Raw genomic sequence first — 121,896 nt, 5'->3', positions numbered from 1 at the left:
AGTAAAGCAATTTATTTTAGGCCTACTTCGCTTCTTTCATATATAGTCAGATGAACCTTAAGGCACGTGGGCCTCTTGTTTCTGAATGTGATAACTCTGCATTGCTTTGGTGGATACTGGCCACTCGTAAAAATCAGTTAAACAGCATACGTATTCTGATAGATTGTGATATTCAGCATGATAAACAAACTACACACATGCGACACTTCTACGTACCAGACACATGGATATAAACCATTTCCTTGTCAGTATTCGGTTCTTAAGAAGTCAGTACCAAAAGCAAGCAACGATTTTTTTAAATCCCTACCTACCGAGCCTGTTTTTTTAAGCAGAGACCGGAAACCTATTTTTATGGGAGCTTAAGATTGTTGCTTGTATTTACGTCTATTTTATCGATACAGACGGCTCTCCTGGACCGCACGTGCTCCCGTTACACTGGAGCAGACGACACTCCAGATTGTCCGCGACAAAACCAAAAAATGACGGTTGTCAATCCCACTTACTTACACAGTGCTTGTGGGTGACTAGTTATCGGCGTAGGACTTTTACTGCATATTGATCTGTACCAGAGAATGTCACACAACAAAGCTTGGTGAGTTTAAACGCTACAAACGCTTTTATACTGCGACATTTTCGGAATAGTGTTTTTTTGTGTATTGACATTTTGACAAGCTGCCGGTCGACACCGTGCAAAATTATTAAATAAAATACAGCATACGCCAAGACGCTGGATGATGTAGTAAACGACAGCTCAGCTAAGGTTAGCTGCTGATCCGGCTGGCAGATTAGGCACGAAACATCTCCATTTTTCGTGTTGGTAGTCTGGAAATTTATTTCAAATTTCTGTGAATTCATAGGATATCTAACACATATATACAGCTGTCATGGCAACACCAAATACCTTCAGATGGAAGCTGTCGGCTGTGACGATTGTAATTTATCATTAAGGTGAGTGTTTTCAGTTACATTTGTAAACCGAGAATAAATGTTGCTTCTGTAGACATTATTTTAAGTCAGTTCGGCGATGATGGTTTTGCACCTAACGAACTATAACTGGGCACTACCTGTTCACAATGGGGCGTTTCACGTTGCTAGATCGGCTCCAAAATACATATACACAAGTATTCTCAGATTTAACTTTTTCAAACTTCATTTTTCCGCTTATTGCACTTTCTGTTAATCGTTTTGCACTTTACGAAATCTTGTTTGACTTATTTCACTTTCCATAGCTTATTTCTTTTTCAACACTTACCATTAGTTACCATCGTGTTCCGCTTATTGTACTTTCTGTATCACATTTCCCCACTTACACTTTCTGTTTTACCTTTCCTGTTTTGTGCTTTCCATATATTTTTTTGCGCTTTTTGAGATTATTCTAATCGTACTATCTTTCACCATTCCTTTTTTTGACTTTCCATTAATCCGCTTATTGCACTTTCCAAATGATATTTCCCCTTTTTTTGCTTTTTGTACTTCATTTCCCCTTTTGCGCTTTAAATGAAACATTTCACTTATTGCGCGTTCTGGAACTTTTTCGCCCTCAATTCTGCTTATTGCACTTTCTGTAAGAACCTTCTCTTTGCACTGTCCACGATTAAACTTATTTCTTGGTTCGCCTTTTGGCCTTTTGTATTTCCAGTTATGTTTTCACTGCTTTTATCAGATGCTCATACTACAGAACAAATATTCACACTCTCCCTTTTGGACTTTTTTATGATTCGCCTTAATTATATAAAATAATGCAAATGTCAAAAATAAACATTGATTATGACTTTGACTTGAAGTCCTTTCAAATTTTTTTTTAAATCGTTGGCAAAATCAGCCTTATTTATTAATTTTTAACTTAAACAAGACATAAGGCTTGAGCACAAAACTCATGCTTGAGAATGAGAACGGTTTCATGAATACGGGCCCTGGTCTCTAGAGAAGGACTCTATGACATCCATATTTTTGTGATGTCCTTTTTTCAGAACACGATACTTCAGCAGGCCTCTACATCTACAATAGATTCAGTTTGTATTTAAATGTGATTTTTTTTTTGTAAACTATTTATTGCTGTATTCTAATACTCCGTCGTCTATTACAGACTGATAAAAATCAGCTTAAACGTTTACATACAGATATGTATTGTACAAGATAGGCCTAGAATAATCTACTCACGTCTTTGAACTTTTTCTTCATAAGCACGTGTGTATAAAGTACCCAAGCCACCTCTATACACAATCGTGAAGGGATCTTTTAATCTCCTACCTTGGCATGCTTAATTCGTGCATATATGTTTTCAACTTAACACAGATTTTTTTCTAAATTCGTAATACTTTTTACGACTATTGTTTAGAACGATCTTGATACGCGTATGTGTCGTTTAAGTAAATTAATTTCATGACACGTATATGATGCATAGTTGTAAATTTCCGTTGTGAAATTGATTATCAAGCTGACGTGTATATATAAAAAAGATATGATGACGTATTTAGTTTCATCTCCCGCGCTCGTTCCCGTTAGCTGGATACAACTTTTTCGTTTTATTTGTAATGTATGTCAATCTACCGAATAATAATTCATCCATTTAAAATTCGGCATAAATATCACAAAAAGTGTTCCCCGTGGCCAGCGTCTCCACATTAAGTACGTACTTTATAAACCCTAGCTACATCAAGTATTGTTAGTTTCAGCACTTAGCTAATATCATGTCACGATTTTAATGGTAAACTATTTCCACTTTTCTTTTCTTTTTCTTTTCTTTTTCTTGTCATATTAGAAAGATTTTATAATTGTTTAGTATATATCTCACTATTGTTGAAAATGTTTTAGAATTCTCATGTATGCATAGAAAATGAATAGGGTTTTATGAAAAAACTTGACTCGCCCGGTGCCTCTCCCCTACCTAAAGATTTAGTATTTTATATGATTTTAGTGTGATATCTAGATATCTTCATACATTTGATCTTAATGATATGAATAATACAATGCCGATTTTATAAGCACTTAATCCGAAGTGACGAGAAACTAGTCACTAAAACTAACAAAGCCGTGACTTAGACATACACAGCTGTTTTCGATTGGTAAAATTGGCTGATGTAAAGTTCTCGCGTTTTGTATAAGTACAGGTACGCATTGTTGAGATTTTACCTGAGAGGTGACAGCTACAAGAAGGTAGGGCAAGATTTTTTGTTACAAGAACATGTTTTGATTCTAGTGCACGAACTCTATAAAAAATATCATTTGGATCATATTCGATAATTTTTGATGAACTTGGAAACCCCTCAATTATTTTTCAATCGTTGTTTGTGCCTTAGATTTGTGAGAAACTCTGAAACAGGCTTCAACACCGATCGCCGCTCAACAGAAAATACAGTTGTAATATTTAATATTTGTTAACAGTCAATGTTTGGTTTGTTATCAGTCCTAGCTTAGTTCTATATCGGTCATAGCTAAGTTTGTTATCAGTCCTAGTTTGGTCTGTTATCGGTCATAATTTGGTTTGTTATCAGTCCTAGTTTGGTCTGTTATCGGTCATAATTTGGTTTGTTATCAGTCCTAGTTTGGTCTGTTATCGGTCATAATTTGGTTTGTTATCAGTCCTAGCTAGGTTTGTTATTAGTCCTAGCTAGGTTTATTATCAGTCCTAGTTTGGTTTGTTATCGGTCATAGTTTGGTTTGTTATCAGTCCTAGCTAGGTTTGTTATCAGTCCTTGTTTGGTTTGTTATCGGTCATAGCTAGGTTTGCTATCAGTCCTAGCTAGGTTTGTTATCAGTCCTAGCTAGGTTTATTATCAGTCCTAGTTTGGGTTGGTATCGGTCATAGTTTGGTTTGTTATCAGTCGTAGCTAGGTTTGTTATCAGTCCTAGTTTAGGTTGGTATCGGTCATAGTTTGGTTTGTTATCAGTCCTAGCTAGGTTTGTTATCAGTCCTAGCTAGGTTTGTTATCAGTCCTAGTTTGGGTTGGTATCGGTCATAGTTTGGTTTGTTATCAGTCCTAGCTAGGTTTGTTATCAGTCCTAGTTTGGTTTGTTATCAGTCCTAGCTAGGTTTGTTATCGGTCATAATTTAGTTTATCAGTCCTAGCTAGGTTTGTTATCGGTCATAATTTAGTTTGTTATCAGTCCTAGCTAGGTTTGTTATTAGTCCTAGCTAGGTTTGTTATCAGTCCTAGTTTGGTTTGTTATCAGTCCTAGCTAGGTTTGTTATCAGTCCTAGCTAGGTTTGTTATCAGTCCTAGCTAGGTTTGTTATCGGTCATAATTTAGTTTGTTATCAGTCCTAGCTAGGTTTGTTATTAGTCCTAGCTAGGTTTGTTATCGGTCATACTTTAGTTTGTTATCAGTCCTAGCTAGGTTTGTTATCAGTCCTAGCTAGGTTTGTTATCAGTCCTAGTTTGGTTTGTTATCAGTCCTAGCTAGGTTTGTTATCGGTCATAATTTAGTTTGTTATCAGTCCTAGCTAGGTTTGTTATCGGTCATAATTTAGTTTGTTATCAGTCCTAGCTAGGTTTGTTATTAGTCCTAGCTAGGTTTGTTATCGGTCATAATTTAGTTTGTTATCAGTCCTAGCTAGGTTTGTTTTCAGTCCTAGCTAGGTTTGTTATCGGTCATTGTTAACGTGGGACGAGCGACGGTTGGTGATCCGGGAAAAGAAAGCTGGAAGAACCGATCACAGTATAACAATGATGTTTATTTACAATGAAACAAATAAACTATATATTTAAAGATGTCACACTCGCTAACTCACACACTCATAAACCAAATAATGATAAGTGTCCCTGTAGCTTCTAGCTCACGAAACAGAACAGTGTTCCTGTCAAACCCAATAGAGTTCCATACTCTGAATCACCGTGACTCAATCCAGAGTCACCGTCCTCAAGCAGTTCCACGCTTGTATCACCATAATAGGCAACGCACTTATGTCAAAGACATGACAGCTGATTAAGTGCTGAATTCAAGTCGCCGACCCTGGCAGTGTAACTTCTAAGTATGCTCCCTCGCTGACCTTGACCCTGAATGAAAGTCGTTACTTCTGGTCGGTCCTGACGCTTGGGTCGCAATGTAAAGGAGAGGCCTGCCTGGTCCTGACTCAATCAATGTTCCAACCCGTCATGTGAAGCTATAATGATTAACACAAATAGTTATAATTTCCACTCACACTTCCATACTATACTAACAAAACACATGGTACAAAATACTTATTATTTACCATAATTATTCAACTTTAGAATGAACCATAATTAAAAAATACTGAAATACGTTCATATTAGCGTCGAAATAATGTGCGGCTCCAAATTACAAACAAAATAAAACAAAATTACGAAATACACCAACTGACACCTCAAGGCTTCCATACTTTTTCCACTCGTTCGCGTACGCACTACGCTCGGCACTAATAAATTGATCAGGGCTTCCATAGATTTTAAAATCGACCCGAAACATGACATAGACTATGCAGTTTCATGTACAACACTCCAATATGCTTATATCATGTGCATATTTAGGAAAACAAACATAATATATTCAATTATAGTACGAAAACAACAAAAATGAAAGTTATCAACATACAAACAATAAACAATGGTCACGGCTGACTGGAGCGCACAGATACTTAGATTGTTTGACCCGATATATGGACTGGTACAAAACAACAATACCAACTAATATAGAAAAGAAAAAGAGATAAAGATTACTTACCACAGTGAGTCCCCTGTGCCTGTCTCACATGACGCTAAATGCCGATAAATCCATATCGGGTGCACGGTAACAATAACACAATACCTGTCATGAGAATCTCACCCCGTGCACACCTACCCGTGATGCAATTCCGCCTAGCGGTACCCTACCATTAAGGTGACTTACCCCAAGTGTATACAAAATATACATGCTTACGTGACAGTCATAATTTGGTTTGTTATCGGTCATGATTTGGTTTGTTATCAGTCCTAGTTTGGTTTGTTATTAGTCCTAGCTTGGGTTGGTATCGGTCATAGTTTGGTTTGTTATTAGTCCTAGCTAGGTTTGTTATCGGTCATAATTTAGTTTGTTATCAGTCCTAGCTAGGTTTGTTATCAGTCCTAGCTTGGGTTGGTATCAATGATAGCTTGTTTTGTTATAAATTTATATATATGAATGTAATATGCCCTAGCTGTGTATTTAGGTTTAAAACATTTCTATGTTTTAGACTAAGAAAATGTATCATACGCATGATCAGAAGGAACTGACTAAGCATATAAAACCTTTTTGTTATGATCAGCATGATATTATTCTTAGTAATGATCTCAGAGTATAATAGTCCTTAATCACGGGTCTTTTCGGCGTAAATAACGAAATGGTGACTATCATACATCTAGATTTGCAGTTTGAGATTGAAACATCAGTATGATGTAGTTTAATTTATTGTTTGGTTGTACTTGATCATATTTTACATTTGTATTGAAAGATTCTTTTCATTTGTGTGCCATTTGTACTTTCCTTTAAATTCCAAGTGGTAGACACATTGCTGGTAAATGTTTAGTCCTCTAGGTTTGCCGTAACCGACACTTATGAAATCACCATCGGAAAGAAGAGGAGGTAACCCTTCTTGATGGACTTGTCCTATTTAGAGTTTAAAGCCAGTAAAGAAAGCGGTAGTTGAGACCACAAAATCATTGAAGTTCATGCAGTGTTATCATGCTTATTTAGTTACAGGTGACATGTTCGATCGATAACGGTTAGTTCGCTTAATGTGACTTGCTAGCAACCAACAAAACCTTCTTGATTTGGGAATATCGTTTTAGTCCCTTTGTATCACAATATGCTTGTGCAGATACGGGTTTGTATCTTAGAAATGATTTCGAGATTTATTGGTAGTTAGAACTCATGTGATCCAGGAACACTCCTCTACTTTTGTGATGCGTAAGTGTTTCCAATGTTCCATTAATTGATTTCCCATAAAGATCCGAGGGACTCCGAACAGACAGAACAGTGTTTCATTTCCGCTATGATCCCTAAGGGACCAATCTTCGACTTCGTAAGAATTCCTGTAACATAGTTTAACATGTCAACGTCTGATGAAGTGTGGCTCAGGTCAGCAACTCTTAAGAGGAAAGTAGGTCATGCCGAGTACATTCACGGTAGTTTCTTAAAGTAAATGACCGAACGGAAGTCGTTAGGAATCTTAAACGGCTGTCCTGTCTTATGGTATCAATGTTATATGTGCAATCTCACATGTCCACCAAAAAACGAGAGTGTATAGAAAATGCTATCATGTTACTGGAGTTGAGACCAGATGTTCCGGAAGGGTACACATCTTCTGCCTCTTTGACGACACTCACCACGAAAATCTAAGTAAAACCAAGTAAGCAATGACACGTTCCAAAAGGAGGACAAGGTAAGCAAAATATCACCAGACATAACAACGATCACCAACACGTCCAGCTGTATCGTGACAATAAAGCATACGTGCGTACTGCACTTTTAGGGTAAGGATAGAAAAAGTGCGAACTTGATCTTTGCATGGAAGGGAGAAAGTAGGACGATTCGTGGGGGCGGAGGACGAGGAAGCGAATTGCTGATTCATTTGAGCGCAGAGCTAATTTAATTTTGTGACTTTTGTCTTCTCTACTTAGCAGGGGTCTACAAAAAAAACCCCACTTTCTTCCGTTGGCATGGTTTCCGACACATTTCTCAAATGCTATTCATGGAACTTAACACGAACCTTCTTGTCTCAAGGGAAAGAGCTTTTTCGTTTTTAAATCAACTGCGGCCTATGCTTGGCCAAAATTTGGGTAACTTCTAGACATATATTGTTTCATATGGCGAACACAATATTGACATCTGTTTTTTGATTGGGAAAAATGACTGCCCTGGAGTGCAAATAATGCCAGGAAATTTCAATATTCCCGTTGTGCAAATTTGGTATAATGATGTTGTAGATATTAACAAGGATTACATTATCCAGTCAGACAAAATGTCCACCATTTCCTGAACTGTGATTGGTTGATATATATAGCGGCTTCTGATTGGTCTAAATTTAGATGTCTAATTTTCAAGAAATTTGGTGTGTAGGTCTTGCATCAGAAACACAATGATGGAGTCCGTTTTCTGATTTTACAAAATGGCCACCGAAAGAGCTTCTAATAGGCTGCAATTTACATGTTGTGCAATTTTGATTAAAACCGTTACATATGAGTTGTCTAACAGGATAAAGCAGACAAAACAAAGATGTCCTATATCTTATTGGACAAAATGGTTGATAAAAAGAACCGATTCTGTGGTGGAATTTGAATGATATTCCATTCTGATAGAATTTTGTTTCAATCTTAATTCATTACTATGCACAACATTTACGATTGTGAGGTATTTGGGGGATATGCATGTATATAGCGGTCCCTGTTAATACTTGTTTTTTTTATTTTCGCTTATTTTATTTATCTACTCTATCTTAAGAAAGTAAAACGATCGACTAGTTATCTGTATGCATTGACAGTATACATATGTATCAGGTAGAGAGCATCTGCTTTCCTTCTGTAAAACGCTACTTCTCGTTGAGGTATCAAAATTCTCAATTGTTTCAGTCGGAAACATCATCGCTTTTAACAAAGTTATAAGGAGGGGGTGGAGGGAGGACAACGGGGATTGCGGGATTGACACCAAACTAGATTCGTTCGCTTTTGAGACCACGTGTTGGTAATATAGATCGAGATTACGTGTATTTCTAAATTAACTCTCAGTTCTGTGCGTACAATATATTCCAGGCACATCCGGACATCCTGTGGAACCAGGAAACCCGACTCACCGCAGGTATAAAATTTTGCAATAACCTCGGTTTAATATCCGGGATGTGATATTTCCTGTGTCGATTAAATTAAAGGGAAATATATTGTATCCCTGGAGGACGCTGATGATTTGATGTGAAATCAGGGTGCTGTTATATGATTTGACTGAGACGAACTTTCTTTTACTTCATTATAAAAATAAAAGGGACATGATTCCGGAATGTTTAGATGATGACGTATGTATATAATCAGACTCTCCGTTGTTGCTCACGTGCAAATTATTGAAATGATTAGTTCTTGATTAACAGTTAACATCGCTATGAATTCATATCAGATACTCAGGGGCATGCTATAGGGACATTAACATGCTGAAATAATGGGATACCAAGTCCGTTTAGATTACCTAAACCCACGTGGGTCAAATATACTGAACCCTCACGTGAAAAGTTTTAGTTGTGACCTTTGATACACTACTTAAAGTTGTGAGTGCAAATGATAAAATGGCGCGCTTTTTGTTCACTCCCGACACATGCGCATGCGTAAAATCGTAAATTCTGCACGTGCAATCACGAATGTTGCCAATGCAGGTGAGTTTTCACCGAGACGTGTCCTTTATAAAGTGGTCCGTCCCGAAAATAATCATTCAGTGAAGGTAGCGCGAATAATGCTCATGAAACACAATGCCACGCTCAACACAATTGCAGAGAGGAATGTTTTGGGAAGTTTGCATGCAGATACCTCCGCCACTATTGTAGCCATGCACTTGGGGTGTCATTTAGCACTGTCGCCACGTTTGCTGGACGCTTCCAACATACGGATTCTGTTTCTAATCGCGCCCGAACGGGGAAACCAAGGGTAACAACTCAGGCCCAAGCTCGCTACATCCGGGTAACTCACCACCGTAACCGGACCCAACCTGTAACCAGAACATCACCTGACATCAGAGTTAGAAGATGCCTAGTGTCCGCCGAGACCGCCCGGAGTCGCCTACGTGAACATGGCTTTAACTGCCGATGTCCTTACGTAGGGCCTATTCTCACTCAGCGCCATCGACAGCAATGCCTTCAATGGACAAGGTTTCATGAACGAAGGCGACTTGTTGTCTGGTGATAGTTCTCTTCTCAGACAAGTCTCGATTTCATCTTCCAATGCTGATGGCCGATTGCGTTTGTGGCGTCGACGTAACGAACGTTAAGCCGAAGTTGTTTCCTGCAGACTAACAGATATGGTGGAAGCGTGATGGTATGGGGAGCCTTCAGTTACCACTATCGGACACGTCTTCCGTCAACGTGTAAGAGGAGTGGTGTACAGGGATGACATTCTCAGGCCTTAAGTCGTTCCCTTGTTTACTGCATAGCCGCAACTACAGTTTTACCAGCAGGGCAAAGCCCATCCCCACACTGCTCGAGTACCTATGGGTTTCCTAAAATAATGTGAATGGCCTCCCTTGACCGTCTCTTTCACCGAATATGGATGAAATTGGGAGAAGAATCCTACTGGTGGGGCTCCATTGACAATGGCACAGCAGACTCCTGCAGGAATGGAACGATTTGCCCCTGGCATTCTTCCATATTCTCAGCAATTCCATGAGACGACGTTGCACAGCCTGTATCAATGCCCAAGGCGGACACACGCATTATTGTCTGATTTGTGATTTTCCTTTTCATGGGGCTACCTTCAATTAATAGACAATAGCAATTGTACATTTTATAAAATGAAATCTAGACACATTTTGTTTAATAGCAATTTTAACAAACGATTGAATAAATCAGTAAAAATTCGGTTCCTGTTCTTCAATTCCTTACAAAACGTACCTTAACTCGGATATACGTTTTCTTTTGGGGCTCAGTATAACTTGAAATCTTTAAAAAGCTCCAATAACTAAGAGCCCAGGGTTACGATATAGGACTTCTATCACACTTTGATCAAGCAGAGATGTTTCATATACGTCTCTGGATAAAGTATCATTAGTTTCTTATCAAATCAATTACCTTGACCCCCACTTTCAAGGTCACATGGGATACATATCTTGAAAACATCAAAAATCTTTCTCTCATGTAATATCCAGGATGTATTTATTTACAGAATTTGGCAGGCAATTTGTTGGGCCGAAGAACTATCAATGCTGATTAAATGAATGACACATACAAACTGTCAAGATTATTTTGATCAAGTATAATAAATAAAAAACAGCACTTCCTACTGTGAACTTGTGCATGCCAGTGCTTTCTGCATCTCCTTTTTGTCTGAAGAAATAAAAAAATCTGGAATAACGTTTCTGATGTTTTCTCTTGACATAGACGACACCGTGTATCATAGCTACCACCAACGTGATGAGACACACGACGAAAACATCGAAAAATGAAAGTCCTATAATAACTTGTCAAGGAGCTATCCCTCATCAATACCTTATACAACCATGTCTCAAAGCTTCATAAACCGTATGGACAGAGCATGTCGGCAGATATAAACGTTCTAACATTGGCAGTGTCATTGATACTTGTAAACATGTCGGCAGATATAAACGTTCTAACATTGGCAGTGTCATTGATACTTGTAAACATGTCGGCAGATATAAACGTTCTAACATTGGCAGTGTCATTGATACTTGTAAACATGTCGGCAGATATAAACGTTCTAACATTGGCAGTGTCATTGATACTTGTAAACATGTCGGCAGATATAAACGTTCTAACATTGGCAGTGTCATTGATACTTGTAAACATGTCGGCAGATATAAACGTTCTAACATTGGCAGTGTCATTGATACTTGTAAACATGTCGGCAGATATAAACGTTCTAACATTGGCAGTGTCATTGATACTTGTAAACATGTCGGCAGATATAAACGTTCTAACATTGGCAGTGTCATTGATACTTGTAAACATGTCGGCAGATATAAACGTTCTAACATTGGCAGTGTCATTGATACTTGTAAACATGTCGGCAGATATAAACGTTCTAACATTGGCAGTGTCATTGATACTTGTAAACATGTCGGCAGATATAAACGTTCTAACATTGGCAGTGTCATTGATACTTGTAAACATGTCGGCAGATATATACGTTCTAACATTGGCAGTGTCATTGATACTTGTAAACATGTCGGCAGATATAAACGTTCTAACATTGGCAGTGTCACTGATACTTGTCATCATGTTGGCAGATATAACGTTCTCACATCGGCAGTGTCACCGATATTAGGAACGCCATTGTTATTTCTGGAAAACACACACGACGTTCTCCAGATATATATATGAAGGATTCTTTGAAAATATTACAGGTTTAGTGCGATAACTGCGATGGTGCTACAGGAAACTGATAATTTTGAATAAAAACAATGCGTCTGCTCGCGACCACACCTAGATATAGACAGCGTGGTCGGATCGCTGAAATGGGGTACTAAGGTATAGCTTTTATTTTCGTCTTCGATCACTGTTCAGAGGTAACAAGCACGTGTTTCATGATACTACCAGTGTATAGAACATCTATATTTACACCTGCTATTTCCGTAGTATCTGTGAACTTATTAGTCACGATTGTACACGGTTTAGATTACCATAACAACCTTGACCTTTATCCATTTTTTTTTATCTTATTCAAATGACGTCATATTAGATTTCAACAATGTCTTATAGATTTACACCACAGATAATTTAACACTTACTGGATAAACTATTTGGTCTCGATCATTGACCTATGACAATGACAAATGCTCATAACTCCTCGTTTTATTTAAATTGACCTTGATCCTTAATAATATAACAGAAATTTGACCATTAAAGAGTTAAGAATATACTCTGACCTTTGACCTTGTAGTAGTTGAAATGGGTATTTGATCATGCACTTCACGTTGAATATCGATTCAGTTTTTTTATTATGTCTTAGAAAATATTAAGATGTAAAAATAGTTTAAATTGGGTGCAAATTATAGACCTTTGGTTATAAAACTTGTTTAATTTTGAGCTAAGTAACAGAGACCTTCTGATGAAGTTACCTAATATATCAAATTGACATTCATGAAAGCTGCATGTGGCTGTTATATACATGTTATCAAAAGTTAATTTGCACTTTGACCCCGTATGTAAAAACTACAGTGATTTGCAAACAACTGGTGATAACGAAACTGCACTTAAAGTGCCGTAAGATATTTATAAGAACTTAAAAGTAAAAATCAGGACAACTTTATGCTAAAAGATGTCAGTCGTTTGACCATTGACCTTGATGACAAGGTATGGATGTAATTTTAGTATTGTTGATTTATAACATTGAAAGAAAAGAAATGATCTTACATATTGTTTGCTGTAAAGATGACTTTGATTTGCCTCGTGTTATTTGAAACACGTAAAATGGTAATGATCTGACTCAGAAATATTTTACTTGTTCTAGAAATGCAGATATTATTTCTATATATCGTCCTGACATTTGAAACGAAAATAAATACTGAAGTTATAAACAGAAATTATGTTTACAAGGACGTAAGCATCCCGTATTTATATTTAGGATAAAACGTGATAACAACGTGCATCACAAAGATTAGCTCTCGCCCCCTACCGCCCTCGATCCGCCCCCTTACTTGTCCCTCAGGGGAAAGAGTATATCTTAGATCACACACTAAACGGTCTGCGTTTAAACAAATACAGATCGATCAATAAGCTTGTCATCCGGGCCAACGCATTAGCACGCGACGTATTCATGGACGTTGTGAGCCACATCTCAAAAGGCACTTAGTCTTATATGTGCGTTTCCTTTGGTGGCCACAATGTTAAAACAGGTTTAGTCTAGTCACTCCACATTGTCTGGTGGCATTTACTGGTGGCAATTACTTCACATGTACCTAAACTGAATGTCGCGCTTCACTGAACATCTAATGTGGTATGACCCTTAATTCGTCGTCAGTTTTAAAATTCAACTTTGATTATTTTACAACAGTTACTTAACAAATTGTTATAGCTAAAATGAATCAGTTTGACCCGGGATAAGGCGTGCGAAGGGTTTTACTGCGGGAGTAAACTGGAATGGCAGAGAAGAGCCGGCGTGGTCGGGCAAGCAACCCCATAACTTTTCACAGTCGTTTCATTAATCGAACCTCGGACACTTAGGTTAAAGGCGAGTGTGTCAACAGTCACTTTTGAATTTTGTGTAGATTTGCCCACGACGCTTTTACGATTGCGGTCTCTTCATTAATTACCTACTCTCAAACTATATTTACTTTCTTACTTAATAATCAGATATGCGCGAGTGTATTTAATTTGACTGGGTATTGCCCCCACTAATTGTCAATAAAGAAGCGTAGAATAAGCATGTCATATTTGAGTTGATGAGGCATGATCGTGTCCCCAAAAGCCACCAATTGTTAAGACATCAAAACCAACAACAGTGTAGCAGCTGTTACCCAAAAGACATTCTTTGAGAAGCAGCCATTTTGTGTGAACAAGCACTTGTCTCTATTTCTATGTTACACTGTTCTAATCGGCGATGAATATAAAACTGTAACAAATTTCGGATGTTCCGTCATGAACTATTTTTGATAAAGACGGATATTGTCTTATCATCGTTTGACAATAACAATACAATTAAAAGAACTTCGGAATGCCAAATAAAGACATCATTAGCTCACTTGCTCACTTGCATACTGTGGCACAGCGTCCGTCGTCCGACAGTAGGTCAGTTGTCCAGCATCAAACGGTATTTTTTTTATACCTATGATATCTAAAGCAAGTAACTTGTCATAAGGGGCTAAAAGGGTTGCTAAAATCTACCAACTTTAATATAACAGGGACCAAATAAGTTGAAATCGAGTTCTATCACTATCAAATTAAAAATGTTCAAAGGAATGACCTTGACCCACTTTCTGGGATTTACATGAAAGTTCCCAAAAAACTTCCAATAATGTATTTTTTTTTTAAATTTTGGAACATCTAAGCGATAAAGGTCAACTAAGCCCCTGGTATGCTTCAACGTTACGCTGACAATCTTGTTAACATGTAATTACAATCTTAATGTTATATCAACAGTTCTGTATTAAAGATAGATATAGGTATAAACATAACAATTATCTCGAGCTCAAGGTCATACCGACAATATAATACTTCAAACAGTTGTATATCTCAAGTTCATATCGACAGTCCAATATAACGGTCATCGACCAGCTCAGGGTCATACCAACGGTCCAATGTAACAGTTATCAACAATCCCAAGGTCACCAACGGTCCAATGTAACAGTTATCAACAATCCCAAGGTCACGTCAATAGTCCAATATAACGGTCATCGACCAGCTCAGGGTCATACCAACGGTCCAATGTAACAGTTATCAACAATCCCAAGGTCACCAACGGTCCAATGTAACAGTTATCAACAATCCCAAGGTCACGTCAATAGTCCAATATAACAGTCATCGACCAGCTCAGGGTCATACCAACGGTCCAATGTAACAGTTATCAACAATCCCAAGGTCACCAACGGTCCAATGTAACAGTTATCAACAATCCCAAGGTCACGTCAATAGTCCAATATAACGGTCATCGACCAGCTCAGGGTCATACCAACGGTCCAATGTAACAGTTATCAGCAATCCCAAGGTCACGTCAATAGTTCAATATAACAGTTATCAGTAATCCCAAGGTCATACCGACTTTCCAAAATTCAGTTGAAAACTCTTGGCCTCTTGAGTATGTTTAGCCTTGTACTGATTGTACAAAAAACATCAAGTAGGTTAATTTTATTTACTGTGAACTTACCGTATCAATGAATGGTTGATGTGTGTCAAAGTTCTAAATCTGTCGCATCGCTAATAGGATTAGGCACCAGACTAGAGAAACACAAGGGCGATTTTAGTGCAACAAGGGCAGTTTCACGAGTCCTAAGAGTGTAATAATTCGCTACGGAAGTTACATTTGTATCTTACCCGCTATCGTTATAGAAATATACTGAAGTATTCTGCCGGAAAAAATATGCAAATGTGGTCTATCAGTAAACATCTGACATATAGAATATCCTTAAGGAAAGCATAATTGAATGATTAGAATTATATATTTTCCTGATTTCAAGTTACGTGCTGTGGAAATGTATAAGAAATATAACGACTATGCACGACACATTTTCCTACTGATGGGTCGATATTTAAACCTGGAATCGTATATATTTCCTCAGTTTCGCCACCACATCCCACCTCAGTCTTCGCCACCAGATCCACCTCAGTCTTCGCCATCACATCCCACCTCAATCTTCGCCACCACATCCAACCTCAGTCTTCGCCGCATCCTTAACATATTGATAATTCCTTGCGTAATGAAAAATAATTCCTACATGTGTTTTTTTTTCAATAGATGTAAAATCATTTTACCTTTTTTCACCCAAATTGAAAGATATCCTACTCAACATCACTACCTCATCGCTAAAGAAAAATAAAAAGGATGTCACACTGGATATGTTGCTTCCTTACAGAAAGATTTCTAGGTATTGTTTTTTCATATTTGAAGGTCAAAGATCAAAGGTCAGAGTAAATATGATTAAAAAAGTTGGTTTGCGATGACAAGGAGAGTTCATTGACCAATGAAACTCAAACTTCATACTATGTTCCTTACTTGTGCTTGTTTTCAGTTTAGAAATCAGAATGCAAAGGTTAACAGAAAAATATTTCCTGGGCAGATAAAGTTAACTTTATATACAGTGTTTCTGTAACGACTGTCAAAGATTCAGGTCACTGTTGCTATAAATATAACATCCATATCCGCACAAAATGTATGAATGACATTGCATTGCGGCCATGATAAGAAAAAAGACACAATACAACGGTTACAAGGATAGCATTAGCAACATGATATTGGTCACACATTGTCCTATATAACGTATAGGATAACGGTCACACAATGTATTTACGTCATGCGTGTCAATTTTCATAGGAGTGATTTACGAAGTAACAGTCCCGTAAAGTGAATACAGAATCAGGAGGGGTTTTACCACTTCTACAAGGTGATTTACTCAACCGGAACGGTCCTAGGGAGTGATTTACGAAGTACCAGTCCCGTAAAGTGAATACAGAATCAGGAGGAGTTTTACCACTTCTACAAGGTGATTAACTCAACCGGAACTGTCCAAGGGAGTGATTTACGGAGTCGACAGTGATACAGCGTCTATTTTCATAAAGTGAATTTCTGAGCTGGAGTGGACTAATGGAGTAATTTACAGAATCAACAGTGCTACTGGTCTTAAGGGGTGATCACTCACGATGGAGTAACTTGCACAATAGACGGTCATACATGTTGCTCAGAGAATTGTTGTTGATGCAGTCCTCTGGCATGGCGACAGTGTCAGCAGTCAGGTAAGCTTATGAAGTGGTTTTCAGGGTCGGTGGTGACATCTTCTGAAGGAGAATTTGTTCTAGTCCTGATGTGTAACGATGTCGGCAGTGCGGGTCCTGTGGAGGCGGCAGAAGTATCGATCCTATGGAGTGATTTACCGGTCCTATAGAGTGATTTACTGGTCCTATAGAGTGATGTAACTGTCAACAACAGTCCGATATCATGATCTGGTCCTGCAGAGTGATTTAACTGTCAACAACAGTCCGATATCATGATCTGGTCCTACAGAGTGATTTAACTGTCAACAACAGTCCGATAAAATGATCTGGTCCTATAGAGTGATTTACTGGTCCTACAGAGTGATTTAACTGTCAACAACAGTCCGATATAATGATCTGGTCCTATAGAGTGATTTAACTGTCAACAACAGTCCGATATAATGATCTGGTCCTACAGAGTGATTTACTGGTCCTATAGAGTGATTTACAGAATCAGCAGTTGTACCTTTCATATGAAGAAGTTTTTAGGTTCAATAAAGGTACTGGACCTATGGAGTGTATGACTTTAGGGAAGGTCCTATGGAGTGATTTATTGGCCCCGTGGTGTTATATGGAGTAAGCAAAAGTACCTGCAGTATGGGGTGTTTTCTTAATAGGCATTTATACCGGTCCTATGAAGTGATTAACAGAGTCCTCATTCGGTCCCATGTATTCGCACCAGTCCTATCATTGAGTCAACAAAATGTACCGATCCTATGGAGTGATTTACGGAGTCCTACCGGTTCTACGGAGTAATCAGTAGTACCTGTCCCGTTGAGTGGTTTACAGACCGAACAGCTGTTTGCGTTTCTGTTGTATATACAAACAGTATGTAGTTCGTACGTCAGCCTCAATGGAGGATCAAGGAATTATAAATAAGGATGTTTAAATAGAAATGTTCCTTTAGAAAAGCTTCTTTGTGGAAAGTGGATTCCACTTAGATCGAGTTATTTAAGAAACTTTTGGACATGTACAACTGGAAATATCAATTCTTACTAATAAACAGAAGGGTTTCATTATAAGGTAAGTCAATGGATGTTACTGTATTTGAGTTTTAAAAAATATATGGTTATCAACGCGTCATATTTTCAAAATAGCGACATATCAGAATGAAATTATTTAATTTATTTGTTGAAATAATTTGTTTTTGATGATTCAACAGTTGTCAAAAGTTAAATCGATCAAATGTTTATGACAAAGAAAACAAGATTTTATGATACTATGTAAACTCCCAGTAAGATGTCCAACAGGGACCTGTAGTCATGTAATGTAAATCTAATATAAATACATATATATATTTATATATGATCTATAGCTGTTTGGTGGAAATGTTGTACTTGGTATGTATTGGTGTAGCTTAACGAAAGCCTTAGGGTCGCCCTATTTATCATCAAGTTGTATGTAAAGTTGATATGGATAGCGATATTAGTAACTCTACCCTTGAACTAACGTCCCACGAGACGTAAACGGTTACAATCTCCAAGTGTATCTTTTTACTGTAAGGCTTTACTGATACTCCTGATACCGTCTTCTCTTTTAATTCTCATTGACGTCATTAAAATCATGCCGCAATGTGCCTGTAGCTAGTTTAAAAATCTACGAACATTGCAAATCAAGTTCAGTGTGTTTTTTAGAGCGTGGTATACACAACAAACATCAGCTTCGCCGACAAGTTACATTCAAAATTTAGCTTATAATACGTTCAAATATAATATCCAACTCGTCAACTCGTCCATTACAACTATAGTTAACAGATTTATCATTATTATCATTTAGGGGGAGGGAGATGTGTGTGTGTGTGTGGGGGGGGGGGGGTGTTAACTTGGGTAAAACCCAGCTCCGGAGCTAATCGTTGACCTCTGTATCAACCAGATCGCGATTCACAGCAAAAAGATTTGTTAGTTTAACAAGTCAATAATAAACCGTTAAAATGGCACTGTCATTGGCTTGTGATCCACACAAATGAATAGTGCTTTATCAAATTATTTTTTTCAACTTCTAACATGCACTACCTCCCTTACCTGTTGAGGATGAGTCGCGACAATGCAACACGTGCTTATGGGCTCAAGTTTTTTTCTATTGAGTCTTCCTCATTCCTGAAATGTTCTGTGATCACTGTTAGTGGTGAAATACCTCTGTTTGACGGTCGTTTTTTTCTGTTGGTAGTTAAATACAATGTATCTTACAGCAACGACGGGATGGTCTACGATTAATCCTTACACTTTGACTTTCAAAAAATATGTTTCGTGTTATTCGAGACAAAAAAGTTCGACGTTCATGCAGGTATGACCTAAACCTTTTTTATGCACCCGGATTGAAAGATTGGGGACATGCTGTTTGTTTGTCTGTTGTCAACTACCGTAGGAGGTAGTATGGTTTCCATATTTGGCATGTGTGTTCCTTGTGACAAGACCTTTCCGATGGTACCGAAATGTTTGACCATGTGACCTTGACCGTGACCATTGACCTACATTTGAAAAATTGTGCAAGCAATTAGCACATGCTTAACGCAGAACAGTTTTAATGTCCAACTTCAGAATTTAGTTGCAACCAGTGGCATAGTGTTTCATAAACACATCTTGTTTTTTTTTTATTTTAGTTGTAGTCTTTTTCTATAACATTAACATTCGCCCCTTTGCCAAAGAATGCATTTTTGTATTCTTAAAGAGCGGACTCATTGATTTCTAATGCTTATTTTGAAGAATAAAAATAGCTCCTTGAAACGTAAGGTACGTGATGTTATAGTTGGTAAGCTTGTAACTAATGTTTTACTCATATAATTTACGTTCCTGTAAGATACACCTCAATACAAGCTTAATAGGTAAGCAAGACTAAAATAGGGATGATACCCTGCCCCGCAACAATATTTTTGGCAGTCTCATCCCGATTGCATTGCTCTACCGTGTATTGTGACTAAGGATCGACAACTTTGGTAGAGATAGTTTTTTCTAGGGGAGGGTCTTCTGTAGTATTTTTTGAAATAACATATTACATAAGCAAGCAATATACAAAAGCGGAGGGATGGGAAGGGCTAATTAAATGGCGGTTTCGATGTTTGTTGGAGATTGTTATCTATTTAAGAACTCACGGAGCTGTCTCCAACATACTTTTTGAGCCACCGATAGTTTACCAACATAATGTTTTCATGATTGACTACAATGCTGTACCCAGAGTTCGTTCCTAACACGATAATTCGGACCGCCTCACCAATGAATGTTACGTGTTATCTAACTGGCCCGGAATACTTGTAGATAACATTAAACTTCATTCATCTTTATTAATCGTTTTTTCTCTTTTCCCTCTGTCTTTGGTTCCCAGCAAGGGAAGTAATGCCAGTACATTGCAATACATATGAACGATGAGGTTCATGGGTTGTCCCCCTTCGACAACCCATTTTATCCGTGTGTGTGTGTGTGTGTGTAGATTGTGAAATATGCGTTTAATTTGGAATAGGAGAATGCAAGAATTACCTGTATCATGAATTGAGATTTGTAAACGTTTGCTAAAGATGGATCATTTACTGGAAGGAAGCTTTGAAATCACAAGTCATTTTGGCTAAAAAAAGATGAAAGTCATTTTGGCTAAAAAAGATGTAAGTCATCTTGGCTAAAAAAAGATGTAAGTCATTTTGGCTAAAAAAGATGTAAGTCATTTTGGCTAAAAAAGATGTAAGTCATTTTGGCTAAAAAAGATGTAAGTCATTTTGGCTAAAAAAGATGTAAGTCATTTTGGCTAAAAAAGATGTAAGTCATTTTGGCTAAAAAAAGATGTAAGTCATCTTGGCTAAAAAAAGATGTAAGTCATTTTGGCTAAAAAAGATGTAAGTCATTTTGGCTAAAAAAGATGTAAGTCATTTTGGCTAAAAAAGATGTAAGTCATCTTGGCTAAAAAAAGATGTAAGTCATTTTGGCTAAAAAAGATGTAAGTCATTTTGGCTAAAAAAGATGTAAGTCATTTTGGCTAAAAAAGATGTAAGTCATCTTGGCTAAAAAAAGATGTAAGTCATTTTGGCTAAAAAAAGATGTAAGTCATTTTGGCTAAAAAAGATGTAAGTCATCTTGGCTAAAAAAAAGATGTAAGTCATTTTGGCTAAAAAAAGATGTAAGTCATTTTGGCTAAAAAAAAGATGTAAGTCATTTTGGCTAAAAAGCGAGCGCGTTCGAAAAAAATTCTGTATCGCCATAACAGGACATAAACTTAAGTGTTTCCATATAAAACCTACATCAATCGTCTTCTAGAACCTGATGTGCGGATCAGATCCCGGAGACGTCTTCGTTGATTCCTCTAGATTGAATTGTAAAACCGGTAAATTGTCGAATTTTACTTCGGAAACAAATCCGTAGGGTCGTCAAGTCGACTATGACGTCATTTCAGAGTTCACAATGTCGGTTAACTACTCTCGTGGGAACGAGACTTGATAGGATTTGCTGAAGCTAGCGGGTTTTGCAGCATACTGAAATAGATTTGTCGAATGCTGACAGTTGTACAGATGCTGATCTGATTGTTGTTTGCATGGGGATTTTCACGTACGCTTTGACTTCTACAGACAGTAGATTTGATACCGACATTGTAATTTGTACCCACTAACGACGGGAGTGGGTCAGTGTGTCAGTTACTGCGAATGCAGCACTATATTCAGGTCTCAAATGACATGATGTCATGACGTCAAGCTTAACATCCGGGTGGTTTTTCAACACACAGTTCGTTGCTTATAAACAATATACTACGATATTTCAGTTACATGCATTTTTATCCAGTCACCAGATGATATTATGGGGTTTTCAATTCACGTCTGATCCGCCACTTCATCCATGAACATTTTTACATGCATAAAGTCAGTATCGGTGCAAGATGTACACTCGTCATTTTTTGCATGATTGTATTGGTTTTCAAAATGGCCCGAAGTCATTGTCTTGTATTTTGAGGATTTGTTTTCACTAAATTTGTGACCGCCTAGTCTTTTTAACTACAGTAGGAAACTTTGGGGACTTGTTACGTACAATATTTATTTTGCTTGCAGCCTACTTTACATTGTAAACATTAAACAATATTCAAAATGGCTGCCTGCAACAATTTTGACTTTGGATACTTGAAGTTTGTGACCACTGTTTCGGCAAAAAAAAGTTTGGTATTACATAAAATTAGAAGTGTATCTATGCCTCATTTTTAGAAGCCATTCTCCAGAACCATGGTATTTCTCACATAGAACTGGAGAGATCTTTCTCGCATTCATTTCGGAACAAAATGTAGTTTCGATGTTGAAATTTCAAACATTTTCATCAATACAACAAGAAGAGAAGGAAAACAGAAGCACCATATGATTAGTATCATACTATGGTGAACGCCAAGATCCATGTCGATTTTCAGCATTAAAACTTTTAAAGGGATGTGAAGGGATTAAAATTGATCATCAGGCACTGCAAATATTGTGCTTTTCAATGTTTGGCGGGTTTTCCAAAAGCTGAAGCCCAATGGGTGTATTGGTCGATAGTTTTCTCTACTAATTAAAATTCTCTGTGTACAAACATACCAGGTTTTCGAAAGTTATAGAAAATAACAGTCCATTGAAAAAAAAAACACACTTTAAAGGCTCAGGCATACTTGTACGAGAACTTTGTTAACCAGACCACAAGGAGAGGCCTTTATATATGAACGGGATCTATGTTAATCCGAACACATGGACAGGTCAAAATAGTCGAGGTATACATAAGTTTGTCAATGCGTGCATCTGGAAAGACCGAGATGTACTGGTGATAAATTGATTGAGGCTTAATACTTTGTCTATTCCATTTAATGGTGCTGACTCTAGATTTTCTCTTCCTATTGTGATTATTTTTGGGGTTAATCCTGTGTCTGATCCATTTTTGTCTTCGTTATCTGTCCAGCCCCTGTGATGATGACGGTATGTCATCTGTCTTGTCTTAGCGATCATTTTGTCTTCGTTATCTGTCCAGCCCCTGTGATAATGATGGTATGTCATCTGTCTAGTCTTAGTGATCATATTGTCTTCGTTATCTGCCCAGTCCCTGTAACGATCCTATATTGTCCTTATCTCGACCTTTTACACATCAAGATGATAGCGAATTGCGTCAATCTCTACCAGAGCTGTATTTTCAGGCATATTATAAGATATTACGTATAAAAATTACGTAAAAATTGAGCTATATGACGAGTGGATCGCCCTCTTTATCGCAGTTTTGACATTTCTTTCTATCAGTTTGTTTCATTTTTTCTCATCAGCCTCCTAGAATTAAAAAATACGTCCCGCAGCATCACTGACGAGTCCAGTAAAAGGACGAACCAGCTGTATAATGCAGCTTAATTCATTGTTTGGGTTCTACTGTATGTAATTCCCAAGTGTTTCTTCTGTGAAATATTCACATGGCAATTAAATCATGCGAAAAGTATCAAATTAAGCAAATTAACACAACAAACACATTATTAATTTGAAACTGAACCTCCAGTCGCCTCTATGGCTAGTTGTTTTAAATAATGTGCACTAATCGTAAATTACAAAAAATGTTTAAATCACAAATCAACTATTTTGTCCGTCATGTAACCAGCAGTGTTGTTTCGCGTCATCAAGCTGCGATCAGCTCTGAACCACGGCAGTTTTTCCCCGTTATATGGAAGTTACGATAATTGATAGACAACCTACGATAATGTTTTTCCGTTCCCCTACCACTTCTACTTATAGATATTTATAGTCAGATCGCTATTAAGGCCGATAGGTCTGTTGTCACTAATACCGTGCATGTGCTGCCTTCATATAGTATTTTATGAAACGAGAACAAATATCAGTCTCGTCTGTAAATACATTTTATATATAACAAGTCAAACATTTATATTTTTGAAAGCTTAAGCGAGCAAAAATTAAAACTGACAGCTTCCTGATATGTGAAAGGAAACGAAAACAAATTTAAGATACTTTTAATCGCATAACTCGGAAAAGTACATTTAGACAGCTTTAAAGGAATTGCGAAAGACAAATTCAAATGCAGTCCTTTGGTTGCGCGATTTCCAGTTCGTGAAGTCCATATTATGACATCACAATCGATATCTGAGTGGCACAGCCAATGAAAACGCTGTGGGGGTATGTTACACTAGTGACACACGCAAAAATATATATAGAAAAAATCACTGCATAATCCTACAATTCAAGGTTCGATTATACTACTACAACTCTCCAATCTAATGATCTTGACCTTTCCAACTTAGTTGATGATGGAACTCAACTACTTCGTAATATATTTGGGCCAAATCAGTATTTTGATTTCTTCGATACCAGCATTATTACGCTAAAAAAAATCAGTGACCCATAATGTCAAAACCACCACTGAAGTTGGACATTCCACTAACTATGATTTTTGTAATAGGATTCACAAGGGATACAACTCTTGTATTTTAAACAAACTTCCTTAAAAACTATTGACATTTTGATTGCGCAACCATACAATATAGACACCGGGTTTCCCAGACTTTACATAGTGAGATCGAAAGTCACCCGACATAACACAGGTTTGATCAGAGATCATATTGGAAATACACCGTGCAGATTACTGGTGACATGGTTCAGGTAAATAGACTTGATATAACGTTAATTGGGAATGATCTGTTGTACCAGAAATAGAAAAAAAATGTTTATAAATGGAAATATAGAAATACGATGGAATTTGAAACCCAGCGGACCGAGCAACAGGGTATTCAGCCGAAAGTATTTTGTGTATCATGTAAACATTCTCACAAGTGTCTCGACAGCCCCAGTGTAGATCGCGGGCATGATCGATTCATGTACCCGAAGGGTGTGCTCGATTTAAAAGTTCTCTTACATGTATTTCAAATATGTAGTTTTTGAGTTAAATTTTAACATATAATGGCGGACTTTTCAAATCAGTTATTGTCAGCAGTCCTTCCGTCCATCCTTAATCAGTTGTAGAAGTTGAGATTACAGGTCGCCTTACCTAACCTCGACTAGCGAGCATTTCCCTTTAGTTGAGCGGTAGCGTGTCCGACTAGAGACCGAGGGTCGCTAGCTCGAACCCAAGCGATGACAGGGTGTCTCATTACTCCTTGGTGCCGTTGATCACTCCAAGGCTATGAGCTATAGCAGATTGAGATTCTTCCTTGAAGATATCGACCCTGTGTTTGTTGTTGTCTCCTTCCTATAACACAGTTAGCGATCTTTCCATCTCTAAACAGTTCGTGGTTCTTGCTATCACTATTTCTTAAGAACTGTTGAAACATGTTATGTTGATGTAACTTCTGAGAGATGTTCACGATATACTAACATATACTAGACCACTGAACTTTATCTAATACGAAAATAGAGCCAGCTGAAGTGTTCAGTGTTGGTAACCGTGCCGTCCGTTGCAATATTTTGAGATATTCCGGAAGAATCCCCAATGAGTTTACGATTTTTTAGAGATAGATCTTGTTTAGTTTAAGGACATAACAAGTATATGTTTTATTAGTGCAAGTTATTTAAGCTTGATTGAGCATTCGGGATTACTGCAACCACAAAGAAGCAATATATATATATATTACAAACCTTAGACAACAGTACAATCTGGACATTTAGTTCACTTTAAGGTTTATCAAATATGTTTTTCTTTGAATATCAAGTTTATTAACTATATGTGAATAGCAACTTCATTGCACAATCTTCTCATGCAGATAAATAACAGGGACAATTAAGAAATATGCAATTACTACTAATTATTAATTAAGTGCGGGGATTTAAATTTCTCAATTGAGTATTTTCCATTTCTCGATAGCAGTTACTCGCTTTCCAAAGCTACAAAGGTTAGTAGGATTGGTGTCACATTTTATTCGGTATTTAATGCTTGTCACCATTATCACAATTTACATAACTGACGAAATCTCGAAAGATAAAGTTCGACGGAGACCGATAAAAGTCGCCTGAACGGAGTAGTCAAACATGAAGCTGGAAGCAATTTAATACTCGTTATCATGTCTGCTTATTTCTTTGTCATCGATTCATTTTCACTTTGAGAATAAGACATGTAAATTGAGGTTTTTGCTGACAATGTCTTCGTCGTGTATGATGGTAAGATGTCTCAACAGACTGCTGACGTACCTACGGGAACCTGTTCTGTTGTTGTCTGTCTTGTTTTCCTTTTCATATTTATTGATGACGTATTGTCTTTAATTAACAAGAAATTTATTTGCCACGTACATCGTAAACACCCACAAGAATGAGAAATCAAGAACATGACAGACTTCTTTTCCTAAGACGTGATGATTTCAATTTCCCGATTGTGAGATTTTTATTTCTGGATAGCAAGATCCCTGTATCCCCATCATATGGCGTTAACATATTGCAGTTAACTCGATATTCAATGGTCTGTTCCTAATTTCACAATTCCACAGGATGTCAAAAAATAACAGTTAAACAAATGACACAGAATGGAATGCAGGTTGATGAAAATGATGGGGACGTTTTAAAGTCGTGATGGCGACCGAATTAAGAAAAAGCAGAATTTGTTTGATACTCGTAAGTTTGTTTGTTAGTTCCGTTGTTGTATACCTTGTCTTCATTTGGGAACGTGACGTTTCTTTAATTGGATTGACCAATATTCACATGGCGGGTATCGTTCTAGGATGCCCTAGTCGCTAAAGCCTATTCGGCATAGGTCGAACACGAGTAAGTATAACGACCTAGTCGCTCAGGCCTGGGACGAGAAGGACGTTCTCGTCGTTTAAGCCTATTCGGCATAGGTCGAACACGAGTAAGTATAACGAACAAATCGCTTAGGCCTGGGACGAGATGGACGCCCTCGTCGCCTAAGCCTATTCGACCTTGTCGCAAGGGATTAACGCGTGTAGGACGGCCTAGTGACCTAGGTCATGCACGAGTAGAACGACCTAGTCGTTAGCGTTTTGCACGAGCAGGACGAATAGGACTGCCTAGTCGCTAGGGTCTGGTACGAATAGGACTGCTTAGTCGCTAATGTCTGGTACGAGTAGGACTGCCTAGTCGCTAAGGTCTGACATGAGTAGGACTCCCTAGTCGCTAATGTCTGATATGAGTAGGACTGCCTAGTCGCTAATGTCTGGTACGAGAAGGACTGCCTAGTCGCTAAAGTCTGACATGAGTAGGACTGCCTAGTCGCTAATGTCTGGTACGAATAGGACTGCCTAGTCGCTAAGGTCTGGTACGAGAAGGACTGCCTAGTCGCTAGGGTCTGGTACGAGTAGGACTGCCTAGTCGCTAGGGTCTGGTACGAATAGGACTGCCTTGTCGCTAATGTCTGATGTGAGTAGGACTGCCTTGTCGCTAATGTCTGATATGAGTAGGACCTACTAGTCGCAAAAGTCTGCTACGAGAAGGACTGCGTAGTTGCTAAGGTCAGATATGAGTAGGACTGCCTTGTCGTTAATGTCTGATATGAGTAGGACTGCCTAGTCGCTAATGTCTGTTACGAAAAGGACTGCCTAGTCGCTAAAGTCTGACATTAGTAGGACTGCCTAGTCGCTAATGTCTGTTACGAAAAGGACTGCCTAGTCGCTAAAGTCTGACATCAGTAGGACTGCCTAGTCGCTAATGTCTGTTACGAAAAGGACTGCCTAGTCGCTAAAGTCTGACATGAGTAGAACTGCCTAGTCGCTAAGGTCTTATATGAGTAGGACTTCCTAGTCGCTAGGGTCTGACATGGGCAAGACTGCCTAGTCGCAAAGTCTGGCACAGGTAGTACGGCCTAGTCCTACTAGTACAAAACCGAAGTTGTTGATTAGAGTAATATCCTTTTACAATAAGCAACGATACGGCCCTGTATTATGGCGTGATAAGCTTGCTATTACAATCAAAATTTCATCATATGCATTTGTTTCAAGATGGACTTGTGTATCCACAATTACTCTTAAGTTAAAATGGTAGATGGTTGGATGGGGGCTACCTGTAAGAAACTCTTTTGAAATTACGTAATTTTATACGACAAATTGGATTTACCACAAACAATGGTAAATATTAGCATATAGGCGGTGTTTTTCAAGTTCAAACATGCAATTTGGTATAAATGATGTAAATTTTCAACATCAACAACCTTATGATAGAAATCGATATTTTATAGTGATAATTTTCGGAAATTGATATCTGAACCCGTAGGCAGTATCATTTACACTTAAATATTCCAGTAATAAAAAAAATAATTGGACGGTGCTATTAACTGTAAACATCCTGTAAACATACGTTTTTATGGGATATGGACTTAAAAGATAGAGTATATAATTATGTAAGCCCTATCCCAATACATTACATTACGTCAGAAGGATTGGAAAGCTTTAACAATTAATACTGACATTCATGTATATTTTATCATTCGGCCAGCTCTACGTTTTATTCTGGGCGTCGAAATGCACACAACAGCAACACAAAATTGCCATAAAATTCCGAAAATATCTTAACTACTGGCATGAATGTCTTGTCCCAAGAGTTATGAGTTTAATCAGGATTAGTCATTATAAGATTAATTAGGAAATCTATATTTTGTAACTGTCCCTATCTGGAATTTTACTTGTCCTAACTTGAGACTGACTTTTTTTAATTGGACGTTTACTGTTGCTATCTGGATGTTTACTGTTGCTATCTGGAGGTTTACTGTTGCTATCTGGAGGTTTACTGTTGCTATCTGGAGGTTTAGTGTTGCTATCTGTAAGTTTACTGTTACTATCTGGATATTGACTGTTACTATCTAGAGATTAACTGTTTTCGTTTATGTTCCTGTCTGGAGATTGACTGTCCATACCTTGGTACCAACTGTTCTTATAGATGTTCCTATCTGGAGGTATACTGTTCCTATCTGAAATTTTACTGTTCCTATCTGAAATTTTACTGTTACTATCTGAAATTTTACTGTTACTATCTGGAGGTTTACTGTTCATATATATCCAGAACTAGATATTGACATTGGCGGTGTCCGGTTAAGCTGACAAATATCTCCAGAACTAGGTATTGACATTTGCGGTGTCCGGTTAAGCTGACAAATATCTCCAGAACTAGGTATTGACATTTTATGCTGACGACATTGTGCTGATGACGTAATAAGAGAGATCCCTACAAACTCTTCTGAACATTGTATCAACTTGGTGCTTAAGCTTGGCAACCATTAGTAAACACTGGGAAGACCAAAACTGTGCATTTGAGTCACAATAGTACTTACACTACTACACAATATATATTCGATTGCAGTGGACATTCTCTAGGAGGTACAGACCGTTGTAAATATTTAGCTCTCTGGCAACCAACATATTCAGTTTTAATTATGCGAGACAGCGTTTTTATGTGATGTAGAAGGAGGATTGTTGTTATGTTCTGTAGAAGGAGGACTGTTGTTATGTGATGTAGAAGGAGGATTGTTGTTATGTGATGTAGAAGGAGGATTGTTGTTATGTTAAGTAGAAGGAGGATTGTTGTTATGTTCTGTAGAAGGAGGATTGTTGTTATGTTAAGTAGAAGGAGGATTGTTGTTATGTTATGTAGAAGGAGGATTGTTGTTATGTTAAGTAGAAGGAGGATTGTTGTTATGTTAAGTAGAAGGAGGATTGTTGTTATGTTAAGTAGACTGAGGATTGTTGTTATGTTAAGTAGAAGGAGGATTGTTGTTATGTTAAGTAGAAGGAGGATTGTTGTTATGTTAAGTAGAAGGAGGATTGTTGTTATGTGATGTAGAAGGAGGATTGTTGTTATGTTAAGTAGAAGGAGGATTGTTGTTATGTTAAGTAAAAGGAGGATTGTTGTTATGTTAAGTAGAAGGAGGATTGTTGTTATGTGATATAGAAGGAGGATTGTTGTTATGTTAAGTAGAAGGAGGATTGTTGTTATGTTAAGTAGAAGGAGGATTGTTGTTATGTTGTTATGTAGAAGGAGGTTGTTATTGTTGTTATGTTATAGTAGAAGGAGGATTGTTGTTATGTTAAGTAGAAGGTTATGTTAAGATTGTTGTTGTTGTTATGTTAAGTAGAAGGAGGGTTGTTGTTATGTTATGTACAAGGAGGACTGTTATGTGATGTAGAAGGAGGATTGTTGTTATGTGATGTAGAAGGAGGATTGTTGTTATGTGATGTAGAAGGAGGATTGTTGTTATGTTAAGTAGAAGGAGGATTGTTGTTATGTTATGAGGAGGATTGTTGTTATGTTAGAAAGGAGGATTGTTGTTATGTTGTAGAAGGAGGATTGTTGTTATGTAAGGATTGTTGTTAGTAGAAGGAGGATTGTTGTTATGTTAGTAGAAGGAAGATTGTTTTATGTTAAGTAGAAGGAGGACTGTTGTTATGTTATGTAGAAGGAGGATTGTTGTTATGTGATGTAGAAGGAGGATTGTTGTTATGTGATGTAGAAGAAGGATTGTTGTTATGTAATGTAGAAGGAGGATTGTTGTTATGTTAAGTAGAAGGAGGATTGTTGTTATGTGATGTAGAAGGAGGATTGTTGTTATGTTATGTAGAAGGAGGATTGTTGTTATGTGATGTAGAAGGAGGATTGTTGTTATGTTAAGTAGAAGGAGGATTGTTGTTATGTTAAGTAGAAGGAGGATTGTTGTTATGTTAAGTAGAAGGAGGATTGTTGTTATGTGATGTAGAAGGAGGATTGTTGTTATGTGATGTAGAAGGAGGATTGTTGTTATGTTAAGTAGAAGGAGGATTGTTGTTATGTTCTGTAGAAGGAGGACTGTTGTTATGTGATGTAGAAGGAGGATTGTTGTTATGTGATGTAGAAGGAGGATTGTTGTTATGTGATGTAGAAGGAGGATTGTTGTTATGTTAAGTAGAAGGAGGATTGTTGTTATGTTATGTAGAAGGAGGATTGTTGTTATGTGATGTAGAAGGAGGATTGTTGTTATGTGATGTAGAAGGAGGATTGTTGTTATGTTAAGTAGAAGGAGGATTGTTGTTATGTGATGTAGAAGGAGGATTGTTGTTATGTTAAGTAGAAGGAGGACTGTTTTATGTGATGTAGAAGGAGGATTGTTGTTATGTTCTGTAGAAGGAGGACTGTTGTTATGTGATGTAGAAGGAGGATTGTTGTTATGTGATGTAGAAGGAGGATTGTTGTTATGTTATGAAGGAGGATTGTTGTTATGTTCTGGATTGTTGTTATGTTATGTAGAAGGAGGATTGTTGTTATGTTAATGTTAAGTAGAAGGAGGATTGTTGTTATGTTATTTAGAAGGAGGATTGTTGTTATGTGATGTAGAAGGAGGATTGTTGTTATGTTAAGTAGAAGGAGGATTGTTGTTATGTTAAGTAGAAGGAGGATTGTTGTTATGTTAAGTAGAAGGAGGATTGTTGTTATGTGTGTAGAAGGAGGATTGTTGTTATGTTCTGTAGAAGGAAGATTGTTTTATGTTAAGTAGAAGGAGGACTGTTGTTATGTTATGTAGAAGGAGGATTGTTGTTATGTGATGTAGAAGGAGGATTGTTGTTATGTTAAGTAGAAGGAGGATTGTTGTTATGTTATGTTGTTATGTTAAGTAGAAGGAGGATTGTTGTTATGTGATGTAGAAGGAGGATTGTTGTTATGTTAAGTAGAAGGAGGATTGTTGTTATGTGATATAGAAGGAGGATTGTTGTTATGTTAAGTAGAAGGAGGATTGTTGTTATATTAAGTAGAATGAGGATTGTTTTATATTAAGTAGAAGGAGGATTGTTGTTATGTGATGTAGAAGGAGGATTGTTGTTATGTTCTGTAGAAGGAGGATTGTTGTTATGTGATGTAGAAGGAGGATTGTTGTTATGTTAAGTAGAAGGAGGATTGTTGTTATGTGATGTAGAAGGAGGATTGTTGTTATGTGATGTAGAAGGAGGATTGTTGTTATGTTAAGTAGAAGGAGGATTGTTGTTATGTTAAGTAGAAGGAGGATTGTTGTTATGTTATAGAGAAGGAGGATTGTTGTTATGTTATTGTTGTTGTTATGTTATGTATGTTGTTGTTATAGTTAAGTAGAAGGAGGATTGTTGTTATGTGATGTAGAAGGAGGATTGTTGTTATGTTAAGTAGAAGGAGGATTGTTGTTATGTTAAGTAGAAGGAGGATTGTTGTTATGTTAAGTAGAAGGAGGATTGTTGTTATGTGATGTAGAAGGAGGATTGTTGTTATGTTAAGTAGAAGGAGGATTGTTGTTATGTTAAGTAGAAGGAGGATTGTTGTTATGTTAAGTAGAAGGAGGATTGTTGTTATGTGATATAGAAGGAGGATTGTTGTTATGTTAAGTATGTTAAGTAGAAGGAGGATTGTTGTTATGTTATGTTAAGTAGTAGAAGGAGGATATGTGAAGGAGGATTGTTGTTATGTGATATAGAAGGAGGATTGTTGTTATGTTAAGTAGAATAGGAGGATTGTTGTTAAGTAGAATTGTTGTTATGTGATGTATTGTTGTTATGTTATGTAGAAGGAGGATTGTTGTTATGTTAAGTAGAAGGAGGATTGTTGTTATGTTAAGTAGAAGGAGGATTGTTGTTATGTTAAGTAGAAGGAGGATTGTTGTTATGTGATATAGAAGGAGGATTGTTGTTATGTTAAGTAGAAGGAGGATTGTTGTTATGTTAAGTAGAAGGAGGATTGTTGTTATGTTAAGTAGAAGGAGGATTGTTGTTATGTTAAGTAGAAGGAGGATTGTTGTTATGTTAAGTAGAAGGAGGATTGTTGTTATGTTAAGTAGAAGGAGGATGTTTGTATCTAATAAAATAACGTCGTTTCATTGTCTTTTATTACATTGTTCCTTTATTATATTTATCATATTATAGTTTATATGTAATTATTATTGAAATTCTTTTACGATTTAGAGTGTCTCATAAGTCATTAGTGGCTGGATGTATACACTGTGTAGTTATGCTTATCCTCAGATCCCTGTTGTATTTACATGTGACGATTGATTGATTGATTGATTAATTGATTGATTATAAACTTAACTTTGTGACCCAGTTACCTTAACCGATTCCTCAACAGCCGGGAACTGTCTCTACGTGTTGGGAGATTGTATAGGTTTTCAGATAGTTTTTTCAAAGATTTTTCAGAAACATTAAACAGCGAATATATCAAACGATCTCCATGGATATAAAATCGCAACTTCCTGTAAATAATATTTATCAATTCGAATATAAATATCACAGGGAAAATACAAGTGAAGATTCGACTGGTATTCCATATAAATTTATTATCGGAGCACATAAACGAGACACTTTGCAAGGAAGTATTGAAAAAAACACCCACAAATCAACACAAAGTCCGTCATTAACTGTACGTACCTTCCGTGATTATGTAACAGTCGGGTTCAATTGAGACTTATGGCGGTGACATTACATAGAGGAAAGTCACTGCCACTGCGAATGTTTAACGATCGACTGCGACGTGTGCGGCATTCACTTACTTTTAATATTCTATACGCCTACATCTTCACGCTTTCTTACTAACTCCTTCACTAATTTACATATAACTCGTAAACAAGACAAATGCGGGCAGTCACCTGGACACACTTACAGAACACGTGTGAAACACAGACAGAACTATAAATAGCATTAAGGTGTTTTCCACCATACACGTGACAAATACAGACGTATGATATACATCACAAGGAACATTACTAATAATCTAATTAATATGTACCTGTGACATACACAACCTGTCGGGAAACTGTCGTCCCTGACATTTAATTCCAGTATTGATGAAACCATTTTTTATTAATGCCGGAGAATATCCATCATAATTACAGCAATCATTTATAAACATGGTTGATCAAATGTCTGAAATAAAAGAAAAAATGTCTGAAATAAAAGAAAAACCTGTTAGACACCTGAAACACAAAAACATCATTTAAACCGACAACCAGTCATCTTCCACAATCTGTTCCATAATATAGTTAATGCTCTAATTGTCGTCTAGACCTTGTCGATCGCCGTCTAGACCTTGTCGATTGCCGTCTGGACCTTGTCGATCGCCTTGGTCGTAGAGCTTCTACCACAGGGAAAAGCCCCTCTACCTTGCCTTGTCTTGCCTCGCTCTGGTAAGATTACTTAGAGCCTATTTCCCTCTACTCAGACTCCTTAGTTACAGAAATTATCCTTCTGACAAATTAACAGGGGTAATATCAACCTCAAAGGAATGTGTAGGATTAAAATCCTCAGCTCTAGTATAGTCCTATTTTGGGACCCAATACAGTAGGTACTATATCTGTATCACAATCTTCAGGGCTAGAATCTGAATCTATATGAACAAGAACGCTGACCGTGGGACTTTTGACCTTGGATCTGACCTTGGCCTCAACATGCAGTTCCATAGTATCATCAGTCCGACCTGATTAGGGTAAAAATATATCCTTATGTAGCGATCGTACTCGGTCCTGGCCATGTTCTAATTTTACTTTATACATCGGGGTGTTGAGTCAGGTTTTGACAAAACTTTGCGGACTTGCGCAGGATTCAGTTCCTTTTAATATTCCATACACTTACATCTTCACACTCTCTTACAAACTCGCTCACTAATTTACATATAACTCGTAAACAAGACCAAATACCGACATGTGCCGACAATCACGTGGACGTTGTTTCGCAACATGTACACAGTACTATAAATAGCAACCAGGTGTTTCAACACTACACTGAAAAATACAGACGTACAATATACATCGCAAGGGGCATAACTAATGATACAATGGACATAACTAATGATACAATGGACATAACTAATCATACAATGGACAAACAATGGACATAACTGATGATACAATGGACATAACTAATGATACAATGGACATAACTAATGATACAAAGGACATAACTAATCATACAATGGACAAACAATGGACATAACTAATGATATAATGGACTTAACTGATGATACAATGGACATAACAAATGATACAATGGACATAACTAATGATACAATGGACATAACTAATGATACAATGGACATAACTAATGATACAATGGACATAACTAATGATACAATGATAACTAATGATACATTAGAAATAAATAATGATACAATGGACATAAATAATGATACAATGGACATAACTAATCATACAATGGACATAACTAATCATATAATGGACATAACTAATCATACAATTGACATAACTAATGATACAATGGACATAACTAATCATACAATGGACATAACTAATGATACAATGGACATAACTTATCATACAATGGACATAACTAATCATACAATGATAAATAATGATACAATGGACATAACTAATGATACAATGGACATAACTAATGATACAAAGGACATAACTAATCATGCAATGGACATAACTAATCATACAATGGACATAACTAATCATACAAAGGACATAAATAATGATACAATGGACATAACTAATCATACAATGGACATAACTAATCATGCAATGGACATAACTAATCATACAATGGACATAACTAATCATACAATGGACATAACTAATCATACAAAGGACATAACTAATCATACAAAGGACATAAATAATCATACAATGGACATAACTAATCATACAATGGACATAACTAATCATACAATGGACATAACTAATCATGCAATGGACATAACTAATCATACAATGGACATAACTAATCATACAATGGACATAACTAATCATACAAAGGACATAAATAATGATACAATGGACATAACTAATCATACAAAGGACATAACTAATCATACAAAGGACATACCTAATCATACAATGGACATAACTAATCATACAAAGGACATAACTAATCATACAATGGACATAACTAATGATACAATGGACATAACTAATGATACAATGGACATAACTAATGATACAATGATAATTAATGATACATTAGACATAACTAATGATACAAAGGACATAACTAATGATACAATGGACATAACTAATGATACAATGGACATAACTAATGATAAAATGATAATTAATGATACATTAGACATAACTAATGATACAATGGACATAACTAATCATACAATGATAACTAATGATACATTAGACATAAATAATGATGCAATGGACATAACTAATTATACAATGGACATAACTAATCATACAATGGACATAACTAATCATACAATGGACATAACTAATCATACAATGGACATAACTAATTATACAATGGACATAACTAATCATACAATGGACATAACTAATGATACATTAGACATAAATAATGAATACAATGGACATAAATAATGATACAATGGACATAACTAATGATACAAAGGACATAACTAATCATACAATGGACATAACTAATGATACAATGGACATAACTCATCATACAATGGACATAAATAATGATACAATGGACATAACTAATGATACAAAGGACATAACTAATGATACAATGATAACTAATGATATAATTGACATAACTAATATTATAATCTAATTAATATGTATCTGTGACATAAGATTTACAATCTCAATTTCAACAAACAAACAAAAAAGAAAATAATAATAAAACAGAAAAAAAGAAAAAAAAACAACACCACAACCACTTTTTATATTGCATTATATACTGATATCCAAGTCTCAGAACAGAAACCTTATATATTATATGTGAACTTGCATTAGTATTATTCGTATGTGGGCCCAGAAAACTCATAAATCATCATTTTTTAGAAGATTGTTAATTATTCTTGTTTTTTCACAGATGTAGAGGAAACTGAGAAAAAATCTATAAAACGCGATGACTGATTAACAACCTGTTACATTCAGACCTGCGAACGTTATGTAAAAATGAATACTGTGAAACTCACAAAATATAGGAAACTGAAGAAGAATCACATCTTGGCTTTTTTTGTTTCAATTCAGATCACGTGGGCACTGACATCTTTTTACACTGGTTTTAATTTTTTACTGTTGAGGGGAATTTCATAGTATGATGTGCGAAGTCTCTCAAATGTATTATTCAAAAGATGTATATAAATTGTGAAGTAATATGTGACACTTGAATAAATATTTTATTGTTATTAGTAGTAATCGATATCTCATTTCGTCTAGTATAAACATTGACAGAATTACTCACTGGTGTTCACGAGATGATTGGCGTCGGTAATGAACTACAGATTAAATATATTGTGATGTTAACGCCATTCATTTGTCCATTACAGTGATAATAGTCCTCAATGAACACCTCCGAAAGTGAGGCTGTCACCGACACCACCGATTGTCCAGCTTGTAAGCGCAGGTAAGTACTAATTAAATCAGATGTGCATAATGTTTTTATATGTAACCCAAACTTATGCTCAAAGATTCCACAAAAGGTTTCAACTAATTTTTAATACAGCACATTTAAGCCGTGGCTCATATGACAGTTTTCTTTAGTTACCAAGGAAACGTTCAGGTGATAATACGCAAATGTACATTTGAACGTTTGGTCGTACTTATAGTTTGCCAAGAATGACGACCAGTATAGAGAAAATAGACTGAAATTATTCTGAAAAATATCATGGGCTTATTTCTTGTGTTTAGCGGCTCAAAGCGGTCGGAGTACCGATCCTTACGACACCGCAACTCCCTAAAAGGACCAAGAGTCGGTAAGTAAATATTTCAATTACTATATACCTACCACAAATTATAAATATAGGTGGTTGTATCTGTCGCGACAACCTCCTGGCCTTTCGACGACAACGGGAAAAAGGGGCGGGGGCATTTATTGTGCCTCAAACAAACTAACAAAACCTTACATGTACTTTCCGGACTAATAAGGTAGTTTGATTGGAACTGACACCGTTATAAGATCCGAAACAACATGGCTGCGGTATCGATACCACCAAAGCTCAGCTTTCTGGATTAGCTCGATCCCATTATCAGGAATAGCGTGGTTTGATAAACTGAAACAGCAAGACTATAATATCGACACTAACAATGATATAAAAACCGGACTCACAAGTAACATACCATCTAGAATGTGTGGCCTTACACTTACTGGGTCCGCATGTACACTGTTGAAAATCTTGTATTATTCTTAGTTACAATATCCAGACTACCGATAATGTATTTATTGATTTGTTTTGTTTATTTTTTATAGTTGAAGAACACTGGACTAAAGTCTTGCAAGCTAACGAGTGTGTCTACAGCCGTCAGTGTAGCTGTCGACATGCCGAGCGATGCAGATCCTTCAAACGGCGAGGATCTCGACGAAATACACAAAATGTCGATACAGCTGTCTCGTCAATCTTCCAGAGATTTCGGATATGGTTGAATTCAAAATGGAAAGTTCATGAAACATTTGATGGTCCTTTCCGTACCGGGTCGTTGAGGAAATCCAAACGTATTATCAGCGATGCTACCACCGATTCGGGACTGTCTGAATATGATTCTGACTCTAATATCTCGCTTCAGAACAGAATTGGACTGTACAGAACTGGAGGGGGAAATGCCGTTATATCGGATACGGACGATCCTAATTACGTTTATATTAGGAACAAAACACCTTTATGTGAAGATCAAAAAGATGCCAGCGATTCAAAAGCTAATTTTGTTACAAAACATACATTGCACGTGCCTTCTTCAGCGACTTCCGGAAGTCCCAATCAGAATGACAAACGCTATTGTAAACACAAACAATTCCTCCAGGTGACTGAACCGGAAGAAAAGAGGCAGCCATTGACAATCACAACTAGCTTTCCGGGTAAATCTCAGAGTACATCTCGTCACACGGAGTCTCAGAACGAGAACCCGATCGCGGATTTCTTTGGGACATGGCCTATGTCAAGAAAGCGCCATCAGATGACGGAAGGTAATTATCAGGTTTTTACAATTAACACTGAAGAAACTGGTAACGATATACCGAATGTACGGCATCCGAAAATCTTGCCTTCAAGGCGCAATTCATATTGACAAACAATGCCATAAGTCGACTCTTTTATTCTTTCTATATTGAGTGTTTTTTAACAAATACAAATTTCCGATATTTTGTTATTCTGAAATGCAGCAAGGTAGCCCAAATATTATATTATGGAAACCATGAAACTTTTTTTGTGCCATTTGATTTTAACATATTAGTTATTCAAGACCTTACAAAGCAATGACCATCTAGTAATACTTTTATCAAATTTCTACTGGATAAGCTTAATGACAAAGTAATAGCGTATTGCCCATGCTAAAGGTCGAATAGAACTGATAGGAAAAATAGCTGCGAACTTTCCTTCTCTAGGTTAATCATTATGGCAGTTCTGTTTGTCAATATTTTAGCGTTTTGCAGCGGACAGTGACTTTTCAAGGATTTTGCACTTTCGGTTTTATTTCAAATCGTAAATTTAAAAGGATATGCAAACCATATTGTCATCATGAAATTAAACCGCAATGCCATCACAAAAAATGTCATTGTGAAATACACCACGATGTCATCACAAAAATGTCATTGTGAAATACACCACGATGTCATCACAAATCAGACACCAATGTCATCACAGAAACACAATGTCATCACAAAAAATGTCATTGTGAAATACACCACAATGTCATCACAAAAAATATCATTGTGAAATACACCACAATGTCATCATAAAAAATATGTAATAATAACAATTGTAATATCCATTTTTTTATTGGAAAGAATGGAATTTACTGGTCGTAAAATTTACGTGAGAGACATCCCAGTCGTAGCGTCATCTCAATATCTTGTCTTGAATTAGCTCTTTTTTCGGTAAAGTGAAAGGCATTTTCCGATTTCCTGCTGAAGTATACGTTACAGATTTAATGTTGTATCTGTCTCATTAAGTACGGACAACCTACTGAAGAAGTTTCTGAATCGATAAAGATAAATTTCATGAATTTCGTGAAGTGCAATGAACAGCGTTAATTAGAATTTGACCCCACAATTCGAGACTATTCGGAAATATCAATATTAGTGAATGTTTTCCTTATCAATTTCCAATCATTTATGTTTCCCGTAAATCTAGTTTCAGTCTTATGCTGTGTTTTAGCAGACTTTGAGTCTAGGTAAACACTAACAATACAAACACAGATTACATTTAGAAAACCCATGGCACAATTAAGTATGTAATTGCCTTGTCATTGTTTCCTAAAACAACACCATCCTATTGTTACAAATGTAGGCACTTGGAGTGCGCCTTCAATTAAGGTTAGATAGTGAAGTAAGGAGAGGCGGAAAGTAGTGTTCCATATATTTTGTATAAAAAGGATTCACAAGAATATATTATCAAGAATATATGATAGCTGCCAAGAATCCCACTGCCCCTAATACGTTCTCGTAATAAGGGTAGGAGACTATTGTTAAAAATGACTTCCTAATGTAGAATTATACTTTCTCGTCACTTTTTAGAATACATTTTCGAATTTTTCATTGCTAAAGACGTTTTTAGAATTCAGAACCGAGATATAGCATCGTCCTCTTAATAACACAAACCAAATTATATTGTTTTACCTACAGGAGATCTAGATTCCGTATTCGAAGACGACGGACGTTTAGCACCAAGGTAAGCATAAACGTAAAATGTAAAAAAAGAAAACGCCGGAAAACGATTATCCGGATTTTTTCTGTATCCATCAACTGCACCTAATTATGAACACCATACTTAGTATATAGAAATTACAGAAAATCACGTAAAGTACATATAATTCTTTAATTAGATGGATTTTTATAGTTATGGTCAAATCACATATCTTCATTGCTAATAAGGAACTTCGTCTGATGATATTGTATTTTTTAATGAGCATTAATTAATTATGATTAGTAATTTGTCAGTTATCTTTCTGAGATATAAGTTTTTTTAGGTTTAAACATATTTATTGTCAAATACAGACAGTGGATTAGGCACAAGTTATTATAACTTATCAACGCCTTCTCCAAAAATACATTACATATGAGAATAAAAAACAATATGACAATATAGTACAATACTGACAATACAATACAATACTGATAATACAAATGTTGATATACATTAACTCAAAATCTGTTGAGTTAATATATATCAATAAGTACGTTATTTGTCATATACCAAATCTGTGTGATTGTGACCAGATTTATCGTTTGAGCCGCAGCATCCGGATGGCTTTTACTGGAGGTAAATCAATGTATTGTATTACATTTTAGGTTGTCCTGCTCAGAGAGTCTCGATGGTAACGCGGGCGAATTCCTCATCCCATATAAAGATTTAGAACACGAAGAATTGCTCAAATCCGGACGCACGTGCTCTATATACCGGTAAATATTGTCAATGACACCATCAAGTGGCACTTCTTGTGCTACGACATTGCTGTACCGACGCATTATATATATATGAAATTCTAATTATTTAAAAATCAAAGATTCTGAGAAATTTGTTAATTGAATTAACTTTAAAGACGAGTCGTTTATAAGCGTTACTAAAACAATTGTGTTTGTGTTCGCACAGCTTTTCTGCAGTAGTAATTAATTGTTGGTAGTTGCAGCAAGGAAACAATTGACTGACATTGGTCGCAGACTACGGGTACGGTTGTCTTAAGATAAGGCTAACGCAATATCATATTATTGTTAACAGTGGTCGTTGGCATGGGAACGTGAACATACATCATTATGGTCCGCTGAAGAAGGAGGAATCACGGGATTTCTGGAGCATGGTCACGAAATTACACAGAGTGCGACATGAAAATATTGCACTTTTCATGGGGGCATGTGTGGATCCCAACCATTTTGCAGTAGTGCTAAGGTATGGAAACCTCACTTTCTGTATAGGACTTTTTATTACACGATTTAGTCAACGAGAAGAGATGCTTGACTTTCATACCTTCAATAGAAAAGAGTTTCAGAGTGGATAACATTGCTGTAATGTATTAATCCGTCTGATATTACGTCTGTTCGCTCAAACATACCCTAGATACAGAACTGTCTTCTTTCTTTTTAAAAAAAGGAATTCTGAATTTCCAGGGCCATTATGTAAAAGCCATTAACACTTCAGTACAAAATCAGTTTTTGTGTGGAATGTGTCATCACGGTTCACAGTTTATGCGATGTCACCAAAGCTAGTTACAACCTTCACCAGGCGATGGACCTTATTGATTAACAGAGTAAAGGTCGAAGGTCATTTGATGTCATATTACAAAATTGTTTTTTATATGCCATGCAGTGGAGGATACCCAAGCATTGCGTTCTCTTACCCGGTTTTATGAGTTATGAGATTGAACCCGGTGTATGGAGACGTCTTGTGTCAGATGTGAACGTCATATCTACTAAAGATAATCAAACTTAACTTAATTAAGATATATAGATTTACTTGAATGCAAACAACGATGACCTTATATGGAATAGTCCCAAGGTGTCACGTGTAACAGGGAGGGATGGAAATAATTATTAATCCCTGCAGGTCATCAGGATTTTAGAAATTAAAAAAAAATAAATTGTTGGGGGGTTGCTGGTGATTGAAAATATAAAATCTTATAAAATATGTAAATATATTTATAAATCTTTCTTTTCAGTGTTCAAGATGGAGTTTCGCTGTACGACCATATACATAGACGTAAAGATAAAATGAATTTACAGAATAAGATCCAGTGCCTCCGACAGGTGGCGCATGGTGTAGGTTACCTTCATGCTAAGGGTATCGTCATCCGGTGTCTCAGCACGCGCAATGTCTTCATGTGTCCTAAGGCACGGGTCAGCGTGATGGACTATGGGATAGCCGATAAGTATTCAGACAGGTAGGTAATTCCTGCAGTATTCTCTAATAGACCATTTTCTTTTTTTACATAATATTTTGTAGTTCCGAATTATTTCGTTTTGGTCAGAATAAAAAAATCACAAGTTGTGAAGTTTGTTACATAACCTTTGTTTATCATTACATGTGTATGTTTTTTTCTCTCAAAATCTATTTCTTGTCTTTTTCATTGTTTAATTAGATCACAGTATGCCTGCGTTCCACGTGGACAATTGACCTACATTGCACCGGAAGTGTTATCCAGTATGAAAGTGATGCCACCCAAGCTTGTAGCGACAGTTAGCTATAGTGTTCGTACAGATGTGTACGCATTCGGGTAAGTAAAGAAGTAGACTTCAGTAACGTTACAAATTCTGCGGGGAATTTGGGGATGAAGAGAGGAGTATACACAGACTCAATCCTTCTTAATGTCATGAAAAGGCGATGAAAAAGGTCACAATGGAATTCTAACATGGATGTTTTCAGCACCAATTTATTCCATATTTGGTATGTTAGGCAGTGCATTGAAAGCGCGGAGCTGACAAGAGGAGTATCAAGAAAACAAGAAAATAAAACACTAGTAATTTTTGGTTAATTAGTCGGTGCTTCAGCGAGTGGTCGATCCCGCAGTTATTGTAACGTAGACGTTTTGTGTGCTTGTGTAGATGTTGTGACTTTATAATAATGGTTGGCATTATATGCCGAGTAATTTGAGAAAGAAAAAGATTTCAATTCTTGCCATTTTTTTTTATGTAAAATCATCTTTATTTTTAGCAATGATTAAAAGTAAATCAAACAAATTCAGGAACGTGAAAACGTTGTCATAGTATTTTTGATTATCGTTAGCAACGGGTGAAGTGCAGAGCATCTATGCTCCATGTCTTTCACTTCCGGATGCTCCCAATCTCTGCAAGTGTTGTCGCTCCTTAACAGTCTCAATACACCTCTGTAAACGATTCACTGTCTACCAATAGTTGACCTCGCGGTTCGGGCCAAAGTTTGACGTCGGACAAAACTATGGATGCATTCCTGACAACACCAACAAAGAACTGTTTTGTATGCCATCGAACAGCGTGAAAAACTGCGTTTTTTGAGACGCTGCGTGCCAATATCATAGCCAAATACCATCATTTCTCACTAATATAACACTTTATCAACATGCACCTCAAAATACTAAATGTAAACACGACAGTTGGTGACTGTTTACTCAATATTAATCTTCCGCGATATAATCCATAACGTTTATAATCAAGTAAACTAATGTAGTTATTATCCAGATGAACAAACATCTATTTTCAAAATAATGATATAAATAACAAAAAAAAAAAAATTCAATACTTTATCATTTGACACAAATACGTTTTTTTCGAGAATCTAGAAATGACGTGATCCGTTTACAGAGATGTTAATGAGGTACATGTTACCGGTATAGAGCCTCGTTCTCATCACTGAAAATGAACTGAACTATGCAGTAGTAATATTTTTCTTCCACTGTAATTCTCTTTTTTAGGACTCTGATGTACGAAATTATGTCTGGGCAGTACCCATATTACGGTCTCCAGCCAGAAACAATTATTTGGAAGACATGTGCTAACCAAAAACAACCGCTCGGCAAGATCAACGCTACCCGAGTTTTAACGGTAAGGTTAAGGATCAAAACTAACTTACTAATGCAATAAGCAATGCATAATTCTGTTTGGTTTGAATTTAACGGCTCAAAGTCATAAACATAGAGAGCAAATGATAAGCTGAATAGATCAAGGTTACAACTACCTAGGCCGTGTCCTTACATCAAGGAATACACATACGGATGTCCAGCTAAAATATCACATATTTATGTCTGAAGCTAATGGACTGTTTTTATTGGAATTGTTGCTAACGAGTTTTTAAATGATCTTACCAAATAGAAAGAAATAGTCATTTAGGTCAGTTAATTATGTGGTCCCTAAACACATATCATGAAGTCATCATGTTTTTTGTCATTCTGGTGTCAAAAAGAGCCGTTGTTTTTTTCTTTCTTTCTCTTTTTTAATTATTTACTCATCTTTGAGGATGTATCTTGAACTTAATTGGTAAGAGAGCCGATAGTAAACATTATTGTTTTAAATTTGAAGTAACGTCTAGCGACAGACTAACAAACATTGAACAAATTATGTCGTCGAGTCTAATACTGTTAATTTGTTAATGAACATTGGTTTTACTGATTCATGCTAATTTTTGATTTTAGAACTTGATCGATTTATGTTGGTCTCATGATCCAAAGAAAAGGCCAACGTTCGGAGAAATTAGCCGAGAGCTTCATCGAAATGTAAGTTAAGATTCTACTGTGTCAACTAAGATGCGGATTTATGTCCGATCTTTATGAACCTTTCTTGTCTTTTTCCCGCTGTTGGTAAAATAGTTTAAACAGACGTGGAACGCCAATGAACGGCACATTTATATATCAATGCTTGTAAGGACAGCAGCTGGTTTTACGGATTAAACATAGATGTTTATATACATGTTTTTTCTGAAACAGTACCATCTTTGCTTGTTTACACAGTTGTAGGAGGCCGGAAGAGAAAGTGAAACGAGACAAAACTATTGAAAGGAATTTATTAACTTACTATCCGTTTATTTTATAATTTTTTCGATAAGATATATAGAAAACAACATAAAATGCTATTGTAGATATTAATTTATATTATATCATAATAAATATTATTATCATGGATCTATATGGTATTTCCAGAACTTTTTACCTGTGTAATATTATACATGCATAATATTACCCCATGGTAATATGTTTTTCTTTTCCAGAGAACAAAGTTCGGTAAAATAATGATAATTTTTAGTCAAATCTGTCATTGACAACGAATATATCTCCAAAAGATATATTCATGATATCCAAAACAATGCCTTGAAATAGATTTATTTTTCTGAAACAGTCTTTTTATCGGCTATTTTCTCTTTCAGGTATCTCTGCATAAACAACACAGTATTTCTAATCCGGAAAATTTGAACAGACTATGCTTTGTGTAGGACGATAATCCAGAACAAAGAACATCCGGGTCATTGAGAAATACGTCATTACAGAACGGACCAGAGGATAACCACCATGTTAGGACATCATCTTTATAACAATGCGCACAATCAGTTATAACGCCTATCAGTAGCGGAGTGGACATGTGTGGCTATTTCCCCGATACCTTTCAGAAAGATCTCCAGACACTAATTAAGATCTCGTATTTGATGCCTGTTTTGTGATATGTTGTTACAAGTGACATATGTTGTAGTATTGTTATTTTTCTTATTAAGACTTTGTAGTCTATCACTGTTGATCCCTTTTTCCCCAAATATCTCACTTTCTATAGTGTATGCTTAGCCAAAATATCCGGAGTAACGAATTTTTAATTGATTATTCCGGATTTCAAGAATAAAAACCTTTGGAGAGGCCTTTCAATGGGCATAATTTTGTATCGACTATTTACAATTTTCATATAGGAATTGAGAAAGTTTTAATTTATCCCGCATAGGGAGGAGGGTGTGTGAAGAATGACTGTTCATACTTTTGATGAAATTTTGTTGAGTGAAGCCGCTTGAAATGATGTTTGAAGTAAAAGGCTGTTTGATTTCAAACAATGCTTATGTATGCTGCTGTAGTAATAAGACAGTGGACTCCACACTTTCCCAGTTCTTAACAGTTTTTCTAGTGTTGGTCAGTCATTATATTTCACTTGTGCAGGTACGCTTCCATATTTGGTCAATATCTACTAACTTAAAACTTGGGGACTTATGTGGAGTCAGAGCGCATCCTACATGAAAACGACAAGGGATGGTATATTGATGGCAGAAATACGAAACTAGGGCTATACTAAGGATGATGGGAGTGTAGATAGTTTCTGGTCATATGTTGTTGTTATATCGGGGGTATTAATTGGTCTAATGACCCACAGTGCTAATTATAATTGGTCGTTCTTTCTTCTTCCTGTCAGGCCAGTTATATGATGTTTAGAACTTACTGGTTTACATGTATATAGGTCATATAATGAGTCTTCTACAAGAAATCAAAATACTCAAACATTTTTTTTACAATAAGGAGACCAGCTTAGCTTTACATTATTTCGACAGTATTCGTTCTCCGGAGTCTCTCTCACATTCTGATTCAAACCGGTTGGTAACGAAACCAACTCCCAATAACTATCATTTCCAAATTGTTAACGTTTAGGCTCATCGCTAGTCAGAGCGCACTCCACGGTGATAAAAATAGATTGAAACCGTCGGGAAAGCTAAAATAAAAACTACTTGACATTGATATATATATACCTTATGGTTTATGGATATTAGGATTTATTTCAATATCCTGTCTAACGGGATAAAAATTTTATTTCAGTATTTTAATAAAAAAAACAAAAAACCCAATAGCTCCGAAAGAATAGTGTTAGACATAAGACATTGAAATCCAGAGCCTGAAATTGACACCATTGGAACATATGCTTTATGATATTCCACTAAATATTGCTTATATTTGAGTTTGTAAATCAACACACATTGAACAGTGTTTAACACCACATCCTCATGTTGTTATATTGTTGTTCAGTAAACATTCTATCATTATATTTATATGAATGTCTTTTTTAATTGACATACGTTAATTCGAAGCGCTCTTATGAAACGTCGCATTTAAGTAAGGGGCAGTAACTCTCATTAGAAAATCCAGATGAGTTTTCTTGAAATTGTCGATTAGCGAGAAATGAATAATTTAATCAGTAAGTTGCAGTGCAAAGTTATGATATAATTAGAGGAGAAGGAGTGGAAGATCACTACATTTGGGCGTTGTTTGTTTTAATTTATATTTCGTTTTAAAATGTTTGTGTATGATGGTGTATACCTTACGTTAAGACTGTGATATGAGCATGGATTTTGTGATTTTGAAAGTTCACTTTGTTCACAATACGTGATGCTAAACAATTAAAAAGTAATGCAAAATGTCATTGTTCATGGTCGCTCTTTTATTTAGACTTGGTGAGTTCGGTCTTACACTGTCACACTCTGAGTTGTGTATGAAAAATGCTCATACATCAAATCTAATGCTGCTGACGGTGCAGATAATATCATAAAAGTATAATTCTATCAGGATTTCATTTTATTTCAGTCCTGGAGTTGGATTCCATATATACCATCATCATTTAGATAACTTATTTTACAAACTCTTAGCGGTAGTTCCTGATATCTTCCACACTTAAACATTGTTGTCGAGTTGTGGCAAGTTTAGATTTATTCCGAGAAAATCGAACATCCGCGAGTTTCTAAAACTTTTTTTAAATGCACGTCCCTGTGGTGAAATGGATAAACTTGCCAAACATCCGTCCAGCAACAAGGATTTGTTAGAAATCTGTGCGAATCTGACGATCACGAGACCATCGTCACTTCCGTTCATTCGACGACTATAAATACACTTCCGGGGAAAAATCACGAGTTAACCTATTTTTTATAACCTAATTACAAAATAAAGATTCCAGAATAAAGCAGCTTCGCTATTGATATGGACTGCTTATGATAATCATTTGATAAGTAAAAACAGAGACGTATATAACACAAAGATGAAAAACTCCTTATTGAGCTTACAATGGGTCACACATGGTATCTAAGAGTAACTGCGAGGAAATGCCGATGCAAATCCTTGAGAAAACGACATTCCACAGCATGAACCTAGTTTCTAAAAGAGTACATCTCCAAATCCGGATTTTTGCACTTGTTTTAAAAACTCATTTTCTGCAGTAGCTTAAAACCAGGTCCATAGTATCACTGAATAGTCTTAGAAGGACGAAACAGTTGTATTACAGTTCTAACTCTAAATTATATTGAGAAGTGTTATTCAACGTTGTTTTTCTTTTACTATCTTCGAGGCTGAAGGAGGTAGACACTGCTGGAGGATTGTGTAGTCTTCGAGATTTGCCGCAACATGCATGTTATGTTTTAATTCATTTAAATAGTGATACGACCAAGAAAATACACACATGTACTTGACGTTCCACTGAAGTGATCAGATATATTAAAATTATAAAATTATGGGGCCAGTGCACCTCCTCATCCGGATGTTGACATTTCTTTCCATCATGTATTCTTTTCTCATAAGCTTCGTAGGTTTCATAATCTAGATCCTTAGCATCACTGGTGAGTCCTGGGACAACACAGCTGTATAATGTAGTTAAATCATTTGATTCTTAATTCTTATTGAAAGGTGCTAATCACGTTTTTTTTTTTTTTTTTTTAATATTATGTTATGTGTCCCAATTACTTATTCACTCTAAAGTCACATCGTTTGACATTTGTAAAACGACTCAAAATGCCTACAAAATGACCTATCTTTTGTGAAATTAGGTCAGTTCGTGTTCTATTAGTTCTATCTGAAATTAATCCGGAAACAAGGGTCGTCTTGTGTAGCTTTGGAAATCAACTTAAAATGAAATAAAGACTCGTCATCGTCCCGCGAAAGAGTAAAAAATCAGAGGAGACCGTTATAACTTTGATTACGATGGGTTTGGAATTTCATATGATTAAGTTTGTCATCAGCAAGACTCATTTTAGGCCAAATTAATTGAAGATCCCGAAAGCTATGTAAGAAATCGTTATCGGAGACGTTCTGAATGTTAAAACAAAAGGATTACATTAACATACAGAAATAGCCAAACGTTAAAAACATTATACGATTTCATTTAGTCCGTCTGCTGTTCGGATTAACTAGCCACTCTACCCTGAGTTACTGACCGACCTACTGACCTGCCAGTAAACACATCTAACGACTCATTTTTTCCGACCAGCACGTGCACGTGTCCTTCACAGCGTGATCAGGTAGACTTGGCTTATAAGTGGATCATTTCTCCGGTTCTGTAACGGTCGTCATCGTGATACCATTGGGAAATGTAGTTTTTAAAAAGTCCTTATGTGATATGAAATTGGACGTGTTTGATACTCGTCAGTCTGGTCCTTTGTTTTCCCATTCCAACTGTTAACCCCATCAGACAGGGATTCCGTTGAATGGGATTGGGGATTCCACTTCCGGTTGTTAAAACTCTTCACTTTGTCTTAAATAATGTCAAATGTGTTCGTGTTGACGGGTTGGTCGAACCTATTTTGTCATGTTTCAACAAGTTAGGTAATCGCTTATAGACACGTGATATTTCTAAATTGTCGACCACATGAATGTATATAGACTTCTCGCCATTGTAACTTATCTACACATTGAACGTGCATTTCACAAACAGGTATTTTTCTCAATAATACATTGTAATTTTACGTCGCATGGATTTCTGGTTTAAATATGAATGCATATTAGAATGCATTTGATTATCACACATGAACAAAAACTATTGGAACAAAATTTTACTAACCTAAAAATTAAAGAAAATCTACAGCTATATTGTTAACCATACAGGTTGAAGAATCAGTGCAATATATCATGGATTATCTATAAGCCTATACTAGTCAGTAACCTCTGATGAAATGGTCCCTAATTTCTAGTTTATTTATCGTTTTTAGCTGTAAACTCGGGGGTTGAACTGTGTGAAACGCTGATACATTAACAGGTAAATAACGTTTCCTAAACTTTGTATAGCTACCTCCCTTAAAATATGAGTGTCGTTTAAAAAAACAAAACAAAACAAAAAACAAAAGAAAACAGATGCAAAAATGACACTCCAGATGTATCGGATTTGTGATATATATAATACAGCATATGTACGGTGTGTGTATTACAGAAACTTTATCTACTCCATGCTATACTTATTGTTTTGACTGTCTGTATACCTTAAATGTATTCGATTTTTAGAGAAAGGTCTAGCATACATGTAATTAGCCAAAACTTAATTTGCAAGCCATGTTTCAATTCTTACTTTGTAAAATGACATCTTGCTTCACCCTACACCCGTGACTGAGCGAAATGAATGAATCTGAGTCTGAATTACAACTAATTAAGGCATTAGAACAAAGGAAACCAATTCTAAATGATGAAAGAGAATTAACATTTATCTGTATACACTTTTAAAAGCTTTCTACAGAGTGTTTAACGTCCTTACAACAGCTACAGTCATTTAAGTACTCCTAGTGCATGCAAGATGAGTGTACGTGCTGAGAGTACCTAACAGGTAAATACATAGATTGAAGTTATATATGATAAATAACCACACGTTTCGATAAATGAGACTTGTTCACTCTAGCAGGATATCACAAGTGGCGGTGTTCAGGGGTCAGTGCTCGAACCTATGTTATTTGTTATTCACGCTAGCAGGATATCACAAGTGGCGGTGTTCAGGGGTCAGTGCTCAAACCTATGTTATTTCTTATTCACGCTAGCAGGATATCACATGTAGCAGTGTTCAGGAGTCGGTGCTCGAATCTATGCTATTTGCTGTATTCGATAATGACTTCGTCAATATTAAATCGGACGTGCTTATGCTCGTGAACACGAAACCAGACAAGAGTTCTGAAGATGGCGATGAGGACTTGTCGACAATCCATGATGACATGGATACTTTTCTTGAGTGGAGTACAGATTGGCAATTACGTTTCTATCCAGATGTACATCAGATTGAGGACAAAAGAACACGGGGTATCAATGTAAGAGACACGAAGAGTAGACCCGGAGACTGTGAAAGACATAGATGTTACAACTGACAACCACTTAAACTTCGATAACTATATCCGAGGTCGCGTAAACAGTGCCTATCAGATCGGTGGGACTCAAACATAGAATATTTAAGTTAAAAAAATAAAGACACTTGCAACCAGGTTAGATGGAGCCGTGAAGTTCTCAATCTGGAGGTTTGGTATATAGAGCGCAAAACTTACAGAGGCATCCCGAGTGCAATGTGGTGTGAACGACAGGAGAGTAGCTGAAGTAATATTCACACTGAATGTTGTAACAGCAAGATATCGTTCCCTAAATATACGTGGATCATCTTAGGATAACTTATACACAACAGATAGTTGACATATGGATCTGCTTGCCGGAGTATGTCACCTCTTCAACAAATGTGGATATGTTCAAAAAGTAGGCTAGAAAGACATCATGAGAACTAACCCATGATATAAACAAAAGCTAACATATTTACCGACGATCCAACACGACAAAGGTAGATTTGAATTCAGAGACATAACAGAGACAGCGATCAGAATACAGTAACATACGTATAATGGTGATTCCAGGTGTGAACTTGGACCAAACTCGACAAACACCAAATAATTCACTGGACCGTTAGAAGGTAGCATTCCTATTATGATAGAAGTCAAGATTTTGATGACAGACCCTCAATTTAAAGAGAAGCATCGTTTTCTACACGAGGATTCGCTAATAAAGGGAGTTCAGTAACTTTCTCCTCGAAGATTTCAATGTCTCTTGCTATACAAGCATGTCTTTCTTCATATCATATTGTTGATTCTCTGAACAAAGCCAAGACCAAGTCAGGTTCTAAAGAGAATTATAGAACAATTGTTTCCTTATTTAGGCAGGGTTCCAGATTAATAAAGGGAAACCTGTGTAAATTGCTTTGAAAACTTAAGTTCACCTTGGTTATAAATCCTCAACTCCATAGCCTTTGGAGGGCGTCACCATCTGTCCTTGACAGAATTGAGGTATGTGCGACCTCATTGGACTGTTCAAGTCTTCCATGTGAGTTTTTATGGATTTATCAAAGGGAGAAAAACAGTTTTTTTGCCGATAGGACATACAAGAGTGACTTATCATTTGGTTAATGGGGAAATTATTTGGTGGAGGAAAAAATGTTACAACCATGAATGGGGATTAACATTAGATGAATGCTCCCACAGTTTTCATTGTGTCTTGTTGAACAGACACTTCTTTCCTCCTGAAGAAAGGCAAATTAAGTGACCTAATTAATGCTGGTTTATTATGGTGCTTTTGAAATAAAATGTTTCTGATTCACGAGAAACACTTTTTCATGCATCTGTATTATTTTATTGATAAAAAGTTTTCGTGTGGGATTTATTTTCAATTATTTTGTAGCATTCTTAATCCACAAATTATTATAAGTAGAATTATTGAGTTGATTATTTATCCACGAAATCAAGCACCAACAAATACTATATATTGTTTAAGTCATCTGAGACAAAGTCAAATTGGGTCAAATTGATTGAAATTTCATAGATGTTCTTAGCTGTTACTGGATAGTAGATTTTATATAGGAAAATTCAAAACTGGAGTGAAATTTCTTTTATTTCAAACTTGGTTAGAAGCCTTAGCATAGGACAGCAGTTAATGTAGACACAATTTACATTTGTATCATGTGTACAATATAGTTAAATCTTAAAACACTGTTTTATAACAAAATCATTACTGTGACATGTTACAAGAAGCATTGTGACCTTGAGGCCATTGGGCATCTTGTTTATTGTTTTAAAAGCAAAAGATCAACAGATTCTCACTCAATGGAAAATAGTTGCTTACATTACATGTACATTTGTTAAATGATCTGTTTGTACATGTACTTTGGTGATTACAATTAACATGCAAAAACAAATTTTGTATCAACGTTTCGTCAGGGGCGTATTTATGATAGCACATGATTTACACATCCTTTCCTAGCCAATCACCATTACCACATTTGTGTACTTCATGCTATGCTTGTCTGTTGTCTTGTGTCACCTGCCATGGGATTTCTGTGGTCAAACTGGTCTTGAATGATCCTGAGATGGTAATGTTCAATCATCATTCTGGTAGGACCAAAATCAAAAATGGTCACCATAGCAACACCTCCAAAAATGTGTTTTTAACTTCTCTGTACTACTGCTGCCATTGGGCTGAAAATGGGTATGGACAATATTATAAGTAAAATCTTAATTCATGCCTGTCTCAATAAAACTTACAGGAGAAGAATACATAGATATTGTATCCAGTTTTTGTTTACCTATCCCAAAAGGCCATGTGAGCTCATGTCATCATCTTTTCTCCTTCATATCAGTTTTTCTTTTCTAAATTTGGTCTGAAGAAGCTTTCTTCCTCCATTTGGAATTTTCTGAAGCATCCTCGTGTAAAATTCCTGGAAATTTAAGTCGTTTTTTGTTCCAGAGCAATGCCACTAATGGTCATGTTGTACGGCTTCTGATTTGAGACAGTTGTGCTCACATTTTCGATACGGTCACCATTTTTATAGTCAGGTATCACATGGACAGACATGTGGATGTCAGGTATCACATGGACAGACATGTGGATGTCGGGTGTCACATGGAAAGACATGTGGATGTTGGGTGTCACATGGACAGACATGTGGATGTCGTGTATCACATGGACAGACATGTGGATGTCGTGTATCACATGGACAGACATGTGGATGTTGGGTATCACATGGACAGACATGTGGATGTCGGGTATCACATGGACAGACATGTGGATGTTGGGTATCACATGGACAGACATGTGGATGTTGGGTATCACATGGACAGACATGTGGATGTCGGGTGTCACATGGACAGACATGTGGATGTCAGGTATCACATGGACAGACATGTGGATGTCGGGTATCACATGGACAGACATGTGGATGTCGGGTGTCACATGGACAGACATGTGGATGTCGGGTATCACAAGGACAGACATGTGGATGTTGGGTGTCACATGGACAGACATGTGGATGTCGTGTATCACATGGACAGACATGTGGATGTCGGGTGTCACATGGACAGACATGTGGATGTCAGATATCACATGGACAGACATGTGGATGTCGGGTATCACATGGACAGACATGTGGATGTTGGGTGTCACAAGGACAGACATGTGGATGTCGGGTGTCACATGGACAGACATATGGATGTCTGGTATCACATGGACAGATTTGTGACATGTGGATGTTGGTTCTGTTACATGGACAGACATGTGGATGTCGTGTATCACATGGACAGACATGTGGATGTCGGGTGTCACATGGACAGACATGTGGATGTCAGGTATCACATGGACAGACATGTGGATGTCGGGTGTCACATGGAAAGACATGTGGATGTCGGGTATCACATGGACAGACATGTGGATGTTGGGTATCACATGGACAGACATGTGGATGTCGGGTATCACATGGACAGACATGTGGATGTCGGGTGTCACATGGACAGACATGTGGATGTCGGGTATCACAAGGACAGACATGTGGATGTTGGGTGTCACATGGACAGACATGTGGATGTCGTGTATCACATGGACAGACATGTGGATGTCAGGTGTCACATGGACAGACATGTGGATGTCAGATATCACATGGACAGACATGTGGATGTCAGAATCACATGGACAGATTTGTGACATGTGGATGTCGGTTCTGTCACATGGACAGACATGTGGATGTCGGGTATCACATGGACAGACATGTGGATGTTGTGTATCACATGGACAGACATGTGGATGTCAGATATCACATGGACAGACATGTGGATCTCAGGTATCACATGGACAGACATGTGGATCTCAGGTATCACATGAACAGACATGTGGATCTTGGGTATCACATGGACAGACATGTGGATGTCGTGTATCACATGGACAGACATGGTGACGTCGAGTATCACATGGACAGACATGTGGATGTCGGGTGTCACATGGACAGAGATGTGGATGTCGGGTATCACATGGACAGACATGTGGATGTCAGGTATCACAAGGACAGACATGTGGATGTCAGATATCACATGGACAGACATGTGGATGTCAGATATCACATGGACAGACATGTGGATGTCGGGTATCACATGGACAGACATGTGGATGTCAGGTATCACAAGGACAGACATGTGGATGTCAGATATCACATGGACAGACATGTGGATGTCGGGTATCACATGGACAGACATGTGGATGTCGGGTATCACATAGGCAGCCATGTGGATGTCTAATACTACACAAACTCTAAGGTGTTTGAACAACAGGGGGTCAGCCAGTGTAAATATATGCATATCATCAAAACTGTCATTCTTTCCTAATAATTCTTACAAATCTGTATCATATCTTGGTGTAGATTTCAAAAATAATATGTCAATGTATTTGGCCCTGCCTATAAGCCCTCGGGGGTCAGTCTGGATCAATATGTGCATACTATCAAGGTGTCATCCTATACTACTAATTTTATCCAAGCTTGAAATGTTTCCAATGGAAATCAAATTATGCTCAAAAATGTACTTTTCCTATATTAACTAAGTAAACTTTACCACCTCCCTCTGGGTAGGAGGGGGGATGGGGGAATGCGAGACCCTGGGGTTATAGTAAAGCACCTTAAGATGCTTCAATCCATGAAAAGCCCTTGATTCTACCATAACTGTGTGTTAAGAAGATTTTTGAGTCCCTTTCAGCCCGCCCTTCAGCATCTGGGGGTCAGCCAGGATCAGTAAGTGCATATCAAGCCATCATCCTTTTCTCACCAAATTTGAAGTATTGCCATTGGAAACTGAACAAATTATTCTCAAAACTGTATGAACTATAGTTAATTTCAAACCCTCCCCAGAGATAAACTTTTGAAATTTGAGTCAATCTGATTGCTTTTGGCCCCACCCCTCAGGCCCCTATTCAGTGGGAACTGTATTTTTCCCTATTTTGGTTCATCTTTGACCAGAGAAGGTTTCTGCCAAATTTTCCTGAAAAAGTTCATGGATTTTTGAGAAGCTGAAAAATGTTCACAGATGTACAAATGGCGATCACAACTGGTCACCACAAGACTTTATCTCGGTTAACCTAAAAATAAGGAAAAACTGCATAATTAACATTGATAATTTATTTCACAATCCATTATTTATTTAATAACTATATACATAATAAATTAATTTAAAATCTATTTCAAAGTCCTCATTGAAGTAATCAGATTGTACTCCCTGTTGAATAAGAGGTACAATTTGTGTGATATTGATGCAGTGTCTTCTCTCAATATATCAAGTATAACATATCACTGTTGAAGGATTGTTCATAAAAGTAAAACTGATTTGTTCAATTGTAACAATAAGTTGATGTTTTCATTTTAAGCTTTAATCTATGCCTTCCTGAACTACATAATTAAAATCCAAACTTGTAACAAATTTTACAGGTGTCCAAACTATCCTGGACATCATGATTAATATTCTGGTAGGTAAATGCTTCTACTCAGTAATAGAAATATGTATTATTTATAGAACAAGACACTGTTATACTGACTTCAATAATCAATCTGGGTAAACATAATCATCAGATATTGTAGTCTGAATCATTCCTTTATTTCAATCAGCCTAGAGTCGATTAAAAACCAATATAAAAAGTTGATGGAACATCAGAATAATTCAGACATTCCTGATATAACCAAGCATGATCAATGATGATAAGTAAAATGTTTGTCTCACATTTTATGTAGTTTACTTATTCTATTGTCTGAAATCCCTACTACGGGAAATAAAATTTCATCAGTTATCAAACTCTGAACTCTTTAACATACAACAAATTCACAATCATGTCAATAACCAATACACTTAATCTTCTATTTAAACCTGAAATATCACACATTTCAAACAATATTGCAGAGACATGAACATACAGACAAGACTGTATGTCTTTGAAATGAAAGACAGGAGTATACTTATAGTGAAAAAACAGGCATTATCACTACATACAATGTAACTTCTAATGATGATGCTCTCTCTTGTACTTCACAGAACTAAAAATAGCTAACCCTTTCATGTAAATGTTGAACATCAATAAACAAGAACGTAACACTTGTGGACATCATTTTTCTTTCGTCATATTTCAACAAAAAAAATAATAGATGGACAAAACATACCATGCTACAACAGATCCTGTCAAATATGATGATTAATGCATGTATATATACAGTGGAGGACAAACTTTAACACAATTCACTATTGAATATAAAACACACATAATTACTTGGATTCATACCTTCAAATACTTGTAAAATCATTCTTTGTTTTTATGAGCAAAGACTGTACCTGATTAGCAGAATAAATGTATCAGAGTTAGGTAGCACTTTGTAAAATCTTGTTTCAACCATGATCTTTACACAGACATATCATATGATGTTTCAATTTCTCATCAAGACTAATAGAATCTGTTACTTGTAGGTGTTGATATTGATTTATCTTGGTCCAGGGTTGATACTCTGTAATGAAATCTAATTTAGGGTAGTCGGGTGGCGCAGTGGTAATGTACTCGCCTTTCACCTAGCCGATCGGGGTTTGATTCCCGGAATGGACATGAAAAGGTAAGGGGTCACCTGCTCGACCATGTGGGTTTTCCTCGGGTACTCTGGTTTCCTCCCACAATAAGACCCCTCGCGCGTTTACATCCGGGCCAACAAGAGTGATCAGTATAAGTTGACATAACTTGTTTTGCAATTGTTGTAAAATACATAAAGTTTATAGTAACGAAATCTAATTGGAAGCCAGCAAGGAATGAGATGATATAGAACCTCAGTCAGAGACTAGAAGTCATTGTAGAAATCCCTCAAGGTATTAATGAGAATATATATGTTTATAAATAAATGGCATGGTTCATTTGCTACAGCATTGTGTAATTGGGAATAATATATATTTTTGTTGATGTTTATTTCACCTGCACACCCTCACACACTTGAACAACTATTTGTAGTGTAAATATAACAGTTCTGTAATGAACAGTGTTCAGTCATTTTGAAGCAGAAATTCCTTCTAGTTACTGAACATTACTGAACATTATGCTACAATCATTTCAAGAAAAATTAAGGTAAGGTGTCTTAGTCCAGAACATAACAACAACATCACTGGACAGTTTGTGACAAACACCGCTCAGAGATTTAGCTATCCCTCCCTACCTCCCGAAAAAAATAAAGAAAGAAGAAGTGGTGATCTAGAGTGCATGCCATTTTGCTACAACGGCCAAAGTCAACGGTGATAAAAAAAAGAACTCTAGTTCTGTTCCTCTAGTAGTGTTAAACATAAGGATTCTCAATAGAATGTTAATATCCCCACTGAAGCAAAATCATTACTCAAACTTTTCTAAATAGAGTTTTGCCCAGTTTTGTCTCCATAACATGTTTGTAAGTGAATCTGCAGATTTTGGTGAGAAATGTTGCCTTTTAATTGTTACTGTCAAAATGTCTTTGTCAGCATGAGTGTTCATTTTGCCAATCCCTTAGTCTATACAGAGACAATGCAAGGCATTACGGTTCAACTTGTAAAAGAATTCAAAACTATAAATGATTTGTCCTTTTTAGTCAAAAGCTTCCTCATCACTTGAGTCAGAATCAGGTGTGTCTTCCCGAGTCAGATGGTTGATGCGACTCAGACTTTCCTGGAGAAGTCGTATATGTCTGTCACTTGGTGTGTCCAGTTTGTCCGTTTTTGGTGGACGCTTGTCATCCGACACTGGCCGTAACTTTACACCAAGTTTAATCATTCCAAAGATCTGTGACATCGGTGTCCCTCCATCTGTAAAATTATTTATTGTAACAATATTTGATTTTTGTTTTCAATTTTCAGAGTAGCAAGCAAAGGATGTGATATCACCTTTTATTGTATGACTTGAAAATACTTGTCAAACAAGAATAAATATGAAGCATTGCAGAGAGTTGTTTAATAATTAATGTTGACCTTGTTTCAATCATCTTCTTCAGTAAGATACAAAACATTTACTACAATAGATATATTACTTTATGTAAATCCTATTTCTATTTTTAACATGTTTTTATTCCAAGCAAGTTCTATCTTTGATCTTAATTTGACTGAAGCAGTTAAACTCATAATAAACTGACAGCCAATGTTGACCAAATATTCCTTTTTATTTTCAATTTCTAATTATGTAATAATCAATAGTTTAAGAGTAAACATATCAAAAGTTATCTTGAGTGAAGGCTATTGTGATGTATGTCACACGACAGCTATATTTTAAAAACAAGTATTTTGATTGTTTGGCCTGAAATACTTGAGGCTACCAGCTGGTACACAGATGTATGTATTGTAATTACCATGAACTTACCAGTTTTAGCTTTGGGTGTATATTTTCTCTCAGATGATGGTTTTAGTCGTTCAAGGCCTCCAACAATATCATTTAAATCAAGAGGTGCCCCAGAATCTCCTGATTTCTTGTCTTTGGGTTTAGTTGGCGAACTCTTTTTGAAAGAAAGAGGTAAAGCTGTTGGAGGGGGTGGACAGGGAGGTGGTGGGGGAGGTGGTGGTGGAGGAGGGGGTGGGGGTGGAGCGCCACCTGGTGGTGGTGGAGGTGGTGGTGCAGTGTTTGTTGGTGGGTGCTGTGGAATCCTAGTAGGATAATTGTCATCATCTGCCTCACCCGATACATAAATATGTACAGGGATATCCCCATCCACACAATCACCTCTGTTTTGTGATAATGATCGACGAGGCTGTGGTTTAGGACGATTGGACCAAGTTTTCTTCGGTGGCTGTTGACTTGGGGATGGAAGTTTGATAGTCTTTTGAGAATTTGTTAGTGGCTTTTCTTTCACTTTCACAAATGTCTTATTGGCATTAATGTTTGATGACTGTTTCTCCTCATCAGGTTTTAGACTTCCAGCGGCTGCTCGTTTACTAGGGGGCTGGTAACGTGGAGGTTTAATTGTCTCTGGTGTTGGGTATTTCTGTAAAATTGCAAGTAAATTAAGTGTAAATAAGTATACCTGTTACACAAGTTCCCTAAACTACCTCTTCAGTTGTGAATGATGCTTATGAAAGTACTTCAACATTTGGAATAACAGTCTGCAAAACAGGCTGGTGTACCTCTTAGAAAATTTCAAACTTGACTTGCAGGGAACCCTGACATACACCAATAAAAATGAATTTTTTGAATATGTCCCTGGTCAACCATTTTGTCTTATGAAAAAACAGAAGTCACCATTGTTTTTCAGATATCATACTTAACAACATGCCAAATTTCACTAAAATCAGACAATATCTCAACTTCAACCTATCAGAAGCCTCTATTTAATGGACCATGTCATTTTTTGCTACACTATCGTAGAGAATGTGCTATCCTTATTATTTCCAACAATTCTCATCTTAATATGCAAAATAAAACAAAAGTGATGAGTGAAAAGGTATAAGGAAATCAGGGACCAGAAAATGGTGACTATCTTGCCAAATCATAAAACTGCAATTACTTGTGCAATTAGTGAACATCAGTGATAAATCCTCAACGTAGTGCAAAGATCTAACTTAAAGTTTTGGAGAAAAGTGGTAGAAAGCAGCAGAAGAAAGAATAATAATGAGAAGAATCCTGGTACAAATGATTTGTCCACATACTGTTTTATGGAATGAATTACAAGCAAGGAAGCCTCATGTAAGCTTTTTATAAAATTCTAATAATTTTCAATCTTCTTGACAGTTACAATGTACATACACAAACTTTACATTCTTAACATACTGACAATTACATGTATGCACTTACAAATTTGTGATTTTTAATCCTATCTATTGCTTTCCTCCTCTGCTCCTGCACAAAGTCTTGTTTTTTATTCTCCACTTCTTTCTTTTGATCTCTTTTCTGAAAGTACAATTAACAACATTTCATTTAATCTGTTTTCCTTACTTTTACAAATATCTTGTTATCCATTGCAAATATTTCTCACAAATCCATTCTTGAATGTGAAATCATTTTTGAGCCAAATTGCAACAATAATTATAAGAAGGAGCCTTGATTCACCCAAAACACTACCCATTATCAACTGTTTTAATAAATGAAAAAAAAAACGATAATAAACCAACTCATGAACTTAAGTTCCAATGTTACCCAACAGTTTATGAGAAAAAAAGAAGACAAACACCAACACAAATGATTAAGAGAGCTTGACTTACCAGTTGTATTGCATGATGTTGTTGAAATGTGTCAATCTCCTCCATTCTTTTCTGATCTTTGTCCTTCTTTTTTGATTCAAGATTTGTCTGTTGAGAAAAAACACATCTTTTGTATTATACTATCTATGGGTGCAAGATTCAGCTACACTGACATAACAGGAATCACCTCCATACAAACACTATTTGTAAATACGGCCAATTTCATAAGGTTAGCTACTTTTATACCTCGGTTGTTCAATAGTGAAATAAGATTGGACATGTTGAAATAATTTTATTTTCTGAAAGGCTTATACAAAGCAATTCAGGTTGTGCGGATTTGTCTTCATTTTTGCCTTTAATGAAACATATCAAATGTGTGCTGATCTGTTTTTTTCTGCATTGCAAAAGTTGGCTATAAAAAAAACAATGAAAAGGGGGGACAATTTGATGCTTTAGAATAATCTTCAATGGTCTAAAAAAAACGATGAAGTATGTTTTAGGCTGAATTATTATGTCAACAATTTAGAACATAAAGGAATGAATACATTACACTACAATAAACAAAAAACATTGGACTAAGTGGCTATACCATCCTATATTTTTCACAGGGAAACATTTGTCAACATCTGCTTTTATATTTTACTAAAAGTGTACATATCATGTTAAGATTTGAGGATGCCATAACTAGTTCTCCTGTTTGGACCAACTAAACATGGATGTAGGTATGAAAATAAATCTTGAAACTATTTAAATCTGAAACTATTTACCCAATGCATCAGATACAACACAAATTTTACACCTGGAAATTGAAATACAGGTAAGGGTATTCCTCATGCACTATTTTCTGTTTAATTTATATATAAAACAAATGTTTATGTGTGTTAGAAATTTACGATAAATGTGCATATGTTAGTGTAGATCTTATCTATTTATTGGATCAAGTACATTTTTTGGATACTTCATCTCTGTGTTTATTTTCTTACCTTCATATTCCTAATCTTCGCTCGTCGTTTCTGGATGTTCATCCTCTTTGTGTTAATCTTAACGACTCTTGGGTCTAGTTGTTTCCCCGGACATCCACTTTCATCAGGACTGAGCTCCCTCACATCCTCAACAGCATCATAGAACACTACTTCATCCTCCTTGTCTTTAAACCAAATCAAATTATTCAGAATAGTATTTAACATCTCTCATGCTAACATCAACAAATCTTTCCTGTATGGCAACAAAGCTGACCTGGATAAACTTTCTTGTCATGCATTCAAATTTGCATCTGACAGCTCTGACGAAATCTATATTGGTGTCTGCCAGGGGTAAATATTATGTGCATATAATATCTATTCAAGAAAATCACATTTAATCTAGAGTATAAATTCACAAAAACCATATTTGATCCATGGTATTAATAACTTCTGAGTACGTTGAATGGCTACAAATGTAAGGAATTACTAACTGTTCAGTATTTTATGACGCAGCAGAAACTTCAGTGACCACCACAGCAGAACTCCCATGAAACTTATTGCATGATTACCTTTTATCTGTCGTGTGATAGCAGATAATTGTGTCTTGGCAAGCCTGTCCTCTTCCTCTAGAATTCTCAGCTGCTGGGTGTAGATAGACACTTGCCATGAATATACTCGCTCCTCCAGACGTTTCAGCTGGCCTTCAGTACCAAGATGTTCATCAATACTTGCGATCTCCTCTTTGACCTTGTCTCGTTCCTGTACAAATGTTTTCCGTTCATTCTGCAGCATCTGCAGCCTTTCTAGACTCAGATCTTCCTGTATCCTAATACAGCAACGATACTTATTTATCACAGGATAGAGAGGATATTTCATGTTTCTTGATGATTAATAGCAGTATTTTCATCCAGAGGGTGAAAAACAAACTTTGATATTTTTCATGACTGTAGAACAGACAAGAATAATTTTGCAAAGTAAACAGTGTATTTACAATTGATAATGCTCACCTCAAAAGTCTTTCCCGGCCAACAAGCTCGAAAGATGTTTGACCAAATTGTTTTTCATCATGTAACATCCTGTTGACAACAGCTGAAACATGGAAACAGATGTTTCATATAAGATTTCATATAATTCAGCATTTATGGATCAATGTTTTGATCTAACTTTCAGAGCTAAAAATCTTTAAGTTTAAGAAAATTACCTGCAGTTAATGGATCTATATCATATGTAATTACCTTGATAAAACCCGCAGGTTTTCGAGTAATATTCCACATATGTTTTTTGGATGTTGTCCAAAGCATTTTCATAATATCCTTGCCACTCTGTAAACATGGCACCATATTCACGCTTGATCCGATCACCCACATCAGGATTCTGAAGGTAGCTTTTAGCCTCTGTCACATTTGTGTAAGCAATCTCGCGAAGATCAAGGAAAGGTTGTAACAGATAATTGTAATAAGTAGATAATGCTACATTCAACCTGAACATGGCATCATCTTCTTGTTGATAAACATCCCCCATTTCATGCATGTTGGTGGCATTCTTCCTCATAAAAGTCACAGTTTCCAATTCATCCTCAGCTCTAGCTATTTCATCCAAGTAACCTTGACGACGAAGTTCACTTATGTTTTCAAAATATTCCTCTGAGGAATGTTCTTCAAACAATGTAGACATGAGGAGTTTCTCCTTACAAACTTCTAAGGCAATAGTGAAATATTCCTCTAACTGTTTACATACCAGCTGGTAGTCTATAGGCGGTTCCTGGTAGCCTAGATATGCCCAAACACTGCGTGACTCTTCCGGGAGGTAAGGGAGATAACTGTGGAGGGATGGATGAATAAGACAAAGCAATTCGTGGATGGCATTTACTTCTTGCATGCTGAATATGCCTGTACGGCTGTCACGGTTATTATCGTCAGTAACCACTCTGCTATGAAGACGACATGTGACTGCTACTTTATTGCACACATCATTCCAGCACACCAAAAATGTCATGCGGGGAGGGATCATCGCGTCAGTAAAGGGGCTGTCTTTGACAGCTACCCATCCCTCCAGACTATCTACCTCATCCATATCTAGTCTGGTAATTGTTTAGCACCGAAACAGTTGGGTATTTGGATTCCCCTTTATTGCTGTTGTCAATGCATTCTTGTCAGATCCTTACACATCACCAAATACCTGTTCTTTTTTCTCCATACTTTCTGAAATAAATTAAAACAGGTAAGTTAAATGAATGCTAACAAATAAAGGGCCACTTAGATCATTCTTCCAACAGACCTCAACATTTCCAACTTACAGCTGTATGTATTTAGAGCATGTGGTAAGCCAGTTCCAAGCTAAAATTTAGCTTACATTTCAAGACACATGTAAATGTATTCCATGTATCCTGCAATACTTTGAAAATTCAGATTTTCAGCGCTTAAATTATTTTAATCCTTGTTTACCTGATGTAGAAATTACCCTGAATTATGCCTGATGACATCAAAAAAAATTGCTCAGCAGGAAACATAGTTCCACATTTCAACAAATATAACAAGCAATTTTATGAATTATAAGTAACTTATTTGCTACAACCAATAGATCAGCTTATTCAAACATCTATTTATATTTTCAAATGTGATAAATTGAAAGTATTATGTCAAATTAATGCATGAATTAAAATACAGCTGTTCTGTGTCACCGCTGAATACAGTAAAAATATGTGTAGCATGTGTATTTTGACAATGGCAGTGCCAGTTACTGAATGACAATTGTGCTAATTGCAATGCTTTTTCATATATATGTGCACGCAAAAATCTTCTGTTATATAGACTAATGAAAACGAATATAAAAAATTTAATGCTAAATGAGGCAGGTGTCCATATAATGACCAGCATTTTGCTAATGTTGCTCTTATCGAAACAACTGGGTATCAAATACCTCAATGACAAGAAAATTATGTCCTTATGCAATGCACAGGCCATATTAATGACTATAATAACTTAAAATATAAAACCAAGACGATAAATATTATAAGTTATTTCAGCTCACAAATGAAGTAACAGCTGAGGCTTTGACTTGTGTCAAACGCCTTCATTAGGATTTGGTCCTGGAACCTCTGGCTTAATAAGAGCAAAGCTCTACAGGCGTCAGAGTGAAGCTCCATACCAGTAACATGTGTAAGACTAGCAGGTTTCATTTACATCCAGGACTTGATCCATCTGAAAATAGATCTTTCGGAAAATGAAAGGTATGGAGCATCTGAGAGAGGAGGGCATGGAGCATAGGTGCTCTGAACTTCCTTGATTTTCAAAATTTCTTTGTTCCTCCAAGTATTCTGCTACAATGCCAAGCCAAGTACTAGGTGTATAACGCCTACAAATATCATGACGTTTAAACATAAACAGAAACACAAAAATATCAGCATAACAATAATTGATCGATTTTTCGCTGTAGTGCGTCAATTTTTTTTTTTTTTTTTTTTTGAAGTACTAACCAGTTAACCAAAATTTGTGTTTACTTTCTTGATATTCTCAACCAAGAATATCATTGTGGCATGTAAGCTTCGCTCTTTAAAGGCATTGACCGATTCATGCTAACCCAATACTAAATTCATCAAGCTAAATATATGTTCTCTCTAGCAGAGCGGTATATAACCACCAGTAATGCATAACCATGGTTAAATGACAAGATACGTATTTTCAGAATTACGTCATAATGAAACTTGCCAGATAATCAGATAATTTCAGCCATAAGTTTGTAACTGCAAACATTCTTGTCAACTGTTGCAGAGGGTTTTAAAAGCAATGACGCTGTACGCTACCTTGTTGTTTAGCCCGACAGAAAGTTAGTTTCCCCATCACATTTCCCAAGACGTCAGCTGTGTTTTTGTTTCGTTTTAGAAATGGCGAAATGTCACGTGGTGTGGTGGATGTCGTAAAAAGTAAATATATCCTTTTGATGTTTATAGCATTTTATGCATGTAGATATCGTATTAACACGGAAAAGAATACAAAAAAATGGTGAGATTTAAACAAAGCTATGTATTTGTTTTTATTCGACAGAAAGAAAGAAGGTTTACGACAAACAATACAAAGGCGAACCTGAAGTAATATTAATTACAGCAGGGTACCATCTAAACTAGTCGATTACATTCAGATAAAAGCTTTTTAATATGCCGAAACAGAAGAATCGGCATGAAACAAGACACAATTACAGTATATTTTATCTTTAAAAAGTAATTTGTAACTTAGATATAAAAATGAAAATAAAAGCCCAGGGTAGTTGGTTTCAATGTGTATCCCAACATTACCCACTAGTTAGAGACGTACTGAATATATACCGCTTTTTATCTCCGTGCCGGGCTGTTCCGCGCTGTTGTGAATGGTGTCGGGTTGTAATTAGGATCACTAAACAACATGAGGGTGAGGACCTTGCGATGAGAAATGTTAAGTCTATATCAATACGCACATTAGCAGTTTCGCTGCAATGTGTTCGAATAACGTTCGCGATTTCAAGAATGAGTAGCACCGTATCTGTCTGGTACAAAAAGTGTCATACCCTGACACCTTCGTTCTGAATTATCACCTCAGTAAACCGAAAGTTGGTCTCTAAAACGCACGAGAACAGTTATTTTAATGTCTGACAATATAAAATATTGTTAAAAAAAAAGAGAAAACACTGACTAAGATATATAACTCCAAGAAACAAAGCAAAGCCTAAAAAGGTCATGATTTTATTACTTCCCTCCGTTTAAGAGGGATCGTCCTTATTCAGTGTAGTCCAATATAAAGTTGTATAAGAAATTGCTCCTCAGGTGCCTGAATATAATACTTGTCTCAACACCTCCCAGACAGGTGTGCTCCGGCCACGCACACACCACACTGGGCACATGTGTCCAGAGCCACACACACACCACATTGGGCACATGTGTCCAGAGAGTGGCTGGCACTTCTGTTAATTGCTGGTTATGATTGTATAGCTTCTTCCCTGTACAAAAGTCACCAGTTGTCACAGTATACGTAGTCCCCTCTAGATCTGGACCTCCCATTCAAGGTTACAGTCTTTTTAATCACGGTTCGATCACTAGGATGTATCGGAAATATAGATGCATCAAATAATTCAACAAGGATCTCCAATACATACAAACCACTAACTGTAAAGTATTCCAATGTAAACGTACCTAAACCCTGCCTACAGAGTACATGTTTAACAGCACATACATGCTTCCTAATATTAGTACCAGAAGACCACATGCTCCTAAGGCCTAACCAGTGTAAGCAGGTTTCCTATGGAAGCCTTATAAGCCCTTGGTCCCTGATAATCCACATTCTATGGTTAATATAATGTTTCATATATGAGCCCACGTAGCCCTACTGGGCTTGATATAGTAAACGAAGTAAGGGATAAACCCATCTTCCGGTATCTACTTTATTTTCCTGTCATGTAAAGTACAACTAACCGATAAACACCCTACACATGTCACACAGACTTTGTTTAATGCATTCATTTCAGTAACCTAATTATTATCCAATGACGCCTTGGTTTTTCTTTGATCTTTTCCTGGTGATAAATCTCATACCAAGCGATATATCAGATATCACATATGTGATATCTATAATATTGCATGGTTCTCTCTGAATGGTCCACACCTCATTAGGGAGATGGTGCCCATTTCCAAGTGGGTGAGACAGATAAACAAAGACATAGGAAAGATTTCGAACAAGCTCAGCCCCATGGCACGTGGATGAGAAAACCTCGGTGGTCATTGGATAAAACAGATACTTAATTGACACTTGTAATGTATCAGATATGTTACACTTGTCCTTCTGACTTTTGTGATATATCCAATACATTACTCATGCCCATTATGTACCTTTTACATGTTAGACCTCAGCATGTATCTGGATGTGCTTTGTTTTACATGAACTATAATACTATAATACATTGTACCTATATACTAGCTGGCTAAAGATTATTACTGCATTATACATTGTACCTCAACCAAAAGTTCAGTATCTAGTCATACTTCATTGATTACTAAAGAGAAAAAATAATATGAATTTAGCAACAGATACAGTGTCAATATGCCTCGTTACATTGATGTAACTAGTCTGAAGGAAATGTCTCGCAATGCAAGCTGAAGCTAGTAATTTATCTCGCATGTACTCAACTTTTACAACTCATATTAGAACATTCACATTAGTATATAAAGGTATATCAAATGTTAAGTGTACTTTTTAAGATTTATATTTATATCTGACAAATATGTATATCTGTTGATAAAATATTTCCTTTGTTTATTTAGATATACTGACCAGTACTTAAGTGACCAGGTGTCTGAACTGATCCGCTATGTATGGGTAGTTCTCTGAACTGATCTGTCTAGATGTGTATTAGTCTGAACTTAACAGCGCTAAGATGGCTGTAAATACAGCCAGCTGATCTGACCAGGCAGCATGCAGGGTACACAGAAAATGGTCCCATCATTGATGGGTCAGGTCCACCTCACCCTTTGTAAACAAAAACACAGGTCACTGGGGAAACACTGGGGATCAAAGGTTAAAAGACAAACTTTCCATTTCAACCCTTGTAGACCATTACATGTGGGAAACACAAATTTGTGCAATGATCATGAGACTATTAGGAAAAATGAGATTGGTATTCAAATGTTATCTCCTAGCCTTCGTGAACAACTGTTTGGTAAAGAAGTTGAACAACATTCTGTGGATAATGAAAATGGTAATGCCTCTCCTGTTATGAAGAAGGTAAAAAAACATTTGTCTGATCACGATTTATGGGGAAGAGAGTCTACAATTTTACCAGATATTGATCTTAAGATCCCTGAGTTGAAAGGTGATAATATAGCAGAACATATGGAAAATCTAGCTCGACAGCAGGTGGAAGGATACCACGAATTGGCCAGTCTTATAGCTAACCCTAACTTCAGATTTCCTCCTAAACCTGAGACCTGGTTAATGTCATCAGGCTGGACAAAATATGACAGTGATACTGGCAAGGCAGTGAAAGTTGACATCCCTGAAGAGAACATCCTTATATTTGATGTAGAAGTCCTAGTTCCAGAAGGAAATTACCCAACCATGGCTACTGCTGTATCCCCTAGACATTGGTAAGTCATTGTGATATTGGTCTCTAAAACATTGAAATAGCAAGTCCTGTAACATTGATAAATGATGATAATAGTGGGTGATGTCACTGAAATATTGGGTAGTCACTATAATAGTGGATTGTCTTACAATTATATAGGGCTGAATATTGGGTAGTCACTATGATAGTAGACTGTCTTACAGTTATATAGGACTCAACATTGGGTAGTCACTATGATAATGGATTGTCTTACAATTACACGTATATAGGACTGAATATTGGGTTGTCACTATAATAGTGGATTGTCTTACAATTATATAGGGCTGAATATTGGGTAGTCACTATGATAGTAGACTGTCTTACAGTTATATAGGACTCAATATTGGGTAGTCACTATGATAGTAGACTGTCTTACAGTTATATAGGACTCAACATTGGGTAGTCACTATGATAATGGATTGTCTTACAATTACACGTATATAGGACTGAATATTGGGTTGTCACTATAATAGTGGATTGTCTTACAATTATATAGGGCTGAATATTGGGTAGTCACTATGATAGTAGACTGTCTTACAGTTATATAGGACTCAATATTGGGTAGTCACTATGATAGTAGACTGTCTTACAGTTATATAGGACTCAATATTGGGTAGTCACTATGATAATGGATTGTCTTACAATTACACGTATATAGGACTGAATATTGGGTTGTCACTATAATAGTGGATTGTCTTACAATTATATAGGGCTGAATATTGGGTAGTCACTATGATAGTGGATTGTCTTACAATTATATAGGGCTGAATATTGGGTAGTCACTAAAATAGTAGACTGTCTTACAGTTATATAGGGCAAATAATTGTTTGACAGTCTACAGTATTTTTTTAGAGGTTGGGACTCCATTAAATACACGATGGTTACCTAACTGAATATCATTTAAGAGGTCTGCTGTATGAAATCTAGAATGATCTACTGTACACCTAAAATCTTGGCCTGAGGTTGCAGAATCAGCTGTTCTATTTATTGTGTTACCACGGTCTCAAAGTGGGTCGTGTTATGTCAATCAAGTTTTACATTTACCACATTTTTTGTTTTTTTAATGTGCCATATAAAGATTTTTTTTCTTTCCTTTTTTAAAGATTAACAGTGAAAAAAGAGACTATTGAAATGATCTCTTGATACTAAACATGAAGACCAATATTATGTTAAATAAAGATCTTTCCCGAGATTGATGTAACAATGGATTAATATATTATGAAAATTATGAAAATAATCCAGCTGATTTTATCCTTGCTTTGTTGTAAATAGTACATTGTAACAACATTATTACATACCTTTTTCTATTATTTAGGTATTCCTGGTGTAGTGACTTAGTGTTGAAGGACCGTTACCGTTGGACCAAAGTGCCAAATCTGTCGGACCTTATCCCTCTCGAGTCTGAACCTGGTGTCAATGGTCAGTCTCCAAAGGAATGGCCACAACGACTCGTCATTGGTCACAATGTTGGCTTTGATAGATCATATGTGAGAGAGCAGTATTACATAGAGGTATGCTGGAACGGTGTATATTTAAAACTACAGGAACTGTAATGTATTTTTCTGGTGATGAGCTCATGTCTGGTAATAAGTCTATGTCTGGTAATAAGCCCATTTCTGGTGATAATTATATATCTGATAATATGTCCATATCTGGTAATAAGCCCATGCCTTGTAATTATTCTATATCTGGTAATAAGACCATGTCTGGTTATAAGCCTCTATCTGTTAATTATTCTATGCCTTGTAATAAACCAATGCCTGGTAAATAAGCACATGTCTGATAATAAGCATATGACTGGTAATAAGCCTATGGCAGATAATAAGTCTATATCTGGTAATTAGCTTGTGTGGTTATAATTCTATGTCATACAATAAGCCCATGACTGGTACTAAATCCACCAATATCTTGTAATTAGTTTCAGTAGATAAACCAACAAATGTCATTTGATTGACCAACTCCAATTTTAATTAAAAGTAATGCAGTGGCCTTCATACAGGATAAAAGTAGTAAGTTTGCTTCATTGATGTGTAGTGGCTTAATGATAATCACACATAGGTATTCTCTGAATCTATCGGGATATTTGGACTTATTTTACCTGAACGGTCTACCGTAATATATAAAAATAAGATGAAATCTAAAACATTGACTCGAAGCATCTTTCTTTTAAATTTTGTTTTTGACAGAAATCAAAACTTCGGTTTTTGGACACTATGTCAATGCACATTGCTATTTGTGGCCAGACAACATACCAGAGAATTCTGTACCAGGCAACAAATAAAGGCAGCCAACGAAAGGAAGTACGCGAACACACAGCCCGCACCAAACATATGCAGGTTAGTATAGCTACCAAACTACGAAAACATACTGCCCACACATAACAGATGCAGGTATGTTAAGAAGTAATGATTGAATTGTATTTCAAAATCTATGAATGCATTGCTGAGCCTGGTTTTGTAATAATGGCCTTCATTTTGTTGTTGTTTTGAAGATTCAGACAACCACCATGATCATCACTCCACAGAAATTTTCTTAAATTTTCTTCAAAGTTTGATTATGAAATAAAATTTTACAGTACCATAATCCGTTGGAAATTTCTGTTGAAGTTGAAGAAATTTGACTTCAAACTGACTCGTAGACTTAGAGCAAGTGTTTCTGAATGATACTAAGTCAAAATGGCTGTATCTAGTTAAATGAACATATTGCATGCCAGGATAGGTTGTTATGACTCAATATTGACTTGACGTTGAAGTTCTGCCCTAAATTGAGTGAAATGTTTACCTAAAACGCATCACATTCTATCAAATCTATAGCAAACACTTCACAGAGGAAACTTGCTTTATTCATTATATAGTAAATGGGAGGTAAGAAAAAAGTGATGTTGATTGGTTATGCAATGTAGATGTCCTGAAATCTGGCTTTCATGATTAGTATGTTTTGAGAATAAAGTAGAAGCCAGGGTGATGGAATAACCATATGACTTCTTTACTTGGTATTCCACAATGGCAGACAGATGGGTTCAAATTGAATAATCCTATCAAAAGTCTTCTTAAACATTCTGACAATTTCTTATATAGTGTAAAACATGAAACTATAGGGAGTGTTTATATACCCTTAACTCTAATCACGGATAGGAGGTAAAAGATAGAATATTTCCTAACAAGTTTGTAATCTTAGGTGGAAGATGAGTGGAAGATGGTCAGCACACTAAACAACTTAAACGATGTCCATAAACTTCATGTTGGTGGAGATGACTTGAAGAAAGAGACCAGGGACGTTTTTGTGAAGGGGACGATGCAAGATGTGCGATCACAATTTCAGGTACAGTGTATAAGGCTTACTGAACTTTTTCACCAGGTTGACTTCTGGTTATACGAGATTCATCATATCCTGTTATACAAACAAAATGTATTCAAATTATCAGTGAATGTCACATGCCTTACATGTCTGATCTAACGTGCATGACTTAAAGTTGCATATAAATGATATTGCAACTGATTTATGGAAGAATTTCACATATGTTTGTGGTTCATCATCGTCATGGCAAGCACTAGACTTATATTTGAAAGAAATATATTTTTAAGGCTTGGTTTGAAGTATACAGGGATAGCTGTGTAGGTATAGCGATGTGGTAGGCTATGATAGTGCTGTAGGTTGGCGGAGGATCCAAGGTAATAGTGCTGTAGGTTGGCAGAAGATCCAAAGTAATAGTGCTGTAGGTTGGCAGAGGATCCAAGGTAATAGTGCTGTAGGTTGGCAGAAGATCCAAAGTAATAGTGCTGTAGGTTGGCGGAGGATCCAAGGTAATAGTGCTGTAGGTTGGTGGAGGATCCAAGGTAATAGTGCTGTAGGTTGGCGGAGGATCCAAGGTAATAGTGCTGTAGGTTGGCAGAGGATCCAAGGTAATAGTGCTGTAGGTTGGCGGAGGATCCAAGGTAATAGTGCTGTAGGTTGGTGGAGGATCCAAGGTAATAGTGCTGTAGGTTGGCAGAGGATCCAAGGTAATAGTACTGTAGGTATGTGAAGGATCCAAGGTAACTTCGAGATTAAATAAAGGTGATAGATTCAGCTTTAACATCCTGTCCAAACGATACAGCTTGATTGATCTGTCATTTGATCGACTCTAAGTTATTATATGTTACAATTATTTAAGCCCATATTCCAGTATACATTATATAGGCAAACTGTCTGACAAACGTTGTTGGTAAACTTTTTCTAAGAAAATACTGCCAGGATCAAAAATGAAACTTGGTAAGAATTTAAATGTAAATCTGATTGAATAAGCAAAAGATAGATTTTAAAGTTCAATGATTAAAGAAAATGCATGCTGATTCAAAATTTTAAATCTATTTGAAAAATGTTGAAGGAATAGATGAGCTTGATGATGACCAGTTCTTAACATTCACCTTAGCTTCATGATTTAACTAAAAGATTAAGTAGAAGTATTCAGAATATCAGTTATTTGTCCTGATTTGAGTCAGACACGCTGTATTAGCTATACACAGAATTTTGTTAAAAAATTTATAGATTTTTACAGAAGCTTAGCAATTCACAGCTTCTTTACCATTAATTGGAAAAGTTAAAACACAAGATTTTGAGAATTTCCTTCTATAAAAGCTTCAACTGATTTCATATTAAAGGATATTATTCATTTAAGTTTTGTACAAAATTTCAAATTAATTTTAAATTTTTGAAAGAGTTCTTGTATCCATGCTCAAAATGTGTACTTATTTGCCCCCAAATCAGATCATCATACGTCAATTCATATTTTTGTGTTTATTTGAGTTTTACACCCTATAGCCTGATAACTAAATCTGGTTGTTGTATTATGAATCTTTTCATTCAGAAAAACTGAGCTAAGCACAGGTTGTTAATGTTGATGTGTAGAAGTATCCTTTTAAACATCCTGCTTTTGTTCCTTCATTGTGTGAAGATGGGGACCATGAGAGTCCGTTGAAGATCTGACATGACTGGTTCAGTTCTTATTGAGGTCAGTTTTTCTATGATCACAGATCGGTTTGTACTTTGGTAGTTTTGTCCCTGTGATATCCCGATTGGTTTGGATCACATGCAGTAGGCCTCTTGCATATGTAGAGAAAGAAAGTCATACTTAAGTACTATTATTCATTGCATATTCCAGGAGTTGATGGAATACTGTGCCAGTGATGTTGTCGCCACAACAAAAGTTTTTCAGAAATTGTATCCTGAGTACTTAAGAAGGTAACTAACAAGACAGAAAATGAATTCACATTTCAGTCTGTTGATCTCTCAAGTTAAAATTGTTGACGATTGACGAATTGTTCAATATGCTTTGAAGTGTACTATTTTAATTGTCTGTTACTACTTATCTGTTGTAGTTTTAAAAATGAGGATTTCCGCCTCCTGTTTCCAATTTTGCATAAGATAAGTTAACAAATTCAACATCTCGTTTAATTCTTTACTACCTGAGTAATTTAAATTGAAGATTAACACATCTTGTGCTACATCTTTTTTTGTAAACCTCTGAATGTATCAACACATTTAAGATTTCCACATCCTGTAACCATGGCTGGAATGATGGAGATGGGAACCTCCTACCTGCCTGTCAATCAGAACTGGGGACGCTACATTGATGAATCCAACAACATCTACAATGACCTGCAGAGAGAGCTTAAACTGCTCCTGATGAAACTAGCAGATGAGGCATGTCATCTTATGCACAGCCAAGAGTATGTTGGTCTAATTGTTTTTACAAATGGAAGTTTGTAAACTTGGCAGGAATGGGTTGATTTGTAGATTTTGACAATGCAATAGGTGGGATTGTATACTCCAATCAAACTATTGTCAGTAGTTCTGATAAACAGACATTGGTTTTTAAGGGGCTGAATAGCAAGGGTGGGCTTATTGGGGGATAGATAATTATGCCCCCGCCATTTATGGCCGGGGGCATATAGCGTTGCCCATGTCCGTCCGTCCCGTCCCGTCCTGTCCCAAATCAGTATATACCACCTAACAACTTCATTCGGACCTTTCACTATTATTTCACATGGGGGGGCGGGGGCATTCATGTCTTACAGACATTTTCTAGTGTATCACATAGGTAGAAGTTTGTTGTACATGTGCTTGGTAATGTATAGCAATTTTTTATGCCCCCGCCATTTATGGCCGGGGGCATATAGCGTTGCCCATATCCGTCCGTCCTGTCCCGTCCTGTCCCGTCCCGTCCCGTCGCGTCGCGTCCCAAATCAGTATATACCACCTAACAACTTCATTCGGAAGGAAACTTCATACAAATATCAAGTATGGAAAGACCTCATGCAGTGGTGAATTTCTCGGCATTCTAAAAAAAGATGGCCACCAGGGGGAGATAACTCAAAAAAGAGGAACATCATCTTATTTCTACATAACTTGGTACTTGTGGGTTTTAAGGCATAAGGAACTAATAAACTCCCTCATTTTTTCCAGAGAACAAAATTCCAAATTCATGTACGTTAAATCAACTTGTCAATTTAAGTATGAAACTTAAGTTGTACATAGTTGCATACAAATTAACAAAATCATCTTTTTCAGACCTTTCACTATTATTTCACATGGGGGGCGGGGGCATTCATGTCTTACAGACATTTTCTAATTATCAGAATGTACTTTTACTGAACAAGAAAATATTTTCAAGATGCGAGGTTTCACTGTATATGTAAACTGTTACAGGTACAAACATGATCCTTGGCTATGGGATCTTGACTGGAGTGTGGCCAACATCAAAATGAATATGAAGAAGAAAGCTTTGAAGAAAGATAAAAAACAGGTCAGCATCTCATGCTTGGCTGTGTTTGATATAACAGTGAATATGAAAACAAATTGCTTGAAGAATCTGTGATATTGAGATTACACACCTTTTGATTGGCTGACTGACTACTAACATCAGTCGAAACTGGGATACATTTATCTAATTTGATTCTTTAATTATTTTTTGTTTTAATTTTCAATGGTTATTTAATATATCACATAAATAGTGCTGCCCCCACACGTACATACCTATCCACTAACATGCATTCTTCGTCATCTGTTGAGTAACTACTTGGAATCATTAATAAATAGCTGGCATCACCGTTGTACTATCATACACACATTCTACATTTCAAGAAGCAAACATCAAGCCGCAACATTCATTTTCTATGTTTTCCACATTCATATCACATACACAATTTTTATACCCCATACACGCCTGCATAATATTATGTGAACATAATAACATTGATTCACACTTTGTCATCTCACATATATACAGTGACGTATTCATATACATACATATCCGATCCATGATTCTTCATTTTTGTTTGGGTGGTTGGGCGGTGCAGTGACAAAAAACTGGTCTTTCAGGTAAGTGACTGGTGTGATCCCCTAATCAGATGTGAAAAGGTATGGTGTTCACCCGCCTGACCATGTGGGTTTTCCCCTGTTCTCATGTTTCCCCTCACCTGCCTGACCATGTGGGTTTTCCTCTGTTCTCTGGTTTCTTCCTCACTTGTCTGACCACATGGGACTTCCAATGTACTCTGGGTTACCTCCTCACCTGTCTGACCATATTGGTTTTCCCCTGTTCTCTGGTTTCCCCTTCACCTGCCTGACCATGTGGGTTTTCCCCTGGCCTGGTTCTCTGGTTTCCCCCTCACCTGCCTGACCATGTGGGTTTTCCCCTGTTCTCTGGTTTCCCCCTCACCTGCCTGACCACGTGGGTTTTCCCCTGTTCTCTGGTTTCCCCCTCACCTGCCTGACCATTTGGGTTTTCCCCTGTTCTCTGGTTTCCTCCTCACCTGCCTGACCATGAGGGTTTTCCCCTGTTCTCTGGTTTCCCCCTCACCTGCCTGACCATGTGGGTTTTCCACTGTTCTCTGGTTTCCCCCTCACCTGCTTGACCATGTGAGTTTTCCCCAGAACTCTGGTTTCTTCCTCAGCTGTCTGACCACATGGGTTTTCCCCAGAACTCTGGTTTCTTCCTCATCTGTCTGACCACATGGGTTTTCCCCTATTCTGTGGTTACCTCCTCATCTGTCTGACCACATGGGTTTTCCCCAGAACTCTAGTTTCTTCCTCATCTGTCTGACCACATGGGTTTTCCCCTATTCTGTGGTTACCTCCTCATCTGTCTGACCACATGGGTTTTCCCCAGGACTCTGGTTTCTTCCTCATCTGTCTGACCACATGGGTTTTCCCCTGTTCTCTGGTTTCCTCCTCACCTGTCTGACCCCATAGGTTTCCTACACTTTTTTCTTCTTCAATAAGACTTCTTGTACCTTTCAGTTCGGGCCATTGAGAGTGACTGATCTATGCTTATGGCTTGTTTAAAGTGATATTCGGTTCAAGTTAAGATATCATCGGATGCTTTTGAAGAAAACTATGCAAAATCATCTACTAATGTTCTTATGGAAACTGTACACTTCATTTTACCATTTAAACAAGCTTATGATATTCAGTTTTTGAAAATTCTATATAAATCTAGCTAGATCGTTTTACAACTGTTCACATAAACCTGATTGCATCATAACAGGTTTGCATTGTTGTAAGCTGAACAGAATGAAACATTTGTGTAAATTATAAAATCAACAGAAAATAAGCCTAATGAAGTAACAAAATTGTAATCCCAGCAGAAATTTTAGTGACCAGTAACCACACTTTTGGTTTGGCTCAGAATATTCCCACCAATTTCATTTGTCCAAACTGATCACTGGAGAGATGTTTTAGGTTCTTAAAAGATACTGGATAGCCAGAAGATTTTTAATGTGATATAATACAAATACAAAACAAAACAAAAAAATTCAGGCCTTCACACTTTCCTACCTGCACTATTATCGTCATCGTCGTCGTCATCATTATCATTATTTTGTCTTCTTCATTTTCATCTTATTAACAACATCAAGTTCTACACCTGATTTGATTTTGGTGATTATGCTCAAGGTTCAAGTGTCAAAGGTCACGTATGACAACTATAGAAGAATTAAATGTATTAATTACTGAAGATGTATACTGAAATATTCCTATTGAATGTAATTCTGTTGTCTTTAAGTTCTATATTATTTTCATTTCCTATAAGGAGGAAGTAGAAGATGACATAGATGAAATCATTGCCAGAACCTACGCCACGAAAAGTAGAATCCCAAAGAGACCAGTGCATGCACCAGGCTACCCTAAGTAAGGAGTGCAGTAATCAAAACTGATGAAACTTTTGAAGCATGTGTTTTGATTTGATGTTAGCAACACATTTGCTATTAATATAATATTTTTAACAATTGTTTTGAAAACTTGATACTCTATACCAACTTTCTTTCACGACATCAAACTTTTTCGATTCTAGCAATTCAGCAAGATGTCAAAGATTTACTCTCACCAAATTAAAATTTGAAGTACATGTACAAGGTCTTTATATTAAACATGAAGGGAGCCCTATATCTGATTGCTAATTATGTCATGATTGGGTCTTTTTTGTTTACTCAAACAAATTGCTTCATTGTCACTTTAAATGTAATATTTCAAGCATAAACCAGGATGGACTAGCAGATTTTAGTACATGCTTAATATCATATCAATATGGTCAAATTGGTCAACAAAAACAGCTCAAGTGAGCTTTTCATAGAGTATATGACAGTAATGACCTATTCATAGACTGGATTGACTTTTGACACCTTAATAACAGAGAATTTGGAACAATAATGGGTGTCTTCTGTTTTTGTTTCAATGGCAATATAAAAGTAGATCAGATTTATTTAAAAGCTTGTATGGCAGGTTGGCCGTCATTGAATTCAAACATGCTTGCTATCCCCATTAGAGATTTTCACACACTTCTCGAAATTGAACACTCAAAGGAATATATTGTTCTTGATATTGGAATAATCAGCTGATTTACAAATTGTGCTATCGATGTGTGTACTGTACACGTATCAAACAGATTCTAGATAAACAGCATGTGAGAAAGTAGTCATGAAATACAAACAACAAATGCAGACTAAGAAACTCTGTTTTCATGATGTTTTAATTGCCTTGGAAACAATTTAGATTTTTGAAATTTTGCTCTGATTATGAAATTCCTGAAAAGTAATGACACAAGCAAGTTGGTATTTAGTACCTATAGAACTTTTGAATCAGGTGATTTTATTTTTACATAAAATTTCTTTAAACCAACATTTTTTGGTGTCGCTTGAAGCACATTATTCTATATATAACTGTAAACCAGTGACTAACTTTCACAAGTTCAGCAAAACAACTTTGTGGCAATATCCTTTAGAGTATTCTAAAGCACATTGTGAAATTTGAAGTCTTCATTCAAACCCAGCAGGGAGCTAAATTTGTTTAGTTGCTAATTATGCCAGGACAGTCAAGATTACCAAAGGGTGTGTGAAGGACATTGGTCAGTTGCATGTCCACTTCATAAACAGATAAAGATAGCAGATATATGTGTGGCACAATTAGCTGATGAATAAAGGAATGTAATTAATTTCATTAAGGTGTTTAATGCTTCTTTTTCCATAGCTGTGTAAAGGTTGATCATAGTTACATAAGTGCTTGTAAAGTTTCCTATACAAGCGATCCAGTCTTTCTGATATGTTAGTGATCGTTACCTAAGATTACAAATTCTTCAGAATCAACACAGGTAAAAAACAACAGATTTCTGAAACATAAAACATGCTGTAGTTGTATGTATGAGGTAGTTTCAGCTAAATAATAATGCACTGTTAATCAGCAAATTTTGAAGGAAAGCCTAGCTGTATGTTATTTTCCATTTTGCAGCTGGTATCGTGATTTGTGCCCCAAGAATTCTGCCCCTGGCTGGAGTGTCGGCCCATCCCTCATCAGCACCCTGGTCAGGGTCACACCCAAACTGATGAGGATGACTTGGGATGGCTACCCTCTTCACTACAGTGACAAGTATGGCTGGGGTTATCTTGTGCCTGATCAGGAAAAAGCAGCCATGGACTTGCAAGAACTAGACACAGCACAAGAGGAAGGGAAGCCAAGATTTCCTATAGAGTAAGAAAATTCTGTGTGGATAATCTTGATGTATAGCTTCTGAGGGTTACCAAAGAAATCAAGAAGTTCATTCACCTGTCCTTTCCAAAGTAAAGGGTTCAGGATATTGGGCTGTAATTGGATCCTTGAATCTGAAATAAATAAATAAATAAATAAATAAATAAATAAATAAATGATAAAGTTTAAGATTCATGCTGTTCTTGTGTATATTGTATATTGTCCTTTATCATATTGTATGGTATTGATAATATGGTCAATGTATTATCCTTCAACAATTATCAGAAGGAAGCATCACTTTATGATTAATTTGGGAAATCTTACTTGGACTTAAAGCACATGAAATTACTCATACAACTCTCTTAATGATAACTGGATCAGACAAATTGTATACAAAGAAATACGGTTCCAAACCTTCTACATTCTAGTTCCATCAATGAAAATAACAGATGATTTAAAGTCAAATTTGAGGTAAAATACTACTTTTAACGTGGAATAAATGGGAAAATAAACGCATAAAAAGGCACATACCAGATAGATTTCAACCAAATTAAAAGGTCTTATCAAGAATATTGTCTTTTGTAGGTCAGTGTTCAAGCTGTGTGGGATATCAAAAGACTCAGAAAAGAATGAGGTCCTGAAGGACTTTGAAAATAAGATGGACTCTGTGATGAAGGATGCAGCTGTGGATTTAGATTGGGATGAACGGGCTCGCCATTTAGACAAAGCTAATATCAAACGAGAAAGACGTCATTCCGTCATACGTGATCGGGAAAAAGGAGTAAGCATACAATATATAAGAATGAGGATTGGATTTCTGGTGTCAGGTTTAGTAGGTGTCATCAAAGGTCATTAAAGTCACATCAAGGTCAGTCCACAACATGTATAGTATTAGGTTTGGTATTCTTTGATATAATAACTGATAGAACAGCTTATTTTTACACTATTCATACTCTTATCATGTCATATCTTAGGGCATATGGTGTTGCCCTTATCTATCATTCCAACATTCTCTCATTTCATCATGATTTTGTCTCTGCTGATTAACTCTTAAACATCTTTAATTGTAGAACTGTAATTTGGTATGTAGATGTATAATGATAAGAAACAGGTGAATATTGGAGAGCTTTCTTTCAGTGGGTATAAGAGCAAAAAAAAAAAAAAAGATTAGCAAATAAAATTTTATTTCACATTCCTTCCTATTCATTTTGCAAGCAGAACTTTAATTTTCATGAGTACATCTCTTAGCAAAGCCAATATCACTAAACAGTTCCAAAATTCTACTTATTTATCAGCATTCTTTTGCTCAGACACATCTACTTGGATTATGTCATGTGTATGTTCTTACCGGTTTACCTGGTGATAAGATAACCCATATCTGTAGTGTTGAATAAAATTGTGAATAAGCCTATATCTGTACTGCTGTGTAGAGTCGTGAATAAGCCCATATCTGTGCTGTTGTTTGGAATTATGAATGAGCCCATAGCTGTGTCATTTTGTAGTTTTGTGAACAAGCCCATATCTGTGCTGCTGTGTAGAGTCATGAATAAACTCACATCTGTGCTGTTATGTAGAATTGTTAACAAGCCTATATCTGTACATGTGCTGTTGTGTAGGATTGTTAACAAGCCTATATCTGTACATGTGCTGTTGTGTAGGATTGTGAACAAGCCTATATCTGTACATGTGCTGTTGTGTAGGATTGTGAACAAGCCTATATCTGTACATGTGCTGTTGTGTAGGATTGTGAACAAGCCTATATCTGTACATGTGCTGTTATGTAGAATTGTTAACAAGCCTATATCTGTACATGTGCTGTTGTGTAGGATTGTGAACAAGCCTATATCTGTACATGTGCTGTTGTGTAGGATTGTGAACAAGCCTATATCTGTACATGTGCTGTTATGTAGAATTGTTAACAAGCCTATATCTGTACATGTGCTGTTGTGTAGGATTGTGAACAAGCCTATATCTGTACATGTGCTGTTGTGTAGGATTGTGAACAAGCCTATATCTGTACATGTGCTGTTATGTAGAATTGTTAACAAGCCTATATCTGTACATGTGCTGTTGTGTAGGATTGTGAACAAGCCTATATCTGTACATGTGCTGTTGTGTAGGATTGTGAACAAGCCTATATCTGTACATGTGCTGTTGTGTAGGATTGTGAACAAGCCTATATCTGTACATGTGCTGTTGTGTAGGATTGTGAACAAGCCTATATCTGTACATGTGCTGTTGTGTAGGATTGTGAACAAGCCTATATCTGTACATGTGCGGTTGTATAGAATCATGAAAAAGCCTATATCTGTACTTGTGCTGTTGTGTAGAGTCATGAACAAGCCTATATCTGTACTTGTGCTGTTGTGTAGAGTCATGAACAAGCCTATATCTGTGCCCTTGAGTTTTTAGTTAGAGATGTTTGGTGCCTTGGATTATTACAGGAAGGATATAGTTATACTTAAATGATGAAACTCTTTCCTTCACACTCTGTCTAATATCTTCCACATTTAATTGGTCATTCTGCCAATATGCTGAGAGAGAAAGTGTGTTAACCTTGTAGATCATCCTGGAGCCGATGGAAGATGAGAGAGTACCAGGATGTCATTTCATTCCACTCCCACACAAGGTAGGTAAGAGAAAATATTACACCTAAAATGTCATTTGTCAAAATGATCAAATTTTCTAACTGTTTAAGGAACCTGTTCATTTTTGCAATCTTTTTTGTTTCTTTTACACATTGCAGAATCTTTCTTCATGTTTGATGATTTTTGTTTTGCAGAATGGTAAAGGCAATCGTGTTGGGAACCCACTGGCACGTGACTATCTTAGTAAAATTGAGGAGGGGACATTGAAGGCCTTGTCTGGTACAAGTGCTCAGCGCATTCTCACACTCGGCAGCATGTCGTCCTATTGGAAGAACAATATGAAGAGAATTGAGTAGGTAGTATACTCTACAGCTCCTAACATAAGCCAAGTGGGACAGGATGTGCATTTTATGCACATCTATGACCAGGTGTTAAAAATAAAGGATAGCCAAATTGACTCCAATCGTACCATGTTACCATCTTCTGTACTTTTTTAGGTCATCTGACCCAAAGGGTCAAGATGACCTATAGCCATCGTGCTTCGTCCGTTGTTGTCCGCCGTGCGCCGTCCGCCGTGTGTAAACTTTTCATTCAAACAACTTCTTCTCAAATACTAGAAGGTCGAGGGGGCTAATACTTGGCACAGAGGATACTGGCATGGAGCTCTACCAAGTTTGTTCAAATGAATGACCTTGACCCACTTTAAAGGTCACAGGGGTCAAATATGTTAAAATCTTTAAACAACTTCTTCTCATTAACCAAAAGGCTCAGAGTGTAGATATTGGGCCTGTGACATGCTGGGATGAAGTGCTACTAAGTTTGTTCAAGTGAATGACCTCAACCCACTTTTTAGGTTTGGCTTGCTTTTTGTCAGATGACCGTTAAGGCCCATGGGCCTCTTGTTTCTCTTTTCAACCTGTTTACCATCTTGTCGTACTATTTTCAAACTAAGTGATACAAAAGATACAAAACTGTTACTTTGTATAAAGTTTGGCTCTATACTCAACAGGACACAAAACTGTTACTTTGTATAAAGTTTGGCTCTATACTCAACAGGATATAAAACTGTTACTTTGTATAAAGTTTGGCTCTATACTCAACAGGACACAAAACTGTTACTTTGTATAAAGTTTGGCTCTACACTCAACAGGATATAAAACTGTTACTTTGTATAAAGTTTGGCTCTATACTCAACAGGACATAAAACTGTTACTTTGTATAAAGTTTGGCTCTATACTCAACAGGACACAAAACTGTTACTTTGTATAAAGTTTGGCTCTATACTCAACAGGATATAAAACTGTTACTTTGTATAAAGTTTGGCTCTATACTCAACAGGATACAAAACTGTTACTTTGTATAAAGTTTGGCTCTATACTCAACAGGACACAAAACTGTTACTTTGTATAAAGTTTGGCTCTATACTCAACAGGATACAAAACTGTTGATTTGTATAAGGCTTGGCTCTATACTCAGTTGGATACAAAACTGTGACACTGTATAAGTGTTTGTTATATACTCCATAGGAAAGGATAAGGAAACTTGGTCTATACATTGATCTTATGAAACGATGTGCAATGTACCAAATTCAGGGCCCACAACCCCTTAATTGCTCTTTGTTAAATTTGTGTGTCCAGAGCAAAAACACTTCTATATAACCTAGGATAATGAAACTTGGTGAATGTGTTGTTCATGCTAAGACAATGTCTAATGTACCATTTTCAGGGCCCTTGAACCCTCAATTACAAAGTTATTACCCTTTGATAATAATTTCTTGCCCTGAGTATAACTTTCCTATAGTGAAGTAAGGATCATAAAAAGTGTAGGCATTGATCATACTAAGACAGTGTACAGTGTACCAAATTAAAGGCCATCAACCACTCACTTTCAGAGTTATTGCCTTTTGTTAAAATTGTGTGTCTGGAGCTTTACTTTGCCTGTATTCAAACTAGAATATTGTAAACTGATGATCTAGATATACAAAAGCAAGGTGCAATGTGGCAAAGAGTTATTGCCCTTTGTTAAGATTTTGTGTCATGAACAAAGCTTTGCTTTCATGAAATCTAGGAGCATGAAACTTGGTGTATACATTGGTCATATGAAGAGAATGTGCTGTATACCAAATTCAGGGCCTACAATCCCTTGATTTATTGCCCTTTGGCAAATTTTTCTATTGTAATGTCATTTACGGGGAGCTTTCATCAGTTTCACTGATACTCTTGTTATATATGTATATGTATAAAAATGTAATTAATCATATACATGTTATACCTACAGGAGTCAGATGGCCCTTGGTCTAACATCATCTGACCTGCCGGATTCCATCACCAGGTAGGTATTGCGTCACTGTTGTGATCTAACACAATGATCAGATAATGAGTTGAAATTATACTCTTCTCTCTGACCAGATAAGAGATTTCTTCAGGCACTCTGGCTTCCTAAGAGCTGTGAATATCATTGTTTTGGCATCAATTTTAATTGTATGAAAAATTTGATGATAAATGTTAAGTGGAACTTTGTTAAAGAAGGGTTCATAATTTGAAGAATTAAGGTTTGATTGTCTATTTTCTCCATGCAAGCAACAAAATAGATGATCAATCCTTATATTTACATGAGCCATTTTAAAAATCCTGCCACTCCAATGCTTTTGCATTACCCATTTTTAAAATCCGGCCACTTTATTTATATATTTATATAATAAATTTAATAAAATAAGGCATTTTAAGATTTTACTTTAATTTTTAATTACCACGGTAATAGGAAATTATTTTTTATAATAAACAACAAAGTGTTCTTCTGTTAGGGTTATATCATGCACTATAATAAAAGTAACAACACTACAACTTTGTGATCTGGTCACACCTAAAGCAAATCACATGATGTTGTAAAAATGAAAATACATTGAATTTTACATAATCCATAGATTATAAGAATATGGACATGGAACCTAGGTGTTGTGGAAAGTTTTTAGTGTCAATCTGGCCAAAGCAGTTAAGACACTGCTTTCAAAAGTGCAAGCTTCAACGTAGGCACACATTACAATAGAGTCATGTAGCCTAGACAAGTCCCAACACTTGATGATATCAAACTCATGACTTGTGTTTTGAACTTTTTAAGAAATGTCAAATTTATCTGACGACTTATAAACGTTATTTGATATAACGCAATCTGACTGATAGAACAGATCCCATTATAAATCAAATCTGGTATCATACTGTTTACAGGAGAAGATTTTCAAGTGTTAATTGTTAATGCAGTTATGCTTTCTGGATTATCAGCATGTTGTCAGATCATGTGTTTTTTCTACTCATTTTTCCAATTCTCCATCACACTGGCGTTTCCCTTCTTCCATTCTGTTGCAGACCATTAAAGTATTAATGCACCTTTCATTGCCATGTAAAACAGCTGTTTTATGTGTTAACTTGTAGAGGAGACATGCACAGCAATGTTACAAAATGATACACCATTGCATCAAAAGCATGTAGATGAAGGAGTATATCTGTGTGAGCCCCTCTTATTTTGATTTAAATATCAATAAATATACCTTAGATATTGAATTTAGAAGTTAGAGATATTTAACAGGTAGTTGATTTCTTTAATATCTTGATGAGTGAAAATTCTGAACAAAAAAATTTTGAGACAATCAGTAGTATGCACTGCTTTAAGATAAAAAATTACTTGTGTAGTACATATGCCCATAAATTCTGTATCTGTATATTTGGCAGTAAAACAGAATATGATGAGATGGATTTCCTTGGTGCTATTGTTCCACGGATTGTCCCCGCAGGAACCATCACCAGACGAGCTGTAGAACAAACATGGCTGACTGCCAGTAATGCCTATGTAAGTAGTGGCAGAGAAATACTGAACTGTAGCATTGATGTCATTAAGAGAAGCAGAGTATGGTAAAACATAAGCAATATGCTGAGATAATCACCATCTGGCTCAAATTAGGAAAGTGGACTTATCACAGCAGTGTTTCAGCTTTTGTTTGAATATCTGCTGAAACATCAACAGAAGTGAATTAGCTTACGCCGGGTTTTTTGGTTTCCTGGGTTCATCACCAATTTTTAAGTTTTATGTTTTAAATATAGTACCATATAAAGTCTATGATAGTCCCCATCTTGTGTTTATGTTTTGTTTTCTAAATAAAGTACGTTACAACTAAATCAATGTCAGTCACAGTCTTGTATTTTATTTTATTTTCGTGTAAATATTCATCTTCTACAGCCAGATCGTGTTGGCAGCGAGCTTAAGGCAATGATACAGACCCCACCAGGATACAAATTTGTAGGTGCTGATGTGGACTCTGAGGAGCTCTGGATAGCAGCTCTCATAGGGGATGCACATGCTAAAATTCATGGTACGTCAAGCTCTGCATGTTTCTGATAAAGTCTGTTTAATTAAAGCTCTGCATGTTTCTGATAAAGTCTGTTTAATTAAAGCTCTGCATGTTTGTAATATAATATACAAGAAGACATTTGTTATACAAGTAGAAAATAAGAAAGTCTTGGTAATTTGCATAATTAAAATTTGGTATGAGGTCAAACATTTCAATGTATAAGTTGATCTGAACAATTTTTTTGCCTGAAATATTCCTTTATTTTTGAAAAACAGATGTGTATTACATATTTCAAAAGTCCTTTTCAGCTCTTTTAAAGTAGCTTAGCATGGGGTGGTTGAATGAACTGTTTTATGTGAGGATATAAAATGCCCCTCAGAAAGTGTCTTTCTGTAAAGCATAACTATAACAATGACAACAATAGTTAAACTTTACTGTACATTTCCACTTCAAGGATGTACTGCATTTGGCTGGATGACTCTGCAGGGTAAGAAAAGTGACAAGACAGACCTACATAGTAAGACAGCCGACACTGTGGGGATCAGTCGAGATCATGCCAAGGTATACATGCTTGTTTTAGTGTTCACCGATCTGTAGAGGAAATGATAAAATCTGCAGAGAATTCTCCAATGATGAGATCACTAGAGTTGCTCGAAAATGGTCTGTAGCAATGATCTCAAGCTTTGAGAAATTTAAATAAGTCACAGAATTGAAGTGCCATACTTAATGTGTCTCTAGGGATATAAGGGAAATTGAAACATGTAGTTTACGTTTATATTCCTATAATAGAATCATTCATATATATATATGTGTGTGTGTGTGTGTGTGTGTGTGTGTGTGTGTGTGTGTGTAAATATATATAAGAGTTGGTCAGATATCCGCTTTAGCTGCCCAGTGTTTTGTTTTTACAAGGGAAACCTCAAAACAGGAAAAATAGGAAAACCATGAGGATGTCACCTGTAGATTAAGGTTGTTTCCTCCTCATCCATTGCACGCTTTCACACATTTCAGATCTTCAATTATGGGCGCATTTATGGAGCTGGCAGGATGTTTGCCCAGCGTTTGTTAATGCAGTTCAATCACAGGTTGACAGAGGTGGAAGCCACAAAGAAGGCAAACATAATGTATACCACCACAAAAGGCAAACGGTAGGTTAGCCTCCATAATGGTAGGCTGACATGTATTTCAGCTCACAACACAACCATATGTTTGTCCTTATATGGTAAGCCAACATTTATTTCACCTCAGGGAGGGGGTAAATTTTAATATTGTTTATATGAGAAAAACAGATTTTTGAACATTATTTGTTTAATTTGCGTTGGAAATATTTCAGACTTGGTTAGAATTATGAACAAAGGATTACAATTTTATGGTATACCCATATTGATTCTGGCTGACCCACAGGGACTGATGGGGGGTGGGGTGGGGATTAAGTTGCTGTATACAGTTGAGACATGTGCACATCAGTCCGCCTGGACATCGCCGCAATGACAGGCGATCAGGATGAAATTTTAAAAATAATATGAACTGTTGCACGATAATGATGTTTCCTTGCTGTACATGTAAAATGTACATTTACAAGTGAAACGTTTGTGAATTCAGCACCACACCAATCTTCTGTTAAGTCTCTGTTAAATCCTGTGTGAAATTCTGTGACAAACAATGCACCAAATGCATGTAGTCACTAGAAAAATCACTCTTCATGTGATCCACTTCATGATATCAGACCTTTACTTATCGTGTGATCCACAACACAATATCAGACCTTCTCCTATCTTGTGATACACAGCACAATATCAGACCTTCACCTATTGTATAATCCACAACACAATATCAGACCTTTACTTATCGTGTGATCCACAGCACATTGTCAGACCTTCACCTATCATGTGATCCACAGCACATTGCCAGACCTTCACCTATTGTGTGGTCCACAGCACGATATCAGACCTTTACCTATTGTGTGATCCACAGCACAATATCAGACCTTCACCTATTGTATAATTGGCAGAAAAAATATTGTCATTTAATGATTTAATGATACTTAGAAAGTAGAAATTGCTGTTTGGTTATTTAACTGTGAAATTTTACCAACTCTTAATGGTCTGGTTGTTCTATGTGAAAACAATAAATAGTTACCATTTAGAAAGCTAGATTTTCATTCAGATATACAACTGTACCATTGTAGATTGCTTCTTTCAGGGATGCCGTCCATCAATTTCAACTCAGAAATTATCATAGCTTTGTGACTTATGGTTTTAATCAAAAGTAAATATCTTTTTTCCATAAACAACATTCCAGAATGAAGGCATTACATGAAAATGAAGATGGGGGCCTTTTTTATAAGTGGATGTGGGCAGGTGGCAGGTAATGGTTTATTATTGTCTGATGGTCAACATTTTTGTATTCATGACTTATGACTCAGAATTTCGATTCTTTCAATAAGTTCTCCATATAAATTGATATGTTTTGAATATATTTTCCTTGCAGTGTTACTATGTAATCCTAGTAAGTTCTATTTTGGGTTATAGAGCTAAGAACCTTAATGTGTATGAATATAAACATGAATTTGATGCAAGCTTGTTTTAACGAGAAGTTATAGAAAATGTTATTACATTTCAAAACTATCACACACGATTTCATGTCTTGGATGAAATCAAATCAGCTTGTTTATAGATTAAAAAAGTTAATATTGTTAAATACGAAAAAATTTGCTTTCAATCACCCCCTGCTTACAATATGTAAATCCTTATTGCTAGGAGGTACAGTTTCGTTTTTGTATCTTCTGAAATAGTGCAGCTGGTGTCACTAAACTAACACAACACATCTTGAGGAAGACTATTTGTAATCCTACTCACAATGTAGTCAACTGGCATTATAATGTACACCTCCTTGTTGGAACAGTTGTTCTCCAAATAAAAATAAAAAAATGGCGTCCATGGCTACCATTGTACTTAATTTTCAAATTCAACTGACATGTCTTCATAATATAACATAATAAATACTTGAGATTGTTATCATAATGAATGTTATCATCATCGTGGATTTACATATCAAGTAAACCAGAAGGATGAAAAGGTTTGTACTATATCTTGATAAAGTGCTTTTTATAATAGCAATTTCCCATGAACTTTATTTAAGAATCTCCATCAGAGGAGAAAGTGTGTGACAAGTTTCCATCACAGGAGAAGGAAAACATCCTTTGGGCTGTACTGCCAATTAAACATATCCAGTGGCTTTTAGAAATTTATTCCATCTTATTTATTGTGGTAAATAATTTTTTGTAATTATGAACAAAAGTATTAAGCCGTTTTTTGATCAGATTATAAACAATACGAATGCTGGCTGCATTACAGGAAAATGTCATGAACCACATTTTATCAGTTTTTAATGATTAGAAAAAAGGTAATTTCTTTCACACAGTTTATTTTCAATATCATTATTTTTTAGACCAACTTTTAGAAGAATGTGTAGAATACTGCTTTAAGGCTGTAATTCTGAATTAAATCATTTTAAATCAATTCATTAATTATGATATTCACGAATATTAGAAATTAAGAACACATATGGACATTGTTATGATGCCCTTTTCATGCCTGGAGCATGACTTTGTCCAGAGTTAAGCAAGGATCATGATCGTGTGCATCAGTTACACTAAGACGATGTACAGTGTACTAGATTCAATGCCCACAATCTTTTCTTTACAGATTCCTCTTTGTTAACATAATATCTTTGCTTGCATGTGAATTAGATAATGAAACTATGGTATAGATAGGTCATACTAAGATGATATATAGTGTGCCACAGTCAGGTCCTATAACCCCTAAATTACAGACTTTTTGCTCTCCTTTAAAAATTTTGTGTCTGTAAAAACTATTCTTACCTTTAAATTAGGGTACTGAAACTTTGTGTATACATGGATCATAATAAGATGATGTACATTTTACCAAAACTGGTTGTAAATACAAGTATTACTGTTTCAGTGAGAGTGAAATGTTTAACCAGCTAGAAGCCATAGCGACCAGCAACAATCCAACTACTCCTGTCTTAGGCTGTCACATCAGTAAAGCCTTGGAGCCCAAGTATGTTGGTGATGATGTAAGTAACTTGTGGAAACTTTGTTGATGATAAGATACATTATAGGCTGGAATGATGTGTGGTGACCTCCTCTTCAGTCAGCACATTAAATGACCGCCTCTTCAGTCAGCACATTAGACGACCTCCTCTTCAGTCAGCACATTAAATGACCGCCTCTTCAGTCAGCACATTAGATGACCTCCTCTTCAGTCAGCACATTAAATGACCGCCTCTTCAGTCAGCACATTAGATGTCCGCCTTTTCAGTCAGCACATTAGATGACCTCCTCTTCAGTTAGCACATTAGATGTCCGCCTCTTCAGCCAGCACATTAGATGACCTCCTCTTCAGTCAGCACATTAGATGACCGCCTCTTCAGTTAGCACATTAGATATCCACCTCTTCAGTTAGCACAATAGATGACCACCTCTTCAGTTAGCACATTAGATGACCTCCTCTTCAGTCAGCACATTAGATGTCCGCCTTTTCAGTCAGCACATTAGATGACCTCCTCTTCAGTCAGCACATTAGATGTCCGCCTTTTCAGTCAGCACATTAGATGACCTCCTCTTCAGTCAGCACATTAGATGTCCGCCTTTTCAGTCAGCACATTAGATGACCTCCTCTTCAGTCAGCACATTAGATGACCTCCTCTTCAGTCAGCACATTAGATGTCCGCCTTTTCAGTCAGCACATTAGATGACCTCCTCTTCAGTCAGCACATTAGATGACCGCCTCTTCAGTCAGCACATTATATGACCTGAAAATCTTGTTCACCCAGTTTCTTTTCCATTGTAAATCACATTGTCACATAATCATTGTAAGCATGACAAAATATTGTCATGTGTTTATTCTAATTTTCCTGCCTGTGTTATGTAATAACATCAGATAATTAATTGATGTCAGTTGAAATAATTTCTGTTAATATCATATTGGTATTCTTGTTAATATTATCCCAGTTGAAAAATTGCATGATCATTTAAAGGATGCATTTAATCTTGTTAATATCATGTCTGGTAAATTGAAACTAGTTAATATTTTAATTAACTTTTTACATGATGATATTTGAATTGATTCCTTTTAATTTCATGACATTTGAAATTATTCCTGTTTGTCATGTCTATTGAAATGATCCCTAGATGAATTGATTTTTGTTAAAGATCATATCATGTTGTTCGCATTGAATCTTCCTAGTATCATACCATCTGAAATTATTCCTGATAATACAAAAGATGAAGTAACTCTTGTTAATATCATGTCAGGTGATGTATACTAGTAAATATCATGTCAGGTGATGTATACTAGTAAATATCATGTAATGTAAAATGATTTTTCTTTATACCATACCTGCTGAATTGATACCAGTTAATATTGTGTCATTTACCAAACAAAAGGTAATTTAAAGTGAAATACAATGAACATAATGCAGATCCAGCTGGTTTTAGAAAATATTGATCTTATTCATATTAAGGAAAATTTACATATATTTTAAACTTGTTGGGAAACTTGAAGCTGCTTGATATAAACGGCCAGGTGCAGAGAGGGAGGCACTATAAACAATTGGTGATAGTCGACAGGTGTTGATTGTATAAATGTTTGTAAGTCACATAGAATATATTGAATGTGATGTGATGCTTCAGGAAAACATGATGTTAAGTAACACTTTATGTTTAATTCACTTTTCTCTCTTTATATTTTTGTAGTTTATGACAAGTCGTGTGAACTGGGTCGTACAGAGTTCTGCGGTAGATTACCTTCATCTGATGCTTGTGTGTATGCGATGGCTGATTGACGAGTACGATATTGATGCTCGTTTCTCCATCAGTATCCATGATGAAGTGCGTTACCTGGTAGCAGAAAAGGACAAATATCGTGCTGCGCTGGCATTACAAATCACCAATCTCCTCACACGTTCCATGTTTGCATATAAACTTGGAATGAATGATCTTCCTAGGGTAAATATATATCAGGTGAAGCGTAATTGCTCTCACCAGACTCAAGTTCACCACCCACTGTTATTACCTATTAGAGAGATACTTAAGATCTATATTCTGTGACATTTTTTTAGCATAGTAGACATCTCTAAACCATGCAGCTCTCTATATGTCCCTATTACACATAAAAGGCAGTATTTTTTTGTCTTTTCACCTCTGTACAATATAATAGGAGGGTTTTTTGTGTCAAACTACTCAAAGGTCAATGTTAAACTTCTGTTTTTCAATCTGCATCATTCACACTAATGTTATAAATCCTGAATATTTCTGTAGTTTGCCAGTACTGTAGACTTTGCTAACCCTTAACATTTGTTTCCAGTCTGTGGCATTCTTCAGTGCTGTGGACATAGACACCTGTATGAGGAAGGAGGTGATGTTGGATTGTAGAACGCCATCAAACCCTCAAGGAATGGAGATGGGTTACGGTGTGATGAATGGTCAGTAAATTGTAACCAAATTACCTGCTATGTTATCATCATAAAAATTACTTTTTGTAAATTGTTATTGACAACAAATAACTATCTTCATTTCCTGGCAAAGTACTGCTCGTACACAAAGTTTTGTATTGTTTTGTGGTCTGGTCCAAATGAAGTTTTAATAATAATAATAATGATTTTTATAATTAATAGTAATGATATTGGTTGTAAAATTTCAGTAAATAATACTTTTTTGCATGCTTCAGGATTGTTATGTTTGTTACAGGTGAGGCACTTGACATTTTGGAAATACTTGAGAAAACTGATGGTGGTTGTCTAACCTCAAACCCAGAGACGGGAACAATGACTGATGGTGGCTGTCTAACAGCAAACCCAGAGACAGGAACAATGACTGCTGATAATGATGATACAATCCTGGAAAGACAAGCATCTAATGCGATTTGAACCTGCTGTCCTTTCATGGACTGATATCTTGTTTTTGATCATTTAGGGGAATGACATCTCAGCATTTTTACCACTTTTGTGTTCAGCTGCTGGCGTCTCAATCTGTCAAAGAATCACTGGAGATGCTGTTTTGAAATAGCATTCATATAATGTTTTAGAATCAAAAGCATATTATTTTACACTTTTTTTGTTATCTCTTGTTTTACATCATCCTTCCGTCATCACACATACATGTACCAGGACCACTGACTATGTTTTCAGTACACATAGTAATACTTTTCACATACTCTTTATTGTCAGAAATTGTATACATTTATATCTGAGTGGTGTCAGCTTACTCTGTTCCAGCCGACTTGGATCCGATAAGATACCAGGAAAGAGAATTCTAACTTTATGTGAAAGGTTATTAAAAATCACCTTGAATGAGCTTTCAGGCTAACATTAAGGCCAGTTTGTTATTATTATGTTGATGTAACAGCATATTTGATTGAATTAAGTTCAATATATTGATCACATGCCAGGCTGATAAAACATGGGGTTGTATGTTCATGATTGAGTCACCCCTATTCAGAGCCTCTTTTAAAATCAGCTGGAAGTAGAGGTTTTTGCCTGTGTGTTTCAAATTCAAACAAAACTACAAACAAACAGATGAAGAATTGGTGATCCAATGTTTATAAAAAAAATTAGTCTCCGTTTTCAATACCGGTGTAATGAAGAATTGATGGTCCTGGTTACAGTGCAACCATGTTGTCTTCCGTCCATCAGCATTTTTATTTCTAAAGATTTTCTTAGAAACCAGAAGCTAAAATTCTTCCATAGGAATTTTATCATCCTTGTAACCGTTAAATAAACATGCAGGTGATGGGTGTTAAAGGTCAAGGTCAGACTCCAAGCTCTTATTAAAGTCGTAGACAAATGAAATTTTCATTCCATTATGAAGCCAAATTTGGTTGAAATGAAACAATAAGTAATTTAACCAAAGGTTATGATATTCAGATATGAAAACAATGTCCGATTTCTTTTTCACATTTTTAAGAAGTCTTGATGGGTTCATTAAAAGGCCAGCCGGCAAAAAGTCAAGGTCATTAAACTGAAACTTTGCTTTAAAACCATACTTTTTCTTAGTAACTCAGCATATTTCAACCAACTTTGGTCTGAAGTTATGTTGTTGATGGGCAATACTTACTTTAATTCAGAAATGTGATTCAACCTCTGGAGACTGAGGAAGCGATTGGGGAATTTGGAAAAAAATTTTGCTTTAAATACTTACTCTTCCGTAACACCTTGGCATGTATCACCCAGATTTGATCTGAAACATTCTGGGTGGATAATCATTTCTTCAAATCAGAAATATTATTCTACTTTTAGGGACTGGGGGAAAGGACCCTGAATGGGAAACTTGGAAATGGTTCCACCTTCAAACCCTACTCTTCCAAATAGGTCTGAACAATCACTGGTGGGTGATTGTTTCCTCAATTAAGAAAATTGGTTCAACCTCTGAGAACTGGGGGTGGGGCCAGAATGGAAATTTGTTTTAGTCAAAATTTTGCTTTCTACTGCTGGTATTCCTTAATGCCCTAGTGGATTTCAACGGAATTTTGCTGAAAGGGCAATAATACTTGGGTATATGAAATCAATGGCTCCATCGTCAAGTCACCATTAAGGCCCATGGGCCTCTTGTTATGTGTAAATTTCAAGATTTTCAAATGGTCTTTTATTCATAGGCTTTGGATTGAAAGCAGAATAAAAGTTCTTTAACACAACCAATAGAAGATTTGAGGACGATGTTTTAATGACTACTTGGTTATCTTCACTTTTATTCTATACTAACTTGAAGAAAATGTTCTAAATATTTGGTTTGAGTTTTCTTCAGTGTTACCCAGTATACAATGTTGTTATACCACTGTGTGGATGCTATAAAGAAATCACATATTTTGACCAGATTTAAAATTTGTTGTCAATGACTTGTAAGAGTGAAGCTATGCTGTAGATGTATTGTGTGATGACAATTATCATGATACATACGTACCAACACATGGAATAAGGTTCAACTAGACATGTATAGGAATTACCATATTCCTGTGTTGGTCCTGATCATAATGTGATGGTATACCCTGATATATGACTGGGTCATGATACTGAAGCCTGCATGACCAGGAATATTAATGATGTTGTAAAGTGCTCGTTCAGGGACATGTCATGGAATCTCTACAGTGTCTACTCACATTCCTCATTGTTGTGATGTAAAAAAAGTCAATGTTGTGCCCTCACTCATGATTTCTTCAACACCATGATCAAGTATGTCAATGATGTTATCTGTTGATGAATGGGTTTGTTGACTTGTAAGCCATTCAGTTGACTGAATGAAATACTAGGGCAGCTTTCATTGTAACCTAGATTTACTTAGCACCGAAATATTTCACCTTAAACAAAGTCATTTGTAATAAGTCAACAAGAAAAAACTCTAATTACAAAAGGGTCAGAATTGTTTGTCAAACAAAGGACAACAAACCAACATCTGTGTTTGTTTGATTTTTTCATGTTTTATTTTGTAACATTTCCAAGAAAATGTTTGCTCTTCAATGTTTTTTATACAAAGAGAGTATGTAATTAATTTGAATTGTGTGAATGTGATTGTCTTCTACTCGCTCTGTTGCATTCTGGGAACTGGCAGAGGACACACAAGGGTCCTTGGGAAGATGTTGTCATTAGGACATCTATTTATATATGTTGACACTAAGTGAGCATTAAAGTGATTAGAATTGCTATATCAGACATCACTAATGCATCTCTGCATATGAAAATCTTAAATAAATTGTCCTGTATTGAATCAAATCTTCACTCATTGTAACAAAAATATCTCTTGATCTTCAGTGATATATTTTGAAATCATTTAAGCACAATTTTTTCAGCACAAGTCCATACCATACTAAGGTGGTAAGTGTTTTTTGATATAAAAGGTTTTATTGTTGCAGATCATGTGTTATAAATAAAGGTTATATTACAATATCAAGTGAACTTTGTTGTTTTTCTCTAAAAGTTCGGTTGTGTGCCAGTTTGCCAACACCAGTTAGATAAAAGAAAATGGAGAACAAAGGAAAAACAATTATAGTCTGCTCTTTAAAAGTTCCACCTGTTACCTGTACAGATAAATTTACCTGTATATAACATTTCTATATTTTCAAATTACTATGAAGTAAAAAGATGATATACATATGTATATAGAACTTTAGTTTCTTAAAATAAAAATAAAAGAAATTGATACTATTAAAAAAAGTATTTTTGATTTCATCAAAATATTATACATTCATAATATATACTTACATTTTAAATAAACATATATACAAGTGAATTAAGTAGCACTGCCAATATTAATTAACATAAAAAATTACTAATATTGTGAATGATGAATACAAATAGCACTAATAACATTAATGTAATTGTATAATAAACATGTAACACAAAATAGCATTCAAAGTTATTAAATTATCATACTTTGAAGTATTACACTTTTAGTACACAGAGTCACTTGATAACACTTATTCGTCGCTTAGATAACAAGGTGAGAAGCTACGTTGGCGTAATCTATCAGGTCCATTGTGTTGTTGTGGTTCGAGCCGTTGTTGTGAAGACATTCCTTCAGCTGTGCGAGTCTGTGTTCAATGGTCCGGTATTTCTTGGCCCGTGGTCTGTAAGATCCTCCTGTGCTGCGCTATATCCTGGTAATTTCGTTGACTGCCTGTATCTCCTGAAATATTCGGATCAGTGTGTAGATGTTCGGGTGGGAGTGTTGGTTCTTCTTCAGCTTCCCGTGCCAAGCTTCCAGCTGGTTGGTGGTTCTGGGTCCTTCCGTGTCGTGATGGTTCCACATGCGTTTGTTTCCTTCTATCCAATGAGTGACGACGTAATCAGTGAAGCGGGTTGTGTCGCAGGGTACATCAGCATCCTCCAGTTCCTCCAGGGCGTTGAACCAAACATCCTCAACGCAGTCCAGTGGTACAAGGGGTTGTACTGCTACTAATCTCACAAGGCGGCAGGGTATCTTTAGGCCGTTGGTCAGGGCGTTCTTCCGAATACACTGGGTGTAGTGGAAAAAACATCCACGGATGTTGACTGCAGGGAAGACTTGTCGAAGGGCGTTGTGGGCAGCTAACTCGAAGTCCAGGAATGCAGTCGTCGGGTTTAGTGGGAGGTAAACGTTGGCCATGGTCGTTTTCAACAAAGTGAAAAATCTGGTGTAGATCTCCTGTGTCTTTCCTGGTAGTAGAGCGTAGACCAAAGGATACATGTGTCCGTCTATCTGCGTGTATTGAGTAAATCTGGTAGAAGAGTTTTGGGCAGGTGTAGAATGTTCCGTCACAGTAGATGGTAATAATGATATAATAACACATTTGTTCAATACAAAACCCTATCTATATAAGTTAAGTTAAGTTTATTTCTGGTACAGGCTCGATTTTTCGACCCTCTACACCAGACTCCAACCATAATACATATATATACATGTATACACAAATATATACATTTGAATACAATGTTCATAAATATGTGTTTCCACATCTCATCAATAAATGTTAGTTAGATTATCATAATTGTTATATTGCGTTTGTTTTATCGGTTCCAAGTACAATGAAGCAACATTTTTTTTTTTTTTTTTTTTTTTTTTTCCTAAATAATTGAAGCTTTATAATTATAAACAAGTTCTTGAGAAGCCCAATGTTTATCCAGTCTATTTTTAAAAGTGTTAATATTTGGTGCTGATACTATATTCTCAGGTAAATTGTTCCATACATTGACCACTCGTTGGGAGAAGAAGTTCTTTCTAACGTTTGTTCTGGATCTCTCTGGGAATATCTTTCTAGAGTTTCCTCTGCTGCTGTTTTTCGCTGCTGCGCTGTTCCATGGTTTTAAGATGCTGTTGGTATCCTGATCATATATTCCGCTAATAATCTTGTAAGCCTCGATCATATCTCCTCTTATGCGTCGATATGCAAGCGTTGGAAGGTTTAATTTAACTAGCCTTTCCGGGTAGGATATATCCTTCATTCCTGGCAGTTGCTTAGTTGATCTTCTCTGGACACTTTCCAGCTTTTCAATATCCTTCATTTTGTAAGGCGACCAAACAGAACTGGCAAAGTCCAAATGAATCCTTACTAATGACTTGTATAATGGTATGAATGTCTGTTTATTCATGTATTCAAAAGTTCTCCTAAGCATGGCGAACATGGAATTGGCCTTGTTTACTTTTTCACTTAAATGATCTTCAAATGTGAGCTTATGATCTACTGTGATACCGATGTCTTTTTCTTTATTTGTTTGTATTAATTCCTGGTTGTTGATTGTATATGATGTTGATTCTTCCTTATCCATAGTTCCAATGCGCATATGTTTACATTTTTGTGGATGTACTTGCAAAAGCCATCTTTTGCTCCATTCTTCCATGCTCTGTAAGTCTTTTTGGAGAATTGCCTTATCTTCTTCATTTTCTATGATCCTAAATATTTTCGTATCATCCGCAAATAGAAACATGCACGAATTGACCGAGTCCGGTAGATCATTTACAAACATGACAAAGAGGATTGGTCCTAGGACGGATCCTTGTGGTATACCCGATGACACTCTAGTCCATTCTGAATGTTCACCATTTACAGTTACCCTTTGCATTCGGTTGTTCAGGAAGCTATTGATCCAGTTTAAAATTTGGTTTGAGAATTTGTATGCCTTAAGTTTACTCAATAGTCTATTATGGGGGACAGTATCAAAAGCCTTTTTAAAATCCAAATAAATACAATCTATTGAACGGCCTGTATCCAAAGCTTCTGTCCATTTATCCAAAACTTCAAGCATCTGCAATGAAATAGATCTCCCTGCCAAGAATCCAAATTGTTGTGGTGTGAACATATCATTCTGTCTCATATAGCTTACAATATGATCTCTTACCAGTGTTTCCATCGTTTTACAAATAATTGAAGTGAGGCTAACTGGCCTATAGTTACCAGCCTCGCTTTTATCGCCTTTTTTGTATATGGCCGTTATTTGAGCTTTCTTCCATGCTTCTGGTGCAGTACCTTGTTGAAGAGATTGGTTAAATAATAAAGTAAGCGGCGAGGCTATCGATGAAGAAATTTCACGTAGAACTCGTGGGTGTAGGTTATCGAGTCCTGGGGATTTATCCTTTTTCAACTTTTGCAGTACTTTCACAACTTGTTGTTCATTTATTACCATGTCTTGCATTTCACTTGTCATATCTTTTACTTCCATTGCTGGTATATTTCCATCTTCTTCAACAAACACGCTTTTAAAGAACTCCGCCAGTATGTTTGCCTTATCTTTATCACTACTTGTTTTCGGGGATGCTCTGTCTGTTTGATCCGTATATAAATCTCCAATACGCACTTTAGTTTTTGATTTTGACTTTATATATTTCCAGATTGCCTTTGGATTCTCTTTGGCCTTTAAAGACAGGTCTCTTTCAAATTTCTTTCTTAATTTTCTTGTGGCCTTTTTTGCCTGGTTCCTTGCCCTTCTATATTCCTTTTGAACTAGGGGGTCTTTGTTTGCTATTGCTTTTTTTGCAAGTGAATGCTTCCTTTTTATGATATCCTGTGTTGCATTGTCTAATGGTATGAATCCTTTTACTTTTCTATTATTGTTAACGGTCTTTGTGGGTATGTGTTTGCTTTCTATATCCTTGATCATGTTATAAAAGATATCCCAGTTCTCATCAATTGGGTTCGTGTTCAAGAGTGCAGCATTCCAATCAGTATTTCTGATGTCCTCATTTATCGCTCCATAGTTAGCTTTGTTATACATAACCACTGTTCTCTTCTTGCTTTTCATGATAGTATAACAATTGAAGTCCATTACCAGTACACAGTGGTCACTTTTACCAAGAGGGCTTTGCAAGTCCATATTTGTAATCATGTTTTCCTCATTGGTGATAACTAGGTCTAGGACGTTTGGGGTGTCTCCTCCTCTCCACCGAGTTGGCGTATATCTATCATATGAAATACTAAATACAATTATTGTAAATAAACAAGATGATAGTAAATACAATGAATAAATATATTATCTTTATAAAATACTAAATAGAATTAATGTAAATGTACAATTTCTAAAATTAACCAACTATATTAGCATACAATAACCACTGTATAAGTCTATAGTCAAAATGTTTGCCCACTAAGTATCTCCCACAGGTAAACAGACATTCTACAGGTAACCCGTAATTTAGAAACTGACTTTAATCCCTTAAAATAACATACCAGATAATTGGTGTTGGCAAACTGGGAACACCCCAAACTTTCCTCTGGAATATCTTCTAATCCTTTAACAGTCACATGTACTTATGATAAAAAAAAACGTACTTATATTATTAAAGTGATATCATTGAGTTGTCTGTATTTCATTAATTTTTCATACTCACTCGTACCAAAGAGTGAATTAGCCTAGAAAAGATTTAATATCATGTACCTTCTTAACAAACCAACGATCTGGTGTAATGTCACCCTATTAACAAACATATATTTGGGACATTGCACCTCTATTTAGAAATGTTTAGATCTGGTATATTTCATTTCTTTTCAACAAGCATAAAGATTTGGTGCCATTTACCCTTGTTAACAAATATTGGTACATTGTACCTCTAATCACCATCTTTAATCTAGTCAGAGACATATACGTCTCTGGTCTAGTACATATACCTCTAATAACAATCTTAAGTCTAGTACATTATACCTCTAATAACAATCTTATGTCTAGTACATTATACCTCTAATAACAATCTTAAGTCTAGTACATTATACCTCTAATAACAATCTTATGTCTAGTACATTATACCTCTAATAACAATCTTAAGTCTAGTACATTATACCTCTAATAACAATCTTATGTCTAGTACATTATACCTCTAATAACAATCTTAAGTCTAGTACATTATACCTCTAATAACAATCTTAAGTCTAGTACATTATACCTCTAATAACAATCTTAAGTCTAGTACACTGTACCTCTAATAACCATCTTACGTCTAGTACATTATACCTCTGATAACGATCTTAAGTCTAGTATATTGTACCTCTAATAACAATCTTAAGTCTAGTATATTGTACCTCTAATAACAACCTTAAGTCTAGTACATTGTACATGTACCTCTAATAACAATCTTAAGTCTAGTATATTGTACCTCTAATAATAATCTTAAGTCTAGTACATTGTACCTCTTATAACAATCTTAAGTCTAGTATATTGTACCTCTAATAACAATCTTAAGTCTAGTACATTGTACCTCTTATAACAATCTTAAGTCTAGTATATTGTACCTCTAATAACAATCTTAAGTCTAGTACATTGTACCTTTAATAACAATCTTAAGTCTAGTACATTGTACATGTACCTCTAATAACAATCTTAAGTCTAGTACATATACCGCTAATAACAATCTTAAGTCTAGTACATTGTACATGTACCTGTAATAACAATCTTAAGTCTAGTACATTGTACCTCTAATAACAATCTTAAGTCTAGTACATTGTACCTCTAATAACAATCTTAAGTCTAGTACATGTACCTCTAATAACCATCTTACGTCTAGTACATTATACCTCTGATAACGATCTTAAGTCTAGTATATTGTACCTCTAATAACAATCTTAAGTCTAGTATATTGTACCTCTAATAACAACCTTAAGTCTAGTACATTGTACATGTACCTCTAATAACAATCTTAAGTCTAGTATATTGTACCTCTAATAATAATCTTAAGTCTAGTACATTGTACCTCTTATAACAATCTTAAGTCTAGTACATTGTACCTCTTATAACAATCTTAAGTCTAGTATATTGTACCTCTAATAACAATCTTAAGTCTAGTACATTGTACCTCTTATAACAATCTTAAGTCTAGTATATTGTACCTCTAATAACAATCTTAAGTCTAGTACATTGTATCTCTAATAATAATCTTAAGTCTAGTACATTGTATCTCTAATAATAATCTTAAGTCTAGTATATTGTACCTCTTATAACAATCTTAAGTCTAGTATATTGTACCTCTAATAACAATCCTAAGTCTAGTACATGTACCTCTAATAATAATCTTAAGTCTAGTACATTGTATCTCTAATAATAATCTTAAGTCTTGTTCATTGTACATGTACCTCTTATAACAATCTGAAGTCTAGTACAATGTATATCTAATACCAAACTTGAGATCTGATGCATTATATTTCAATTAACAAGCATCAAAATCTGTAATAACAATCTTAAGTCTAGTACATATACCGCTAATAACAATCTTAAGTCTAGTACATTGTACCTCTAATAACAATCTTAAGTCTAGTACATTGTACCTCTGATAACAATCTTAAGTCTAGTACATTGTACCTCTAATAACAACCTTAAGTCTAGTACATGTACCTCTAATAACCATCTTACGTCTAGTACATTATACCTCTGATAACGATCTTAAGTCTAGTATATTGCACCTCTAATAACAATCTTAAGTCTAGTATATTGTACCTCTAATAACAATCTTAAGTCTAGTACATGTACCTCTTATAACAAATAACAAATGATACGATATACTTACATGTATAATGACTCCTAAGTGCTATATTTCTCTACTACTTACAAGTTCTACGTAAAAAAAGTACTTCCTTCTCATAATCGATCTCAATATATTTACAAACATTTTGCAGGATTAGGCTTCAATAACAATCCTCACTTCACATTTAAAATTTTGGAATATTCGTCTTGAAGTTTATGCTCGTCAGCTTCTCCTTGTATAAGGTGAAATACTTTGGTATCATCAGCTAAACCCTTTGCTTTTGATTGACTGTATACTTTCTGAAAACACGTCATAAATATAACGAATAATTTCGGTACAAGACTTATCCTTGAAGTACTCCCTATGTTGTCTCCATCAAAATGGAACCCCCTCTCCCGCTTCTCTTGCCTACAGTTTGGAAACAATGCTAGACTCCTATGTTGTCTCCATCAAAATGGAACCCCCTCTCCCGCTTCTCTTGCCTACAGTTTGGAAACAATGCTAGACGTTCATTTATTAATATATCTTCAAAGTAATTAAACGTCATAAACGACTTGAACACTGTCCAATTAATCGCAGACTCTACTATCTAACTGTCGGTCCATCTCCAATATCCACGTAGGTTGTTTAATAAGGAGTTGGCTGTCATCACATCAATATAGTGATGAGATATTATTTAGTAATTGTTCCCAAACCTTACATATGGTGGACACGAGCTGACCCAGCTGTAGTAATTATGACACGAGCTGACCCAGCTGTAGTAATTATGATACATTTCATTATTTTCTCTCCAATTAAAGTCCCCAAGTTAGACTACAGCACAATGTGTACATTTTTCTGTGTTGTTGAATTGAACTTTCTGTTGTGTAGAACCTTCAATCTTCATAATGGATACCGGATGAACCCATTAAACAACCGTTTCAAAGACTAAGATAAATTGCTTTTCGTCAGTCCACCTTGTTTTTCATTCAATGTGTTGACATAGAAAAATATTCCAATACACTCCCGTAATTTAAGTCTGACACAGTCCGTATTACAACATACATGTAATAAGAATACGGACCTTAGGGTTGGGATTTCGTTAATGAAATTTGGTAGTTGTCTTTTCCCAGTGGTTCATTTATAATGAGTCTACTGAATAGGAAAAAAGTTCAATTTTCAAATTTACTTTGACCATAGGTTCGTGGTACCAATATCCTCAAGTTTGTTCCGGTTGATCGCTACATTTGAACGAAGGGGAACAGATTTCTGATGCTAGACAAGAATATCCATTATTTTACTTTTTCTCTGAAGCAACAATTTAGTCATAACATGTTGATTTGGTCCCACTGCAGAGGCACATCTGTCAAAATTTGGACGTATTAACAGGAGGTATTCTTCTATGTTAAAAATCACCTTGAGTAGTTTTAAAAAACATTTTATTCAATAATTACAAATACACACAATATATCTAGAATCGGAAAACAACTTGAATTTATATTTAAAACCCTTCCCAAAGTACTAGAAACACCATCCTCGATACTCCATGGGTTACAATCACTTTCGCTCTCTGCATCTCTGGAACATGCCATGACAAAATTGAAGGTTCTATTTGCGACACCTTGTGGATAAGACGAAAAGACTAGTTTGGTCCTTTGATTTGAATCAAACGAATCTCGAGGTCGCATAGCGGCATATAGCAATGGTTTTGATGTTGGGTGTCGATGCAGAGAGCGAAAGTGATCGTAACCCCTGGAATATCGAGGATGTGGAAACGCATTAAGTACTGCATCATAGATTGTAGCGCCTAACGTGTAGTGATAACATATTGTGGAACATATATTCATGACAAGTTGGATTGCTAGTAAATTATTGCAAGTTATATAGCACGAATATAAAATACTATTGATTTCTCATACAGATACCGCTTTAATATATACATGATTCATCAATATGTCATTTACAATTCGTACACTCTACATGTTATATGCATTCCAAGTATCATAATGTATTAAGACATTATCTTCAAAGCGCTAACCCTTACAACAATGCTAACAAGTAAAAATCAAACCATTAATGCGTTTGATGTCATTTTGAATTGTCAGAAATATGTCACAAATTTTCTGTATTCAATAACCGTAAGTAACAGTTTGAAGATTTTAAAAAAAAGTAAGACAGATATCAATACATAATTTCATTTTGTAATATATGAAGATTATTCAATAAATTCTGTCACTGCAGTGCTGTGATTTTGAAGGCAAAACATGAAGATTTAGACTAATAAATCCAACATGCAAAGCTGTATAGTACACAGCTTTGATTGTGCGAATTCCCATCAAAACAGTAGAAAAGAAGACTTTCGGAATTATTAACCGGAGACAAGCCTGAGTGACTACTTTGAACCCCAAAGGCACATAAAAATAAGTCTGGTTGTTGCAAAAATAAAAAAGGCAAGTGATTGACAAATGTAGCAAAAAAGGATTTGTATGCGTTTTCTTAATTCCAGTTGGTCACTAGTTCAGATATCCTGTTAGTACAGACATATTTAAGTCTGTACTGCAAATAAGATAAAAAAAAAAACCCATCAATTTTCTAACATAGTTTAAGTGCTTAATATAGACATATATAGTTACTGGATACTAAGAATTTATCATCATTCTAGCATATAACACTCAAATACAGGACTGAATGGCGAACTGATTTCCGCGACAATGTTTCAGTTTCAACCCACAAAAGTAACATATACATTTACGTACAAATCGGTCACCCACCCTATTTACCTATTCCCTTGTGTTTTTTTCTAGCCTTCCTTGTTGAAGAAGACGCTCTGGGGAAAAGTTTGCTCTCCCAAGATTCGAGTGGTGAGATTGTACGTCACGGTATATCTCCATTACGAAAATGCGTTTTTGCAAGTAGGTATTCTTTGAGGAATTGTGAATATAAACCATACATTTGATGACAAATGATAAACTTGGCTGAATGTCCCTCGTCACTGACACAAGATTTAAAACAATTTTAATGACTTTCAACCAGTTCCAAATTCTACAAGACAATATACACTCATCAAAATATCTTATATGGTCGGTTATGTAATGTTAGAGATGATATCATAAGCTTTAATCCCGTGTGTAAACAGTGCATGTCTCTACTTCAAATATTAAAGATACTGAGGCATTCTTTACTTCCAGAGATGCTATAACAAAACAGTTTGACTAACTGCAAAGCTGATTTAAATTTGTTATTTGTGATTCAAAGATTATTTTTAATTCTGGTGCCGAAACCTGCAGATCCTTAGCCAATGGAGTGAGACCCAAAAGCTTTACATAAAGAACAATTCCAGAGGTACTGTACACATGTATATCCCATTTACTTCACACTAAGTGTATTACTTAAACATTGCAATCAGTTCACTGTGTCAATCATTTTAAAACCCAACATTCTTGCAATGAAAATCGCAGCCACGAGACAAAACTTGAATAAAAGCAACGCATTTAAAACACGCTAACGTCATTAAGGAGATCACTGATGATTTTTCATGAGAAAATCTTAACAAATTTAAAGCTTGTCAAGAATCTGTTTCGTCGAGAGAGCTGATTGTGTTCAACGCGCATTAATTAGATAATACACGCGTAAATAAAATGGGTTCAGTTTCTTAGAAAAGTGAAAAATGTTCAGTATTTAGAGTAACAGAATTTGGCAGGTAGCCAAAGAATGAAATGAAAGCTTAGGAGATATTTAATACACCCTGTTAAAGCACATCCCCTTTCTATGTAGGTTTCTGTTGTCCGTAAGGTAATTATAACATATAAAATACTGTGTATTACATGCAGTCGGTGTCCAACACCTACATCAGCTTCTAGAAATGATTTATTTCTTATCATAAACGGGTACATTGATTATTTTCAGGGACATAAATAACGTCCCTGTTATTTAATAACAATATCGATTGCTTTGCATGGCTATCTAATTTTAAATATTTACACAGCCCGTAATGAAAAAGAATGATTTGTCCTAGGACGGGATGTATGATACTTTTAATTTGTGCATTCGAACGCACCACTTCCACGGCAGACTCGTTCTGAGTTAGCAACAACGTGGAGCGGATAATTTGAGCAGAAGGAAAACCCTATGTCAGTGGATTTCAATGTTTGTATGAACCTGCAGACGTCGATGGAGACACCTTTAAGTATAACTGAGAAATCACCTATCAACGCCAGTCGTTTTCAAACGGGCATATCTGGTAAGTCCTTTGAAGTTAGTATTTTTTCAACTCGCATCATCATCTCCAATCTGATACAGCGACTGGCAACACCATCGACAACTGTCATTTTCGGTCGATTTTTCAATGAAAATCTGTATAATAAAAATTGATTGAGGACAGGAATAGGAAATTTTCGTTTGAATAACCACATTCTGTTTTATTGGGTAAAATATTCAACGATTTTAGATAACATTATTTCAGTCATGTGGTATTTGACCTATCCTATTTTGACGGATCCCGTGATGCTCTCTTCGTCTTATAAAAAATGTCGGTTCGTCCAATCTTTTGATAAACCTCTAAAAATGACAAACGACTGGATACTTCTGTAACAGATGACTGAACCTTAGGTGTCACGTGAAACAGATATGATTTCACTGAATATAGAATGCAGTTTTCCATAAAATGTTACCGTGGTCCAAAACACGATCTCATTATTTTGTCATGACATAAGGGAGTCGGCAATATTATGTCAGTATATTGTAATGCTATTACCTCCTAGTAATAAAAAGGTTGTTCATTTACTTATTCTTAAGAGAGGGGATTAAAAAATTTTTTTTCTTCATTGTTTTCATTTACATGTATGTAGACATATATATCCAAAGCAGAGTTATGTCAGTGTTGTAATTGAGATAAAAAAAAAAAAAAAAAACACACACACACACACATGAAAAAATATCATGGCACTTGGTTAGTGGTTGGAAGCTTTATTTTATACCAATCACCTTGCATTCATAAATATTGAAATCATATGGTGATTGTTTAACAGACCAGGGAAAAACTGTTAAACTATTTCATTGGATTTTCATTACTGGTAGAATTTCTTTTTTATCCATTATAATAAATAATTCACTATTGATAGGTAAATATTTAAATGTTTCTTAAAAATCTTCTCATTACTATGCTTATGTACATTTGTTCTGAAACAAGGTTAGGATAAATTGTATTAGCATGCGAGAGTGTAAAAGTGTTTATCATTATCAACTTTATAGAATGCATAAGTAAAATGATCAAAAAAAGTATTAAAATTAACAAAGAACCAGTGGTAACTTATTTATTACTGATTCTCCTGATGTAAACTAACTATGGCTGGTCATTGTTGGATGGAAATGATTGTAGACTACTATTACAACATTTGGTCTGGCAAAAATATTAATACATAATTTGTATAATGTCCAGTAGTATTTTATTTTTTTAAGCTGTTGCCGGGGATTATTACTGGATAAGAATGCAAGTACATATGTAGTTTATGTGATGGTTTTACTGTTCTGTTTCGTAAAAAAAATTAAGCTCCAACCTGATTGTGACCTGTTGGAGATGTTTTGCCTTTAATTTGTTTTTTTTGTTTCTTTGTTTCATGAAGTTAGAGAATGGGAATTAAACTTCTCAAAATACAACCTGACTATGACTTGTTGGTGATGTGCTGCTGGCTAGTAGAATAAATTATAGCTTCTTTGAATTCATAATATGTACATACATGCAGTGTAGTATGTTAATTGGCTACTAATAGTAAGAGATGTTACTTGTTAGGTTAATTCTTTTGAGATATAATACCCGGTTCAAATATAAATATTTTTATATCTATATGAGTAGAAATGTAATTTAAAGTTGAAAGTCATTTAATGAAAAGCTGAAAAGGGAACTTTCTTACCATGATGTATTCATTGGAGACAGTCATTTTTAAACGTTTCCTTCATAACTTATTCATTCTTATGCAACATGTACAAGAACCATGAAAGTTCTGATCGATCACTGGTGACTGGTGTGATAGTTTCCTAGTTTTGTGCTATTATATGGTACTTCAGTTTTCCCTTCTGACAAGAAAAAGAAGAAAACAGTTAAAATATTTGGCCAGTTTGTTAAGATTGACTTTTGTAAAGTACATGTATTTCAATGCTCCTTGAAATATAGATAACATATGAAACATATGACCTATGCATGTAATCAGCATCAGTTACACCTTAATTATCTAACAACTGCAATTAGCTCATTCATGGTAATTGATAAGACCACACATTATACTTAACTTGCTGTTCAGTAGCCTTTCCAATGAATTATGTTAAATTGTCTTGTAATAAGCCCACCTCCTGAATTTGCTTTAAGAGGTAGTGTGTTGGCTTCCTAGCCTTGGGAGGTCACAGTGGTTTAATTGGTGAAGCTTTGGTCTACATAACCTCAGACTAAGATCTTAGGAGTATGGTTCAATGTTGCTTGCCTTTAGTGGTTTGTTTCTTAGGAAGCAGTTAGCTAACAAATGGACTGGTCTGTGCTGCCAAACTTGTGCCCTTAGGTTAGACACTTTGCTCTAATTGCTCTGGAAGACATGTGATGGGCCTTCCATCTGTTGTTCAGTTAGATAGCCACCAGCTAAATATTTACTGCAAGGAAACCCAGTGATAAGCCCAGCAAACATTAACAAACACATACTCCCTTGGCTTACTGAAGGATGAATACTGCAGTAATGTAATATATAGATCAATTGATTTTTTATACATGGTTTTCATGTGAGTTTAGAAATAATGTCTTAATTCAATTTGTTTATATTAAGTCAAGAGATACATTGGTCAAACAGCTTGCGAATCTACCAGTACTGCAATTATATGGATGAACTTAAACAGCAATTGTACTTGGCAGACAGCTAGCTATAGAGTTGGTAACGTAATCCATTGTTATTGTCAGCAAATGTGGTATGTAGGATATCATAAGAGAAATGTTCATCTTACAGATGTATTGTTGTTGTCTGTCACACTGTTAGAAATATTTGTGTGGTTTCAGTTTTTGATGTCAGTTATATATAGGTATCCCATGTTATACATTTTGTTTTTGTGATCATTTAGGATACTGGATCTTACTTTTCATCTTTACCCTATAAGAATGTCATATACATTCGGTATAAAATTAAATTTTTTTTGTTCCAATTTTTTTTACAGCTGTTCGCTATATAACTAGATGTCATATCATCAGAAGTCAGTTAATAATTGTATCATAATAACATGATTTCTGGCTCTCATTGCATGGATAATGATAGGGAAAGAAGTCAGGTTTAAATTAAAATGCTGGGACATTGGAATTTCGTGGTGACTTTAACTGACCTGAAGCTGTCTGTTGCTCCATTATATTCAGTAAGTTTATGGTTTTGTCAGTAATACTTCAGTTTGTCTACCTTTTATTCTGTTTTTGTTTGTACGACAATACCGGTAATTAAAAGCGATGCTTCTCAGTGTTGTTTATTTCTCAAACATGATTTTATAAAGTTGGATGTACATTTTTCATATCTTCCATTCTTGATCTTGGATGTAGACTTCAGGTTGTGGTCAGTATTAACCTTTTTAGTATTATCTTGGTAACTGTCTTTGGCAATCTGATGAAAATACAGGTCATCATTGTACACTACGCTATGAAGATCTGATGGTGGAGGGTAAGGGGTCACATTCAGATGACCTCAATGCTTGAAATACAATTTTTTTTTCAGCCAATCAAAACTTGTTTCTCAAAAGTCTGTATGGCAGTTTGTGCAAATTGAATTGAAAAGTTGAAGCGAGAAATAGGCAATGGAAGCAGTGTTGAAAATACTCATTTTCTCATAGGTATTTACGATGATGGAAACTAATCCACAGATAATGCATACATTATCCAATTAAAACACGATGCGATGGGTGCAGCCATCTTCTTTTTTTGGACACTTTGGACACGCAGCTATTATCTTTTTGATAAAGACCAACCATGATAAGAACTGAAGAGAAACAGGCTCTGGCAAGATTTTGGCAATCATGTTTTGATTGGTTGGTTGAAAGGTCATCTCAACAAGACCCCTTACCAGCCACCATCAGATTGTCATTATGTAGTGTATAATGATGAACTGTATTTTAATTAGATCATGTCTTTGTTTATTTTGTTTTCCATTTCTTGATATCTATAAATACATTGCAAGCAGTGAATTCCTTAAGTTTTCCTTGTCTTTCTTTTTTCCATTGCCTTCCCCAACTTTTTTGTTCATCCTTTTATCTAATGTGTCCATTAATTTTCATTCTAACTTCATTCTAAAATTTCTCAAGCCTCAAACTTCTATCTGAGTGGTCTCATCTGTCCTCCTTTAAGGCCATTTATATATATAATATGATCAGTTGTGAAAATGAAGAATGTGCTTCAGTCACGGCTATACACATTCTTATAAGATTGTGTAGATCGGAGCATATCCTTGATGTGTTTCATTATGTAGTGTAATGTCTGTGACCCATGCATTGTCAGGTTAAGTGGTGTTTTGTCTCCAGGTTACACTGTACATATTATTGATTTTTACTCCACTTTACATATTGGAACTAAATAACGATCTAGAAATTGGTTTGTGCAGTATTTGTTGGCTTCAGGAGGTCCTTTAAGGTGTTGATAGCCAGCTATTATGGTACTTAATGAATAATAAATATCAGTGCTGATTATTATCATTTACTGCTAGCTCTATTAGAAGATGACAATTGTAAATATAAAGAAAATCAAACTTAGTGCCTAAGCTACATAAATGCATGTACAGTGGATTTATTTTAATAAAACACTTGCATATTGAGAATATTTCCCCATTGAACAGCTAACATATTGTTGTCCTAATGTTGATATTATTCCAATCAAACCAATATTATTGTTAACAGCATTATTTTTCAATCAAGATTGAAAGGCATAAGGAAATTGTAATTCTATAGATGAAAATAAAAAAATACCATGCTAAAAATAAGTACAAAAATGATAGTGTGGTATTTCATTCTGATTCTGACACAGAATTAAATTTGTAATTTTTACGTGATTAATTTAGTTCTTTTAATTTGTATTTTGTGCAAAGGTTTGTAAACATAACTGGTGCATTTGTATTTTCAAAATTTGAACCAAGAAGCATATGTGGTGTTTGATTTTGTCAGTTTTCCCCCCTAAAATAGATGACAAAATTCCAGATTATAATGTGGACGCTATAAATAAATTTATAACTAAGATACTTGTGTATCGATCATTTATCCGTAGCAATATCTCTGAATCATAAGCATGCATGGTTGTGTACACATGATGCACATGTTGTGAAGGTATGTATGCACTAAGAAAACCTGTTACTGATGTGCTGTTTTGACAGGATTGTTAGAAAATGTGAATCAGCTGGCTAGTGTTTTGTTATGATGATTGTCCTTTGTACGATAACTGTGTCTCAATAAAATATCACTGACCCTTAATTATATTAACCATCATTCAGCAGCAGACAGGAAGCTTACAATTTTGTGTGATGAAAACACTACAAGTAATTGTGCAGGGATGTTTTAAAGCTCTGAGCAGTCTTTGATGCAGATACTGTATTGATATCAGACATGACCAACGACCTCAGAAACAGTTTCCTGCTGTGTTGTTTCATGGTTAAGCAGGAGGATTGTAAGCAGAAATATTCCTGAACAGTTGCTTTTCTTAGGCAAGCACATGTAGTGTAAACGCTGTAGCTGTCTGTTCTGAAGGCCTCAGAAATGTAAGCATAATTCATTCATTTTGGGACGAAGTAGTGAGAAATGAATTGGTTTTTGCAGATTTTGGGACGTTGATAGTTGATTCAACATACATCTGCTAATAGACTCCAGAGTTGTTATGGTTAATGTTACATAAAAGTGTATGTTTCAAGCTTTAACTCTTTTATGATTTTATTAGGTCATCGTAATCAGATGGTGGGCTGTTCAAATCATGCTGTGTCCTTTGTCTATGATCTGCTGTCAGTCCAGTAGAGGTGACAATCTTGAATTTTGACAATGAAAGTTTGTTAATGTTACTATTTTTTGAGAAAGACTGGATGGGTCTTCCTCAAATTTCAAAAGGTGATTCCCTGTGGTCCCTTGTTGGGCCTTTTTAGGTCACCTGAGACAAAGTCTCATGATGACCTATTGTGATTGCCTTTTGTCCAGCGTCATGAAATCGTAAATTTTAAACATTTTTTTCACTCCTTCTTTAAAACCCCTGAAGTGATTTCAATGAAATTGCAGAAATCTTCCCTGAAGCATCCTTAGGTGAAGGGAAATCAGTTTTGTTTAGACATTAGGTCTTTGCCCCATAGGATGAGAGGGATGAACCCAATAGGTGAAATAGAATAAATGTTTTAAAATCCTTTCTCTCCTTTACGAATGAATAGATATCTAATATTGGTCTGTAGTTTTCTTCGATGAAGGAGAATCAGCCTTGTATAGACTGATGTAGATGGAGTATGAGTGGTTGGGGCCTAATTGGGGAAATGCATGTTCTTAAATAGTCTTTCATCCGAGTATAAATGATCTGAAACTGACTTCTGTTTGACCACATAGCCAGGACCCTATAGGGAAATTATTTCAGAAATTTGACACAAATGGTTAAGGTGAAGATTAATGGTTTTTCTTTTTTCATTTTAACATTTGCATACCATAGTGATGTTTTTGGTGGATATACATGTAATAACATTTTTTGCACATTATTATTTATTTAGATACAGTGTATTGTAGACACATATAGATACTTTGTATTGTACAGGTCTTATATATACACACACATCCACTATAGAACAATTTATATAAAAACTGGTATAGATATATGACCTTATAGTGTTTGACAGATTCACATTTATTGATTGAATATTTCCTTCCTGCCTGTTATGTTAATGGGATATATATATATTTACTCATTTCCAATTCAAAACAGCATATTTATCACTTTTGTCCATTTATATCACAAAATTCTGTTTTATTCTGAAATTAAGTCTAGTGTAATTAAACAGAATTTAGAATTATACCGCTTCATAAATACAGCTGTGACATTTTTAGTGAAAAACAGATACATATGTTATATTCAATAAGCCACATATGGCCCTCGATCCTACAGTAATAACAAAGTGCAAGAAAAGTTGAATTGAGGATGAATTTATGTTACTGCTGATGAAAGCAATATCTATTTCTGGTTTCATCTGAACCAGATCTGAATTGAAATGTGTCTTGTGACAAGATTAATTTTAGTTGAGCGACAGGCATACACATTTGGATACAGGTGTATTGAGATACTGGTGGTCTCCATTCACCGATGTACTGAATCAGGGCTACACATGCTTGTGGGGGAGGACACAGGTAGTCTTGTAATTGATAAAAAATGTGAATGACATAGTGAAGACAGAACAGGAGTGGTCAAGGAAGTAACAATGCAAACAGGTCAGTGGGCTGGGTATTATTGAGAGGTAATAGGTTATGGGATAAGACTGGGAAGTTGAAGTTTACAGATCTGTGACAGTGGCAAGTAAAACATGATATGGACTACAATACATTCAGCAACAAAGGTAAAATCTACTCAAAGTTTATATAATTATTCTGAATGGTGGTGGGCCTTGATGAAATTTTATCATCCTGATAGAGGTAGATCACAATAGATTATTGCTGTATATGATGTTCTTTATTATCTCAATTCATTTTTTTTTCTATTTAAAGTTTTTGAAATTTTCTGACTCAAGATCAGGAAGTATGAAAAAGAAAACTCACAAGTTGTGGAACTTTTTTCAGGCTCCTGTGTTTTATTGACATTGCATAAATAATGATGAAATCTTTAAGCTACAAATGACAAGTCATGCTATGTAGAAAATTATTGGTATAAAGTTTTAATTGTTATGAAAAAAATCATACCATTATATTCATAATGAATATTAAAATTCTATGTACCTGTATTATAGTCCTTAAACAACACTATCTTTGACTGTTAATGTTATATCTGTACTGTAATTGGATTTACCAACTTTCTTTACATGTATCATGGCACCCTTTGGTAACATTTTTGTCAAACAAAAAGTTGACTAGAATGTGATTTGCAAATTTTTCTAAAGAAAGTCATCTAATATGCAGAGAAACATAGATCACATAAGGAAATGATCTTTTCTTACTGTTGTTTTCACAGAATAATTTGTCTTTTAGTTGTCATTTATATCACATTTAAAGCATTGAGGTATGTAGTAACCATGTAATTGAGTAAGAGTTATCCCCCATATTCTGTTATCTGTGACTTTATCTTTCACTGTACTACAGAATATTCTGTTAAACAAAGTCATGATTAAAGGATAAAACTGGATATTGTATGGATATTTAGGCTTGCTAAGGTGGATATAGGATAGTATTATTCCATTGATAAATCATACTCAGTATCTAATTGGTTACACTTCTGATTCAAACTAATCAATTATGATATTTCAAAACTGATTTATTGATTGAAATTAATGTATGTAATTTTCTCTAAAAAATGTTTATGATCCATTAAAAATGATGCATGTGGTAATGTAAGGATACTGATTTACTCTGTATTTGATTTTAACTTTATCATATATCAGGTGGGCAATACAATTGTACTAGGTTAAACTCTAATCTGTTACATCTAATTGTCAATTGTAAAAATATATAGGTACTGTTGCTTATCTGTACTGCTTACCTGACAGTCCCTACATATACTTTTCTGTGTCTAAACTTTTTGGGGTCCATTTTCACGGAAGGACTATATTAAGGTTTTCAATCCATATCTATTTATAGCCATAGTAAAATTACTTTAAAAAGAAAAATTTCCCCAACCAATCTGCTTCTGTAATAAGCTTACAGATAAGATTATAGACAGAGAATGACTTGACTACATGTGTATGGAAGGAAGTGGATGTGATTTCTGTAAGACAGTTTGTATATATGTATATTTTACTTACTCCATGAGTGAATCTTGACATCGAGACATATGTGTATACCATGTGTTACAAGTGGTCATCACCATACATCTACCAAGGGGTTTTACCTGTGTTTCTTCACACTGAAATCTTTCATCATCTATTGTATCAGAATAAAAGGTCAGTGTATTGGGTAAACAATGCATTCCAGAGTTAGATATGTATAGTAGCTAGGTTGTGAGTTTGTAAAGATGTATGTAGTTTTGTTTTATAAATAATTATTACTTCCCACTTTTTATATTAAAAATTGATAAGGTAAGATTAGGTTTTATTTTATTGTATAATTATACCCTTTATACCTTTATTGTCCCTCACTACATGGCAAGTACTGACCAGGAGATTAGTCAGGCTTGACGGATCAGGTAACCTAGCAACACTGACAGTACAGGGCTGCTGTAGAGCCCTGATACAGGGCCGGGTCAGTCTAGAGCATCTTTGATGGGACAGTTTGCTTAGGTCTGATGTGCAATTTTAAAATGTTTTGTCAATAAATTTACTTATAAACATAGTGAAAAGTAACAGAGAAGAAAATCGGTGTCATTATCTCGGATTTTGTTTGACTGGAGAAATAATGTAACTACTCGATCTTTACAAAAGAACCCTATTTTTGGATTTTCTTCAATATTCAAAAGTTTCAGGAAAATTAAAATCTTTTATGTCTGATCCATCAATCATAATGTTAAAAAAACTTGCATATTTAGAAAGAGGAATCCCCTCTTTACTGAATCAGTACACAGATGGCATTGCTAATTTAGCTCCATCTTCTTCCTTACTAAACACTTTTTCCTCACTTTCCTGGGGGGTTGGGGGGTTGGGGGGTTGGGTGGCGATTACTGCTTGATTATGATCTTTGTTCTCAATATGTCTTACAAGCATTGACATCCTGTAGTTATTTGTTCTGAGAGACATAGTATTCTTGAAACCAAACTTGGGATATAAATCAATACATAGTATTACATGTATTATCTGTATCGTGTCACAGCCATGTACTATATAGTAACATCCACCTGTGTTGAAATTTCTATTCTGATTGTTCATCTTTAATTTTCCCTTTGTCATCCTGCAAGACTTCCTTTTGTGAATCATTGTGCATTGTTTCGGTTGGTTGACAAGGACCAAAAACAAAGTTGAAGAGAATTGCATGATCTTCGATTGGTGGATTCTTGGCAGCCGTTTTTTTTTGCATATTCCATGTTACTTCTGTTTTGAAGTGTCATTCAGGAATTATAATCTATATTGCGTATACTGTCAAATCTGTCTAAAATGCCACTCTTAAGGTCACCTTAGACAATGCCTCATGGTGATCTATTGCTATACCTTTTTGGCAGTAACCTTCCCTGGCTAAAGATGAACTAAAGTTGTAAAGCATAAGTTGCTTATTTTCTACAGGAAATAGATCAGAATTAGTTTGGCATTGTTAATATAGGAGGACAGTTCAATGTTATGCACATATTGACCCTGTCTGACCCTCAGGGGCTGATGGGTGTGGCCAAAAAGGGTGATATTGAATGTAATTTCTAAAACCTTCTTAATACCCAAATATGGTAGAATCCAATACTCTTATGGATAGTCTTAAGGTGCTTTACCCTAGTTGACCTCCTTCTCCAAGGACTAATGGGAATGGCCAAAAAATGATCAAACAGACTAAAATTTCAAAACTTTTCTCAATACCCAGATATTGTAGAATCAAGTACTCTTCATGAATGTAAAATTTCTCTCCCTCTACAATAGCATTTCTCATTTTCTCTTCTCTATACTACACATTAATTCCAATTGTTTCAGTTTGTGAGTTCATTTAGGTGACTGTTTAGGCTCCTGGGCCTCTTGTTTTTGTTTCTATGTAATGCAGTTCACAGTAATGGAACCTCTATACAAATGCCACCTGTGTTTAAAGTCCACTTTTCTCTGCCCCTTGGGTGGCCTGTATAGACAGGTTTGACAGTATGTTTAACCCATGGTGTTCTATCCCATCCCATTCAGAATAAATAAATTTATGTTTAGACTGTCTGAACAGTACAAGGTGTGAATCATATTTACTCTATAGCAGTAGCATCAAGTTCTACACCTTATCATCTCATGGCAGTCCTCAGACAAGGTTAAAGGGTCATAGGTCACTCCTCAGACAAGGTTAAAGGGTCATAGGTCACATTTTACAACATTTGCATATTCATCAAGCATTGATAAATGCATCAGCATGGGAGCTGGGCATTCATGTCTAACAAACATTTTCTAGTCTTGTATTCTGTTTATGTCATTGATGTTTTGTTTGTTGGTTTACAAGTGCTACCTGTACCTGTTTCGCTTGTCTGAACAAAATCAGTGTTTTCATTCTAATGACTTCTATTTTGTAGGGTTTTTGGAACAAAGTTTAAGCAAATTCAAGCATGAGAATATACAGATATAATGTTCATATTTTAAGGTTAAATGATGAAGGTTAAGGTCACCATTAGGAGTTGGGGCATTCATGTCACAAAAAGGGCAATATCTTGCCATTGTAACTTGAATGGAAGATTGATCTGTATAATGTATAAGGTGAAGAACATACCTGGGAAGTGGTTGACACAACTTGTAAGACTAGTGCATTCTGTATCAGATGAAGAATATATCTGGGAAGTAGTTGACATAACTTGTAAGACTAGTGCATTCTGTATCAGATGAAGAATATATCTGGGAAGTAGTTGACACAACTTGTAAGACTAGTGCATTCTGTGTAAGATGGAGAATATATCTGGGAAGTAGTTGACACAACTTGTAAGACTAGTGCATTCTGTATAAGATGGAGAATATATCTGGGAAGTAGTTGACACAACTTGTGAGACTAGTGTATTCTGTGTAAGATGGAGAATATATCTGGGAAGTAGTTGACACAACTTGTAAGACTAGTGCATTCTGTATAAGATGGAGAATATATCTGGGAAGTAGTTGACATAACTTGTAAGACTAGTGCATTCTGTATCAGATGAAGAATATATCTGGGAAGTAGTTGACATAACTTGTAAGACTAGTGCATTCTGTATCAGATGAAGAATATATCTGGGAAGTAGTTGACACAACTTGTAAGACTAGTGCATTCTGTATCAGATGAAGAATATATCTGGGAAGTGGTTGACATAACTTGTAAGACTAGTGCATTCTGTATCAGATGAAGAATATATCTGGGAAGTAGTTGACATAACTTGTAAGACTAGTGCATTCTGTATCAGATGAAGAATATATCTGGGAAGTAGTTGACACAACTTGTAAGACTAGTGCATTCTGTATCAGATGAAGAATATATCTGGGAAGTAGTTGACACAACTTGTAAGACTAGTGCATTCTGTGTAAGATGGAGAATATATCTGGGAAGTAGTTGACATAACTTGTAAGACTAGTGCATTCTGTATCAGATGAAGAATATATCTGGGAAGTAGTTGACATAACTTGTAAGACTAGTGCATTCTGTATCAGATGAAGAATATATCTGGGAAGTAGTTGACACAACTTGTAAGACTAGTGCATTCTGTGTAAGATGGAGAATATATCTGGGAAGTAGTTGACATAACTTGTAAGACTAGTGCATTCTGTATCAGATGAAGAATATATCTGGGAAGTAGTTGACATAACTTGTAAGACTAGTGCATTCTGTATCAGATGAAGAATATATCTGGGAAGTAGTTGACACAACTTGTAAGACTAGTGCATTCTGTGTAAGATGGAGAATATATCTGGGAAGTAGTTGACATAACTTGTAAGACTAGTGCATTCTGTATCAGATGAAGAATATATCTGGGAAGTAGTTGACATAACTTGTAAGACTAGTGCATTCTGTATCAGATGAAGAATATATCTGGGAAGTGGTTGACACAACATGTATAGACCAGTGCATTCTGTATAAGGTGAAGAATATATCTGGGAAGTGATTGACACAACATGTATAGACGAGTGCATTCTGTATCAGATGAAGAATTTACCTGGGATGTGGTCGACCAAACATGTGCAAAGTCTTATATATATTTTCTGAAAGTTACATTTGAGTTGATTTAGACCAAATCCAGGACCAATAATTTGTCTCACATTAGGAAATAGGGCCGAAGTTTTTTTCTGGGAGAAGTTTAGGCATCATTTCCATTTTTTCATCAAAGCATGAACAAAATGTAACTATGTCATTTAATGCTTACATGTCAATGTGTAAAAATTGTAGAACTTAAGTGCACAAAGTAGAGATCATTGGATATGTTATTTACATTTAGTCATGCCTTATGCTGAAACATGTCATTGCCTGATTTATTTTAATTCACTCCTTCAGGTTTAGAGTAAAAGAGATTGTTTTAGTGAAAACATTTTTTTTATAAACAGAACTCTCAAATTTGTGACCAGTTTTTTCACTGAACATTACGAAATCTATTGAAATAAATTGGAGGCTTCAGTTCCAAACTTTAGAATTGACAGGTATGATCAAAGCAATTAACAGGAGCCAATCTCAGAGTGTGTGAATAATTGACCTAAAAATCTCAGATGCAAACTTGGAAATAATTCTGATTTCTTTTATGTAATTTGAATTTCAGATTAGAAACTAATCATAAGATTAGTGATAGAATTACAAAATTGTGGTTTGGAAAAGAAAAGAAGGGGAAAAAAAATGAAAATAAATGAAATAAAATGAATGGCTTTTCATCTCATCAGTTTTTTTATCTTGCATTCTTCAAAAATGAAATACATAAATATATTTTAGGCATGTCAAATTTAGTATTTGACACATCAAACTTGAGTAGTCATTGACATTTGTGTAGTATTCATCTTTGAATGACCCAATTCAGTTAATTTGCTATACATATCATGATGAATTACTTCCCTTGGTCTATGTATGATGTACAAGTTATTGATTAATCACGAAATCTGAAACCTTTTAAGGTTGAAATCATTCTTTCATTTTGGTAACTAATG

At 35.8% G+C, this 121,896-nt stretch overlaps 6 protein-coding genes across 7 annotated transcripts; 3 read left to right on the top strand and 3 right to left on the bottom strand.

The window, feature by feature from the left end:
* The first annotated feature begins 930 nt into the window (after positions 1 to 930).
* On the top strand, positions 931 to 46,155 carry LOC132562390 (kinase suppressor of Ras 1-like). Of its 2 annotated transcripts, none has more exons than XM_060227131.1 (12): positions 931 to 948; positions 37,187 to 37,263; positions 37,548 to 37,612; positions 38,107 to 38,817; positions 40,474 to 40,519; positions 41,140 to 41,250; positions 41,567 to 41,734; positions 42,501 to 42,722; positions 42,921 to 43,055; positions 44,229 to 44,358; positions 44,946 to 45,026; positions 45,674 to 46,155. In XM_060227131.1, the coding sequence occupies exons 2-12, from the start codon at positions 37,202 to 37,204 to the stop codon at positions 45,737 to 45,739; spliced, it is 1,797 nt and encodes a 598-aa protein (XP_060083114.1). In that variant the 5' UTR covers positions 931 to 948; positions 37,187 to 37,201; the 3' UTR covers positions 45,740 to 46,155. The 2 variants fall into 2 exon arrangements, with proteins under 2 accessions (XP_060083114.1, XP_060083113.1); XM_060227130.1 differs by lacking the exon at positions 931 to 948 and adding an exon at positions 18,021 to 18,108.
* A 7,607-nt stretch (positions 46,156 to 53,762) lies between these two features.
* Positions 53,763 to 54,980, bottom strand: LOC132562381 (dynein heavy chain-like). Its single transcript, XM_060227121.1, has one exon. The coding sequence runs from the start codon at positions 54,978 to 54,980 to the stop codon at positions 53,763 to 53,765; it is 1,218 nt and encodes a 405-aa protein (XP_060083104.1).
* A 17-nt stretch (positions 54,981 to 54,997) lies between these two features.
* LOC132562380 (histidine-rich glycoprotein-like) lies at positions 54,998 to 55,600 on the top strand. The gene has a single exon (XM_060227120.1). It carries the CDS (start codon positions 54,998 to 55,000, stop codon positions 55,598 to 55,600), a length of 603 nt encoding a protein of 200 aa, XP_060083103.1.
* Positions 55,601 to 56,457: 857 nt separating this feature from the next.
* On the bottom strand, positions 56,458 to 66,347 carry LOC132562388 (junction-mediating and -regulatory protein-like). The gene is made up of 9 exons (XM_060227128.1): positions 66,269 to 66,347; positions 63,702 to 64,667; positions 63,474 to 63,555; positions 63,036 to 63,292; positions 62,488 to 62,651; positions 61,526 to 61,612; positions 61,119 to 61,214; positions 59,694 to 60,312; positions 56,458 to 59,146 (listed from the first exon to the last, which is right to left on the bottom strand). Exons 2-9 carry the CDS (start codon positions 64,537 to 64,539, stop codon positions 58,929 to 58,931), a joined length of 2,361 nt encoding a protein of 786 aa, XP_060083111.1. The 5' UTR covers positions 64,540 to 64,667; positions 66,269 to 66,347; the 3' UTR covers positions 56,458 to 58,928.
* Positions 66,348 to 68,903: 2,556 nt separating this feature from the next.
* Positions 68,904 to 95,426, top strand: LOC132562379 (DNA polymerase subunit gamma-1-like). The gene is made up of 23 exons (XM_060227119.1): positions 68,904 to 69,574; positions 70,907 to 71,102; positions 71,778 to 71,927; positions 72,769 to 72,912; positions 74,732 to 74,811; positions 75,117 to 75,299; positions 76,279 to 76,398; positions 76,929 to 76,950; positions 78,662 to 78,759; positions 80,353 to 80,592; positions 81,175 to 81,370; positions 83,153 to 83,218; positions 83,372 to 83,529; positions 85,455 to 85,508; positions 86,903 to 87,020; positions 87,408 to 87,540; positions 87,974 to 88,080; positions 88,531 to 88,667; positions 89,821 to 89,886; positions 91,503 to 91,617; positions 93,299 to 93,550; positions 93,909 to 94,026; positions 94,292 to 95,426. Exons 1-23 carry the CDS (start codon positions 68,904 to 68,906, stop codon positions 94,468 to 94,470), a joined length of 3,603 nt encoding a protein of 1,200 aa, XP_060083102.1. The 3' UTR covers positions 94,471 to 95,426.
* Positions 95,427 to 98,182: 2,756 nt separating this feature from the next.
* Positions 98,183 to 98,677, bottom strand: LOC132562378 (uncharacterized). Its single transcript, XM_060227118.1, has one exon. It carries the CDS (start codon positions 98,675 to 98,677, stop codon positions 98,183 to 98,185), a length of 495 nt encoding a protein of 164 aa, XP_060083101.1.
* Positions 98,678 to 121,896: the final 23,219 nt, after the last annotated feature.

This window comes from Ylistrum balloti, unplaced genomic scaffold (genome assembly GCF_031769215.1).
Source record: "Ylistrum balloti isolate Yb309-2 unplaced genomic scaffold, AGI_CSIRO_Ybal_v1 Utg371406, whole genome shotgun sequence".
Taxonomy (NCBI): domain Eukaryota; kingdom Metazoa; phylum Mollusca; class Bivalvia; order Pectinida; family Pectinidae; genus Ylistrum; species Ylistrum balloti.
This window is presented reverse-complemented; position numbering and strand designations above follow the sequence as displayed.

What these genes read in the sequence shown, in the direction of transcription:
- LOC132562388 (XM_060227128.1), bottom strand. Translation starts at nt 64,539, where the DNA reads ATGGATGAGGTAGATAGTCTGGAGGGATGGGTAGCTGTCAAAGACAGC. An exon ending in CGAAGATTAGGAATATGAAG is followed by an intron (nt 61,613 to 62,487) that starts GTAAGAAAATAA and finishes TTTTCTCAACAG; the next exon opens with ACAAATCTTGAATCAAAAAA. An exon ending in AACATCATGCAATACAACTG is followed by an intron (nt 61,215 to 61,525) that starts GTAAGTCAAGCT and finishes TTGTACTTTCAG; the next exon opens with AAAAGAGATCAAAAGAAAGA.
- LOC132562381 (XM_060227121.1), bottom strand. Translation starts at nt 54,980, where the DNA reads ATGTCTGTCCATGTGATATCTGACATCCACATGTCTGTCCATGTGACA.
- LOC132562380 (XM_060227120.1), top strand. Translation starts at nt 54,998, where the DNA reads ATGGACAGATTTGTGACATGTGGATGTCGGTTCTGTCACATGGACAGA.
- LOC132562379 (XM_060227119.1), top strand. Translation starts at nt 68,904, where the DNA reads ATGCAGGGTACACAGAAAATGGTCCCATCATTGATGGGTCAGGTCCAC. An exon ending in ACAAAAAACTGGTCTTTCAG is followed by an intron (nt 76,951 to 78,661) that starts GTAAGTGACTGG and finishes ATTTCCTATAAG; the next exon opens with GAGGAAGTAGAAGATGACAT. An exon ending in GGGTTACGGTGTGATGAATG is followed by an intron (nt 94,027 to 94,291) that starts GTCAGTAAATTG and finishes TGTTTGTTACAG; the next exon opens with GTGAGGCACTTGACATTTTG.
- LOC132562378 (XM_060227118.1), bottom strand. Translation starts at nt 98,677, where the DNA reads ATGGCCAACGTTTACCTCCCACTAAACCCGACGACTGCATTCCTGGAC.
- LOC132562390 (XM_060227131.1), top strand. Translation starts at nt 37,202, where the DNA reads ATGAACACCTCCGAAAGTGAGGCTGTCACCGACACCACCGATTGTCCA. An exon ending in TGTCCAGCTTGTAAGCGCAG is followed by an intron (nt 37,264 to 37,547) that starts GTAAGTACTAAT and finishes TCTTGTGTTTAG; the next exon opens with CGGCTCAAAGCGGTCGGAGT. An exon ending in CGCACGTGCTCTATATACCG is followed by an intron (nt 41,251 to 41,566) that starts GTAAATATTGTC and finishes TATTGTTAACAG; the next exon opens with TGGTCGTTGGCATGGGAACG.